Source organism: Pimephales promelas, chromosome 1, assembly GCF_988280905.1.
Source record: "Pimephales promelas chromosome 1, fPimPro1.hap1.1, whole genome shotgun sequence".
NCBI classification, from domain to species: Eukaryota; Metazoa; Chordata; class Actinopteri; order Cypriniformes; family Leuciscidae; genus Pimephales; species Pimephales promelas.
The window spans coordinates 37266802-37410980 of NC_142769.1; the positions used below are offsets into that span (position 1 = coordinate 37266802).

The following is a 144179-nucleotide window of genomic DNA, read 5'->3' on the forward strand; positions in this document are numbered from 1 at the left end:
GGCCGTCTTATACGTTGGCATTAGCACTATGCTGTTAGGGCTAACATGTTACAGATAATTGAAAGATAGCGTGCTTGGTGCAAGACAGCTTTACCAACCACTTTAAATACCTGACCCAAAACTTCAATTTCAGGATAAGCCTGTATATTTACTGTATATACTTCACATGGGGACTTGCTTGAGAGAGCTTATACAAGTAACCAGAAGAGTAAAAGGGGAATGTTCTGGAGTCTCAGCATGATATGATTCCTGATGATATTCCACTATTGTATCAAACAAGAACGTATCATTCTAAGAAAGAAATAATTGACGACGGGCCGTTGAATTATTGAGAAATAATGCACAACGAAGTGGTGATGTGGAAGGTTACTCTTCGGGTTAGCATTATTATTCCACCACGGTTACCACACCTCAAAACATTGTTCAGATGTTTTATTTCAAGACATTCCTCAGGTTTTTGTCCACAAAACCCTCTTGTGTGTCGAAATGATTTATATTATATTCTACTTTTACTACTTACTTTTTTGTCTTATGAATAAAATCTGTTAAATTTGAACCGATTCACTCCAAACACAGTTTCAGAAAATGATTCAGAAACGAAACAACTGAGAAGAGCAACAGTTCTACTGTGGCTTTGTTTTTGGCTATTTTCATTGACAGAAAACAGAAAATAGTGCCATTTACTGGACTGTGAGAAATATTTATATATATTTTTTTTTAATCTAAATCGGTTTCTAACCAAAATCAGATCTCAGATCACTTTGGTTTAAATTCACTCTCCACTTTTAAATATCAAAGGGATGGTGAATTGACCTTGTGGCAGTTCAGCACTCTGTGTAGTGGGAGGGGAGACAGAAGAGAGGAACGTCTGCGAGTGTAACAGAAAAAGAGCAAGAGAGATAGAGAGAGAGAGGGAGCGTAGCACCACTTTACTGAGCAGAGTGAATAGTTAGGAGTTGTGGCTGGGACAGTCCAACCACTTGGACACAAAGAAGCACAGCCAACACAGGGTACCGTCTACAACAATGAATGACATCAAACTGGCCCTGCTGGGCAGTGAGGGAGCAGGTAAATCTGGTAAGTGCTCATCTTATATTGAATATAGTCCATACATTTTATATGCATATGTGTCTTTCAGATTAACTAAAACTTTACAGCATCTTTTTTTTACCCATGTGCGTGTTGCATGGTCCTCACATTTTCATCCATGTGTGAGCGGTGTGTTAGTGTGTGTATCATTCACAGCGCAATTATTTCTGTCCTCTGCAAACACTGGAAGCACTTTGTATATTGGAACAGATCATAGTGAGATCATCGTTAACTTATAGAAGTCATCTGAGAGGGAAATGAAAATAAATAGTTGTAAGATGCAAGTAATTGCTGAAATTGGCGAAAGATTATTTTTTTGTTCCACTCTGCGGGATAGGAGCATTTATCCCTTCAGGCTGCATACCTGTACTAATGACTATTAAGGAGTTGGGAAACGATGATGCTACATCCCCTGAGACCAAAACTAGTTCAGTGGGAGTCACTAGGGATCAGGGTTTGGGTCCAAATGACCAGGTTTGAAGGCAGAACAGAACAAGGAAGGTCTGTTGTCGATTTGAGGTTTGGTGAGAAATAAGTGTTAAAATATGACTGAAGGATTGAAAGCAGCTTTCACGAAGCTGCCTCAGAGTGTGTATTTATGCACGGAAACTCAAGCCCTGACTTCAATGACTCAATGAGCCAGCATAGCTTCATGGCTCAAATATTTAATATAGACCAGGTAGTGTGCTCATGGAGAAAATGTAACGGTTTTTCCTATGCCAAATACGCACCAGCGTTCACTGTAGAGTTGGCCAAGTCTTTGACGAGGAGCTTTGACCTTGTGCCCTCTCTTCCTTTTTCAAGCTGTCATATGAGTCATGTTCAGTACATCACAGCTCTAACTAATTAATCAATCTTCCCCTCTCTTTTGTCCTCAGCGGTTTTAGTGAGATTTTTGACCAAGCGGTTCATAGGAGAATATGCATCAAATGCCAGTAAGTAGTCTCACATGCATATTTAATAATGCAGCCAGAACTTTACTCATGTTTTCATGGGGTTTATCTGCCTCAGGATTATGTCTGGCATATTATTAAATGTTTAATTCACATACTGTACGTAAAGCATTTCACACATGAACAACATAACTCTGAGCATGCAAAAGGATTTCCATTATAAACTGCCAACAGATAAAAAAGGAATTAAATGATTGAAAACTTATTGCATACTAAAAACGTTCTCTTTAAAAGACAAGCTCTAAGAGTGCATACATATACTGTTAAAAAAAGCTACAGTAAAAAGCTTTTAACTGCTTAACTTTAAGTTACCTTATCATATATGGAGAAAAACTGTAAATGGTTTAGCATCACATTATATGTAATTTTACTTAAAAAGAGTATTCCCAGAAGTCCTTGTATGACACATCAAAAATGATATTTCATTAATTTAGTTTCTTCTTATTTTTGTATGCTGTGTACATTATTAATTAATTGAATTTTTTAGAGTCACACACCCTGATGGTGTTGCTTTTGTCTTTGTGTGTATGACCATGTGCTCTGTCTACAAACATGTTTATTATGGTGGTTATCAGTCCAAGTCAGATTTTTGTCCTTAGATTGTTAATTTAACTTTATATAACTTAAGGAAATATACAGCTATTAGTTGTAAAATATACAGGCACCATTATGTTACCCCATAATACCTGCAATATTGTAACTGTATTTTGTATTACAGTCAGTAAAGGTTTTTTTTTTACTATAAATTTAACCGGATATATTTTTATTTACTTATTTAGTTTTATTATTATATATCATTTATTATTTTTTTACAGTCTTCTTATGTTTTTATTTTATCTAAGAAAGTTATACAGGGTTAGTTAAAAAAAACATGTAATTATTTACTTACATTGTTCCAAATCTGTGTGTCTTGGAATGGGGGCTGTAGAAAGTAAACGAAGAAGGAGTAAATGAGGGAACTAAACAGAAACAGCTGGACAAAGATTAACTAATCAGTTACCACGGAGACTAATGAGAACTCATACAGACATGACAGGAACAACTAAACAGAACATAATCAATTTTGGACTTTCATTGTTCAGAAAAAAGATTCTTCATAATATCTACTTTTGTGTTCCACAGAAGAAAGAAAGTCATACAGTAGCCATATGAAGCAAAATAAATAATAACATAATTTTCAATTAATTTTTTCCATTATTTAAATTAATTGTAAAAGGCCTTGCCCACGCAATACTGTTGTGTGTTTTCCCATTGTCCAGTTCCCAAAAGTCTAATCCATCCAATCATGCCAAGGATTCCCGATGCTCCAGTATTCACCCACCTCTGATCCAATGACATGTGCATCACATCACATGCACTCAGTCTCTACTTTTATTCCCTTGAATTTTATATGAGCACCTAATGGTCCACCTTCATTTCAGGGGGTCAGATTTTATGATGCACGTTTGTTGTAATACCAAGGATTTTATCCAAAATTGTTTGTTGCAGACTCCTTATACCATAAAAGGTTCTCCATTGATGGAAGACAGTTGAACTTGGAAGTCTTTGATCCGTGCTCGCAGGTTTGTGTTTATACATTCATAACGTCTACCCTGAGCTCATGGCTAGCATTCATACAAACACTGCCATAGGGCAACATGCTCAGATATACCGGCTTCTTATGGGAAATGCATGTTGTGTTCTGATGGGATTTATGATATTTCCCTGAAGCAGAGTATACAGTGCAAAGGCTTTGAAAACTGAGCCTCACAGCTTACAGCTGCTGCATCTGGGAACCTTTACTTCGGCAGTTATTGTTTTACTTTGATTTCCGAAACCGAAGTCCTGATATGAGCACCTTTCTACCCTGTAACTAAATGCTTGTGCTATAAACAGCCAACATAAGTCAGTCACTGCATCTAAAACAAAAACTTCTGGCAGAGAAACTAGTCAACTGTAAACAAATGAAATTATAGTCCACTTTTCCATTTTGTCAAAGTGGACTTTAGATGAGCATGTTTTTTTTGTTTTGACTGGACCTCTGTGTGCCCCCCGTCCCCTGGCAGAGTGGAGAGAGCAGATGTATCCTGGAGGAACCGGTGGATTGGGCTGATGGCTTTGTGGTGGTGTACACCATCAGCGACCGTACGTCCTTCTTAAATGCCAAAAATATCCTGGCACAGATCAAAGAAAGTCGTCGAGAAACCTGTAAAGGGTGAGTCAGTGTCTCTCCAGTGACTTTTTGACCTTTGTCTGATCCTGACTGGAATAGGAGGATGGAGCTTTAATGAATTAACCAGGACCATTTGCCGAACAGCGAGGAGAGGCTTCCTGCTTAGATCAGTGCACATCTGTAAAGGACAGACTGGGTCACATTATGACTAGACCACAGCAACATACACAACTCATAAAAATCAGTCCGTGTCAATGGTATTTCTAATGGTTTTGATAACTGCAGAATGACTAGCAGGCCAAAGCTTTCCATTTTAGTCCATCGCATTTATAGAGAAATTTAAAAGTCTGATTGGTTTAGGTTTCATTGGCTATTTGTCATTTGAAAGTCCTTTGAAACAATAGGAAGTGAGCATGAGACTAGGCATCTGGAGCCCATTAGAACTCTGAAATGGGCAATGAGATCACTCATGGGTGGTTTTAGTTCCTCAATTTATTTAAAAGTTTTACACTTCAAAACATGGCAACAAATGTAGTGTGGTTTTAGCTTCGCAGAATTTTCCAACCAATTTCTTCGTTATTTGAACTCACACATTGTGACCATTTGATATTTTATTTAAAATTGTTCCACTTGCTATACTGCCACATGAGGTAACTGTCTGCCAATGCCATTGTTCCAGAAATGAAACTCAGTGTGGGAACATGTTTAGAGTCAGTATAGTACCATTTAATGTCATGTATTGTAGCATTATTAGACTGTAAGCATTATAAATGTATTCCCAACCAATTCTCAATTTACTTACAGTAATACATCATATGGCCATGTTTTCTTCATAAAACAAATATCTCTTGAAAGAAAATCATCTGATTTCATTTCAATAGAGATGTTCCCATCTGCCTGGTGGGTAACAAGCAGGACCTATGCCACAGCCGTCAAGTGAGTGAGGAGGAGGGCCGCTCCCTGGCCCAGGAGAACAAATGCCACTTCCAGGAGGTGTCGGCGGCTGAGAACTACCTGGACATCTCCAACCTCTTTATCAAACTCATCCGGCATGTGATGGAACAGCTTAAGCATAGAGGTGACCGCAGACGGTACAGTGGCTCCAAGTCCATGGCCAAGCTCATCAACAATGTCTTTGGCAAGAGGAGAAAGTCTGTTTGAGTGCAGAACATAAAATCTGCAACAGAATCAGCAACAGAGACGTGTCCTTGTTAAGCACAATTTTCTTGAAATTTTTATATACAAGTATGCTCTAATGAGTACTGTAACTCAAATACCACAATGAGAGATCCCATGGAGCCAAGAACATCATATAGCACAGTTGTTCTCAATCTCAACCCCCAAGACTTTTCCAGAAGTTCATGATTTACTAAATAAATACAACGTTCTGTCATGAATCTCTAAATGGCACAGGCTAAAAAGGTACTTAACTCAACCTGCTTGCAATCACATTGTTATCTATGCGACACTGATTGGCTGATTGGTTCCTGCTGTATCAGTAGCAATAAGCTTGCGTGCTCAACCTTCAAATACCTTGGTAGCATTACCAAAGGTATCGGTAAAATGAACAAATCTTTTCCCGAGTCAATTCGTTCATTTCGTTCGGTGAATGAACCAAATGACACGAAAAAAGATTAGTTCATTTTGATAAAAGAGTTCGAACAGGAGAGTCACGAACGCGCATTACAGAACAGCTTATAAAACTTAAACTTTGTTATTTTGTTTAATGAGCGATCGTTTCGCTTGATAAGACCCTTATTCATCGTCTGAAATCGTTTAAAGCCTTTTGAACAGTTTACAGTTTGCACTGAAACTGTCGTTTGGACCTTGAACCATTTGGTTACCAGCAAAGTGTATTATATGAAGAAAAATCCTGGAATGTTTTCATCAAAAACCTTAATTTCTTTTCGACTGAAGAAAGAATGATATGGATATCTTGGATGACATTTGGGTGAGTAAATTATCAGCAAACGTTTTTTTTAAAGTGAACTACTCCTTTAAGACCATACCAACATTGATATATAACCATTACAATGCCAAACACATTTAGAGAGTGTTGAAAAAAAATTGACCACAAAAAAAAAAAAAAAATTGACAAAAAAAAAAAATAATAATAATAATTGACCACATCAAATATCCAGGGTTGTCAATACCATTGGCATCCTGGTTGTTTAAAGTTGTTGAGGGCTGCTTAATTGCTAATCTTGGGGTCCCCTTCTGTTGTTTTTTAGCAGAAAGAAAAATCGTAGCCCTATTTTTCCATGTTGTTTTATTTTACTATTATCTATCTATACTATTTTTTTGTGACACATGTACACCTGTTGATAATATTTTCAATATCGTTGAGAGGGATGGTAAATGTTTGCAACTTCGTAAAGCTTTTGCTTTTCTATTAAAAAATAGCACACATTCTTTCCCTCGGTCTTTGAAAATGTTTTGATGCCATGAGATTGAGTTTGTGTCAAGGAATGCACAACAAAGTCAGAGTAAATTTCATATATAGATGCTGTGATGAGGTGTAAAATTGCAGGTAAATTTCCTTTGTAAATAAAACCTAGGCTGAGGAATGAAAATAAAACTCTCCTGCATTCCTTCCATATAATTCTCAAGGCCTTTTGAGTAAAAATAAAATAAAAACCAGACTGCAGCCTTTGTACAATACAATTGCAAGAAAAGGCTTGTTGTCCCTTGGGAATGTGTAAAAAAACACAATCCTCTTATAAGGTTAATAACAAAAAACAACTGCACTTCTTTTTGTCAGTAGATCACTTTGTTTAAAAGTTAAAAGTCTAGAGTGGGAGAAATATGGGAACCTCTAAACTAACAACTCCTCTAAAGTATTTGAGAAAATCAGTCTTTCATTTCTAGGGCTGTCCCATTCAAAATTGTTCCAGTGCACTGAAATGTTTGCTCAGTAAAAATGCTCACAATGCAACCTAAAAGCTTACCCTGTGCATACCCAGTGTTTTCTTGAATATCAAGTCATCATGGCACTGTACTTTTAACAGTAACAATGATGATAAACAACACAAATCATACTAGAAGTGCAGTGGTCCTGGAATGCAATACAGTGATGTTGTTGATAAATACCAATGACATTTATGTGCAACCCAGTTTTCGATCAGTGCCCCAATGTTTAGGGCTCAAAGTTCTTGCTAGTGCTTGAATTTGTGTTCACGATATACTGACTTCACAACACAGGGAACTAGGGACTATAAAGAGACACAGCAATAGAAGCCATGCAAGACTTCTCTAAAAAGAGAAGAAAAGAAGACATCTCAGAAATATTGATCAATCAAGAACTCTCTTGTTGAAGGCTGCTTATCAAATGAAGGAAGAATTAAACTGAGGTTACAGCTGCTAAAGTTACAAAATACTATTCTGATTATACTTTTCAGTTTATTGTCTACCAGTATTTTTATGTGAAGTTCAATCATTTGTGTGATTAGTTTAAGCAGGCAGTGTTTGTCTTTTTTCTTTTTTTTTTTTTGAAGAGCAGCTTTATAATGAACATTATAGTAACCTACTAATAAAATGGTTTATTTTTAAATGGTTTATTTTTTAAATTTTTACTATTACACTCTAAACAATGCTAGGTTGTTTGAACCCAAATTTGGGTAAAATATGGACAAAAATGTTGGGTTAAGTAATTTAAAATTTTACGCCAACTTCAACTTTCACTTTCAACTGTAATATTTTTAATTGGATTTTTAACCCAACATTAGAGTGTATAATTATTTTAAAATTAATATTTTTGTTTACTTGTACACTCTCATAACCTGATATGTTTGCAATAAATATCTTTTTATCCCAAAGTGTTTATCTATGTAATTTATTTCACGTCTTATTGATCATTTTTTTCACATGAGTGGAACTTTTGTTTTGATTGCTGTTAGTTAATAGCATTTTATTTTTTACTCAGTCTCTTGGTTTAAATACGATTGGCTTACCCGTTGTTACTACAGCACTCAGGTTTTACTGTTTGTTTAATGTACTAAATTACCAGTTGTTTTCTAACCATACTGACTTAATAAAATGTACATAGAAATTATGTGACATCTTTCCTGTTATGCGGTAACTCAAGAGCTATGAATCTTTTAAAAAACGAATATACTTCTGTTGTAACTTTTAAAACCATTTCTTGGCAGAAGAGTAGGCCACTGCCACACTTACAGAAAAAATAACCGGAAAGACCCAGCAGTAACCAACTGTATGTGTGTCTTGTAAAACTGGTTCATGTCATAATATTAAGGAAGACGGGGAGAGAGACACACCATGTGTGCCACTGTCAAAAAAACAAAAAAACAAAAAAAAAATTCATGACCCCTGCATGATCCAATAATCCACTAGATGGAGACAAACACCTATTACTTCCTAAGTTAAAAATGGACACAATTAAACTAAAAGTGAAAACTAAAAGAGAACCACATTTTGTGACAAATTAAAGTCAGCTTATTTTGACAGATGGAAGTTTAATTTGGATTCAGAAATAGCAGCCTATACTTTATGTATTCGCACTCAATTTTGAAATATCACATTTCATTAAAAGCTAATAGAATTAAAGAATATCCAAATTTCAAATACAGTATATCCATTGATTTCAAATAATGGTCAGGCGAAACAGTTGGAATCGGTTCGTGATTAAGTTGGGATTCATTCTGATAATTCACTTTACCTCGTTTTCTCACTATTGTTGAACAACACACTGCCAGCATACTTTGCAACGCTGAATTGATCTATTAAGTTCTCCTTAAACTGCTCGTGCAAACGTCCAATTCTGAACACTGATGCACTTATCACACAAACACACACACTATTATTATTATTTTGTTTGTTTGTGTGTATAATTTAAGTGCATCGCACCAGATAACTTTTTTTTACCTGCACTTAATGGGACGTTCACATTATATATCCATAGGCCGATATAAAATCAAAGTAGGCTACCATACCATAAATTGTGCACCAGTAGCCTACTGATGAAGAGCTAGAATCAACCTGGGTCGTGACATGACAATAGTAACCTACTTAGGATTGATGTTTTCAGTTTTTTAATTGGTTCTTCTCATACAGGAACTGTAGTGTGCAGCAGCATGGTGTGCAGGTGTCTCGTTCTCGTAATGTCCCTCGCACCACACCGTAGCTCTCCCTCCCTCTGGTAGGGAGGAAAGTTTTGACAACCGCGAGTGTAAATTCTCTTACATCAAGGTTTTCGATGACCTGCAAGACGCTTAACAAATGAAAAGGCCATCGCAAACACAACAACCTATATGAAAGGTAAGTCTGTATTTAAAGAAAGCGTGTTGTATTAATGTCTCGTAAACTTTCATTGAGGAGGAAGCGCGAGCTGGCCAAGCGCTCTATGTTGCTATGGCAACGTGGTCCGGAGCAGCAGACAGTGTAATATTTATCTTCATAATGTGCAGTTAAATAACTCTAAATCGACCATTTCTCGCAGAAAATACAACGAAGATGTTCCTGTAGTCGTAATGTAAGTAACTTAAGAACCATAATTTTGAAACCCGTATGTTATTAATCTTATTTTGCACCTCAATACGACTAAAACAACTTTTGAATTTTGCTTGGCAAACAACCTTGGCGGCAACCGTCCATTACAGTTGAGAAAAAAGAAGACCCAATAAAACAGAAATAAGTAATTATTTTGTTATGATAAAAATGCTCAAAGCGAAGTTGTAGGCCTATTTATAAACTGAAGAACCTGCTTTCAGCACGCTCAGGATAGTCACCTAACCAATCAATACATAGCCAAACATAGTCGGTGTTTTGAAACATAAGGGAGCAATACAACATAGATTATGCTGGTTCTATGCCAGATAATTATATTTAGCTGGAACAGGTCACAGGGAGTTAATTGCTACTTGCACGCGATTTAAATAATTATTGGCTTTAAGCTACTGAATATTGGTTGCCTGGTTGTGCAAGGTCTCGTTTTGTCCTACAAAATAGGCGTTGTGCTATAACGTTTTGGAGTGGGATATAAACTAATATGCAGTGTAGTATAATTTTATCATTCTATGAGAAATATGGTAAAACTCTTGAGATAAAAAGAGTTTTTCTTTTATTGTTTGTTTTTTGGATAAGATAAAATTCTTGTTATGACATAGATTAATGGCTGGGGACGAAAGCAGAACAATATGGAGATAGAAAGGCATAAGGCACGCCTGAATCCATTCTTTGCATCACATCCTGTAGGCTCTACTAAGATGTTATAAATTTCCTTTCAAGCACAGACACAAAATACTGTGTATCATGGCTGAGAAGCAAGCTTCCTTCAGTTTTGGACAAAACCACAATATTTCAGAACTGGTCAATCATATTTCTAGGGTTAACGTTAAGGCCCGATATAGGCTACTAATAACGGCAAAGTTCTTTTTCATTCTTCGTTTTGGGTAAAATGCAGTTCGAAATACGTGAGTTAATGTTATCGAACATCTGACACTGCCCACACCATTGAGAGAAGCATTTAGATGAATTTGTAAATATGTGCTGTGTGGTTTTCTCTCTCAATAATAAAATAAAACACACAAAAAAATGTATAAAACAGCAAGCTTTTAAAAATAGCATTATAAAAGCATCTTATCATAGCAATGTGAATATGTTTGCATGAGCTCCACGGCACTCCAGTCAAGTCACGTGACACGTCACGTTTATGATAATTGCTTAAATCCAAGATTTACCGTAATAAACATGAAAAGCATTGTGATTGTCTCATTTAATGAGAAGCACAACTTCATTTTCTATTATAAAGCAGCTCTCCAGGGTTCATGTTTTTACTCACGGACATCTGACTTCAAAATCGCATGAAGTTGAACCAGAAAAGATTTTAATGTGAATGAAGGCAGAGCCTCCTCGCACACATACCTATTACCAATGGTAGTGTTTGCTTTGTCAAGCTATTTCAAAATCCCAAAACGAACTTCGTTTCGGCCTAACGTCACATCAGTTCGTTCTTCTATTTCGACTGAAGTATATTGGGAAATTTACTTTGATGTATTTTTCCTCTTACTGCTCTGAAAATACAGAACACTGCTATTGTAAAGTACTGAAGATTAAACAATATTTCAAACTGAGCACTTTTGGTTTTACACTGAACTGAACTCTCACATTGCCTAAAGCTTTCCCCCCAAGTCTCTTGGTTTGTGCTTCTCTGGCTGATGTTGGTTTGACAGTGCCAGGCGTAACTTGAGTGCCCAGTGGTAGGCACTGCTTGAGTCTGCTCTGTAAGAGGAGACAGTGTTTCTCAGGTGGTTTTAGTTGCTGAGGCTCTCACTGATTTTTTTTCTCCCCAGTAGGCATGCCACTTGGCCTGTAAGACTGAGGTTTCTCCTGACTGTGCATTGTCACATATTGATAGAAAGATCAAGTAGGATTTTCTGTCTGAGGAAGACACTGTACTTCTACATATTATAGTATTATTCTATTATAGTCTGGCACCGGTCTGGTCAGGTCTTTCGCCAATGAAACTGTATTCCTGTTAGTTAGGCTAACTTCTTTTTTTTCAGATTAGGCTGCTCAGTCTGATTAGTCTTGCACATAGTATCTCATCATTCAAGAACAGACATTTTTCATGTCTAAAATTTTAAATCTTTGACTTGTTGGCAGGTTGTCAGTCACAGTATCCACATATGTAGCTCCTAATTCAGACACCGTCATCCCAGCTCCCTTCAATCATCAGCTAAACAAGAGGGAGTGTCAGCTGTAAACAGCTCTTTGAAACGTGTTATCAGCTTTAGGGCTGCATGATTTGGGGAAAAAAATCATGTTTTGGGATGAATTTAAAATGCCTATAAAAAAGTTCCAGATTATTTTGTTATAGTCACATTGATAATCACAAACTCATTGCAAGTATGGGAAGATGGTTGGTGCACATTGCTTTCCCATATGTTATAAGCGATAAGTTACAGTAAGAGTCCCTTTGTGACCAACCTGAGGTAGACCCTAGACAAATGTTTTAGCATACAAGACAGTTAAGCATGCTATTGAATGCCATGGCAAAAGCTCACAGGGGTGTGCTTGCTCACTTCCTTTAGCACTGCAACAAAGCCACTGATTGATGAGCCCTTTCTAATGTGGAATGTTGGTGTCTAGCTGAGCTCCTCAGATATTTGCAGTTTGAAGAATTGTTAATGATTGCAACAGGTGAGTCATTAAAGGAGTAGTTCACTTTAAAAAAAAAAAAAAAACTTTTGCTGATAATTTACTCACCCCCATGTCATCCAAGATGTCCACGTCTTTCTTTCTTCAGTCGAAAAGAAATTAAGGTTTTTGATTAAAACATTCCAGGATTTTCTCCATATAATGGACTTCAATGGGAACCAAACGGTTCAAGGTCCAAATGAGAGTTTCAGTGCAGCTTCAAAGGGCTTTAAATGACACCAGATGATGAATAAGGGTCTTATCTAGGACCCTTCAAGTCATGACTCGAAAAAAAGTTTTATTCATTTTGATGAACGAGTTTGAACAGGAGAGTCATTCACGCTCATCACAGAACCGAGCAAGGGGAGCATTTGTGGATGTAAAACTTAAACTTTTTAATTTATTTTTTAAATGACCGATCGTTTTGCTAGATAAGACCCTTATTCATCGTCTGGTGTCGTTTAAAGCCCTTTGAAGCTGCACTGAAACTGTCATTTGGACTTTGAACCGTTTGGTTCCCATTGAAGTTCATTATATGGAGAAAATCCTGGAATGTTTTCATCAAAAACCTTAATTTCTTTTCGACTGAAGAAAGAAATACATGGACATCTTGGATGACATGGGGGGTGAGTAAATAATCAGCAAAAGTTTTTTTTTTAAAAGTGAACTACTCCTTTAATGCAGATTGGGCTGTGCGTTGTCCTTTTTTTCTCCAATTCACTTTTGTTTCATTGGAATTCACAGCTAGACTGTTGTTGTAATGCGATCTTTTCTTGCATGCTGTGGTTCCCTGTATATACTCCTCATTATCACTGATTAACCCAATAATGGTGTTGTCCCAATAAATTTGATGCTGCTGCTCGACTGTGTAGAGAAGCAGTGAATGGTTGAATAGCGAGTAGGACTGAGGCAAAAGCCCTGTGGATTGCTCTTAAATATTTTTATGGATGAGGTTATGTTTCTCATCTTGACCACCTGGGTTCTACCTGTTAAAGGTCTAGTGCCCTGATAGATTTACACATATATCCAAGAGTTTTAATGAGTATCCTGAGAGAATCACTCGTGCATGTTATGTTGACTGTATGTTTGCCGTAGTGATAATGGGAATCAGGGGACTTTTCACTCATGCCTCCTGCTTTATAATGTTTTTATTTTATTTTATTATTATTAAAACATAATTGTATTTATTGCAAAAATGTCTATCTTTCACAAAACCAGTCAGTAAGGATATTGTTTTTAAGTTTCATAATTGTTAAAACCATAATATGTTATTTTATTTAAAAATGAAAGTAACAAACTTGATGTTCAGTGAGTGAGTCAGATATTGATTGAGTAATGGCTCTGATGGATTCAGTCAGTTCATTATGTAAATGATTCATCAAAATGATTCACATTGGAGTCTCTCTGAATGATTCTTTAAAAGACCTGGCTCCTAAGAATCATTTGTTTGTTAATCACATTACACTTTATGCTAGCCTATGTATTTGCATTCATTTCACAGAGACAGCTAAATGGAAAGTCTTTTAATATGTAACCTCATTACATCATTCAAATCGCAAGCTCAACAACTAAATATAATTACTTTTGTTGTGTGTGGTTGGACTATATCAACTGGCAGTCCATTACAAACCTACACTTCATGTTAAACAGGAAAACATCATGTAACATGGTGAGGTGAAGCACTCAGGTAAATTATGATTATGAGTTTAAATGACTCCAATAGTGTTATCAGTCTAGACCAGCAAGGCACTTTATCACTTGGTAATGTAATTCCAAGCTTCATTAAGACTGTGACATTTATCATTTTTCATCAAAGGCACCTGTCAATAAATAAATAAGCTGTAGATAAGAAGAGTAAAATATTTAGTTAGAGTAGATCAGGAGACCACAGCATCATGCAATATTTGATTTCAACTTGCTTTGTGTATCCCAGATTTATTGTAAACCAACAGTCAATTACCTTCAAATAACATTTGATACTATTTCATAAATGCTTCAATAACATACTACAGATGCTTGGCCTCTGCAAATAATCTTCTTGGTCAAGTATTCATTGATAAATAATTTAAATAATTCATGTTATGCAGTATATTGTCATATTACTCTCGCATTTGCTTTAATATTAGAATAAATATGACACTCACTTTTTTCAGAGAATGCCAATATGTGAATATCTTTTTATCAGAGAATGTCAATATGTGAATAATAGACACTAGATCGGAGCATAGGCGAGGGGAATGCACCTCCCTTGAGGTAAGCAAGTGTCCATCTCAGCGCTGCCGTCATAGTCATATTCCCGCAATGGGAACATGAACTATTCACAAAAGCTGCCTCAGCGTGCTGAATGCCCAAACACAAGAGGCAACTATTGTTGCTCTTTTAGTTGACAACAAAAAATATAAAAAAGAAAAAAAAATATTTTCTCAATGCTGAAGCACCCAGGGATGGTGTAATCGGGGTACACACTCAGGAGAGGAACACCCACCGAGACCGACACATACAGACCCACACACAAGCAATGCTGTGAAAACCTGAAAACAGCAGTGAGCTTTAATGCTCGCGGCCACCGCTTATTGCACCTTCACACCAACACTGTAACAGAGTCTTTCACGGCACGTGAGCGACTGAAATAAGAAATAATTAAGGTGTTTCATTTTCTTTTGTTTATTACAAAATCTAAATGTTTCAAACTGAACACATATTCCTGGGAATATTACATTAATTGGTAATCATATATTTTTTTTCTTGTGTTCACTATTTGTCCTGTTAGTCTTTTGTAATAGAACTATAGAAATAAATTTACACTCAAACATTCATTTTTCATTCAAATTGTATGTGGCAGAGAGAAAAGAGTGGGAGAGAACTCTATCCAGGCCTATTCTCTTTGTGTGTTCAGACATCATACTAGCGTCAAATTTAATTTGGGCTCAAGCCATAGACAGAACCTCCCAAAGTCAGGAGAAACAATGCACATTTAAGTCCATAAACAATGAGTAGACAAGCACTAATGGGGTTTTTACTGTTATGGGCAAGAAATGAAAAATTCAAGAGGATCAATTGTGGACATTCTATCTGCCATAATTACTTTCCTTTGAGTGCTTCCAGAAATCTGGGGGGTCTGTGGATTGGTTCTTAGCTGATGTATATTCTGTGGCATAAAAAAATATGGCCCTCTTAGAATTACTCTGAATCTGTGTTACCCTCTTGCCTATTTTTGTTTGCTTGGGTACATGTGTGCTTCCTTTTGCTCTCATTGAATTTTTTAGTTTGTTTAGATGTTTTGCAAAAACAGAATTTCTATAAGCCTAGCTTAAAGATGAGAAAAGTGGCCTGGTGAGAAATGCATGTACTCTGAGTCTGAAACGGTGAGTATGTTGCTGATGTTATCAGATACAAAGAAAAATCCTATTAAAAAAAACCCCAACAATGTATGCAGGTCTAAATTGCAGAAGGAGTGTAAAATTTATTCTAATTTGTTCTCAGCAAGACCTCAGACCCCAATAAGACAAATCCGTTTCGACAGACTAGAAAAACTGTAATGTTAATCAATATTCAGCACTAAGTATAAAGAGAGTGCTTTCAATATACTGCTCAGCCCTCTGATCTTACTGCTTTTAAAATTGGGCTTTTATGTCATTAATGGCTCAATTTTGGCTTTGGCTCACTCTTAACAATGCTGTTGTTTTACCCGAGTGAAATGCTGATGCACCTTTTCATCAATGCCACTCAGTTTTTGAAGTTTAAGAGCTTTTTTTGAAGAGGAGTTTACGATTCCTCTCTACTAGCAAAGCACAGGTTCAGCAATTTGTTGCCGTCCACCTCAGAAACAACTCTTTTACACATCCTCTTGTATTTGCAGAAGCCAGCGCTGCAAGTAGTGACCGCTTCTGAGATGTCTCTGTGTCCGGAATCGTTTTTTTCCTCATTTCTCAGGCCTGTTCAGAGGGAACCTCATGCTATACTTTGACCTTTAGTACTCTGTCTTATCACACAACTCTAATTGAGCTGATAGGAGTGTCCAGAATGTGTCACAACCATTTTGTTTAGCATAGATAGATGGTCAGTAATAGGAGAGACAGCGCTGTTATGAGAGAACCTGTCAGCGGGTCTTGATAATGCCGCTGAGAGAGGAGAGGTTAAAGACACTGCTTCCTCATTAATATTTAATCTCTTGTCTGCGTGGCGGATCCACTTCGCCGCTCCCACTCATCACACCATAATTGCTTTACATTTAATTTGGCTCTGGAGAACATTTTTAAGCTGAGTAAATTGTGCTTAATGTTAGTGTGGAGACTTTAGAGACTTTCTTTTGAAGTGACAAGTGAATTGGAGAGCTACAGGTGAAGCCTAGCTAATAAGGGGTTACAGTTGAGACGTTAAAGCTCTCGATTGCATGTACTGTATGGGATGACAGACAGTTACTTCTGAATGAATATTTAAAGAGATACCTTATTTGAAACTTTACAATGCATTGTTTAACACACAAGCTTTTGGACTTGTCACTAATAATTACATACAAGTTCGTACATGCACAGAAAAGTTTCTCAGGTGTGCACACACATACATTACCCTTGTTCTAATTTGGATCTGGAGTCTGGACTATTCTACTTGAGGAAGCTCTTGCATTAATTAGCATAATACGCAGTTGTCTCCATAGAAGGGCTTTTAGTACACGCTCTACTGTACAGACATTTCTCTTTCTCTCTGCAAATATGTCCTTTTCAATTTTCATTCTTTTCCTACTTTTTTATGTTTTTAAGATTTAGGTGACTTTTTAAGACTAAGGGCGACTTAGTGTTTAATTTTGTATTAATAATGCATTCATAAATAATATAATAATAATAATAATAATAATGATAATAGCCTATGATGAACTGACCATCCATTCAGGGTATTGTCTTGCCTTCAGCCCAAGATAGGACAAGCGGTTAATAATAATAATAATAATCCTTGTTCTTACTGTTTTTATTATTCTATTGGTTAACTTAATAGCTTATCTATTGGCTTGACACATTCCATGTTTCTAAGGACACAGGTAGTGATTTTTGCATGTATGGCTTTTTTTCTAATGTGAATTTAGAATAAATTTAAAATCCAGATTCCTGCATGAAAATATTCACAAATATGGGTGCATGCATGGTTAGTGAATGAGACCCTAGTGCAGAGGTCTCAAACTCGCGGCCCGCGGGGTGATATTTTGTGGCCCCCCACTTGACATTAAAGTTTAATGTGAGTGCGGCCTGCCGTTGCGTCCGCTTTATCAACTGAGCCACTGCATCTGTTGAGTTCAAAAGTGTATTGGAAGGGGTTTTATCGCAGGTTTGGCTTTATTTGTTGGAAAAATAAATATAGAAATATAATTTGACACAAGAGGGCAGTATAGCCCTGTTTATGGTTTTAAGTTTAAACTAAACCGTGACATCTACACGTTTTCCAAAGTGGACCAATGTGATTATTTCACGTCTTGTCGTGATACGGGTTGGACACTGAAGTTACAGGAGTTTCTTCCCGTTGCTAAGCAATGGAACTAGGTCGAGTATTTAAGTCTAGATCCTTCCAGAGCTGAGATATCGAATCTAAAAATTTCGACCCGAAAAAAAAACGACAGTGGTACCCCTTTCGTTTTTATTTTTTTGGGCGAAAAATTAAGTTTCTCCAATCTTCTCAAAACTCTGGATTCTGATAGAGTGCCATGAGACTTAGACCTGAGTGCAAAAATGGAGGCTCTAGACCCTTCCGGAGCTGAGATATCGAAACTCAAAATTTCGACCCGAAAAAAAAAACGACAGTGGTACCCCTTTCGTTTTTTTTTTCGGGCGAAAAATTTAGTTTCTCCAATCTTCTCAAAACTCTGGATTCTGATAGAGGGCCATGAGACTTAAACCTGAGTGCAAAAATGGAGGCTCTAGACCCTTCCAGAGCTGAGATATCGAAACTCAAAAATTCGACCCGAAAAAAAAACCGACAGTGCTACCCCTTTCGTTTTTTTTTTCGGGCGAAAAATTAAGTTTCTCCAATCTTCTCAAAACTCTGGATTCTGATAGAGGGCCATGAGACTTAAACCTGAGTGCAAAAATGGAGGCTCTAGACCCTTCCAGAGCTGAGATATCAAAACTCAAAAATTCGACCCAAAAAAAAAAAACGACAGTGGTACCCCTTTCGGTTTTTTTTTCGGGCGAAAAATTAAGTTTCTCCAATCTTCTCAAAACTCTGGATTCTGATAGAGGGCCATGAGACTTAAACCTGAGTGCAAAAATGGAGGCTCTAGACCCTTCCAGAGCTCAGATATCGAAACTCAAAATTTCGACCCGAAAAAAAAACGACAGTGGTACCCCTTTCGTTTTTTTTTTCGGGCGAAAAATGAAGTTTCTCCAATCTTCTCAAAACTCTGGATTCTGATAGAGGGCCATGAGATTTAAACCTGAGTGCAAAAATGGAGGCTCTAGACCCTTCCAGAGCTGAGATATCAAAACTCAAAAATTCGACCCCAAAAAAAAAACCGACAGTGGTACCCCTTTCGGTTTTTTTTTCGGGCGAAAAATAAAGTTTCTCCAATCTTCTCAAAACTCTGGATTCTGATAGAGGGCCATGAGACTTAAACCTGAGTGCAAAAATGGAGGCTCTAGACCCTTCCAGAGCTGAGATATCGAAACAAAAAATTTCGACCCGAAAAAAAAAACGACAGTGGTACCCCTTTCGTTTTTTTTTCGGGCGAAAAATGAAGTTTCTCCAATCTTCTCAAAACTCTGGATTCTGATAGAGGGCCATGAGATTTAAACCTGAGTGCAAAAATGGAGGCTCTAGACCCTTCCAGAGCTGAGATATCGAAACTCAAAAATTCGACCCAAAAAAAAACGACAGTGGTACCCCTTTCGTTTTTTTTTTCGGGCGAAAAATGAAGTTTCTCCAATCTTCTCAAAACTCTGGATTCTGATAGAGGGCCATGAGATTTAAACCTGAGTGCAAAAATGGAGGCTCTAGACCCTTCCAGAGCTGAGATATCGAAACTCAAAAATTCGACCCAAAAAAAAAACGACAGTGGTACCCCTTTCGTTTTTTTTTCGGGCGAAAAATTAAGTTTCTCCAATCTTCTCAAAACTCTGGATTCTGATAGAGGGCCATGCGATTTAAACCTGAGTGCAAAAATGGAGGCTCTAGACCCTTCCAGAGCTGAGATATCGAAACTCAAAAAATCGATCCAAAAAAAAAAACGACAGTGGTACCCCTTTCGTTTTTTTTTTTTGGGGCGAAAAATGAAGTTTCTCCAATCTTCTCAAAACTCTGGATTCTGATAGAGGGCCATGAGATTTAAACCTGAGTGCAAAAATGGAGGCTCTAGACCCTTCCAGAGCTGAGATATCGAAACTCAAAAATTCGACCCAAAAAAAAAACGACAGTGGTACCCCTTTCGTTTTTTTTTTCGGGCGAAAAATTAAGTTTCTCCAATCTTCTCAAAACTCTGGATTCTGATAGAGGGCCATGAGACTTAAACCTGAGTGCAAAAATGGAGGCTCTAGACCCTTCCAGAGCTCAGATATCAAAACTCAAAATTTCGACCCCAAAAAAAAAACGACAGTGGTACCCCTTTCGTTTTTTTTTCGGGCGAAAAATTAAGTTTCTCCAATCTTCTCAAAACTCTGGATTCTGATAGAGGGCCATGCGATTTAAACCTGAGTGCAAAAATGGAGGCTCTAGACCCTTCCAGAGCTGAGATATCGAAACTCAAAAAATCGATCCAAAAAAAAAAACGACAGTGGTACCCCTTTCGTTTTTTTTTTTGGGGCGAAAAATGAAGTTTCTCCAATCTTCTCAAAACTCTGGATTCTGATAGATGGCCATGAGACTTAAACCTGAGTGCAAAAATGGAGGCTCTAGACCCTTCCAGAGCTCAGATATCGAAACTCAAAATTTCGACCCGAAAAAAAAAAACGAAAGTGGTACCCCTTTCGTTTTTTTTTTCGGGCGAAAAATGAAGTTTCTCCAATCTTCTCAAAACTCTGGATTCTGATAGAGGGCCATGCGATTTAAACCTGAGTGCAAAAATGGAGGCTCTAGACCCTTCCAGAGCTGAGATATCGAAACTCAAAAAATCGATCCAAAAAAAAAAAACGACAGTGGTACCCCTTTCGTTTTTTTTTTTTTGGGCGAACAATGAAGTTTCTCCAATCTTCTCAAAACTCTGGATTCTGATAGATGGCCATGAGACTTAAACCTGAGTGCAAAAATGGAGGCTCTAGACCCTTCCAGAGCTGAGATATCGAAACTCAAAAATTCGACCCAAAAAAAAAACGACAGTGGTACCCCTTTCGTTTTGTTTTTTTTCGGGCGAAAAATAAAGTTTCTCCAATCTTCTCAAAACTCTGGATTCTAATAGAGGGCCATGAGACTTAAACCTGAGTGCAAAAATGGAGGCTCTAGACCCTTCCAGAGCTGAGATATCGAAACTCAAAAATTCGACCATAAAAAAAAACCCACAGTGGTACCCCTTTCGTTTTTTTTTTTCGGGCGAAAAATTAAGTTTCTCCAATCTTCTCAAAACTCTGGATTCTGATAGAGGGCCATGAGACTTAAACCTGAGTGCAAAAATGGAGGCTCTAGACCCTTCCAGAGCTCAGATATCGAAACTCAAAATTTCGACCCGAAAAAAAAACGAAAGTGGTACCCCTTTCGTTTTTTTTTTTCGGGCGAAAAATGAAGTTTCTCCAATCTTCTCAAAACTCTGGATTCTGATAGAGGGCCATGAGATTTAAACCTGAGTGCAAAAATGGAGGCTCTAGACCCTTCCAGAGCTGAGATATCGAAACTCAAAAATTCGACCCAAAAAAAAAAAACGACAGTGGTACCCCTTTCGTTTTTTTTTTTCCGGCGAAAAATTAAGTTTCTCCAATCTTCTCAAAACTCTGGATTCTGATAGAGGGCCATGAGATTTAAACCTGAGTGCAAAAATGGAGGCTCTAGACCCTTCCAGAGCTGAGATATCAAAACTCAAAAATTCGACCCCCCAAAAAAAACCGACAGTGCTACCCCTTTCGTTTTTTTTTTTCGGGTCGAAATTTTTAGATTCGATATCTCAGCTCTGGAAGGGTCTAGACTTAAATACTCGACCTAGTTCCATTGCTTAGCAACGGGAAGAAACTCCTGTAACTTCAGTGTCCAACCCGTATCACGACAAGACGTGAAATAATCACGATGGTCCACTTTGGAAAACGTGTAGATGTCACGGTTTAGTTTAAACTTAAAACCATAAACAGGGCTATACTGCCCTCTTGTGTCAAATTATATTTCTATATTTATTTTTCCAACACATAAAGCCAAACCTGCAATAAAACCCCTTCCAATACACACTTGTAATCAACAGATGCAGTGGCTCAGTTGATAAAGCGTTGGGCTTTAATCAAGAAGACCTGAGTTCAATTCCCATACTTGCGTTAAATTGTTGTGATTATATCAAACAAAATGGCCTAAACAATATTTCTTCAACCCGGTATCGTGACAAGACGTGAAATAATCACGTTGGTCCACTTTGGAAAACGTGTAGATGTCACGGTTTAGTTTAAACTAAAAACCATAAACAGGGCTATACTGCCCTCTTGTGTCAAATTATATTTCTATATTTATTTTTCCAACAAATAAAGCCAAACCTGCAATAAAACCCCTTCCAATACACACTTGTACACAACAGATGCAGTGGCTCAGTTGATTAAGCGTTGGGCTTTAATCAAGAAGACCTGAGTTCAATTCCCATACTTGCGTTAAATTGTTGTGATTATATCAAACAAAGTGGCCTAAACAATATTCCTTCAACCCGGTATCGTGACAAGACGTGAAATAATCACGTTGGTCCACTTTGGAAAACGTGTAGATGTCACGGTTTAGTTTAAACTTAAAACCATAAACAGGGCTATACTGCCCTCTTGTGTCAAATTATATTTCTATATTTATTTTTCCAACAAATAAAGCCAAACCTGCAATAATACCCCTTCCAATACACACTTGTACTGAATGGATGCAGTGGCTCAGTTGATAAAGCGTTGGGCTTTAAGCAAGAAGACCTGAGTTCAATTCCCATACTTGCGTTAAATTGTTGTGATTATATCAAACAAAGTGGCCTAAACAATATTTCTTCAACCCGGTATCGTGACAAGACGTGAAATAATCACGTTGGTCCACTTTTGAAAACGTGTCACGGTTTAAACCCCCTCAAACGTGAAACAACTTACCATCACGACCTATTGGTTTTCATTAAACCGAGAAAAATTTAATTTTCTTTTATTGACGAACACTGAGAAATGTTCTATTATTTAAAATGCAAAAAAAAAAAAACATTTATTATTTTCAAGGTGAAAATGATTCATTTGCATGGATCCATGCCGAAGAAAACGTCTAAATGTCACGTTTTTAATGAAGCAGCCTAATGTTTGTAGCCCATAAGGGTGGGAAAAAAAACGCGGCAAACGCAACGGCGGGCCGCACTCATATTAAACTTTAATGTCAAGTGGGGGGCCACATAATATCACCCCGCTGGCCGCAAGTTTGAGACCTCTGGTCTAGAGCCTCCATTTTTGCACTCAAGCCTAAGTCTCATGGCACTCTGTCAGAATCCAGAGTTTTGAGAAGATTGGAGAAACTTCATTTTTCGCCCGAAAAAAAAAAAACGAAAGTGGTACCACTGTCGTTTTTTTTTTGGGTCGAATTTTTGAGTTTCGATATCTCAGCTCTGGAAGGGTCTAGAGCCTCCATTTTTGCACTCAGGTTTGAGTCTCATGGCCCTCTATCAGAATCCAGAGTTTTGAGAAGATTGGAGAAACTTAATTTTTCGCCCGAAAAAAAAAAAAACGAAAGGGGTACCACTGTCGTTTTTTTTGGGGGGGTCGAATTTTTGAGTTTCGATATCTCAGCTCTGGAAGGGTCTAGAGCCTCCATTTTTGCACTCAGGTTTAAATCTCATGGCCCTCTATCAGAATCCAGAGTTTTGAGAAGATTGGAGAAACTTCATTTTTCGCCCAAAAAAAAAACAAAAACGAAAGGGGTACCACTGTCGTTTTTTTTTTTGGGATAGAATTTTTGAGTTTCGATGTCTCAGCTCTGGAAGGGTCTAGAGCCTCCATTTTTGCACTCAGGTTTAAATCTCATGGCCCTCTATCAGAATCCAGAGTTTTGAGAAGATTGGAGAAACTTCATTTTTCGCCCGAAAAAAAAAAAAACGAAAGGGGTACCACTGTCGTTTTTTTTTTGGGTCGAATTTTTGAGTTTCGATATCTCAGCAAGGATCTAGAGCCTCCATTTTTGCACTCAGGTTTAAATCGCATGGCCCTCTATCAGAATCCAGAGTTTTGAGAAGATTGGAGAAACTTCATTTTTCGCCCAAAAAAAAAAAACGAAAGGGGTACCACTGTCGTTTTTTTTTGGGATCGAATTTTTGAGTTTCGATATCTCAGCTCTGGAAGGGTCTAGAGCCTCCATTTTTGCACTCAGGTTTAAATCTCATGGCCCTCTATCAGAATCCAGAGTTTTGAGAAGATTGGAGAAACTTAATTTTTCGCCCGAAAAAAAAAAACGAAAGGGGTACCACTGTCGTTTTTTTTTTGGGTCGAATTTTTGAGTTTTGATATCTGAGCTCTGGAAGGGTCTAGAGCCTCCATTTTTGCACTCAGGTTTAAATCTCATGGCCCTCTATCAGAATCCAGAGTTTTGAGAAGATTGGAGAAACTTAATTTTTTACCCAAAACAAAAAAAACGTAAGGGGTACCACTGTCGTTTTTTTTTTCGGGTCGAAATTTTGAGTTTCGATATCTCAGCTCTGGAAGGGTCTAGAGCCTCCATTTTTGCACTCAGGTTTGAGTCTCATGGCCCTCTATCAGAATCCAGAGTTTTGAGAAGATTGGAGAAACTTAATTTTTCGCCCGAAAAAAAAAAAAACGAAAGGGGTACCACTGTCGTTTTTTTTGGGGGGGTCGAATTTTTGAGTTTCGATATCTCAGCTCTGGAAGGGTCTAGAGCCTCCATTTTTGCACTCAGGTTTAAATCTCATGGCCCTCTATCAGAATCCAGAGTTTTGAGAAGATTGGAGAAACTTCATTTTTCGCCCAAAAAAAAAAAAAAAACGAAAGGGGTACCACTGTCGTTTTTTTTTTTGGGATAGAATTTTTGAGTTTCGATGTCTCAGCTCTGGAAGGGTCTAGAGCCTCCATTTTTGCACTCAGGTTTAAATCTCATGGCCCTCTATCAGAATCCAGAGTTTTGAGAAGATTGGAGAAACTTCATTTTTCGCCCGAAAAAAAAACAAAAACGAAAGGGGTACCACTGTCGTTTTTTTTTGGGTCGAATTTTTGAGTTTCGATATCTCAGCAAGGATCTAGAGCCTCCATTTTTGCACTCAGGTTTAAATCGCATGGCCCTCTATCAGAATCCAGAGTTTTGAGAAGATTGGAGAAACTTCATTTTTCGCCCAAAAAAAAAAAAACGAAAGGGGTACCACTGTCGTTTTTTTTTGGGATCGAATTTTTGAGTTTCGATATCTCAGCTCTGGAAGGGTCTAGAGCCTCCATTTTTGCACTCAGGTTTAAATCTCATGGCCCTCTATCAGAATCCAGAGTTTTGAGAAGATTGGAGAAACTTAATTTTTCGCCCGAAAAAAAAAAACGAAAGGGGTACCACTGTCGTTTTTTTTTTTGGGTCGAATTTTTGAGTTTTGATATCTGAGCTCTGGAAGGGTCTAGAGCCTCCATTTTTGCACTCAGGTTTAAATCTCATGGCCCTCTATCAGAATCCAGAGTTTTGAGAAGATTGGAGAAACTTAATTTTTCACCCAAAACAAAAAAAACGTAAGGGGTACCACTGTCGTTTTTTTTTTTCGGGTCGAAATTTTGAGTTTCGATATCTCAGCTCTGGAAGGGTCAAGAGCCTCCATTTTTGCACTCAGGTGAGGTCTAAGTCTCATGGTCCTCTATCAGAATCCAGAGTTTTGAGAAGATTGGGGAAACTTAATTTTTCACCCCAAAAAAAACAAAACGTAAGGGGTACCACTGTCGTTTTTTTTTTCAGGTCGAAATTTTGAGTTTCGATATCTCAGCTCTGGAAGGGTCTAGAGCCTCAATTTTTGCACTCAGGTTTAAGTCTCATGGCCCTCTATCAGAATCCAGAGTTTTGAGAAGATTAGAGAAACTTAATTTTTTGCCCAAAAAAAAACCGAAAGGGGTACCACTGTCGTTTTTTTTTTCGGGTCGAAATTTTGAGTTTCGATATCTCAGCTCTGGAAGGGTCAAGAGCCTCCATTTTTGCACTCAGGTGAGGTCTAAGTCTCATGGTCCTCTATCAGAATCCAGAGTTTTGAGAAGATTGGAGAAACTTAATTTTTCACCCAAAACAAAAAAAACGTAAGGGGTACCACTGTCGTTTTTTTTTTTCGGGTCGAAATTTTGAGTTTCGATATCTCAGCTCTGGAAGGGTCAAGAGCCTCCATTTTTGCACTCAGGTGAGGTCTAAGTCTCATGGCCCTCTATCAGAATCCAGAGTTTTGAGAAGATTGGGGAAACTTAATTTTTCACCCCAAAAAAAACAAAACGTAAGGGGTACCACTGTCGTTTTTTTTTTTCAGGTCGAAATTTTGAGTTTCGATATCTCAGCTCTGGAAGGGTCTAGAGCCTCAATTTTTGCACTCAGGTTTAAGTCTCATGGCCCTCTATCAGAATCCAGAGTTTTGAGAAGATTAGAGAAACTTAATCTTTTGCCCCAAAAAAAACCGAAAGGGGTACCACTGTCGTTTTTTTTCGGGTCGAATTTTTGAGATTCGATATCTCAGCTCTGGTAGGGTCTAGAGCCTCCATTTTTGCACTCATGTGTAAGTCTCATGGCCCTCTATCAGAATCCAGAGTTTTGAGAAGATTGGAGAAACTTAATTTTTCGCCCGAAAAAAAAAAACGAAAGGGGTACCACTGTCGTTTTTTTTTTCGGGTCGAATTTTTGAGTTTCGATATCTCAGCTCTGGAAGGGTCTAGAGCCTCCATTTTTGCACTCAGGTTTAAGTCTCATGGCCCTCTATCAGAATCCAGAGTTTTGTGAAGATTGGGGTTACTTAATTTTTCACCCAAAAAAAAAAAAAACGTAAGGGGTACCACTGTCGTTTTTTTTTTGGGTCAAAATTTTGCGTTTCGATATCTCAGCTCTGGAAGGGTCTAGAGCCTTCATTTTTGCACTCAGGTCTAAGTCTCATGGCCCTCTATCAGAATCCAGAGTTTTGTGAAGATTGGGGATACTTAATTTTTCACCCAAAAAAAAAAACGTAAGGGGTACCACTGTCGTTTTTTTTTTCAGGTCGAAATTTTGAGTTTCGATATCTCAGCTCTGGAAGGGTCTAGAGCCTCCATTTTTGCACTCAGGTCTAAGTCTCATGGCCCTTTATCAGAATCCCGAGTTTTGTGAAGATTGGGGATACTTAATTTTTCACCCAAAAAAAAAAACGTAAGGGGTACCACTGTCGTTTTTTTTTCGGGTCGAAATTTTGAGTTTCGATATCTCAGCTCTGGAAGGGTCTAGAGCCTCCATTTTTGCACTCAGGTCTAAGTCTAATGGCCCTCTATCAGAATCCAGAGTTTTGTGAAGATTGGGGATACTTAATTTTTCACCCAAAAAAAAAAACGTAAGGGGTACCACTGTCAATTTTTTTTCGGGCGAAAAATTAAGTTTCTCCAATCTTCTCAAAACTCTGGATTCTGATAGAGGGCCATGAGATTTAAACCTGAGTGCAAAAATGGAGGCTCTAGACCCTTCCAGAGCTGAGATATCGAAACTCAAAATTTCGACCTCAAAATTTCGTACCCCTTACGTGTTTTTTTTTTCAGGCGAAAAATTAAGTTTCTCCAATCTTCTCAAAACTCTGGATTCTGATAGAGGGCCATGAGACTTAAACCTGAGTGCAAAAATGGAGGCTCTAGACCCTTCCAGAGCTGAGATATCGAAACTCAAAAATTCGACCCGAAAAAAAAAAACGACAGTGGTACCCCTTATGTTTTTTTTTTGAGTGAAAAATTAAGTATCCCCAATCTTCACAAAACTCTGGATTCTGATAGAGGGCCATGAGACTTAAACCTGAGTGCAAAAATGGAGGCTCTAGACCCTTCCAGAGCTGAGATAGCGAAACTCAAAAATTCGACCCAAAAAAAAAACGACAGTGGTACCCCTTTCGTGTTTTTTTTTCGGGCGAAAAATTAAGTTTCTCCAATCTTCTCAAAACTCTGGATTCTGATAGAGGGCCATGAGACTTAAACCTGAGTGCAAAAATGGAGGCTCTAGACCCTTCCAGAGCTGAGATATCGAAACTCAAAAATTCGACCCGAAAAAAAAAACGACAGTGGTACCCCTTATGTTTTTTTTTTGAGTGAAAAATTAAGTATCCCCAATCTTCACAAAACTCTGGATTCTGATAGAGGGCCCTGAGACTTAGACCTCAGTGCAAAAATGGAGGCTCTAGACCCTTCCAGAGCTGAGATATCGAAACTCAAAAAATCGATCCAAAAAAAAAAACGACAGTGGTACCCCTTTCGTTTTTTTTTTTGGGGCGAAAAATGAAGTTTCTCCAATCTTCTCAAAACTCTGGATTCTGATAGATGGCCATGAGACTTAAACCTGAGTGCAAAAATGGAGGCTCTAGACCCTTCCAGAGCTCAGATATCGAAACTCAAAATTTCGACCCGAAAAAAAAAAACGAAAGTGGTACCCCTTTCGTTTTTTTTTTCGGGCGAAAAATGAAGTTTCTCCAATCTTCTCAAAACTCTGGATTCTGATAGAGGGCCATGCGATTTAAACCTGAGTGCAAAAATGGAGGCTCTAGACCCTTCCAGAGCTGAGATATCGAAACTCAAAAAATCGATCCAAAAAAAAAAAACGACAGTGGTACCCCTTTCGTTTTTTTTTTTTTGGGCGAACAATGAAGTTTCTCCAATCTTCTCAAAACTCTGGATTCTGATAGATGGCCATGAGACTTAAACCTGAGTGCAAAAATGGAGGCTCTAGACCCTTCCAGAGCTGAGATATCGAAACTCAAAAATTCGACCCAAAAAAAAAACGACAGTGGTACCCCTTTCGTTTTGTTTTTTTTCGGGCGAAAAATAAAGTTTCTCCAATCTTCTCAAAACTCTGGATTCTAATAGAGGGCCATGAGACTTAAACCTGAGTGCAAAAATGGAGGCTCTAGACCCTTCCAGAGCTGAGATATCGAAACTCAAAAATTCGACCATAAAAAAAAACCCACAGTGGTACCCCTTTCGTTTTTTTTTTTCGGGCGAAAAATTAAGTTTCTCCAATCTTCTCAAAACTCTGGATTCTGATAGAGGGCCATGAGACTTAAACCTGAGTGCAAAAATGGAGGCTCTAGACCCTTCCAGAGCTCAGATATCGAAACTCAAAATTTCGACCCGAAAAAAAAACGAAAGTGGTACCCCTTTCGTTTTTTTTTTCGGGCGAAAAATGAAGTTTCTCCAATCTTCTCAAAACTCTGGATTCTGATAGAGGGCCATGAGATTTAAACCTGAGTGCAAAAATGGAGGCTCTAGACCCTTCCAGAGCTGAGATATCGAAACTCAAAAATTCGACCCAAAAAAAAAAAACGACAGTGGTACCCCTTTCGTTTTTTTTTTTCGGGCGAAAAATTAAGTTTCTCCAATCTTCTCAAAACTCTGGATTCTGATAGAGGGCCATGAGATTTAAACCTGAGTGCAAAAATGGAGGCTCTAGACCCTTCCAGAGCTGAGATATCAAAACTCAAAAATTCGACCCCCCAAAAAAAACCGACAGTGCTACCCCTTTCGTTTTTTTTTTTCGGGTCGAAATTTTTAGATTCGATATCTCAGCTCTGGAAGGGTCTAGACTTAAATACTCGACCTAGTTCCATTGCTTAGCAACGGGAAGAAACTCCTGTAACTTCAGTGTCCAACCCGTATCACGACAAGACGTGAAATAATCACGATGGTCCACTTTGGAAAACGTGTAGATGTCACGGTTTAGTTTAAACTTAAAACCATAAACAGGGCTATACTGCCCTCTTGTGTCAAATTATATTTCTATATTTATTTTTCCAACACATAAAGCCAAACCTGCAATAAAACCCCTTCCAATACACACTTGTAATCAACAGATGCAGTGGCTCAGTTGATAAAGCGTTGGGCTTTAATCAAGAAGACCTGAGTTCAATTCCCATACTTGCGTTAAATTGTTGTGATTATATCAAACAAAATGGCCTAAACAATATTTCTTCAACCCGGTATCGTGACAAGACGTGAAATAATCACGTTGGTCCACTTTGGAAAACGTGTAGATGTCACGGTTTAGTTTAAACTAAAAACCATAAACAGGGCTATACTGCCCTCTTGTGTCAAATTATATTTCTATATTTATTTTTCCAACAAATAAAGCCAAACCTGCAATAAAACCCCTTCCAATACACACTTGTACACAACAGATGCAGTGGCTCAGTTGATTAAGCGTTGGGCTTTAATCAAGAAGACCTGAGTTCAATTCCCATACTTGCGTTAAATTGTTGTGATTATATCAAACAAAGTGGCCTAAACAATATTCCTTCAACCCGGTATCGTGACAAGACGTGAAATAATCACGTTGGTCCACTTTGGAAAACGTGTAGATGTCACGGTTTAGTTTAAACTTAAAACCATAAACAGGGCTATACTGCCCTCTTGTGTCAAATTATATTTCTATATTTATTTTTCCAACAAATAAAGCCAAACCTGCAATAATACCCCTTCCAATACACACTTGTACTGAATGGATGCAGTGGCTCAGTTGATAAAGCGTTGGGCTTTAAGCAAGAAGACCTGAGTTCAATTCCCATACTTGCGTTAAATTGTTGTGATTATATCAAACAAAGTGGCCTAAACAATATTTCTTCAACCCGGTATCGTGACAAGACGTGAAATAATCACGTTGGTCCACTTTTGAAAACGTGTCACGGTTTAAACCCCCTCAAACGTGAAACAACTTACCATCACGACCTATTGGTTTTCATTAAACCGAGAAAAATTTAATTTTCTTTTATTGACGAACACTGAGAAATGTTCTATTATTTAAAATGCAAAAAAAAAAAAACATTTATTATTTTCAAGGTGAAAATGATTCATTTGCATGGATCCATGCCGAAGAAAACGTCTAAATGTCACGTTTTTAATGAAGCAGCCTAATGTTTGTAGCCCATAAGGGTGGGAAAAAAAACGCGGCAAACGCAACGGCGGGCCGCACTCATATTAAACTTTAATGTCAAGTGGGGGGCCACATAATATCACCCCGCTGGCCGCAAGTTTGAGACCTCTGGTCTAGAGCCTCCATTTTTGCACTCAAGCCTAAGTCTCATGGCACTCTGTCAGAATCCAGAGTTTTGAGAAGATTGGAGAAACTTCATTTTTCGCCCGAAAAAAAAAAAACGAAAGTGGTACCACTGTCGTTTTTTTTTTGGGTCGAATTTTTGAGTTTCGATATCTCAGCTCTGGAAGGGTCTAGAGCCTCCATTTTTGCACTCAGGTTTGAGTCTCATGGCCCTCTATCAGAATCCAGAGTTTTGAGAAGATTGGAGAAACTTAATTTTTCGCCCGAAAAAAAAAAAAACGAAAGGGGTACCACTGTCGTTTTTTTTGGGGGGGTCGAATTTTTGAGTTTCGATATCTCAGCTCTGGAAGGGTCTAGAGCCTCCATTTTTGCACTCAGGTTTAAATCTCATGGCCCTCTATCAGAATCCAGAGTTTTGAGAAGATTGGAGAAACTTCATTTTTCGCCCAAAAAAAAAACAAAAACGAAAGGGGTACCACTGTCGTTTTTTTTTTTGGGATAGAATTTTTGAGTTTCGATGTCTCAGCTCTGGAAGGGTCTAGAGCCTCCATTTTTGCACTCAGGTTTAAATCTCATGGCCCTCTATCAGAATCCAGAGTTTTGAGAAGATTGGAGAAACTTCATTTTTCGCCCGAAAAAAAAAAAAACGAAAGGGGTACCACTGTCGTTTTTTTTTTGGGTCGAATTTTTGAGTTTCGATATCTCAGCAAGGATCTAGAGCCTCCATTTTTGCACTCAGGTTTAAATCGCATGGCCCTCTATCAGAATCCAGAGTTTTGAGAAGATTGGAGAAACTTCATTTTTCGCCCAAAAAAAAAAAAACGAAAGGGGTACCACTGTCGTTTTTTTTTGGGATCGAATTTTTGAGTTTCGATATCTCAGCTCTGGAAGGGTCTAGAGCCTCCATTTTTGCACTCAGGTTTAAATCTCATGGCCCTCTATCAGAATCCAGAGTTTTGAGAAGATTGGAGAAACTTAATTTTTCGCCCGAAAAAAAAAAACGAAAGGGGTACCACTGTCGTTTTTTTTTTGGGTCGAATTTTTGAGTTTTGATATCTGAGCTCTGGAAGGGTCTAGAGCCTCCATTTTTGCACTCAGGTTTAAATCTCATGGCCCTCTATCAGAATCCAGAGTTTTGAGAAGATTGGAGAAACTTAATTTTTTACCCAAAACAAAAAAAACGTAAGGGGTACCACTGTCGTTTTTTTTTTTCGGGTCGAAATTTTGAGTTTCGATATCTCAGCTCTGGAAGGGTCTAGAGCCTCCATTTTTGCACTCAGGTTTGAGTCTCATGGCCCTCTATCAGAATCCAGAGTTTTGAGAAGATTGGAGAAACTTAATTTTTCGCCCGAAAAAAAAAAAAACGAAAGGGGTACCACTGTCGTTTTTTTTGGGGGGGTCGAATTTTTGAGTTTCGATATCTCAGCTCTGGAAGGGTCTAGAGCCTCCATTTTTGCACTCAGGTTTAAATCTCATGGCCCTCTATCAGAATCCAGAGTTTTGAGAAGATTGGAGAAACTTCATTTTTCGCCCAAAAAAAAAAAAAAAACGAAAGGGGTACCACTGTCGTTTTTTTTTTTGGGATAGAATTTTTGAGTTTCGATGTCTCAGCTCTGGAAGGGTCTAGAGCCTCCATTTTTGCACTCAGGTTTAAATCTCATGGCCCTCTATCAGAATCCAGAGTTTTGAGAAGATTGGAGAAACTTCATTTTTCGCCCGAAAAAAAAACAAAAACGAAAGGGGTACCACTGTCGTTTTTTTTTGGGTCGAATTTTTGAGTTTCGATATCTCAGCAAGGATCTAGAGCCTCCATTTTTGCACTCAGGTTTAAATCGCATGGCCCTCTATCAGAATCCAGAGTTTTGAGAAGATTGGAGAAACTTCATTTTTCGCCCAAAAAAAAAAAAACGAAAGGGGTACCACTGTCGTTTTTTTTTGGGATCGAATTTTTGAGTTTCGATATCTCAGCTCTGGAAGGGTCTAGAGCCTCCATTTTTGCACTCAGGTTTAAATCTCATGGCCCTCTATCAGAATCCAGAGTTTTGAGAAGATTGGAGAAACTTAATTTTTCGCCCGAAAAAAAAAAACGAAAGGGGTACCACTGTCGTTTTTTTTTTTGGGTCGAATTTTTGAGTTTTGATATCTGAGCTCTGGAAGGGTCTAGAGCCTCCATTTTTGCACTCAGGTTTAAATCTCATGGCCCTCTATCAGAATCCAGAGTTTTGAGAAGATTGGAGAAACTTAATTTTTCACCCAAAACAAAAAAAACGTAAGGGGTACCACTGTCGTTTTTTTTTTCGGGTCGAAATTTTGAGTTTCGATATCTCAGCTCTGGAAGGGTCAAGAGCCTCCATTTTTGCACTCAGGTGAGGTCTAAGTCTCATGGTCCTCTATCAGAATCCAGAGTTTTGAGAAGATTGGGGAAACTTAATTTTTCACCCCAAAAAAAACAAAACGTAAGGGGTACCACTGTCGTTTTTTTTTTCAGGTCGAAATTTTGAGTTTCGATATCTCAGCTCTGGAAGGGTCTAGAGCCTCAATTTTTGCACTCAGGTTTAAGTCTCATGGCCCTCTATCAGAATCCAGAGTTTTGAGAAGATTAGAGAAACTTAATTTTTTGCCCAAAAAAAACCCGAAAGGGGTACCACTGTCGTTTTTTTTTTTTCGGGTCGAAATTTTGAGTTTCGATATCTCAGCTCTGGAAGGGTCAAGAGCCTCCATTTTTGCACTCAGGTGAGGTCTAAGTCTCATGGTCCTCTATCAGAATCCAGAGTTTTGAGAAGATTGGGGAAACTTAATTTTTCACCCCAAAAAAAACAAAACGTAAGGGGTACCACTGTCGTTTTTTTTTTCAGGTCGAAATTTTGAGTTTCGATATCTCAGCTCTGGAAGGGTCTAGAGCCTCAATTTTTGCACTCAGGTTTAAGTCTCATGGCCCTCTATCAGAATCCAGAGTTTTGAGAAGATTAGAGAAACTTAATTTTTTGCCCAAAAAAAAACCGAAAGGGGTACCACTGTCGTTTTTTTTTTCGGGTCGAAATTTTGAGTTTCGATATCTCAGCTCTGGAAGGGTCAAGAGCCTCCATTTTTGCACTCAGGTGAGGTCTAAGTCTCATGGTCCTCTATCAGAATCCAGAGTTTTGAGAAGATTGGAGAAACTTAATTTTTCACCCAAAACAAAAAAAACGTAAGGGGTACCACTGTCGTTTTTTTTTTTCGGGTCGAAATTTTGAGTTTCGATATCTCAGCTCTGGAAGGGTCAAGAGCCTCCATTTTTGCACTCAGGTGAGGTCTAAGTCTCATGGCCCTCTATCAGAATCCAGAGTTTTGAGAAGATTGGGGAAACTTAATTTTTCACCCCAAAAAAAACAAAACGTAAGGGGTACCACTGTCGTTTTTTTTTTTCAGGTCGAAATTTTGAGTTTCGATATCTCAGCTCTGGAAGGGTCTAGAGCCTCAATTTTTGCACTCAGGTTTAAGTCTCATGGCCCTCTATCAGAATCCAGAGTTTTGAGAAGATTAGAGAAACTTAATCTTTTGCCCCAAAAAAAACCGAAAGGGGTACCACTGTCGTTTTTTTTCGGGTCGAATTTTTGAGATTCGATATCTCAGCTCTGGTAGGGTCTAGAGCCTCCATTTTTGCACTCATGTGTAAGTCTCATGGCCCTCTATCAGAATCCAGAGTTTTGAGAAGATTGGAGAAACTTAATTTTTCGCCCGAAAAAAAAAAACGAAAGGGGTACCACTGTCGTTTTTTTTTTCGGGTCGAATTTTTGAGTTTCGATATCTCAGCTCTGGAAGGGTCTAGAGCCTCCATTTTTGCACTCAGGTTTAAGTCTCATGGCCCTCTATCAGAATCCAGAGTTTTGTGAAGATTGGGGTTACTTAATTTTTCACCCAAAAAAAAAAAAAACGTAAGGGGTACCACTGTCGTTTTTTTTTTGGGTCAAAATTTTGCGTTTCGATATCTCAGCTCTGGAAGGGTCTAGAGCCTTCATTTTTGCACTCAGGTCTAAGTCTCATGGCCCTCTATCAGAATCCAGAGTTTTGTGAAGATTGGGGATACTTAATTTTTCACCCAAAAAAAAAAAACGTAAGGGGTACCACTGTCGTTTTTTTTTTCAGGTCGAAATTTTGAGTTTCGATATCTCAGCTCTGGAAGGGTCTAGAGCCTCCATTTTTGCACTCAGGTCTAAGTCTCATGGCCCTTTATCAGAATCCCGAGTTTTGTGAAGATTGGGGATACTTAATTTTTCACCCAAAAAAAAAAACGTAAGGGGTACCACTGTCGTTTTTTTTTCGGGTCGAAATTTTGAGTTTCGATATCTCAGCTCTGGAAGGGTCTAGAGCCTCCATTTTTGCACTCAGGTCTAAGTCTAATGGCCCTCTATCAGAATCCAGAGTTTTGTGAAGATTGGGGATACTTAATTTTTCACCCAAAAAAAAAAACGTAAGGGGTACCACTGTCAATTTTTTTTCGGGCGAAAAATTAAGTTTCTCCAATCTTCTCAAAACTCTGGATTCTGATAGAGGGCCATGAGATTTAAACCTGAGTGCAAAAATGGAGGCTCTAGACCCTTCCAGAGCTGAGATATCGAAACTCAAAATTTCGACCTCAAAATTTCGTACCCCTTACGTGTTTTTTTTTTCAGGCGAAAAATTAAGTTTCTCCAATCTTCTCAAAACTCTGGATTCTGATAGAGGGCCATGAGACTTAAACCTGAGTGCAAAAATGGAGGCTCTAGACCCTTCCAGAGCTGAGATATCGAAACTCAAAAATTCGACCCGAAAAAAAAAAACGACAGTGGTACCCCTTATGTTTTTTTTTTGAGTGAAAAATTAAGTATCCCCAATCTTCACAAAACTCTGGATTCTGATAGAGGGCCATGAGACTTAAACCTGAGTGCAAAAATGGAGGCTCTAGACCCTTCCAGAGCTGAGATAGCGAAACTCAAAAATTCGACCCAAAAAAAAAACGACAGTGGTACCCCTTTCGTGTTTTTTTTTCGGGCGAAAAATTAAGTTTCTCCAATCTTCTCAAAACTCTGGATTCTGATAGAGGGCCATGAGACTTAAACCTGAGTGCAAAAATGGAGGCTCTAGACCCTTCCAGAGCTGAGATATCGAAACTCAAAAATTCGACCCGAAAAAAAAAACGACAGTGGTACCCCTTATGTTTTTTTTTTGAGTGAAAAATTAAGTATCCCCAATCTTCACAAAACTCTGGATTCTGATAGAGGGCCATGAGACTTAGACCTGAGTGCAAAAATGGAGGCTCTAGACCCTTCCAGAGCTGAGATATCGAAACTCAAAATTTCGACCCGAAAAAAAACGACAGTCTTACCCCTTACGTTTTTTTTTTTTGGGTGAAAAATTAAGTATCCCCAATCTTCACAAAACTCTGGATTCTGATAGAGGGCCATGAGACTTAGACCTGAGTGCAAAAATGGAGGCTCTAGACCCTTCCAGAGCTGAGATATCGAAACTCAAAATTTCGACCTGAAAAAAAAAAACGACAGTGGTACCCCTTACGTGTTTTTTTTTTTGGGTGAAAAATTAAGTATCCCCAATCTTCACAAAACTCTGAATTCTGATAGAGGGCCACGAGACTTAGACCTGAGTGCAAAAATGGAGGCTCTAGACCCTTCCAGAGCTGAGATATCGAAACTCAAAATTTCGACCCGAAAAAAAAAACGACAGTGGTACCCCTTACGTGTTTTTTTTTTCGGGCGAAAAATTAAGTTTCTCCAATCTTCTCAAAACTCTGGTTTCTGATAGAGGGTCATGAGACTTAAACCTGAGTGCAAAAATGGAGGCTCTAGACCCTTCCAGAGCTGAGATAGCGAAACTCAAAAATTCGACCCAAAAAAAAAAACGACAGTGGTACCCCTTTCGTTTTTTTTTTTCGGGCGAAAAATTAAGTTTCTCCAATCTTCTCAAAACTCTGGATTCTGATAGAGGGCCATGAGACTTAGACCTGAGTGCAAAAATGGAGGCTCTAGACCCTTCCAGAGCTGAGATATCGAAACTCAAAATTTCGACCCGAAAAAAAAAAACGACAGTGGTACCCCTTACGTTTTTTTTTTGGGTGAAAAATTAAGTATCCCCAATCTTCACAAAACTCTGGATTCTGATAGAGGGCCATGACACTTAGACCTGAGTGCAAAAATGGAGGCTCTAGACCCTTCCAGAGCTGACATATCGAAACTCAAAATTTCGACCCGAAAAAAAAACGACAGTGGTACCCCTTACGTTTTTTTTTTTTGGGTGAAAAATTAAGTATCCCCAATCTTCACAAAACTCTGGATTCTGATAGAGGGTCATGAGACTTAAACCTGAGTGCAAAAATGGAGGCTCTAGACCCTTCCAGAGCTGAGATAGCGAAACTCAAAAATTCGACCCAAAAAAAAAACGACAGTGGTACCCCTTTCGTTTTTTTTTTTCGGGCGAAAAATTAAGTTTCTCCAATCTTCTCAAAACTCTGGATTCTGATAGAGGGCCATGAGACTTAAACCTGAGTGCAAAAATGGAGGCTCTAGACCCTTCCAGAGCTGAGATATCGAAACTCAAAAATTCGACCCAAAAAAAAACGACAGTGGTACCCCTTTCGTTTTTTTTTCGGGCGAAAAATGAAGTTTCTCCAATCTTCTCAAAACTCTGGATTCTGATAGAGGGCCATGAGATTTAAACCTGAGTGCAAAAAATGGAGGCTCTAGACCCTTCCAGAGCTGAGATATCAAAACTCAAAAATTCGACCCAAAAAAAAAACGACAGTGGTACCCCTTACGTTTTTTTTTTTTTGGGTGAAAAATTAAGTATCCCCAATCTTCACAAAACTCTGGATTCTGATAGAGGGCCCTGAGACTTAGACCTGAGTGCAAAAATGGAGGCTCTAGACCCTTCCAGAGCTGAGATATCGAAACTCAAAATTTCGACCCGAAAAAAAAACGACAGTGGTACCCCTTACGTTTTTTTTTTGGGGTGAAAAATTAAGTATCCCCAATCTTCACAAAACTCTGGATTCTGATAGAGGGCCATGAGACTTAGACCTGAGTGCAAAAATGGAGGCTCTAGACCCTTCCAGAGCTGAGATATCGAAACTCAAAAATTTGGCCCGAAAAAAAAAACGACAGTGGTACCCCTTATGTTTTTTTTTTGGGTGAAAAATTAAGTATCCCCAATCTTCACAAAACTCTGGATTCTGATAGAGGGCCACGAGACTTAGACCTGAGTGCAAAAATGGAGGCTCTAGACCCTTCCAGAGCTGAGATATCGAAACTCAAAATTTCGACCCAAAAAAAAAACGACAGTGGTACCCCTTTCGTTTTTTTTTTCGGGCGAAAAATGAAGTTTCTCCAATCTTCTCAAAACTCTGGATTCTGATAGAGGGCCATGAGATTTAAACCTGAGTGCAAAAAATGGAGGCTCTAGACCCTTCCAGAGCTGAGATATCAAAACTCAAAAATTCGACCCCAAAAAAAAACGACAGTGGTACCCCTTACGTGTTTTTTTTTTTGGGTGAAAAATTAAGTATCCCCAATCTTCACAAAACTCTGGATTCTGATAGAGGGCCACGAGACTTAGACCTGAGTGCAAAAATGGAGGCTCTAGACCCTTCCAGAGCTGAGATATCGAAACTCAAAATTTCGACCCAAAAAAAAAAACGACAGTGGTACCCCTTTCGTTTTTTTTTTCGGGCGAAAAATGAAGTTTCTCCAATCTTCTCAAAACTCTGGATTCTGATAGAGGGCCATGAGATTTAAACCTGAGTGCAAAAAATGGAGGCTCTAGACCCTTCCAGAGCTGAGATATCAAAACTCAAAATTTCGACCCGAAAAAAAAACGACAGTGGTACCCCTTACGTTTTTTTTTTTTGGGTGAAAAATTAAGTATCCCCAATCTTCACAAAACTCTGGATTCTGATAGAGGGCCATGAGACTTAGACCTGAGTGCAAAAATGGAGGCTCTAGACCCTTCCAGAGCTGAGATATCGAAACTCAAAAATTTGGCCCGAAAAAAAAAAACGACAGTGGTACCCCTTATGTTTTTTTTTTGGGTGAAAAATTAAGTATCCCCAATCTTCACAAAACTCTGGATTCTGATAGAGGGCCACGAGACTTAGACCTGAGTGCAAAAATGGAGGCTCTAGACCCTTCCAGAGCTGAGATATCGAAACTCAAAATTTCGACCCAAAAAAAAAACGACAGTGGTACCCCTTTCGTTTTTTTTTTCGGGCGAAAAATGAAGTTTCTCCAATCTTCTCAAAACTCTGGATTCTGATAGAGGGCCATGAGATTTAAACCTGAGTGCAAAAAATGGAGGCTCTAGACCCTTCCAGAGCTGAGATATCAAAACTCAAAAATTCGACCCCAAAAAAAAAACGACAGTGGTACCCCTTACGTGTTTTTTTTTTTGGGTGAAAAATTAAGTATCCCCAATCTTCACAAAACTCTGAAATCTGATAGAGGGCCACGAGACTTAGACCTGAGTGCAAAAATGGAGGCTCTAGACCCTTCCAGAGCTGAGATATCGAAACTCAAAATTTCGACCCAAAAAAAAAACGACAGTGGTACCCCTTTCGTTTTTTTTTTCGGGCGAAAAATGAAGTTTCTCCAATCTTCTCAAAACTCTGGATTCTGATAGAGGGCCATGAGATTTAAACCTGAGTGCAAAAAATGGAGGCTCTAGACCCTTCCAGAGCTGAGATATCGAAACTCAAAATTTCGACCCGAAAAAAAAACGACAGTGGTACCCCTTACGTTTTTTTTTTGGGTGAAAAATTAAGTATCCCCAATCTTCACAAAACTCTGGATTCTGATAGAGGGCCATGAGACTTAGACCTGAGTGCAAAAATGGAGGCTCTAGACCCTTCCAGAGCTGAGATATCGAAACTCAAAATTTCGACCCGAAAAACAAAACGACAGTGGTACCCCTTACGTTTTTTTTTTTTGGGTGAAAAATTAAGTATCCCCAATCTTCACAAAACTCTGGATTCTGATAGAGGGCCATGAGACTTAGACCTGAGTGCAAAAATGGAGGCTCTAGACCCTTCCAGAGCTGAGATATCGAAACTCAAAATTTCGACCCGAAAAAAAAAACGACAGTGGTACCCCTTACGTGTTTTTTTTTTTGGGTGAAAAATTAAGTATCCCCAATTTTCACAAAACTCTGGATTCTGATAGAGGGCCACGAGACTTAGACCTGAGTGCAAAAATGGAGGCTCTAGACCCTTCCAGAGCTGAGATATCGAAACTCAAAATTTCGACCCAAAAAAAAAACGACAGTGGTACCCCTTTCGTTTTTTTTTTCGGGCGAAAAATGAAGTTTCTCCAATCTTCTCAAAACTCTGGATTCTGATAGAGGGCCATGAGATTTAAACCTGAGTGCAAAAAATGGAGGCTCTAGACCCTTCCAGAGCTGAGATATCAAAACTCAAAAATTCGACCCCAAAAAAAAACGACAGTGGTACCCCTTACGTCTTTTTTTTTTGGGTGAAAAATTAAGTATCCCCAATCTTCACAAAACTCTGGATTCTGATAGAGGGCCCTGAGACTTAGACCTGAGTGCAAAAATGGAGGCTCTAGACCCTTCCAGAGCTGAGATATCGAAACTCAAAATTTTGACCCGAAAAAAGAACGACAGTGGTACCCCTTACGTTTTTTTTTTTGGGTGAAAAATTAAGTATCCCCAATCTTCACAAAACTCTGGATTCTTATAGAGGGCCATGAGACTTAGACCTGAGTGCAAAAATGGAGGCTCTAGACCCTTCAAGAGCTGAGATATCGAAACTCAAAAATTCGACCCAAAAAAAAACCGACAGTGGTACCCCTTTCGTTTTTTTTTTTCGGGCGAAAAATTAAGTTTCTCCAATCTTCTCAAAACTCTGGATTCTGATAGAGGGCCATGAGACTTAAACCTGAGTGCAAAAATGGAGGCTCTAGACCCTTCCAGAGCTGAGATATCGAAACTCAAAAATTCGACCCAAAAAAAAAACGACAGTGGTACCCCTTTCGTTTTTTTTTTCGGGCGAAAAATGAAGTTTCTCCAATCTTCTCAAAACTCTGGATTCTGATAGAGGGCCATGAGATTTAAACCTGAGTGCAAAAAATGGAGGCTCTAGACCCTTCCAGAGCTGAGATATCAAAACTCAAAAATTCGACCCAAAAAAAAAACCGACAGTGGTACCCCTTACGTTTTTTTTTTTTGGGTGAAAAATTAAGTATCCCCAATCTTCACAAAACTCTGGATTCTGATAGAGGGCCCTGAGACTTAGACCTGAGTGCAAAAATGGAGGCTCTAGACCCTTCCAGAGCTGAGATATCGAAACTCAAAATTTCGACCCGAAAAAAAAACGACAGTGGTACCCCTTACGTTTTTTTTTTGGGTGAAAAATTAAGTATCCCCAATCTTCACAAAACTCTGGATTCTGATAGAGGGCCATGAGACTTAGACCTGAGTGCAAAAATGGAGGCTCTAGACCCTTCCAGAGCTGAGATATCGAAACTCAAAATTTCGACCCGAAAAAAAAAACGACAGTGGTACCCCTTACGTTTTTTTTTTTTGGGTGAAAAATTAAGTATCCCCAATCTTCACAAAACTCTGGATTCTGATAGAGGGCCATGAGACTTAGACCTTGGTGCAAAAATGGAGGCTCTAGACCCTTCCAGAGCTGAGATATCGAAACTCAAAATTTCGACCTGAAAAAAAAACGACAGTGGTACCCCTTTCGTTTTTTTTTTTGGGGGGTGTAAAATTAAGTATCCCCAATCTTCACAAAACTCTGGATTCTGATAGAGGGCCCTGAGACTTAGACCTGAGTGCAAAAATTGAGGCTCTAGACCCTTCCAGAGCTGAGATATCGAAACTCAAAATTTCGACCCGAAAAAAAATTGACAGTGGTACCCCTTACGTTTTTTTTTTTGGGTGAAAAATTAAGTATCCCCAATCTTCACAAAACTCTGGATTCTGATAGAGGGCCCTGAGACTTAGACCTGAGTGCAAAAATGGAGGCTCTAGACCCTTCCAGAGCTGAGATATCGAAACTCAAAATTTTGACCCGAAAAAAGAACGACAGTGGTACCCCTTACGTTTTTTTTTTTGGGTGAAAAATTAAGTATCCCCAATCTTCACAAAACTCTGGATTCTTATAGAGGGCCATGAGACTTAGACCTGAGTGCAAAAATGGAGGCTCTAGACCCTTCAAGAGCTGAGATATCGAAACTCAAAAATTCGACCCAAAAAAAAACCGACAGTGGTACCCCTTTCGTTTTTTTTTTTCGGGCGAAAAATTAAGTTTCTCCAATCTTCTCAAAACTCTGGATTCTGATAGAGGGCCATGAGACTTAAACCTGAGTGCAAAAATGGAGGCTCTAGACCCTTCCAGAGCTGAGATATCGAAACTCAAAAATTCGACCCAAAAAAAAAAACGACAGTGGTACCCCTTTCGTTTTTTTTTTTCGGGCGAAAAATTAAGTTTCTCCAATCTTCTCAAAACTCTGGATTCTGATAGAGGGCCATGAGATTTAAACCTGAGTGCAAAAATGGAGGCTCTAGACCCTTCCAGAGCTGAGATATCAAAACTCAAAAATTCGACCCAAAAAAAACCCGACAGTGGTACCCCTTACGTTTTTTTTTTTTGGGTGAAAAATTAAGTATCCCCAATCTTCACAAAACTCTGGATTCTGATAGAGGGCCCTGAGACTTAGACCTGAGTGCAAAAATGGAGGCTCTAGACCCTTCCAGAGCTGAGATATCGAAACTCAAAATTTCGACCCGAAAAAAAAACGACAGTGGTACCCCTTACGTTTTTTTTTTTGGGTGAAAAATTAAGTATCCCCAATCTTCACAAAACTCTGGATTCTGATAGAGGGCCATGAGACTTAGACCTGAGTGCAAAAATGGAGGCTCTAGACCCTTCCAGAGCTGAGATATCGAAACTCAAAATTTCGACCCGAAAAAAAAAACGACAGTGGTACCCCTTACGTTTTTTTTTTTTGGGTGAAAAATTAAGTATCCCCAATCTTCACAAAACTCTGGATTCTGATAGAGGGCCATGAGACTTAGACCTTGGTGCAAAAATGGAGGCTCTAGACCCTTCCAGAGCTGAGATATCGAAACTCAAAATTTCGACCTGAAAAAAAAACGACAGTGGTACCCCTTTCGTTTTTTTTTTTGGGGGGTGTAAAATTAAGTATCCCCAATCTTCACAAAACTCTGGATTCTGATAGAGGGCCCTGAGACTTAGACCTGAGTGCAAAAATTGAGGCTCTAGACCCTTCCAGAGCTGAGATATCGAAACTCAAAATTTCGACCCGAAAAAAAATTGACAGTGGTACCCCTTACGTTTTTTTTTTTGGGTGAAAAATTAAGTATCCCCAATCTTCACAAAACTCTGGATTCTGATAGAGGGCCCTGAGACTTAGACCTGAGTGCAAAAATGGAGGCTCTAGACCCTTCCAGAGCTGAGATATCGAAACTCAAAATTTTGACCCGAAAAAAGAACGACAGTGGTACCCCTTACGTTTTTTTTTTTGGGTGAAAAATTAAGTATCCCCAATCTTCACAAAACTCTGGATTCTTATAGAGGGCCATGAGACTTAGACCTGAGTGCAAAAATGGAGGCTCTAGACCCTTCAAGAGCTGAGATATCGAAACTCAAAAATTCGACCCAAAAAAAAACCGACAGTGGTACCCCTTTCGTTTTTTTTTTTCGGGCGAAAAATTAAGTTTCTCCAATCTTCTCAAAACTCTGGATTCTGATAGAGGGCCATGAGACTTAAACCTGAGTGCAAAAATGGAGGCTCTAGACCCTTCCAGAGCTGAGATATCGAAACTCAAAAATTCGACCCAAAAAAAAAACGACAGTGGTACCCCTTTCGTTTTTTTTTTCGGGCGAAAAATGAAGTTTCTCCAATCTTCTCAAAACTCTGGATTCTGATAGAGGGCCATGAGATTTAAACCTGAGTGCAAAAAATGGAGGCTCTAGACCCTTCCAGAGCTGAGATATCAAAACTCAAAAATTCGACCCAAAAAAAAACCGACAGTGGTACCCCTTACGTTTTTTTTTTTTGGGTGAAAAATTAAGTATCCCCAATCTTCACAAAACTCTGGATTCTGATAGAGGGCCCTGAGACTTAGACCTGAGTGCAAAAATGGAGGCTCTAGACCCTTCCAGAGCTGAGATATCGAAACTCAAAATTTCGACCCGAAAAAAAAACGACAGTGGTACCCCTTACGTTTTTTTTTTTGGGTGAAAAATTAAGTATCCCCAATCTTCACAAAACTCTGGATTCTGATAGAGGGCCATGAGACTTAGACCTGAGTGCAAAAATGGAGGCTCTAGACCCTTCCAGAGCTGAGATATCGAAACTCAAAATTTCGACCCGAAAAAAAAAACGACAGTGGTACCCCTTACGTTTTTTTTTTTTTGGGTGAAAAATTAAGTATCCCCAATCTTCACAAAACTCTGGATTCTGATAGAGGGCCATGAGACTTAGACCTTGGTGCAAAAATGGAGGCTCTAGACCCTTCCAGAGCTGAGATATCGAAACTCAAAATTTCGACCTGAAAAAAAAACGACAGTGGTACCCCTTTCGTTTTTTTTTTTGGGGGGTGTAAAATTAAGTATCCCCAATCTTCACAAAACTCTGGATTCTGATAGAGGGCCCTGAGACTTAGACCTGAGTGCAAAAATTGAGGCTCTAGACCCTTCCAGAGCTGAGATATCGAAACTCAAAATTTCGACCCGAAAAAAAATTGACAGTGGTACCCCTTACGTTTTTTTTTTTGGGTGAAAAATTAAGTATCCCCAATCTTCACAAAACTCTGGATTCTGATAGAGGGCCCTGAGACTTAGACCTGAGTGCAAAAATGGAGGCTCTAGACCCTTCCAGAGCTGAGATATCGAAACTCAAAATTTCGACCCGAAAAAAAAACGACAGTGGTACCCCTTACGTTTTTTTTTTTGGGTGAAAAATTAAGTATCCCCAATCTTCACAAAACTCTGGATTCTTATAGAGGGCCATGAGACTTAGACCTGAGTGCAAAAATGGAGGCTCTAGACCCTTCCAGAGCTGAGATATCGAAACTCAAAATTTCGACCCGAAAAAAAAAACGACAGTGGTACCCCTTACGTTTTTTTTTTTTTGGGTGAAAAATTAAGTGTCCCCAATCTTCACAAAACTCTGGATTCTGATAGAGGGCCATGAGACTTAGACCTGAGTGCAAAAATGGAGGCTCTAGACCCTTCCAGAGCTGAGATATCGAAACTCAAAATTTCGACCTGAAAAAAAAACGACAGTGGTACCCCTTTCGTTTTTTTTTTTGGGGGTGTAAAATTAAGTATCCCCAATCTTCACAAAACTCTGGATTCTGATAGAGGGCCCTGAGACTTAGACCTGAGTGCAAAAATGGAGGCTCTAGACCCTTCCAGAGCTGAGATATCGAAACTCAAAATTTCAACCCGAAAAAAAAAAAAACAGTGGTACCCCTTATGTTTTTTTTTGAGTGAAAAATTAAGTATCCCCAATCTTCACAAAACTCTGGATTCTGATAGAGGACCATGAGACTTAGACCTGAGTGCAAAAATGGAGGCTCTAGACCCTTCCAGAGCTGAGATATCGAAACTCAAAATTTCGACCTGAAAAAAAAACGACAGTGGTACCCCTTACGTTTTTTTTTTTGGTGAAAAATTAAGTATCCCCAATCTTCACAAAACTCTGGATTCTGATAGAGGGCCATGAGACTTAGACCTGAGTGCAAAAATGGAGGCTCTAGACCCTTCCAGAGCTGAGATATCGAAACTCAAAATTTTGACCTGAAAAAAAAAACGACAGTGGTACCCCTTACGTTTTTTTTTTTTTTGCGAGAAAAATTAAGTATCCCCAATCTTCACAAAACTCTGGATTCTGATAGAGGGCCCTGAGACTTAGACCTCAGTGCAAAAATGGAGGCTCTAGACCCTTCCAGAGCTGAGATATTGAAACTCAAAATTTCGACCCGAAAAAAAAACGACAGTGGTACCCCTTACGGTTTTTTTTTTTTTTGGTGAAAAATTAAGTTTCCCCAATCTTCACAAAACTCTGGATTCTGATAGAGGGCCATGAGACTTAGACCTGAGTGCAAAAATGGAGGCTATAGACCCTTCCAGAGCTGAGATATCGACACGCAAAATTTTGACCCGAAAAAAAAAACGACAGTGGTACCCCTTACGTTTTTTTTTTTGGGTGAAAAATTAAGTATCCCCAATCTTCACAAAACTCTGGATTCTGATAGAGGGCCATGAGACTTAGACCTGAGTGCAAAAATGGAGGCTCTATACCCTTCCAGAGCTGAGATATCGAAACTCAAAAATTCGACCCGAAAAAAAAAACGACAGTGGTACCTCTTTCGTTTTTTTTTTTCGGGCGAAAAATTAAGTTTCTCTAATCTTCTCAAAACTCTGGATTCTGATAGAGGGCCATGAGACTTAAACATGAGTGCAACAATGGAGGCTCTAGACCCTACCAGAGCTGAGATATCGAATCTCAAAAATTCGACCCAAAAAAAAACGACAGTGGTACCCCTTTCGTTTTTTTTTTTGGGCAAAAAATTAAGTTTCTCTAATCTTCTCAAAACTCTGGATTCTGATAGAGGGCCATGAGACTTAAACCTGAGTGCAAAAATTGAGGCTCTAGACCCTTCCAGAGCTGAGATATCGAAACTCAAAATTTCGACCTGAAAAAAAAAAAACGACAGTGGTACCCCTTACGTTTTGTTTTTTTTGGGGTGAAAAATTAAGTTTCCCCAATCTTCTCAAAACTCTGGATTCTGATAGAGGACCATGAGACTTAGACCTCACCTGAGTGCAAAAATGGAGGCTCTTGACCCTTCCAGAGCTGAGATATCGAAACTCAAAATTTCGACCCGAAAAAAAAAACGACAGTGGTACCCCTTACGTTTTTTTTTTGGGTGAAAAATTAAGTTTCTCCAATCTTCTCAAAACTCTGGATTCTGATAGAGGGCCATGATATTTAAACCTGAGTGCAAAAATGGAGGCTCTAGACCCTTCCAGAGCTGAGATATCGAAACTCAAAAATTCGATCCCAAAAAAAAACGACAGTGGTACCCCTTTCGGTTTTTTTTTTTTTGGGCGAAAAATGAAATTTCTCCAATCTTCTCAAAACTTTGGATTCTGATAGAGGACCATGAGACTTAGACCTGAGTGCAAAAATGGAGGCTCTAGACCCTTCCAGAGCTGAGATATCGAAACTCAAAATTTCGACCTGAAAAAAAAAAGACAGTGGTACCCCTTACGTGTTTTTTTTTTTTGGGTGAAAAATTAAGTATCCCCAATCTTCACAAAACTCTGGATTCTGATAGAGGGCCACGAGACTTAGACCTGAGTGCAAAAATGGAGGCTCTAGACCCTTCCAGAGCTGAGATATCGAAACTCAAAATTTCGACCTGAAAAAAAAAACGACAGTGGTACCCCTTACGTTTTGTTTTTTTTTGGGTGAAAAATTAAGTATCCCCAATCTTCACAAAACTCTGGATTCTGATAGAGGGCCATGAGACTTAGACCTGAGTGCAAAAATGGAGGCTCTAGACCCTTCCAGAGCTGAGATATCGAAACTCAAAATTTCGACCTGAAAAAAAAAAACGACAGTGGTACCCCTTTCGTTTTTTTTTCGGGCGAAAAATGAAGTTTCTCCAATCTTCTCAAAACTCTGGATTCTGATAGAGGGCCATGAGATTTAAACCTGAGTGCAAAAAATGGAGGCTCTAGACCCTTCAAGAGCTGAGATATCAAAACTCAAAAATTCGACCCAAAAAAAAAAACGACAGTGGTACCCCTTAAGTTTTTTTTTTTTGGGTGAAAAATTAAGTATCCCCAATCTTCACAAAACTCTGGATTCTGATAGAGGGCCCTGAGACTTAGACCTGAGTGCAAAAATGGAGGCTCTAGACCCTTCCAGAGCTGAGATATCGAAACTCAAAATTTCGACCCGAAAAAAACAACAACAGTGATACCCCTTACGTTTTTTTTTTGGGGTGAAAAATTAAGTATCCCCAATCTTCACAAAACTCTGGATTCTGATAGAGGGCCATGAGACTTAGACCTGAGTGCAAAAATGGAGGCTCTAGGCCCTTCCAGAGCTGAGATATCGAAACTCAAAATTTCGACCCGAAAAAAAAAACGACAGTGGTACCCCTTACGTTTTTTTTTTTTGGGTGAAAAATTAAGTATCCCCAATCTTCACAAAACTCTGGATTCTGATAGAGGGCCATGAGACTTAGACCTGAGCGCAAAAATGGAGGCTCTAGACCCTTCCAGAGCTGAGATATCGAAACTCAAAATTTCGACCTGAAAAAAAAACGACAGTGGTACCCCTTTCGTTTTTTTTTTTTGGGGGTGTAAAATTAAGTATCCCCAATCTTCACAAAACTCTGGATTCTGATAGAGGGCCCTGAGACTTAGAACTGAGTGCAAAAATGGAGGCTCTAGACCCTTCCAGAGCTGAGATATCGAAACCCAAAAATTTGGCCCGAAAAAAAAAAACGACAGTGGTACCCCTTATGTTTTTTTTTTGAGTGAAAAATTAAGTATCCCCAATCTTCACAAAACTCTGGATTCTGATAGAGGGCCATGAGACTTAGACCTGAGTGCAAAAATGGAGGCTCTAGACCCTTCCAGAGCTGAGATATCGAAACTCAAAATTTCGACCCGAAAAAAAAAACGACAGTGGTACCCCTTACGTGTTTTTTTTTTTTGGGTGAAAAATTAAGTATCCCCAATCTTCACAAAACTCTGGATTCTGATAGAGGGCCACGAGACTTAGACCTGAGTGCAAAAATGGAGGCTCTAGACCCTTCCAGAGCTGAGATATCGAAACTCAAAATTTCGACCCAAAAAAAAAACGACAGTGGTACCCCTTTCGTTTTTTTTTTCGGGCGAAAAATGAAGTTTCTCGAATCTTCTCAAAACTCTGGATTCTGATAGAGGGCCATGAGATTTAAACCTGAGTGCAAAAAATGGAGGCTCTAGACCCTTCCAGAGCTGAGATGTCAAAACTCAAAAATTCGACCCCAAAAAAAAAACGACAGTGGTACCCCTTACGTCTTTTTTTTTTGGGTGAAAAATTAAGTATCCCCAATCTTCACAAAACTCTGGATTCTGATAGAGGGCCCTGAGACTTAGACCTGAGTGCAAAAATGGAGGCTCTAGACCCTTCCAGAGCTGAGATATCGAAACTCAAAATTTCGACCCGAAAAAAAAACGACAGTGGTACCCCTTACGTTTTTTTTTTTGGGTGAAAAATTAAGTATCCCCAATCTTCACAAAACTCTGGATTCTGATAGAGGGCCATGAGACTTAGACCTGAGTGCAAAAATGGAGGCTCTAGACCCTTCCAGAGCTGAGATATCGAAACTCAAAATTTCGACCCGAAAAAAAAAACGACAGTGGTACCCCTTACGTTTTTTTTTTTGGGGTGAAAAATTAAGTATCCCCAATCTTCACAAAACTATGGATTCTGATAGAGGGCCCTGAGACTTAGAACTGAGTGCAAAAATGGAGGCTCTAGACCCTTCCAGAGCTGAGATACCGAAACTCAAAAATTTGGCCCGAAAAAAAAAAAACGACAGTGGTACCCCTTATGTTTTTTTTTTGAGTGAAAAATTAAGTATCCCCAATCTTCACAAAACTCTGGATTCTGATAGAGGGCCATGAGATTTAAACCTGAGTGCAAAAATGGAGGCTCTAGACCAGAGGTCTCAAACTTGCGGCCAGCGGGGTGATATTTTGTGGCCCCCCACTTGACATTAAAGTTTAATATGAGTGCGGCCCGCCGTTGCGTTTGCCGCGTTTTTTTCCCACCCTTATGGGCTACAAACATTAGGCTGCTTCATTAAAAACGTGACATTTAGACGTTTTCTTCGGCATGGATCCATGCAAATGAATCATTTTCACCTTGAAAATAATAAATGTTTTTTTTTTTTTGCATTTTAAATAATAGAACATTTCTCAGTGATCGTCAATAAAAGAAAATTCAATTTTCTCGGTTTAATGAAAACCAATAGGTCGTGATGGTAAGTTGTTTCACGTTTGAGGGGGTTTAAACCGTGACACGTTTTCAAAAGTGGACCACTGTGATTATTTCACGTCTTGTCACGATACCGGGTTGAAGAAAAATTGTTTAGGCCACCTTGTTTGATATAATCACAACAATTTAACGCAAGTATGGGAATTGAACTCAGGTCTTCTTGATTAAAGCCCAACGCTTTATCAACTGAGCCACTGCATCCATTGAGTGCAAGTGTGTATTGGAAGGGGTATTATTGCAGGTTTGGCTTTATTTGTTGGAAAAATAAATATAGAAATATAATTTGACACAAGAGGGCAGTATAGCCCTGTTTATGGTTTTAAGTTTAAACTAAACCGTGACATCTACACGTTTTCCAAATTGGACCAACGTGATTATTTCACGTCTTGTCACGATACCGGGTTGAAGAAATATTGTTTAGGCCACTTTGTTTGATATAATCACAACAATTTAACGCAAGTATGGGAATTGAACTCAGGTCTTCTTGATTAAAGCCCAACGCTTAATCAACTGAGCCACTGCATCTGTTGAGTACAAGTGTGTATTGGAAGGGGTTTTATTGCAGGTTTGGCTTTATTTGTTGGAAAAATAAATATAGAAATATAATTTGACACAAGAGGGCAGTATAGCCCTGTTTATGGTTTTAAGTTTAAACTAAACCGTGACATCTACACGTTTTCCAAAGTGGACCAACGTGATTATTTCACGTCTTGTCACGATACCGGGTTGAAGAAATATTGTTTAGGCCACTTTGTTTGATATAATCACAACAATTTAACGCAAGTATGGGAATTGAACTCAGGTCTTCTTGATTAAAGCCCAACGCTTTATCAACTGAGCCACTGCATCTGTTGATTACAAGTGTGTATTGGAAGGGGTTTTATTGCAGGTTTGGCTTTATGTGTTGGAAAAATAAATATAGAAATATAATTTGACACAAGAGGGCAGTATAGCCCTGTTTATGGTTTTAAGTTTAAACTAAACCGTGACATCTACACATTTTCCAAAGTGGACCATCGTGATTATTTCACGTCTTGTCGTGATACGGGTTGGACACTGAAGTTACAGGAGTTTCTTCCCGTTGCTAAGCAATGGAACTAGGTCGAGTATTTAAGTCTAGACCCTTCCAGAGCTGAGATATCGAATCTAAAAATTTCGACCCGAAAAAAAAAAACGACAGTGGTACCCCTTTCATTTTTTTTTTCGGGCGAAAAATGAAGTTTCTCCAATCTTCTCAAAACTCTGGATTCTGATAGAGGGCCATGAGATTTAAACCTGAGTGCAAAAATGGAGGCTCTAGACCCTTCCAGAGCTGAGATATCAAAACTCAAAAATTCGACCCAAAAAAAAAAAACGACAGTGGTACCCCTTTCGGGTTTTTTTCGGGCGAAAAATTAAGTTTCTCCAATCTTCTCAAAACTCTGGATTCTGATAGAGGGCCATGAGATTTAAACCTTAGTGCAAAAATGGAGGCTCTAGACCCTTCCAGAGCTGAGATATCGAAACTCAAAAATTCGACCCCAAAAAAAAAAACCCGACAGTGGTACCCCTTACGTTTTTTTTTTTTGGGTGAAAAATTAAGTATCCCCAATCTTCACAAAACTCTGGATTCTGATAGAGGGCCCTGAGACTTAGACCTCAGTGCAAAAATGGAGGCTCTAGACCCTTCCAGAGCTGAGATATCGAAACTCAAAATTTCGACCCGAAAAAAAAACGACAGTGGTACCCCTTACGTTTTTTTTTTTTGGGTGAAAAATTAAGTTTCTCCAATCTTCTCAAAACTCTGGATTCTGATAGAGGGCCATGCGATTTAAACCTGAGTGCAAAAATGGAGGCTCTAGACCCTTCCAGAGCTGAGATATCGAAACTCAAAAATTCGATCCCAAAAAAAAACGACAGTGGTACCCCTTTCGTTGTTTTTTTTTGGGCGAAAAATGAAGTTTCTCCAATCTTCTCAAAACTCTGGATTCTGATAGAGGGCCATGCGATTTAAACCTGAGTGCAAAAATGGAGGCTCTAGACCCTTCCAGAGCTGAGATATCGAAACTCAAAAATTCGACCCAAAAAAAAAACGACAGTGGTACCCCTTTCGTTTTTTTTTTTCGGGCGAAAAATGAAGTTTCTCCAATCTTCTCAAAACTCTGGATTCTGATAGAGGGCCATGAGACTTAAACCTGAGGGCAAAAATGGAGGCTCTAGACCCTTCCAGAGCTGAGATATCGAAACTCAAAAATTCTATCCCCAAAAAAAAAACGACAGTGGTACCCCTTTCGTTTTTTGTTTTTTTTTGGGTGAAAAATGAAGTTTCTCCAATCTTCTCAAAACTCTGGATTCTGATAGAGGGCCATGAGATTTAAACCTGAGTGCAAAAATGGAGGCTCTAGACCAGAGGTCTCAAACTTGCGGCCAGCAGGGTGATATTTTGTGGCCCCCCACTTGACATTAAAGTTTAATATGAGTGCGGCCCGCCGTTGCGTTTGCCGCGTTTTTTTTCCCACCCTTATGGGCTACAAACATTAGGCTGCTTCATTAAAAACGTGACATTTAGACGTTTTCTTCGGCATGGATCCATGCAAATGAATCATTTTCACCTTGAAAATAATAAATGTTTTTTTTTTTTTGCATTTTAAATAATAGAACATTTCTCAGTGATCGTCAATAAAAGAAAATTCAATTTTCTCGGTTTAATGAAAACCAATAGGTCGTGATGGTAAGTTGTTTCACGTTTGAGGGGGTTTAAACCGTGACACGTTTTCAAAAGTGGACCAACGTGATTATTTCACGTCTTGTCACGATACCGGGTTGAAGAAAAATTGTTTAGGCCACCTTGTTTGATATAATCACAACAATTTAACGCAAGTATGGGAATTGAACTCAGGTCTTCTTGATTAAAACCCAACGCTTTATCAACTGAGCCACTGCATCCATTGAGTACAAGTGTGTATTGGAAGGGGTATTATTGCAGGTTTGGCTTTATTTGTTGGAAAAATAAATATAGAAATATAATTTGACACAAGAGGGCAGTATAGCCCTGTTTATGGTTTTAAGTTTAAACTAAACCGTGACATCTACACGTTTTCCAAAGTGGACCAACGTGATTATTTCACGTCTTGTCACGATACCGGGTTGAAGAAATATTGTTTAGGCCACTTTGTTTGATAAAATCACAACAATTTAACGCAAATATGGGAATTGAACTCAGGTCTTCTTGATTAAAGCCCAACGCTTAATCAACTGAGCCACTGCATCTGTTGAGTACAAGTGTGTATTGGAAGGGGTTTTATTGCAGGTTTGGCTTTATTTGTTGGAAAAATAAATATAGAAATATAATTTGACACAAGAGGGCAGTATAGCCCTGTTTATGGTTTTAAGTTTAAACTAAACCGTGACATCTACACGTTTTCCAAAGTGGACCAACGTGATTATTTCACGTCTTGTCACGATACCGGGTTGAAGAAATATTGTTTAGGCCACTTTGTTTGATATAATCACAACAATTTAACGCAAGTATGGGAATTGAACTCAGGTCTTCTTGATTAAAGCCCAACGCTTAATCAACTGAGCCACTGCATCTATTGAGTACAAGTGTGTATTGGAAGGGGTTTTATTGCAGGTTTGGCTTTATTTGTTGGAAAAATAAATATAGAAATATAATTTGACACAAGAGGGCAGTATAGCCCTGTTTATGGTTTTAAGTTTAAACTAAACCGTGACGTCTACACGTTTTCCAAAGTGGACCAACGTGATTATTTCACGTCTTGTCACGATACCGGGTTGAAGAAATATTGTTTAGGCCACTTTGTTTGATATAATCACAACAATTTAACGCAAGTATGGGAATTGAACTCAGGTCTTCTTGATTAAAGCCCAACGCTTTATCAACTGAGCCACTGCATCTGTTGAGTACAAGTGTGTATTGGAAGGGGTTTTATTGCAGGTTTGGCTTTATGTGTTGGAAAAATAAATATAGAAATATAATTTGACACAAGAGGGCAGTATAGCCCTGTTTATGGTTTTAAGTTTAAACTAAACCGTGACATCTACACATTTTCCAAAGTGGACCATCGTGATTATTTCACGTCTTGTCGTGATACGGGTTGGACACTGAAGTTACAGGAGTTTCTTCCCGTTGCTAAGCAATGGAACTAGGTCGAGTATTTAAGTCTAGACCCTTCCAGAGCTGAGATATCGAATCTAAAAATTTCGACCCGAAAAAAAAAAACGACAGTGGTACCCCTTTCATTTTTTTTTTCGGGCGAAAAATGAAGTTTCTCCAATCTTCTCAAAACTCTGGATTCTGATAGAGGGCCATGAGATTTAAACCTTAGTGCAAAAATGGAGGCTCTAGACCCTTCCAGAGCTGAGATATCGAAACTCAAAAATTCGACCCCAAAAAAAAAACGACAGTGGTACCCCTTTAGTTTTTTTTTTTCGGGCGAAAAATGACGTTTCTCCAATCTTCTCAAAACTTTGGATTCTGATAGAGGGCCATGAGATTTAAACCTGAGTGCAAAAATGGAGGCTCTAGACCCTTCCAGAGCTCAGATATCGAAACTCAAAATTTCGACCTGAAAAAAAAAAACGACAGTGGTACCCCTTTAGTTTTTTTTTTTCGGGCGAAAAATGACGTTTCTCCAATCTTCTCAAAACTTTGGATTCTGATAGAGGGCCATGAGATTTAAACCTGAGTGCAAAAATGGAGGCTCTAGACCCTTCCAGAGCTGAGATATCGAAACTCAAAAATTCGACCCAAAAAAAAAACGACAGTGGTACCCCTTTCGTTTTTTTTTTCGGGTGAAAAATGAAGTTTCTCCAATCTTCTCAAAACTCTGGATTCTGATAGAGGGCCATGAGATTTAAACCTGAGTGCAAAAATGGAGGCTCTAGACCCTTCCAGAGCTGAGATATCGAAACTCAAAAATTCGACCCAAAAAAAAAAAACGACAGTGGTACCCCTTTCGGTTTTTTTTTCGGGCGAAAAATGAAGTTTCTCCAATCTTCTCAAAACTCTGGATTCTGATAGAGGGCCATGAGACTTAAACCTGAGTGTAAAAATGGAGGCTCTAGACCCTTCCAGAGCTGAGATATCGAAACTCAAAAATTCGACCCAAAAAAAAAACGACAGTGGTACCCCTTTCGTTTTTTTTTTTCGGGCGAAAAATTAAGTTTCTCCAATCTTCTCAAAACTCTGAAATCTGATAGAGGGCCATGAGAGTTAAACCTGAGTGCAAAAATGGAGGCTCTAGACCCTTCCAGAGCTGAGATATCGAAACTCAAAAATTCGACCCCAAAAAAAAAAAACGACAGTGGTACCCCTTACGTTTTGTTTTTTTTTCGGGTGAAAAATTACGTTTCTCCAATCTTCTCAAAACTCTGGATTTTGACAGAGTGCCATGAGACTTAGACTTGAGTGCAAAAATGGAGGCTCTAGACCAGAGGTCCAGCACTTGCGGCCAGCGGGGTGATATTTTGTGGCCCCCCACTTGACATTAAAGTTTAATATGAGTGTGGCCCGCCGTTGCGTTTGCCGCGTTCCCCCCCCCCCCCCCTTATGGGCTACCAGATAGCCTCGTGACAGCTTACGATGGGTTTGTTGCAAGTTGCCATAGACAACCACGAAGTATGAACATATACTGCGCCCGGAAAAAAATGAGCGCGTCGCTTCAATTATGAGCGCGCTTGATGCGCGCATACATTTGAAACAAACTTGAGCGTGCCACCGAATCAGGCCACAGCTACTGTTAGCTCGCGAGCGGCGTGTTGGATATCCCTGCTCTAAAACAATGTGAGAATAATAATTTTGAGCTTGTAATATGTGTTGGGTCTGAAAGCGTTCAATGAACGATAGTTCATGAACTTGTTCATATTTTGGGCGAACGTGAACTGAACGTAGCCTACTGTATCACTGCCTGATGAACATTACAGTGAACTCGTTCATTCTAGTGCCTGTGAACCGAGGAGCGAGGAGGCGTCTTAAGATCATTTAAAAGGGTTTTATGAGGTCGGTGAGGATGGGAAAATCTTACATGTCTGTTCAAACTCTGCCCGTCGACAAAAGAATTATTATCTGCGGTTGTATATGGGCTGTGGCAATAATAATAGCCTACTAATAAAAAAGAAGTTCCAGGCAACATATGGAAAAAAAGAAATATGAACTAGTTAATTTTTTGAAGTATGAAATATGAACTGAACTAGTTCATTTTAAAATTTGTGAACTGAACTTTGATCCAACAGGTTGATAAGAAGGTTTGCTTTGATATGTGCAAAGTCAGTAATTTGCCTGAGACACTATACATGTGTAGAAAGAAATATTTGTATTTCAAAAGCAATAATTGTTTTTCTAAGTATAATAAAAAAAATGCCTTCCGAAAAAAGAAAAAAAACATTCAATATAATAGTGTTGTATAAAGAAAATAAAAAGCAAATATGACTATCACAAAGATGTTGTGTATAAGAAAAAGACAAAGAACGTTTGTAAAATTAACTTCAACTGTCAGAAGGACAGCTCATGAAGAACCAATCATGTACAGAAAGGAATGATCAAATTCAGAGGAACAGTTCAGAAGAAACGTTAATAATAAAGATTGAGAAGAATGTAACAGTTGTGCTCCATTTTTGGAATACTTAAATACATTTTTTTTTTTTTGGAATACTTGATGCGGCCCGGCCTGACCCAGACTCTATCTCCAGCGGCCCCCAGTTAATTTGAGTTTGAGACCCCTGCCCTAGTGTCTCTAATTCTGTGATCTCTTTTTGTGGGAGTTTCCATGTTTGTGATTATGTTTTTATTTAACATTGATTCATCTTTTAGATGACACATACAAATGTGTCTGGAGCGGAAAAGAAAATGGCTTCTCAGTGGGCTCGTGCAAACAGTGCAGAGAAGGAGGTGCCCCACACTCGCATTGAGGATGAATCCAGTATACAGGTAGAGCCTTTTTTGAAAAACTTTTTTTGAAATTTTTACTCGCACCCCAATTAAACACTCCTGAACCAGATAATCAAGGTCTTCAGGATGACTAGAAACTTCCAGGCGTGTGTTTTTGAGCGGGTTGGAGCTACACTTTGCAAGACAGTGGCTCTCCGGTAGCAGAGTTTGACACGCGTGATCTAGATGCAGTGCATGATTATTTCTAACACACAATCCCAAACAAATTTTTGTTCTTGCTGTGCTGAAATCTTTTCAGCCATCACAAATCTGTGATTTTATATCAGTGGCAAAACTACATTTCTATCTTACACCGGAACCATGGCCTTGCTCGCCATGGTCTGATCTCCCACCAATCTGGTAGTGCCCTCATCAGGCCTGGAGGGAAATTACACCTCTTTATGCTGTTGATTGCCCTCGCCCTCTCAGGAGGTTTCCGACTGCTGTCTTTGCCAAATCCGCAGCAGGCAGTGCTCAGCCTTGCATGCGCAGAGATAATGATCAAGTTAATTAGACCTGAGATTGAATGAACTGCGGCAGCAACTTAATCATTTGTAACTTGATTAGAAATACTATATTCTCCCAAACTCCAGAGACTGGCAAACTTGAAAATTAAGTTCCACTTTAAGGATTCAGGTCTCAACTTAATGGAGTATAGAGAAGCTGAAAAACAAACCAACCCTCATTCTGTCCCCATTAGTCAGAGCTGGAGCATTGTTTACTGTCACTATACGAGAAGGAGTGTGTATGTAATACTTTACCTACTGAAGCCCTCTTTATTTGGATACCTAGAAAATCTATTCCTTTGGGAGGAAATTAGGTCAAGGCAACTTTGGCGTCGTTTGCGAAGCCACTCACATTGAGACGCAGACGAAGTGGGCAATTAAGAGGGTGAACAAAGAGAAGGTAAGTGTTTGGTCATTATGTTTCACCTGTTGACAGAGGTAATGGATGGAGAGCTTCTTACATGGTTGTCAAGGATGGGTTAAGTGTCACAAATGCTTTTTATCCATGCAGGCAGGCACTTCTGGTGTGAAACATCTGGAAAGAGAAGTCAGCATCATGAAACAAGTGAAACATGAACATATAATACATCTGGAGGAAGTCTTTGAGACACTAAAGGTAATTTTGTTCTCTTTCCTTTAAAGTTCCGCTCAGCTATGCTGTTGTGATCCACGTCATACGACTGTGTATGCAACTGGATTGTTTTTGACAACGCTTTCTTGTCAGAAAATGTACATATGTATGTTTGTGTGCTGTTCTTCAGAGGATGTACCTCGTGACTGAACTTTGTGAAGGAGGCGATCTAAAGGATCTCCTGCAGAAGAAAAAGCACTTCACCGAGGAGGAGACCAGACACATCATCAAAAGCTTGCTTGAAGCTATTGTATATCTCCACAAAAAAGGTGACACTCACAAAACCCAGCACATTCCTCCTGCCATTCGTCAGCAGATACTTCCCATGTATTGATGCTTCCTTACCCTGGAAACATATCATTAAAATTGTATTAATTTATTTCAGTCGCATTACCTTTAGAGAAATGCGTTAAAAGAAAATGAAAACCCTAACGTTTGAAAAATTGCTCACATCTGTGTCAAAGTCATATGCAACGGCCTGGATTCCTTTGTTCCCCCATATTCGATAATCACTCTGAAGATTGCATCCATATTAAGTTCATCTGTCATTATGGAGTATCAGACTTGTTTTAATAATGAGATAATAATGAACAACTGTCAGACAAAATATCAGCCCATTTTAATTGAGTCTGAGGGGTTTATTAGAAGATGCTCGGTGTTTTTTCTCTTTCTCTCTCCTTCTTGTGAAATCTGCAGTTAGAGGTAATTTAGGACGTTGCTTGGCAATGAGACACCATTACATGGGGCTAATGAGTCATTAACAACGAGCAGGGGAGGAATACTGATTAATAGGTGTGTTTTTCAACAGTCCCCGAGTGCTGGTGTGTTTCACGTCTAGAGGAGCTAATGATGCCACTTGCCATGTGTATATAGGACTGGAGTGTTTTATGAGATTGCAGTATATTAGCCTCACATGCTGATTATAATTTGATTATTTTCACATTTCTATTGAAGTACGTACAGTTAATGCGGGAAGCATTAATGAAGAGTCATGATGCGGATGAAAGTGGGAAGAGGAGGTGGGCCCTGTATGCTGGGTTCACGTTGTGTGACAGAATGAATTGCAATTTAAAAGGGAATAGTGCAAAACATTTAATTTGATTTGGTCTTTAAAGTTTTTTATTACTATATACTATTCAAGTGCGTTGCATTTTTGCCACACTCTCATCTTTATGAATAATACAAACCCATTTCTCCCTTGCTCTGTTTCCTCTTTCTCTCTCTCAGACATTGTACATCGTGACCTCAAACTGGAAAACATTCTTGTGAAGAGTTGTCACCAAGGCAACGATAACGATATGGTCAATATCAAGGTGAGAGAGATGGTTAAAACTTCTGTGCAGGTATGTGGTATGACATTCAAACACGGCGGGACCTCTGGACGTTCTCGTCTGTTGTTTAGTTCTTCCACCGTCCTCCTTGCCCAAACCTTTTAACTGCTTTTTAAATATTGTCTCATTACGCCAGACCTCCTGCCTAACTCCTTTCATATCACATTCTCAAAGAAAATGAATCACAAGTGGCTTTTCTGAGACAAATTGCCAGCCAGGGCACAGCGTGGAGCAGAATAGAGCGTTGATGGGAGCCGACTGAAGCCGCTACCTGGAGCGGAGGGTTGAATCAGGGCAGCGCTGTGTTATAAATCAGAGTAGAACAGGGGCCTAAAGACAGCGCTGTCCTGGCACTGTATTAAAAGCTTTTATCTGGCAGAAGGTGGTCATCTCTCCTGGATATTAATCCTGCCCGCCCCTGACGCACCAATGAAACGATATACACTCCTCATATATATTATTCATATGGCTCAGCAGCTCAAAGTCTGTGCGAGCGCTTGTACCGGCTGCTCTATTGAAGTCAATTTGGGCCGTAAATATTTTAATTGAGACGTAGAAGTGAATGTGAGTGAGATACGGTGATCAATTGTAGCATGTCTGCAGTTCATTGCTTTCGCTTTTCCACTAGCTCAGAATCTAGTGATGAAAGGTGTCAAGGAAAGAAAGAAACTTCGAGTGTGTTTGTGGTTATGTTGAATAACGTTTCATTTTTGATTGCTAAGATTGTGAGTCACATAAAGTCTTGTCTTCTCTGGTCTCAGGTCACAGATTTTGGACTCTCTGTGAAGAAGGGTGGTGTGGGCAGTGAAAACATGCTTGAGGCCACTTGTGGGACACCTATGTACATGGGTAATTCACACACGCAAAAGCATACATTCACATTTTATTTTTTAATAATGAGGAATCAGGCTTTAACTTGTGATTTGATAAATTACTAGAAATTGAATGAAGGGCTGATTAAAATGAGCAGTAAAGAGAAGATGACCTAATTTAAGTGATGTGAAGCTGATAACATTCGAGAAGGAGTAGACGCATCAGATATCACACATTAATCCGGCCTCAAACATCTTTCATTATTGACACTCTGACTTGCCCTTTCAGCACCTGAGGTGGTTAATGGCCACCAATACAGCCAACAGTGTGACTTGTGGAGCATCGGCGTCATCATGTACATGCTGTGAGAAGATCTCCTTTTGTCGTTTTCCTTCTCTTGCACACACACACAGACTCACATGCAATCAGGCGCTCTGACTTGCACTTTGTGTGTGTTTTTGTGTTTTCAGTTTGTGTGGAGAGCCTCCATTTATATACAGCTCTAAGGAAAGACTTTCTGAGATGATTATGAAAGAGCTCACTTTCTCTGGCCCTGTGTGGAACACCATTAGTGATGCCGGTTAGAACCGCCTCTGCCGTACCATTATGAACGCAGTTCAGCCAGTCTGGTAACTATTTTATATTCCATCTTACAGCCAAAAATGTAATACGGTGTTTGTTGAAAGTTGACCCAGCTCACCGCATCACAGCCAATGAGCTGCTAGATAACCCTTGGATTTCGGTAAGAGAACTCAATTACTCTTTTCTCCTGTTCAAATGAGGTCATGCATATTATAGATTCAGAAGTCAGCTAATTAACACTCTTCAATTTGATGGATGACTAAATGTGGAACCTGTCAGAAAGAAAAACCTGAAAGAAAGAAAATCTGTATTCAAAGGGGGACACCTCAACCACGGTTACACAGACAAACGTCTTAGTGATGATGCGTCAGGAGATGATGCGTAAGTTACGGAATGCTCCAGTGGACGAAGAGAGTGTGGGAATAAACGAGGCACTGGACAACTTCTCTCTCACTCCTTCTGAGGACAAAGGGTCAGGGCTGAGAACTGCTGAAGAACTCTCAGTATCCCTAGCACATCCTGATGACATCAAAGATAGCAACAGTGGCAGTAAACCCTTTATCCCAAACAAGAAGGTAAAAAAACAGTGTAAAAATTCATTGTAAAACAGGGTATTGTACTTTATAGATGCATTTCTGCATGTTCATGCATTCAAAAATAAAATAAAGTACAACTCTTTTGTTTTTCGAGTATCATGAAAGAAAGCAATCTGGAAGAATCTCAATTCCTCATCACAGCAGTCATAGGGATGCAGTTTCTAAAAATAGAAAAGGCTATGACGCAAATAATACAGTGTATATCACTGCAACCATGTAGAACACGTAGAACTTAACTTAAGAACTTAACTTTTTTAATAAATGTACCTTCATGTATTTAGCAGATGCTATTATACAAAGTGACTTACAAAAGAGGAACATCACATCAATTCATCACAGTCAACTACATTTGTAGTATGCAATGTCACATTTATTATAAAGCTAGAGCAGAGGTAAAATGCAGAGAACAACTGCCTTTAGCTATGACAATATTCACAAGAGAACAAAGCTTCTTGGATTGCTTAAATACTTTTTTTTGTGCCTGATTTGAGCTAAAGAAAATTTATGGTGTAAATTTTTCATGGTTACATGTTATTTTATTGCAAACTTGGCAAACAATTTCCTAGAGTTTAGTCTATACTGTACCAATTTAAAGGAGTAGATCATTTAAAAAAAAAAACTTTTGCTGATAATTTACTCACCCCAATGTCATCCAAGATGTCCACAACTTTCTTTCTTCGGTCGAAAAGAAATGAAGGTTTTTGATAAAAACATTCCAGGATTTTCTCCATGTAATGGACTTCAATGGGAACCAAACGGTTCAAGGTCCAAATGAGAGTTTCAGTGCAGCTTCAATGGCCAAATAAACAACACCAGACGATGAATAAGGGTCTTATCTAGGACCCTTCGGGTCATGACTCGAAAAAAGATTCATTCATTTTGATGCACGAGTTTGAACAGGAGAGTCACAAACACTCATCACAGAACAGAGCAAGGCGAGCATTTGTGCTTATAAAACTTAAACTTTTGTATTTATTTTTGAAATGAGCGATCATCTCGCTAGATAAGACCCTGATTCATCGTCTGGAATCGTTTAAAGCCTTTTGAAGCAGCACTGAAACTCATTTGGACCTTGAACCGTTTGGTTCCCATTGAAGTTCATTATATGGAGAAAAATCCTGGAAGGTTTTCATCAAACACCTTAATTTCTTTTCGACTGAAGAAAGAATGACATGGATATCTTAGATGACATGGGGGTGAGTAAATTATCAGCAAAAGTTTTTTTTTTTTTTTAAAGTGAACTACTCCTTTAAGTACTGTAGGAGTTGCACTTGCATGATCAGAAATACTAATATAGCTGCCATGTGGACTGACTTGCTTGAAATACTTTAAAGCTCTAGCAAACTCTGTCTTCTGTCTAGTGGTTTTTCATGTGTAATATATTTCATTCCAATAGCCTCTGAAGAAAAAACTATCAGGCTCATCCTCTAATGGTGTTAAGAAGTGTGTGTCTAGTGCAAAGGCCTGCAACACTCCTAATACATCCACTGCACAGGTCAGTAATTCACTTCACTGAGCAAATATAAAATATTTGTGCTTAGTCAAAGAGGAATATTTAGTCTCTTTCAATGTATTTGACAGAAATCCTGGCTATTTCATGGCTAACCTCCATGGTCGCATTTAAAAAACAAAACAATTCGCCTGTTCTCTAAACGGGCACTAGATGGTGCCAAGATAACCCTTCTCCGGCAGCTGTCATACAGCATGCAGCACTGTCCGGTAGTGTGGTTTGTTGCGCTTTTGTGAGATGAATGAGAGTGTCTTATCTCCGCAGTCCCACACAGGTAACAAACCCCCTGCTCAGCCAAGCACAAAAAGCTACAGCAAGGCCTCCTCCATCTCGGGATCCTGTCTCAAAACATCATCGGTAGAAGCACCCGCTGCAGCATCCAACTCAAGCAGGCGCGAAATCTTGTCCCCACGTCCCTCCACCTCTTCTATCCACCGTTCCACCAATCCAGCTGTTGGTTTCCGGGCTAAAAAACGCAGCTAGACATCACGGTTTCAACCAGTGCCAAAGATGAGGAATTCCTGGGGGTCACTGCGACGTGGTAGGCCCACTGGATACACAAATGACTTTTTAAGCCAAAACAATGAATCAAAAGTAAAACTGTACTTCCTCCAATGTGAATGTGTTTTTAGTCTCCTTAATAGGATGTATGTTATTGGATATTTTGTTAGAGGATGAGCCGCTAGGTTGTTGATGCTTTATTTTTATGGACCTGGAACAGATGAAGTCATCGCTACAAGAGCCCTGCATGGCACGAGATCGATTTGCCTGTTCATGGCATCTAATGTAAGGTGCATAAGTCATCTTGAAGCACTTTGAAATGCTATTAGGGACTAAATTATCTATAGAGAATAAAGGAAGTTTAGGACTGTGAAGAATATAACAGGGTTTAATAGCTTTAGCTCTGTTAAATAGGCAATAACAGAGTAATTTGATGCAATATTCAAGCAGCAAATGCCACAATAGTAACAGCTATCTTGATGGACTTCAGGTTTTCTCTCGATTCATTTTTACAAAGGCCTGCTGTTTCCTCCACAGTTGTGTTGATCACACTGGTCATCATTTGCCAAATCACATCAGGAAGCTGTTGTATATTGTTATCCATTAAAATGAAACCTTCCAACAGTAACTATTGTTGCATTTTTATCCTAATTTTCAGTGACTCGCGCACACATACTGTATGAATTTTTCCGACCGGCATTAGATGTGCTTGCATCACAAATAAATAAGTCATTTTAATGTTAGCCATGTGATATGACTGTGAGCGGTGGGGCGCCAAGTGGTTAGACACCATGAAGAGAGCAGGATTGGGAGTCAAAGTGCAGGGTCTCTAATCTTGTTGAGAGCAGCAGGGTATACAGTGAGTACTGCAGCACTCCAGCACTGGTCTCTCTGCTGAAGAGAGAATAATCCCCAAGATAGATGCAATATTAAAATAGTCAAGCAGAACTCACTCAGACTGTATTACAATCCTCCTATTTGCATGTGGATGTGTGCGACGAGTGTCTGTGTTTGTGTTCATGGGAATTCCAGGGACAAGATCGAAGGTTCCATTCATATGACCCTCTTAAATGCATTATTATTTTGCACTCATTTGCTATGTTTTCAATTTGTCCTTTATAGTAAAAGAAGATGTGATGGACTGCGTTAATCAAGGTGCAAAAAGGTATGAAAGGCTTGGGCCTTGTTAAGAATGAGGCCTTGAGTGCTTTGTTGCTTTTGTAAGGTCAGTACATAATTTATGCATCAGTATGTTTATTTTCATTAAAATATTTTTTTTTTTATTAAGCACATTCATGAAGTGCCATCCTTGTACTGGAAGATTTAACAGAATGTTGCTATGAAACAAAAATAACAGCTGCGTAAATAACAGCAGACGATCAGGTGTGAGATATTACCCGGATAACAAATGAAGTACTTGATATGAAAATAATCTTCTTTTAGGTCTTGAAAAATAATATTAAACAATATAACTCATTTGGACAAGCACTGGAACGTTTCAGTGTTTGTGTTACTCCACATGGAATTGCAATTCTAATCCAGATTTGGGACTAAATGGCCATATTCTGTTTGAAATATTAGTTATTTAATTCTGTTCAGAAGTTTGGGGTTGGTAAGATATGAATGTCTTTTTTTTCCTTATGCTGAGGCTGATTTTGTTTTTATCAAAAACACAATAATATTGTAAAATATTATTACAATTCAAACTAACTGTTTTCTATGTGAATATAATTTGAATATGTAATTTATTCCTGTGATGGCCAGTTGATGGCCAGTCACATGATCCTTCAGAAATCATTTTGATTTGCCGAATTGTTGTTTAGGCTCAGGTGTGCTGGTTAAAATGTTTGCGAAAAAAAACTTTTCAACAGCATTAACTTATTGTTTATAGAACTGTATTAAACCAATATCACACTTGCAATCTAACGGTCTTTGTGTAGCCTACTTTTAGCCAAACAGCCTTTGTATTTAGTACATTAGAATAATTTTGTTTGTGATGTTGTTATAAATTAATATGAAGTAACTGATATTTCAGACACAATTCGACCAGCTTTTTCTTAAAAACAAAAACAAAAAAAGCGGGATAGTAGCAATCACAAACTGCTTGATGCAAACAGTGAAACAGTCCAGTTCCAGATATCATCACTTTTGGCTATCGTATAATACAGAACTAAGCTCCGTCTCAGACTTATATAACTCTGAATGTTGTGAGCGGAGAGATACCACTGGATGGAGCTGTAGAAAACATAGAAAACAGAGGCGACTGTTGGGTCACAATATCCCCGTATTGAGTTTCCTGTGTGTCTGGCCATGGTCACTTTTGATAGATTGAGCCATTAAATAATTATAGTGTATGACAGTGTTTATTACCCGTACACAATGAATCATATCCACAACCTGATCCGAGCAATAGTACAACAACAAGATGGACTTTGGCTAAACTGATCCATTGATGGCAAAAAAGGGGGGGAAGATAACAATGATTTATATGTTTTAAGAAAATCTGGCTGGGGAGTGAATTTGCATAAGGTCTGTTTAGAGAACCTCCTGTACGGCTAATGCCTTGTCAGTAGCAGGGATGGGATTTCAACATATGGCCCTCATTTTCTTGTGCCAGACTTTTAATTCATTATATCAGACAGTGAGGGAGCGAGAGAGAGAGAGAAATCTTCCAATTGAATTGTGCTGGTGGAATGTGACCTGCAGTAAATTACAGGAGTGCATCTGTAGGCCTCAGGGAGAGAGTGAAAGAGAGCATAAATTTAGTAGAATTAAAAAAAAAAAAAAATGAATGAAAAACTTACTTGGAGTTCTGGCCCTGATATCTTCACATTCCTCTTTGCCAGTACATCCACACTTCAGTTTGTTGTAAAATTGATTTTTTTCTTCTTCTTTTTTTGGGGGGGAAATCTTCATCCTGTAAACTTTTCTTCTGAAAAGCTAGTGTGCACGCAGCAGGCAGGGTAGCATGGCAGCTGAGAAAGGGGCGTTTGTTTGGGACAAGCTGTAGAGGCACAGAAAATTAGAAAGGCGGCCAGTTGGAACAAGGTGCTTGCCTTCCTCCTCCTCTGCAGTAGTGTAGCCTGACAGATGGGCACCGGGGAGGAGGAGAGGGAGAATTAAAAATTGGTCGCCTCCATTAGATCCTGGAGTCAGAGGCACAGAAGGATGCGGAGATGCGGCCCACTGTGTGACTCCAGGAGTTTGCAGGTGTGCAGGAGATGCTAATGTCACTTGAGGTTGAGGAATAGAGGAAGAAGGGATTGGAAGTGCCCCCCTCCGGTCTCCCACCCACACCGCACCCAGCATCTCCTCGTACAGGGAGTCGCATCTCAATAGCCTTAATGGCGCTTCTCTTAATTAAGCAGCTCATCTGCAGAGACTTGATACCTGCAGTCAAGTTCCTCCTAATGCACAGCATCCGCACCATGTCGCCCATGACATTGTAGTAATGAGCTAATGCGGCTACAATGTCACACCAACGTTGCGGGGACGTTATCGGTGGGAGCTCATCTCACATGCTGATGTCCCTGATCCCCTTCAATGCAAAGCGTTAGGTGCTGACACAACCACAGACGCGTTTCTTAAGTGGAGTAAACATTCCAAACAGATGGCATTTTCAAAGCAAGCTTCATCAATCTTTGTTGACGCTATCCCTCTTTTTTTAGTTTTTTTTTCAAAACTGCTCTTATTTGGGATATTTGCAATTATAATTCATAAGCTCATTTGAATATCAAATTAATTAGTGAACACACTAGAGTAAATGCTTTTTTTATAAGTCCTTGTTAAAAGTGAAAAGTTCTCAACTACGGTCGGATGGCGTGTTAATTTACAGTGATATCTAATCCCACGTCGCCAGACATAAAAGGCATTACTATACATATTTTAATGGGGAGGTGGTTGTTTTCCAAGCAATTTTCTGCTACAGTACATTCTTAATTTATTCATATTTAATTTATTGGTCTCTGCATACCCACTCAGCAAAACTAATCAACAGCATGTAACAGGCCTCTTAAAGATACAGCGCTTCTTGGCAGGCGGCAGAACGCGAGTGGCCCTCGGCTTCGAGGAGCGGCTCTGAACGCTGAGGACACACGCATGAACTCCCCCAAGGAGACTGTTTGATTCCCACAGACAACCTTTTGATAATTGAAAGCGAGAGAGTGAGAGGAAAAAGGAGTGAAAAATGTGGCTAGCCTTGAATCACCTGAAATATTTCAATTTTGCGGGTGCTGACCATCAGCCCCCGCTGCCAGAATGTCATCCACAGAGGACTGCTTGCCTCCCCCTCCTCTTCCTCATCCCTCGTTCCCTCTCCGCAAACTCCTCTGCCCTTGAATCTGATTCGTTTTTTTTTTTCTCTCCCTCTATCACTTGCTGCTTTGGCAATCATTTAACACAGTGTGACTTGAGTTCTTATCACCTGTGTGCACTGTATGCTCCAAATACCTATCGACCCATTGACACAGTGTAAGGAGGGACTTGGGGCAACCTTACACATGGAAATTATTTCAATTAATTACCATTTCCCCGGAGAAGAAGAGGAACGGCGAGACAAAAGGTCCGAAGAATGGGAACATTCTTGTGCCGTGATGTGCGCCATGTGTAATGAGCGCTGTAAAGGTCATTTGACGAGTTTCTGTTGCTATGAATCAATTTCTTTTCGAGTACTTAATTCTTGTTTTGCAGGCATTGTGTGGAGAGGGTCCACTGACCAGAGTTAGGGGGCACTTTGGGCATAATAGATGAGAGCACCCGCAGGGTTACTGAAGAGGATGGAAAGGGATGCTCTAAAGAAATCAAGCATCAGATCTTCTATCAAATCACTGCTGTCGTCCTTACAGTAATTGGGGCATTTATTAGAGGCCTGTGATAAATCCAGCCCAATTACAAGAGCTACTTCAGAGAAAAACCCAGTCGAAAAGTGTCCTGAGAGGCTATGACCAATCCTTGTGTGGGTGATCAAGTAAGTTGTATTTAAGTATGAAACGCTGAGAAAAAAAATCCCTATTTTTTTAATGCTTTTGAAAGTATTTTCAATGCTCATTTATTTGATCAAATGTATTTTGATTTTGTTTTATTTAATATATTTTAAAATGGGCTTTGTGATTTTGCTGAGATTTTTTCAGCACCATTACTCCAGTCTTCAGTGTTACATGATTCTTCAGAAATCATTTTAATATGCTGATTTGGTGCTCAAGAAACATTTTATTATTATAATTTTGTTTAGTTTATTTTCAGGGTTCATTCAGTGAATATTTTTTTAGACTGATTCAAACTGTTACAGTAACTGAATATAAAAGAACCACCTCATTTGTTTACGAATTGGACTGTTACTTTATACATGCATCCCATGAGGAGCACTGCCAGTGAAAAGCAGAAAACATAATATGTCAGCAGAAAAATGCAAGTTATGCCCAACAACAAGTCTGTTAATTGAATTTGAAAACCTATACGTACATGTGACCTGTGTTGTCCAATTTAGAGACATATGACGGAGTTATTTTTCATTTTCATTATGGAAACTTGCTTTAAAATACAGGCTCTGCTGTGAATTGGATGTATCATGTTGGACAATGACAGTAGAATTCATTGTGACCACTTTGGGACTATTGAGTAAGATTATTCACTGTCCATTACCCAGAGAGCAGATATTCAGAAGAATCCCACTTCCAGCACTGAATAAAAACACAGACCCACTTTTCCACATGCCAGCAGCAATACAAAGTCATGTGTGAGGAGATTTTAATGTGCAAAAGTACAGTTTATGAGTGTGATAACTCCTTCAAGCCAGTGCGATAGCATTATGCCTACATAAATAGGAATATCCATGCTAACAGGCCCATTTCCCATATGGGGAAAATATTGGTTTGGGTTTTATTTCCTCTCTGGGTTGATTATGGTAGTAAAGTGTGGCGCATTGTTTTTGACATACAGCAGTGTGTTTTAAAAATAAGAACAATAAGCTGTGTGATTATCTATGTGTACCAATCATAGCAACATGATGATTGTCAGTCATGTCTGTGTAGATTATCAGCATGTGTACTAGTTGGACCAGGGGGTCTTTCTGTGTTTTACATAGAGGTAAACAGTTCCCCCAAATCAACTGATGTATGTTTGCGTGCAGCTGCAGTGTTGTTTTAAGTTCTCTGTTGTTTTCAATTTGTCAAATACTCTAGAGCGAAATATATTATAGTAAACCATAGTGAGAAAAGTAAAAACACATTTGTTGCGATCATACAAGAGAATATTTAATATGTTTAGGTTTGAAAGTGCAGATAATATTCAAGTTAGATCTTAGGGCTGTTTTAAAACTTTGCAGTAAAACAAAAAGGAACAAAAGGAGTTGACACTTAAAAAGGCTGCAATATTCTTTGAGTAAGCCTGAAGTTATAGCAATACCATACACCTCATTTCCCATTCTCTTTGAAAGATTTAAACGCCCTCACAACAAATCCACCAGTTTGCATTAGCAACAAACTAATCTCTGATCTTTCGCTTTTTTTCCCTTCGTTTTTGGGGTGGGGGGGGGGGGAATATAGCTCTATTAAATATGGATATAATGTCAAGAAAGATGTAATTGGGTTAGAATTAAGGATGGTGCCTTGTTCAGATCACCCCAGTGAATACACAAGCTGAAAGCAACAGCAACATGCTCATGCTGTTAATTAATTGGAATAAAACAGAAAACACTGAATAAGTGCAAAATTACAGAGCCCCCTAGTCCCACTTTAGCAAAAAAAAATTAATTATAACTATCTTGTGGCCTCAAGATAGTAACTCGTGGCCTCAAGATAGTAACTCGTGGCCTCAAGATACTAACACGAGTTACTCAAGATAGTAACTCGTGGCCTCAAGATATACTAACTCGTGGCCTCAAGATAGTAACTCGTGGCCTCAAGATATACTAACTCGTGGCCTCAAGATATACTAACTCGTGGCCTCAAGATATACTAACTCGTGGCCTCAAGATAGTAACTCGTGGCCTCAAGATATACTAACTCGTGGCCTCAAGATAGTAACTCGTGGCCTCAAGATATACTAACTCGTGGCCTCAAGATAGTAACTCGTGGCCTCAAGATAGTAACTCGTGGCCTCAAGATATACTAACTCGTGGCCTCAAGATAGTAACTCGTGGCCTCAAGATAGTAACTCGTGGCCTCAAGATATACTAACTCGTGGCCTCAAGATAGTAACTCGTGGCCTCAAGATACTAACTTGTGGACTCAAGATACTAACACGAGTTACTCAAGATACTAACACGAGTTACTCAAGATACTAACACGAGTTACTCAAGATAGTAACTCGTGGCCTCAAGATACTAACTCGTGGCCTCAAGATAGTAACTCATGGCCTCAAGATAGTAACTTGTGGCCTCAAGATACTAACTCATGGCCTCAAGATACTAACTCGTGGCCTCAAGATAGTAACTCATGGCCTCAAGATAGTAACTCGTGGCCTCAAGATAGTAACTCGTGGCCTCAAGATAGTAACTTGTGGCCTCAATATACTAACTCGTGGCCTCAAGATACAATTTCGTGGCCTCAAGATAGTAACTCGTAGCCTCAAGATAGAGTTAGTATCTTGAGGCCACGAGTTACTATCTTGAGGCCACGAGTTACTATCTTGAGGCCATGAGATAGTATCAATTAATTTTTTTTGCCAAAGTGGGACTAGGGGGCTCTGTACTAAATGAAACTGTTGGAAGAAAAGTTCAATCCCTAAAACGAGGGACTAAAGACCAAAACCCCCCCATTAAAAACGTCGGAGATGTCAGTTTTTTTTTTTTTTTAGGATACCATGACTAGTGTTGACTTTTGATAAATCCAAAACATCTCTCAAGCTCAGCTACATCTTAGATTGCACACAAGTTTTATAGTCAAATAAATCCACATCAATTCACTAATGTGTGCCCTGTGACCTGTTGCCGGAAAGATTCTTCATTTCCTTTCTGGATCACACATGGGATATGGAGCCTAACACCCAGGCCCTTCTCACACCACTCTGGACCTGCAGAGATTGGTCTCTGTCCCCGTTGCATTATTACCCATTATCACTCGGCCAGCCCTATATAGGGTGACTGATAGAGAGATGACAGAGAAGACCTGAGCAGCAATAACGCATTATTAGCTTTTTCACAGCTACCTGGGCTGGATTTAGACTGGATATCCACAGGTTCTCCGAGGGCAGTCCATTGTCACAACAGCTGCTTTTCCACCACCGGAGTAACGACCACCACACAACAGGCAAAGTGTTTATTTAGAGAATGCTTTATTTGGCTTTTAGTCTGTGACTCGGACCATTGTGGAATTAAAAATAGGGATGTTTTTTGTCCTGCCGCCGTGTATCAAGCGTTCCCTAAACTCAGACACGCTCTTGTCCGCATTCCATATACAGCAATCCATTATGAAACTTTCATATAATTAGTGTTAAATCACGATATGGCCAAAGCAATTCCTCAAGGGACGACGCCTTTGAGGCCTGTCTCCACAACAGTGACATTTCGCTTACATGCACATTGTCCCTCTTCAATCTCTTTATGTAAAACATTTTTATGCCACTCACCTATGGATAGATGAACTTTGCAGGAATCGATGATATAGATAAGCCATAGATCATACCAGTCAACAAGACTGACATAAAAATGATTTCATTGTATAGGTGAAGCCAACAATTGAATGTAATCATATTGAGGAAAAGTGAGTTATTCCTAATCAATAGCACAATTATGCTAATAGACTCAACTGCAAAGGCTGGGGCTAAATGACCATTTGTGAAATACGGCTTGAGTGACCGTTTTCCTTTTTCTATTACTCAATCCACTTTATAAAGTGAGAAGTCACTGAAAAGTACAGATTGTCCATGCTACGCCCTATAGACCCTATTCACAACAGCGACATCTTTGATTTTTAACGGGAATGAAAGCAAGGCGGTGAGGGATATATATCTCTTTAGTGGGTTGGACTGTTATTTAATGTTTTTGGATTATTCTACTGAAGAAACAATTTAAAAATATCTTTCCAAGAAACATCAGTAGACAAAACTACAGACAAGATGAGCTGTGGAAAATGATAAGTGATCTAGGCGCTTTATAGTCTGGTTAAAACCAGACTATTCTCGGGTTGTAACTGAGTTACGGTCTGGCAAAGCATCAAAGACAAATCATTTCCAGAGGGGCGTCACCAACGGACATCGCGGATAGACCTAAAACCAATAAGAGCGATGAAGGAGATGACGTATGCAAAGCGGCGGAGAAACATCTCCTAGTGCTGTTCTTTGCTCGGTTTTTAACAAAAAGGAGACGTTCAAATCGCTTAAAACAGACGCGATAGCGGATTCAAACGAGTGATGTTCGAAGGCGGCATCCATCTTTGCAATGTAGGCTACAAAATCCTCGATTTCGACAGATTGGAAATGGTCTTGAATCAAGGGGGTAATCCATCAGCCGGAAGTTGAAGCCTTGCGGGAGCCGCCATTGTAGCAGAACTTCATCTGTCCTTAGCATTCCATTGACTCCCATTCATTTTGGCGTTGCTTTGACAGTGAACAACTTAATATCTGAGTCGTCCAAAGACTCCCTTTGACCATTGTTTATTTCTAAAGAAACACAACAATGTATAAAAGGCTCCATTATCTTGTATCTAGTTTTTGTAAAGATAGGCTAACGATTGCATCATAACGAATCGACTCGAGTTTTAATTACCGTATCAACATGATATCATGACTTTTGCGTAAACATACATGCCACTTGAGGCGTGTTATCTATATGCATTTTGAGCAATCCGCGTGTATGCGTGTATGTCTATGCCGTTAAATGTCCAAGTGATTGCGGGTGTATGTACACGCCGTTAAATGTCAGAGCGAAACGAAGCAAAATGTAGATCTACATCTGGGGAGCGATATTTTTTTTCCTAGGATGGTACGGGAAGACTCATAAATGCTTTTAAGACCAGTGACAGGTAGGTTTAGAGACAGGGTTGGGGTAGGTCATATATTTATACAGTAATGTAACAGCGTTCATAAACTCGCTGAAAAGCGATTATGCGTGTTGATAGCACGCCATAAATGGAAATATGAATTGGTGTGTCATACATATGCCATTTCATGAGATCAGTCTGACCATATAGACAAGAGGAGAAGCTTGCAATCGGGGGGACGTGGAGGCATAAAGCCCATAGAGAGTAATTAAGTTGATCCTACTGCTAGCTTAAGGACAGCTAATACTCACTTCTCTGTGAGATTCGGAAGGGAATTATTCAGATTTCACACAGCACAGCTACTAGAAGACATACAGGTTGCTCACGTTGCTCAGTCTGAGCCTGCGCAGTACGCCTGGCTATTAGCTGTTAACGGGCTTCAATTTTCTCAGTTGAAATCAATGGGGTCGCTGTGTCCATTTATTTTACTGTCTATTGCTTAAAGTCCCCGTGAAATCAAAATTGAACCTATTTACTTTGTTAGCGCATATTACTAGTCTTGTGGTGAACAATTAATCCGTGCAAGTGAATATATATTAAAATTAAAGCTGCAAGCAGCATTTAGCGGGGTTCAAGCAGTTTAGGCCTTTAAGGCCTTTAAGCACAAAAGCATCAAAAGACATTAAGGTTTAAGTTTCAATAATGGCAATTTACCATAGGGAATACATTGTTTTTAACATTTTTAACAGTTATAGCGCCACCTATAGTCCGATCTCCATGAAACTTTGCATGCTTGTTGAATAAGTTATGACACATGTGCTCATCAATTTTTGTGAAGTTCTGACTTTTCCTTTAGGATTTATAGGCTTTTGGGTGCATTTTGTCATGCCCCCTTTTATTAATGACCCTGTTATAGCAAAACAAATGACACAGTTCAACTTTTTTTTGATAATTATTGATCTAGAGTGTCCAAAGAATTGTCCTAGACTGGTCTGGTTCCAATCCGGCAAAAAACCAGGGACTAGTTCGCAAAAGTACGTTTTTAACATATTCGTGAATATTTAACGAACGATTTGATTGACAGCAATTGTTCTTGAGGCAAAGTTGTTCAGCGTGAGGAGATCTATCAATTGATATACATATTGTGGGGGTGTGTGCAACACCACGTGATAACAGAGCCATAAAACTCGTTAGCGCCAACTAGTGGCCGATTTCTTTCAAAATTCTTACAGACCTCTAGGGCCATGAGTCAAACATGCCCAACGAGTTTCGTTCTGATCGGGCTTCGTTAACCTTGTTTCATAGATGCACAAACTTCATTGGCCGATGGCGGCCATGTTTTTTTAGATACGCCAATGTCCTCATAGATATACATGGGGCCTTGGTCCAAGACACTGCATACCAATTTTCAAGTCAATCGGACTAACGGTCATGTGGTCATAGCCCTTTTTATGTTTTTTTCATATTATAGCGCCACCTAGTGTTCAATCGTCGCTATTTTTTTACTGTGACCTCAAATTGAACCCGTACACATGTGTACCGAGTTTGGTGAAGATATCTCATTTACTTCTTGAGTTATAGCCAATTTAGTAAAATAGGCTCCTCCCACAACGTTTATTTTGCTTCCCCTAGCGACCGGAAATAGAAATTTCAACATTTTTTTGATAATTATTGATCTTCAGACTCCAGAGAACATTTCTGCACTGGTTTGGTTCCGATCGGGCAAAAAACCAGGGACTAGTTCGCAAAAGTAGTTTTTCAACAAAATTCAAAATGGCGGAAAAATTTCCATACCGGAAATGAAATCGGAGATATACGTTTTTTTCGTCAGGTGACCAGCTTTCCAATGATATAAGACACTTGAGTGTACGACTTGCGGTCTAGGAGTTATGAGCCGTTTCGCGCAATTGGTCGCTATAGCGCCACCTATGGGCCAATCGGGCTCATAATTTGATAACCTCTCCTCGATTTTTGTACTACCATCTGACAAAGTTTCAGAGCTCTAGCCCTTACGGTTTGGGCTGCACGATGCGTTTTAGGGGAGAATAATAATAATAATAATAATAATTAAAGCTGCAAGCAGCATTTAGCGGGGTTCAAGCAGTTTAGGCCGTTAAGGCCTTTAAGCACAAAAGCATCAAAAGACATTAAGTTTTAAGTTTCAATAATGGCAATTTACCATAGGGAATACATTGTTTTTAACATTTTTAACAGTTATAGCGCCACCTATAGTCCGATCTCCATGAAACTTTGCATGCTTGTTGAATAAGTTATGACACATGTGCTCATCAATTTTTGTGAAGTTCTGACTTTTCCTTTAGGATTTATAGGCTTTTGGGTGCATTTTGTCATGCCCCCTTTTATAAATGACCCTGTTATAGCAAACCAAATGACAAAGTTCAACTTTTTTTGATAATTATTGATCTAGAGTGTCCAAAGAATTGTCCTAGACTGGTCTGGTTCCGATCCGGCAAAAAACCAGGGACTAGTTCGCAAAAGTACGTTTTTAACATATTCGTGAATATTTAACGAACGATTTGATTGACAGCAATGGTTCTTGAGGCAAAGTTGTTCAGCATGAGGAGATCTATCAATTGATATACATATTGTGGGGGTGTATGCAACACCACGTGATAACAGAGCCATAAAACTCGTTAGCGCCAACTAGTGGCCGATTTCTTTCAAAATTCTTACAGACCTCTAGGGGCATGAGTCAAACATGCCCAACGAGTTTCGTTCCGATCGGCCTTCGTTAACCTTGTTTTATAGGTGCTCAAATTTCATTGGCCGATGGCGGCCATGTTTTTTGAGATACACCAATGTCCTCATACACATACATGGGGCCTTGGACAAAGACACGGCATACCAATTTTCAAGTCAATCGGACTAACGGTCAGCTGGTCAGAGCCCTTTTTTAGTTTTATTCGTTTTATAGCGCCACCTAGTGTTCCATCGTGGGGATTTTTTTACTGTGACCTCAAATTGAGCTTATACATATGTGTACCGAGTTTGTTGAGGATATCTCATTTACTTCTCGAGTTATAGCCATTTTAGTAAAATAGGCTCCTCCCACAACATTTATTTTGCGCCCCCTAGCGACCGCAAAGAGACTTTTTCAACATTTTTTTGATAATTATTGATCTTCAGACTCCAGAGAACATTCCTGCACTGGTTTGGTTCCGATCGGGCAAAAAACCAGGGACTAGTTCGCAAAAGTAGTTTTTCGACAAAATTCGAAATGACGGAAAATCTATCATGACGGAAATAAATCGGAGATATACATTTTTTTCATCAGGTGACCAGCTTTCCAATGATATAAGACACTTCAGTGTACGGCTTACGGTCTAGGAGTTATGAGCAGTTTCGCGCAATTAGTTGCTATAGCGCCACCTATGGGCCAATCGGGGTCATAATTTGATAACCTCTCCTCGATTTTTGTACTACCATCTGACAAAGTTTCAGAGCTCCAGCACTTACGGTTTGGGCTGCACGATGCGTTTTAGGGGAGAATAATAATAATAATTAAAGCTGCAAGCAGCATTTATCGGTGTTCAAGCAGTTCAGACCTTTAAGGCCTTTAAGCACAACAGCATCAAAAGGCATTCAGTTTTATATAACACACATTTATCCACTGACATAATAGATGGAAAACACCATTTACAGCCAATATAGGCAATTTACCATTGGAAATACATGGTTTTTATGCTTTTTAACAGTTATAGCGCCACCTATGGTCCGATCTCCATGAAACTGTTCATGCTTCTTCGGCATGTTATGACACATATGCTCATCAATTTTTGTGAAGTTCTGAGTTTTCCTTTAGGATTTATAGGCTTTTCGGTGCATTTTGTCCCGCCCATTTAGTAAACGACCCTGTTATAGCAAAACAAATGTAAAATCTCAAATTTTTTTTGATAACTATTGATTTAGAGAGTCCAGAGAATAGGCCTAGACTGATTTGGTTCCGATTGGACGAAAAACCAGGGACTAGTTTGCAAATGTAGGTTTTTAACATATTCGTGAATATTTAATGGACGATTTGATTGACAGCAATGGTTCTATTGGCAAAGTGGTTCAGTATGAGGAGATCTATCCAATTATATGCATTTCGTGGGCATGGGTGCAACTCCACGTGATTACAGAGCCAATAAACTCGTTAGCGCCAACTAGTGGCCAATTTCTTTCAAAACTCTTACAGACCTCTTAGGCCATGAGTCTAACACGCCCATCGAGTTTCGTTCCAATCGGCCACCGTTAACCTTGTTTCATTGGTGCTCAAATTTCATTGGCCAATGGCGGCCATGTTTTTTGAGATACACCAATGTCCTCACACACATAGATGGGGCCTTGGACCACGACACTGCATACCAATTTTCAAGTCAATCGGACAAACGGTCAGTTGAATTTATGTTTTTTTCACTTTATAGCGCCACCTAGTGTTCAATCGTCACCATTGTTTTTGTGTGACCTCAAATTGACCTCCTACACATGTGTATCGAGTTTGGTGAAGATATCTTATTTACTTCTCGAGTTATAGCCATTTTAGTAAAATAGGCTCCTCCCACAACGTTTATTTTGCGTCCCCTAGCGACCGGAAATAGAAATTTCTACTTTTTTTCAATAATTATTGATCTTCAGACTCCAGAGAACATTTCTGCACTGGTTTGGTTCCGATCGGGTAAAAAACCAGGGACTAGTTCGCAAAAGTAGTTTTTCGACAAAATTCAAAATGGCGAAAAATCTATCCAGGCGGAAATGAAATCGGAGATATACGTTTTTTTCGTCAGGTGACCAGCTTTCCAATGATATAAGACACTTGAGTGTACGACTTACGGTTTAGGAGTTATGAACCGTTTCGCGCAATTGGTTGTTATAGCGCCACCTATGGGCCAAATCGGGCTCATAATCTGATAACCTCTCCTTGATTTTTGTACTACCATCTGACAAAGTTTCAGAGCTCCAGCACTTACGGTTTGGTCTGCACGATGTGTTTTACGGCAGAATAATAAAAAGTTTAAAAAAGTCTAATGCTGCTGCTCCATCTAGTGGACAACAGTGCTATTATCATCTACACAAACTCATACTTTAGACATTTTGAAAAGGATCCAAAGTGACTCAATTGTTACTTCAATAGATGATTCATGCTTCATGCTTACACACACACACACACACACACGTTTGGGATAGTTTATTTGTTATTTGAACTATAAGCATATTCATTCACATATTTATTTGTAATCTTATGATATAAAACTATATTAAAACCAGTGACAACAGTGGAATTACAGCCTTCATATACAATATGTCATATTATTAATATCATTTATCTACAACAGAATGAGAGTGTGTAGATTACACATTTTTTATATTCAGGACCTAATGTGAGTTGTCATATTAATATTTGACTAAATGTGATTGCAAATGTTAAATTAGTGAATTAATAAAGTCATAGTATGAATTATAGTTGAGTAGTGTGACAATGACTATTTTGAACAGCAGAGGGCAGTAAAACACCACTTATTGGCTTAATAGACCATCATATTAATATCATTTTCACCTTTTTAACTGTTATATAGGCATATTTTGTCCGATCTGTCTGAAAATGTTCATGATTATTTAATGTCACGTGTTCTGACTTGTTTATTGAAGAGATCAATGCTTTCAGGGACACTGGGAGTGTAGTAATAGATGGCTTCAACACAGTACATGTGTTGACGTATGTTTTACTGTGTGTACACAGTATGTTTTTTTCATGTTATAGCGCCACCTAGTGTTCAATCGTCATTCAATGTACTTGAATATTTTACATGGCATTTTTACCCCCTTTTTTGAATGAGTGTATATTCAAAACTAATTGATGTATTCTGTATAGTTTTAAATTGTTTAATGCAAGTTTTTCACATTGACAAGTTTAAGGTTGACATTTATAATTTTTTGTATTGAATAAAATTATGTAGATTTTTTGTTAATTGTTTTTCTTTTTGTTTATTGCACTTTTGAGATATTTATCTTCTTTCTATTGATTTTTTTTTACAAACATAGCCTTCAAATTGGGAGAGTAAGGATAATTTTGATGTGTGGCATTTGAAAATGCTCAAAAGAATGACAGCACAGCATGTAAAAATGCAAAGATATACTCTAGTGAAATTGTTCTATGGCAGGTCATAAAGGGTTAACATAATATTAATTATTATAAATATTATTTCCAACATAATAAATAGATTTGAGCATTTGTTTGTTAGCCAGTGCTGGAAACTGGTTAAAAAAGATTAAAAATAACCAATGCTGTTGCTCTCTCTAGTGGACAACATTGGTTTTACAACCTACATAAACTGTTGAAATGAATGACGGGAAATTTGTTTTTTTTAACTTATGTCTCGGGAATGATAAAGTGAAAAAATCTGAAACTCAGACCTTAGTGTTCAATGAGCCCTCTTGAACACCCATCCTGGTGTTGCTGAGTAATTGAGCTGGGAGTTGAAAGTTGAAATGCATATCTTTGTGTGCTGCGTTTAGAAGATTCAACATGGATTTCAATGTGATTCTGGTAATATAGTACAGCTATTTACCACGTTAATAGCAATTAGGTGAAAACTCAGAACAACTGAAGTGATAAACTCTGACAAAATATGATAGTGAATTGATAAAGTAATAATATGAATTATAGTTGAGTAGTGTAAAAATGACTATTTTGAACAGCAGAGGGCATTAAAACACTACTTATTTTCTTAATAGACCATCATGTTGATTTCATTTTCACCTTTTTAACTGTTATATAGGCATATTTTGTCCAATCTGTCTGAAAATGTTAATGATTATTTAATGGCATGTGTTCTGACTTGTTTTTAACAAGTCTTGTGATCTGAGCATTCATTTTAAGGCTACATGTTGAAGCCATCGATTATAGCCATCCACATGAAGTAGTTCAACTTTTTCTTATAATTATTGATCTAGAGAGTCCAGAGAATTGTACTGCACTGGTTTTAACATTATGATATGATCAGAGATGTACACACACACACCTTTGGGATATTTCTTTGTAATCTAATGTTATAAAACTATGTTAAAAACAGTGACAACAGTGGTAGTTACTCTTATCATTTATCTACAACTGAATGAGTGTGTGTAGATTTTAATTCAATATGACAGTTGTCATAGTACTTTTTGACTAAATGTGATTGTAAATGTTAAATTAGTGAATTGATAAAGTCATAATATAAATTATACATGACAACTTACTATTTTGAACAGCAGGGGCAGTAAAACTCCACTTATTGGCTTAACAGACCATCATTTTCACCTTTTTAACTGTTCTACAGGCATATTTTGTCCGATCTGTCTGAAAATGTTCATGATTATTTAATGTCACGTGTTCTGACTTGTTTATTGAAGAGATCAACGCTTTCAGGGACACTGAAAGTGTAGTAGTAGATGGCTTCAACACAGTACATGTTGAAGCCATCCACAAGAAGCAGTTCAACTTTTTCTTATAATTATTGATCTAGAGAGTCCAGAGAATTGTAATGCACTGGTTTTAACATTATGATATGATCAGAGATGGAAAACACCATTTACAGCCAATACTGGCAATTCACCATATGGAAATACATGGTTTTAAAGCTTTTTAACAGTTATAGCGCCACCTATAGTCCGATCTCCATGAAACTTTGCATGCTTGTTAATGATGTGATGACACATATGCTCATCAATTTTTGGGATGTTCTGAGTTTTCCTTTAGGATTTATAGGCTTTGGGTGCATTTTGTCACGCCTACTTTTGTAAATGACCCTGTTATAGCAAAACAAATGTCAAAGTTCCACTTCTTTTTGATAGTTATTGATCTAGAGAGTCCAGAGAATTGTCCTAGACTGGTCTGGTTCCGATCGAGCAAAAAACCAGGGACTAGTTTGCAAAAGTAGGTTTTTGACATATTCGTGAATATTTAACGAACGATTTGATTGACAGCAATGGTTCTAGAAGCAAAGTTGTTCAGCATGAGGAGATCTATCAATTGATATACATATTGTGACGGTGTGTGCAAACCACGTGATTACAGAGCCATAAAACTCGTTAGCGCCAACTAGTGGCCGATTTCTTTCAAAATTCTTACAGACCTCTAGGGCCATGAGTCGAACATTCCCAACGAGTTTCGTTCCGATCGGCCTTCGTTAACCTTGTTTCATGGGTGCTCAAACTTCATTGGCTGATGGCGGCCATGTTTTTTGAGATACACCAATGTCCTCATAAACGTACATGGGGCCTTGGACCAAGACACTGCATACCAATTTTCAAGTCAATCGGACTGACGGTTAGGTGGTTATCTGTTTTTTCCGTTTTATAGCGCCACCTAGTGTTCAATCGTCGTTATTTTTTTACTGTGACCTCAAATTGAACTCATACACATGTGTACCGAGTTTGGTGAAGATATCTCATTTACTTCTTTAGTTATAGCCATTTTAGTAAAATAGGCTCCTCCCACAACGTTTATTTTGCGCCTCCTAGCGACCGGAAATAGAAATTTCCACTTTTTTTCAATGATTATTGATAATCAGACTCCAGAGAACATTTCTGCACTGGTTTGGTTCCGATCGGGCAAAAAACCAGGGACTAGTTCGCAAAAGTAGTTTTTCGACAAAATTCAAAATAGCCGAAAAATTTGCATACCGGAAATGAAATCGGAGATATACGTTTTGTTCGTCAGGTGACCAGCTTTCCAATGATATAAGACACTTGAGTGTACGTCTTACGGTTTAGGAGTTATGAGCAGCTTCGCGCAATTGGTCGCTATAGCGCCACCTATGGGCCAATCGGGCTCATAATTTGATAACCTCTCCTCGATTTTTGTACTACCATCTGACAAAGTTTCAGAGCTCTGGCCCTTACGGTTTGGTCTGCACGATGCGTTTTACGGCAGAAGAAAAATAATAATAATAATAATAAAAATCGGTACAATTACAATAGGTTTTCAGCACTTCGTGCTTGAACACCTAATAATAATAAAAATCAGTACAATAACAATAGGGTTTCAGCACTTCGTGCTTGAACCCCTAAAAATCAATACAATTACAATAGGGTTTCAGCACTTCGTGCTTGAACCCCTAAAAATGTTTTACCTTAGTAATCTTTAATCAAAATCTGAAAAGTTACTTCCGGTCTGGAACGGTTTCTTTTTCTGACGTAGGTTTCACAGTTTGGGTGGGGAAACGCTTAACCACTCCCCTCAAACCGTTAGTTTGCTATGGGCGAGAGATGGAGAGGAGGAGCGCTAGAGTAAAACCCTGCCCTCTGTTCAATATTCCGTTTCACTTGGAAATACGTCACAGCACTGGAGAAAAATCGTTTGCAACTTCCGGTTCACGGGGACTTTAAATGAGCTCTTTGCCAGACTAACTTTCAGAGTAAATCTAAATTTGCCGGAAGTTGTCTGGGTTTTCCCAGGCTAGGAGCTTTAGGGCCTGCACACATATCTCGTCTTTTGCGTGCTCAAAATCGTTATTTCAAATGTAGGCGCACAGTATGCACGCTCATAATGGAATCGGCGCGCTCGTTTTTTTCCAAGCGTGTCTGCCCCGCATCAAGATAAAGTTGAGATGTTTTTATCTCGATGCGGCGCGGACGCGCTTGAAAAAAACGAGCATGTCGCACCGTGACCATTATGAGTGTGCATACCGTGCGCCTACATTTGAAATAACGAACTTGAGACGCGATATGTGAAAAGGCCCTTATACAGCTTTTTACAGCGGATGCTGTTGAAAACCCAGTAAAAGTCTATCCCTCACAGCCTTGCTTTTATTCATGTCGTGGCGCTGCTCTATATAAGATGTTTAGAATAAAGAATAAATAGGCCTATATAATGAATTCATTTTTTTCCAATTCAGAAATGATTACTTCTATTACTCATTACAACTTATAATTACTCCTTATATTAAGAAAACCAAGCTAAATACTGCCAATGCAAAAGTGTGTTCAATATCAAAAGCAGCTGGTTATAATGCTTCATATATGCCAAATTGAAAAGAAACCGTAACCTATTTATGTGTGTGATTTTGGGGTGGTGGGGATATTGAAACCTCTGCCTCCATTCTTTGAGTCCAACCATATTGGAAAAGGATTGTCTGGTAGAGAATACAATATTTGTACCATAGCTGGAGAGACAATGGCATTTGACTGTGTCCTTTGTGGAAACCTCTGATATTGGCAGGATTGCTGGAGGGTTTAGTTGAGAATTGGAAACTCTAGGATACATTTCAGCTTTTGATTGTATCATTCCATAGCTTAATGACCGAATGTGTTTATGTCGACTCTTGGATTTGTATTTCAGTTTTATTGTTCATTCACCAATTATTAAAATCTTAAAATAGAGCTGATAGACCTTAAAATATAGACTATTTACTTGTTACAGGTAAATACTTGAAGACTCCCCAAGTCAAAACGGCTCTACTGTGTAAATCAGTGCCTCATCATCTTCCTCATAATGACCATGATATTTTTGGACAGGTCATCTAGTCATCTTAAAAAGCTGGGAAGTCAGATTAGTAGCTGGTGTTCAGTTGTTGTTAGCATGTATGAGAACACTGAAGGTATGGAAGATCCTGAAGACACGAGAGGACAAAAGATAATTTAAATAGTAATATTATTCATGAATAAAGTCTTAGTGTATTGCCATTCAAAAGTTTGAGGTTTGTAAGATTTTTAATGTTCTCTAAATTTTTGATGAAACACACAGTAATGCATACTATTGAGAATTGTTATTATTTAATATATTTGAAAAATGTAATTTACTGTATTTCTTTACAGACAATGCTGAATTTTCATCATCATTACTCCAGTCTTCAGTGTCACATTATCCTTCAGAAATTCTAATTTGCTGATTTTGTGTTCAAGAAACATTGAATTGTGCTGGTAATAGTTTTTATTTCCAGGATTCTGTAATGAATAGAAAGTTCAAAAGATCAGCACTTATTTGAAATAAAAATATTTTGTAACATTATAAACCACTTTTGATCAGTCAACCTCCAACTTTTGAATGGTAGTGTATTTAAAAAACGATATTCTTATTTATGAGCTATCGCAAGAACAAGGTAAACAACAGTGTCAGCTTCATCTCTTTTCAAGGTCTTTTAGTTTTGACGAAGCCCACTCTTTCCGCTTTCTTCTGTGCTGTTCTGTGAGCATTCAGCATTCTGCTTTGATCCTGTAGCCTCAACCTCTTTTGAACTAACTACCCACCACTAAAAAGTGGAAATATTTTCATTCAACACATAAATGGCACCTGTGTTTAAAGACTGAACCCTTGGAAAGCTTGTTGAATAAGGCAAGCTAGTGATAGAAAGAGCATGAAAAGTACACTATTGCTCACCACTTTTTGATTTCATGAACTTGAAGTGAGAATAAAAATAATCATTTTCAGCTCAGTAACCCTCTTATAAAAACCATGACATTTTGAATCATTCAGTCTAACCAATTCTTGCCGAAAGATGGCCTTTTATATGTATCAGCAACTGGGGTCAGCCAGTGTAATTTGTGGATGGGCATGAAGGGCAGCGGATGAAAACGACGAAAAATTGTCTCAATGGAGTTGATTTCACTCTTAAGCATGCGGGAAATGACAAAACTTACAGTAAAGCAATTAATGCATCTCATGTGAGCTCATTATCTACAGTCACCTTTACCTTCACCTAGTTGCCCATTCTTTAACCTTTCCTCACATTCTGGACCTAAATTCACGTGGAAAGCAGAGAATGAAACCTTATTCCTCACTAATGTGCACATTTACAGTCTTCCTTTGAATAAAATCTGAGAGCAGCTCTGCCCTGTCCATCTCTAACAGACCTCTTCTTAGAGGTGTTTTTTTTTTTCTCTCCTTTTTTGCCCTGTCTGAATTGCTTTTGTTGATTATGTGTAATTGGGGCAAATCTGAGAAGCAAGGCCAGCTCCTTCTCACCAGCGCAGGCGAGATGAAAAGGGTCCATCCAAGCACCCAACGTGGGGGGTCAGCTGAAATCAGATCATGGGGCTTTTCTTGCGTCTGGCAGCCGCCACTTTTAAATGTTAATGGACAGGGCGAACAAAGGCGAAATGGGTCTGAAAACGCTAATTGTCCCTAATTCATGTAAATAGGTTTTTTAATGGAGGAATTAAGCAATTCAAATACGCAATAGCAGGCAGTCAGCCCTTTCATTTGGTGAGGTGGCACAGGTGTAGTGGATTGAAATTCATCTTTCGCTGAAGGCAAGCTCATTTGTCACTTGGCCGTAACCGCTGACTGTTTGATGGAAAACGAGAGATAGGAGCATCACAGTCGTACCAGACATGTGAGGACGTGTGACGGCGCCAGAACATGGAGAACGCTCGACAATCTTTTGCTTATGCTTTATAGCTGTTTCAGCTGGCTATGCACTGCCAATCCCATACACAAATGTGTGATACAAGTGAGAGCCATAGAGCTGCGAATTCAATTGGCACCTCTCTTGACATCTGCAACACAAACAGATCTCGCAAACCAGAAGACTTAGTAGATGTGGAAGGGCGAAAAGGTGCTATATTTCCTCCTTTCTGCGTATATTTCTATATAAACTAGCGTTTAAAGTTCAAAAAGAGCATATTATCAATTATAGGGGGAGAAAGGATGTCTTATGTCACAGCTCACCTCTAACCTCAAGCTTTCATTTAGGATAGGATTTCATTAAAAGATAAATATACCTATAATGAGAAGTGAAAGGTACGTTCACCTAATCCTCACATGCAGATGCAGCCTTCATTCTCCCAATGGATTGAGATGTCACAAACAAGAGAATGGGAGCAGCTGCTAACTTATTGCTATGATCAATTTAAACAGATGAGCAAGCGCAAGGTCATGTTCCATAGTGCTGTATCAAGGCCAGAGAGAGCGTTTTGTGACATTGGAATCACGCTGTTAAGGGTATGAATCAACAGTGAAACACTCTGTGATAGACTTATTAGACAAAATGAGGTAGATATTGAGGCTTTCAGACTGTAAAAACCCAAGGCCTGGCTGAGAGAGCAGGAACCGAAGCCTATTAGTAAACGAGGAAAGAAACACCTTGTTTAAAAGGACAAATCAGATCGCAAGATTTCAAACAGTTTAGTCTGTACTCACTAGGAATGATAATGAAAAAGCTGGGATGGGCCTTTCTGGGATGGGCTGTCTCAAACAGAATGGCATTGTCTAACAAAAAAAAAAAAATCAAAGAGCGGTTCATTTTCGCGCTGACCTTCAGAGCTCCTGGCGAACAGACAAGGGCACAAACAGATTGAGAATTAATTGGTGCACTTAACATTTTGTGATTATAAGGACCCCCGATCAATACTCTATGCAAATAGCAGTATTGATGAGGCCGAAGAAACCCTGTTAATTGTGTTTGGTGACCAAACAGGGCTCCTGTGTTTCTGTTCCATTATGGAACAGGAGGCACGGACGACACGGCTCCTCGCTCCCTTTTTTTTCCCGAGCATCTTTGGAGAAGTTGCAGAGTTTGATAGTCTTGTTTGCGTTAAGCATGGCCTTTTTTGCAGCGGCCTTTGAAGAGGCCACAGACGCACATGGCTGTTGATGCAGCTGCTGTGATCTTTTCCACAGTCCCTTTCCACATCTCAGGTCATGGCACATCACACAAATGGCCCTCATCATCGCCTTTATTATTTGCTCCAGGGAAGGGTTGCGGGGGGTGGAGACAGGAGAGCGCTGCTGTGGCGGACCCGAGCCACGCGCCACATGGCAGAATCGAAAAACACTCCTCGCAGACAGCCATTCTAATGAATTAGTTTCAGCTTTATTGCGATGGACTGGATTTCCACTCCCTGTTATTACAGTGCGTCAAAGATGCACTTTCATTTCAGATAAGTACCAGTAATCCTGTTTGCAGGGCCAGGATAGATGAAGTTAAATACAATTTAAGCAGAAACGGAAAAGGGTGGAACAATGCAGTTACTGAAAGTGAGATTGGAACGATGCTATTGCTATTATCATCATTATTATTGTAATTAATAGTGCTTGATTATTGGGTGAACACAAAGATTATGGCGGAGATAAATCATGTCTGTATTTTTTAACATAGAGATCTGCTGACTTGAAAACCCGCATAAATCATATTAGACATAAAAAATGTCGTGTGGCAAATCTATCATAGTGTAAAACACACCGTGATAGAACACTAGTGCTAATTACATGGGATTAATTAGTGTTCACCATACAGCCCTCATACACAAGCCCGCTAAGTTGTTTCACCATTTACTGTGAACAAAACTCAAACCCCCTGTGACATTATGGCAGTGTAGTGATAAAATGTGCAAATATTAATCCTGCGATCCTTCAATGTTAGCTAGGCTTTTAACAAAGCAGAATTATTAATATTAAAATAGTTGTGTTCAATAATTGATAGACCATCCGAGTACATTCATTACTGTGGAGAATATAAGCTCTTGTCGAAGGAGTACAGGTAAAGCCTTACAAACAGTGAAAACGACATGTTATTAGCCGTTTGGTAGCATGCTAATTGCCTTTAATTCCCTTTGGTTCTGGGCCGTGCTCATTTAAAGCATTAGCTCTAATCCCCTTGTGATGGAGGAGTGGCTGGGTGAGGAAGGACAGTCTCGTGGAGATGGAGAGAGTGGACAGGACCTGCCTGAGACATGTTTGTCAGACCATTAACCGCAATATGCCTCGTGCTATATTGGTGGTGAGGGTGATTTAAACAGGAGACACTCTGGACTCCAGACAGGGCCAGATGGCTCTTAAGGTCACGCACAGCAGCCTATAGCATGAGACAAGGTGAAATTCAGCATTCTTAAGAATTAGCATAGTGCTGTTGTGACAGTCTTTATGCAAGTAAAGACATGTGGCAATGAAGCTTGAAGTGAACGTATAGGCATATTTAGAGTAAGTTGCATATATTAACAAAACAAGTGCATGAAATCAACGGCCTGGCCTGCCTACGTACACATGAAGGACACGCGCAAACAAGGATGAAAGGAAATAATAGAGCCATAACATATAGAGGCAATATGAAATGGAAAGCATTTTCCAAAAGACTTTGTCAAGATTGAAGTCTCCAGTTAATAGTACAGGACTCCTGAAATTTGAATCCATTTCCAGCTAAAAGCATCGGTCCATGAATTGAGGGCATTAGAGAAAAAATAGAAAGCTACATGTCATTTCTATAGGTGCTGAGACATGAGTAGGAGAGAATAGCCAATCTGTACCGTGTAATGGATATGTCAAGAGTTGCTAAATCATTGGTGTTCAGGGCAGAGAGACAAGAAAGCCAAACATAATGTCATCCCGGAGAAAGAGGAAGAAAATTAGACAAGCGCGGGTGAAAACAAGAACATTACAGAGCGGAAACAATACGAACAATTAAATCATAACGTGCACACAAAAGAATGTGAATAATATGACAATAAATAGAATCAAGTAAATTTTTCATGTGTCCTATCACTAAAATGCGACTTGCCTGGCATCTTCTTTGTGTGCATTATGGAAATGAAGCAATGGTACTTTGCTCAACAATAACACATTGACTTTGAATCCTCTTACTTAAGGTTTGATTGCTTCTTGACGGTGGCTTTAAATGAATTGTGTTGAGGAGTGATAAAGAGCTTATTGTTGGAAGAAAAGCCCAGAGCAATGAAGAAAAGCTACACATGGAGTGTCCAGACGATACAGGCTATTACGGTGAGGGAATGGTGTCCTTGACTGCCAGGACGGCTTAGAATTTTATTTCATCTTGTTTTGCTGGCTGCGGACTATGATGCGTGACTCCGGCGCTGGAGAGAGAGGGCAAAGCATAGAGCCATTTAAGATCTCATTTACGTGAGCTTGTGTATGCGGATGTGTTCGTACTTGCGTGTGTGGGACGGCAGCTATGGAAGAAAATGTGAATGTGCAGTTCAATCTATTACAGTGGGTCATTTTATGTAGGCATGCTCAGATGGACCGGCCCACATTCAGGCCAGAAAGGAGCAGACAAAGCTAGCTGTCGTTGCTTATGCCAGTGGTTCTCGAACTCTGTTCAGCAAGTTAATTGGGTGATTTAAAAATAAAAATACAATTCATTTTTGTAACATTATTTACATGAACAAACATTGAACAATACGTCTACAGCATTATGTTAATTTCATCATTTATTAATACAAAAGCTGTATCTGATAACATGTATTTTGAATTAACATGGCCAATGATGTAGAACTGTATCCCTAACATTATACGATTTTTTTTTTCCGCTTATTGTTAGTTTGTCAACTAATGCATTACTATTGTTAATTAATTGGACCTTGTTGTAAAGTGTTACCCCCCAAAAAAGGTTCATACTAAGTAAGATGTTTACATGAATGTTTTAAGTGATAAAAGTTTCTGTTGTCTAATTTCAATAAATGAAAGCTTTAGCGCAAGTTCTGCCAGGAAGACTCAATTGTTACGTCACTTTTTACCTTCTCATCTGTCCAATCGTGTTCTAGTATAAAAGATCGGTACTTACACGTGTGAGTTTGCAGATGCTGACTCTTTCATTCTCCTCCATCCTCCCCACCACGACCAGGATGGTCCCTTCTGGGGGGTCGGCTGCACCTCTGCCTTTGTCTTCAGGAAGGAAATGCAGATTCCGGAACTCTCTGAATGCGAGCTATGGACAAAGAAATTTATATTATAATATTTGCTTGCTGGGCTGTGTACTTGTATTCTAATAAATGTATACTTGTGTCCTGTCTTGTGTTCCCCTTGTCTTGTGTGGACTTTTATCATTTCCTGTTTTGTGCCATGTGTTTGTAGTCCTTTGTAGTTTTTCCTGTTGATTACTTCATGATTGTTCCCAGGTGTATCTTGTTTCCCCATTACTTAGTTAAGCGCTTTTGTCCCTGTGTATTTATAGCCCTTGTGTTTCACTAGTTACCTCATCAGTTGTTGTACATATATGGGTTGGTTTTGTTAATCATGGTTTTGGTTCCTTTGTTCTGTTTTATCTGTTCATGTATTACTTAAAAAACCTGCACTCCTCGCCTCCGCCTGCGTTCCATGACATGCATTAATAAACACAAGTGTTCGCTATAACATTTTAGCTAGTGAACATTGGCTCATTTTAGTTGTATTAGATAAAATTAGATGCCAGTCACTGAAATAAAAATATCAGTGAAATAAAAACAATGTTTATAAATAAGGTTATGATATAAACAAAGGACAATTTGTACACTTGAACCCTTGGGTAATTGGATTTCACCAAATCCCAGGTGTTGGGTGGTTTTCAGCTACCTGAAATGAGTTGCCAGTTCCTAGGTTAGTTTGCTTGGCCGCTTGATTTTGGTGGTCAAAAGTTCATTTAGAGGTTACCTTTGCTGCTGGTCAGTGACATGTAAGCATACACAATCAGCCAAGCTCAGCTGGTGAACAGATTAAATGATAGCGTTTTTTTTTCTTCCATTTTATCCGCTCCTACTGCAAACTTTCCTAGTCTCTGAAACTGAGTGATAAAAACAGCTTGATCCATCAGTTTAAACGATTACGCTGCACTAAACAAAGGCTGCTAATTGGTCTTTAAGGGACAAAACTACACTCAGCAACAGCCAAAGTGAACAGAGAGACAGAACTGTACACGGTAAAGCCTCACAGTACGACTCTGCGCTTTATTAAGGGCAACATTCCAATGAATTATGCAGAGCTTCAATATGAGTGGGTATGAGAAAAGGAGCCAGACAGCTCCTCTGAATCACAGATGCCAAGAGCCATTACTTTATGTATAAAGTATATGTCTAATAATTATCTCATGTCTATATCTCATGCCTCTCCACACAGCGAAAAATAATGATGCCGCACTGAGGGGTCTCATCTGCAGTCGGAGGAGAGAGATCTGCAAGATTAGTTCAGGAGATTCAGATCATGAAAATACAGCCTGTGGACCAGAAGCAAGTGGATGTACTACACGTCTCCAAAGCCTCTGTCCAACACGGCCTCTTTGTATCTTACCCTGAAATTTAAATTGTGTCCTTATTTGCTTACTCTCATGTTGTTTCAAACCTGAATGTTATGTTTAACTGTTATTTTAAAGGAGTTTAACGGTTCACAGTGTCCAGTAGTGTTTTGCACAATATGTAATAAGATTTTTTTTTTTTGTGTACATATTTACACAAATGTATTATTCACTTGATAATCTCTAAACAGACTACAAAAATGGCGTACCAGTTGTGACATCATTACTGAACCAATGTTGTTTTTTTGGACTTGGATAGTTCAAATTGTTTGTATTTAGCGTCCAGAATAACATGCTGGTGAGTTAATAATGGAAGAATTTTGATCTGGGGGGCGAACTCTTTAACAGGCGTTGTGGTGGTTGGAGCATGGGGGTCCTTATAGGCAAGGCCAAACATGGCAAAAGAAAAAAAAAAAACACTTTCATGAAACACTGCGAACAAATGGGATTTAACACACAAGAGGCACTGATGGCCTATTAATTCTGCTTTGGCCTGTTTCCAGACTGAGGCAGCCTTGCTCCTAATTCATGGCTAATTTCTATCAGAGGTATCAGGAGACCTTTTTTTCCCTCCCTCTCCACCCAGGCAGGATGCATCCGCATAACTTTAATGGATTCATTTGAGGGCTTGGGCACGGAGACATTGATTGGCCTGCCTCCGAGGGTCCTGCCGCTAGTCGCTTGACATAGGCAGCAAATGAAATGTGACCTCGGGTAAACAGGGCTGAGCCACCAGGCCCCTGCGTAATCCATTAGCACAAAACCTTTTCCAATCTCATTTAATTAATGAAGTGATTTGAAAAAGGGCTGCAATTACCAATGCTCGCAAATGAAAAAAAGAGACAATATAAGAGAGAAAATATCAAACGAGGCATAAAGGCACGGCAGCGCCTGACACATAACTGTACGTACTTTAATCAAGTATTGAATGCAACGCTGAATGTCAAATCCTAGTTTCTGAAGCAATCCTAAGTGCAATATAAGTGCTAGGGAACAACCACAGTTAATGGATTTCAACATTTAGGGAGACAACTCATTGTGCGAGCAGGTAAAAAGATAGTTTTAGACAGGCTTCTTGTACAAAGTACTTTAAAAAAAAAATAGACTGTATATTAAAACCAGCTACTAAGAGCCATCAAGCAAAAAAGTCCACAAAACAACCTTGAACAACATCAGATTTTTTTCTACAGTGTGTTGACAAAAAACAGTCAAAACAGCTCTGCAGGTGCATGTGTTCCACCACTTATTCCTCCAAATTGCATTCATTTATTTATTTTCAATTAATAATTTATGATGCAACACACAGAGCTATGCAAATGAACACTTTAATTTTAATGAGTTTTTAATGACCAAACTAAGAATTAGCAGCCGTTGTGATGTGCATGTAATTTGCTCTGAGTGGAATTGGAGCACTTCGGTGCATTTTAAAATTCCGCCAATAACTACAAACACAGAGCTGCATCCTTGGACTTACGAAGAGGAAATACATCGGCAAGGCCGTCAAACAGCAAAACATCTTTTCGTTGCATGACAAGTAGCGGTACAGAGCACAGACATAACCCAATAAAAAGACAGCCCCTTCCTGTGAAATGACTTCACATATAACAACTCCAGACAATAGGAAAGTTCGTCCTCAGTGTTGAACATGTTGTAACGATTCCCATCGCTCAGGGAAAAGAGAGGGAGAAAAAGAGGCCTGGTGCTGTTGGACCCAAATGGCATTTGATAATGGCTTTTTTCAGCAAACCCAAAAGACATTGTTAAGATTTACATTTTCAAATATGTGCTGACCTTTTTCCCCTCCTCTCCTCAGTTGGCTTGTCATCAGGCTGTAATTGAATCGATATATTTCCTGATCAGGCCTGAGATTGAATAAGGTCACAGGAAGCCATGTGTGGACATTAAAAATCATTATTCTACTCAAATTGAGCAGCGATGGCATAGACCATTCAGGGTTCAAAATGAAATTCTATTAGAGTCTATTACACTTTTACAATTATAGAGACATTCCAATATTACACTGGGAAATGAAGTCATAATAAAAAGCCCAGGGGTGTATTACAAAGAAATGACCGTACTATTTTTCTACTTTGAATCCTTATTAAATTGATGAAGAGAACTTGGTGCCTTTCCGGTCACTGATAAGTGACCTTGTTCATGAAAAATAGAAGAGTCCATTTTAACAGCCACCTTCTTTTTTCCACCCAAAGCGGTCCAATTGTGTTTCCACCCCCCACCCCCTCGAGTTCCTCTCGTCGGGTCCCGAGTTGACAAACTTCTTTTCAGAGGCAAGAGGAATGTCGGCATTTATATTGATTCTCCTTACAGGCACAATTTAGTTCTATTATTTGCTGCCAGGAACAATTATGTCTTCAATTACGTTTAATTATACGTTTAATTTCGGTAAAGAAATGCCAGAGCCATATTGCTTCATGGACTTCTCTTAGTTGCTTAAAGGCTAATTGAATAGGAAAAGCACATTCAGTATAATGGAAGACAATGAGAAAATCCTGTTAGAGTGGCTCTACAGAAGAAAATTCAATAACAAATGTCAACCGCCAACTTTAGTTTCAACTTAAAATTCATGTCTATAGCTATCAAAGCTGACTTATTTAGATAAAATTCCACTTTAATTAGTTAGCTTATTGAAATTAATCATACTTTATCAGCAATCAACTTATCAGCTTGAGTAAAGAGAAAATGACTCCAGACTGCAGTGCTGCGTGTTTCTAAAAAGAGAATCGGCTCCTTCAAGTTGCTGGCTTCGAACGTGAAATTGTAACATTAAACTGCTCAGTTCCTACAAATAGGGGAAAGTGAAGGCTCTCTCCACCTCCCTCGTTTTCACAGTGGTGCACCACTGTACGTAATGTTGGTCTGGTCAATTAGCTGCGATGGTCACAAAGTCTGCAGTGTTCTCACGCTCCTTAAACCCAATTAAATGATGGAGAAAAGAGAAACACAAGCCACGTCAAATGACTATGGCTCCACAACCATTATCGCCACCACAAATGGGGCTTTCATCTTAGGTGGAAAACAGCCATAGAGAATGTTTCGGTAGTCAGCCTTTTCGGGTTTAACTCGGGAGAAAGCAAGGAATGCTAATGAAAAGAACATTTACACCTTCCTCCTCCACCCACCACTTCTTGAGGTTTCTCTGCTTTCTTTTATCTAGGAGCATAAAAACCTCAGACTGGAACGTTTATGAAATACATAATGACAATCTGAATCAGTGGGTGGCTCCAATCTACAAGGATTAGTGGTTTTGATGTATTTCAATACGGGAAGGCGTACTTGTCGCCTTATTAAGAGCTTCAGAAGTCATCCCTGAAGAAATGAGAGGGGAGGGCTTGGTTCACTCTTCCATGGCTCTCACCAAGCAAATTAGGCCCTGCGATAATCTATTCAGGATGAAAAAAAAGACAAGTAGAAGACACTCACACTGTCAAGCCTTTCTGAGGGAAAAAAGAGGTCATGTCTCCTTACTTGTTTTTTTTTTTTACCTCAAGGGCCTTCTATCTCTGCTCTGTCCTGCCACATCCACAGTATGATTTATTTTGTACAACAAACAACACTTCCTGCGCTATAGGGAGGGGAGAATATACGGACTGTAGCTTTTGTGCTAATGTTTGAGGGAACCTCATTCCCCATTTTCAAATAATGATATACAATACTAGCTCTCTGTATTTGTCATTACATTGCCCTTTGAACAAACATTCATTTACATGAGATAAGACAACAGTCTTTCGAGTTTCAGTTAATGTTAAGTAGCCTACTGTATTGTGTGGTTACAACAAAATCCTTCAAATCAGTCACTTACTTGGTAGCAATAGCACATCATCACTCAAGGCTGGAGTGTTTAAGAGCTTCTCAACCATGCTTCTACCATCTGACTCTCAACTTCACAGAGGGGCACAACCAGCGATGTATGTCCTTTTCCCTTTACAGAGTTCCTACATTGGTGCAGACGAAATGAAAAACAGATTAATAACCAGCCAGCGCCAGGAGGAGGTTTGTCTGGTGGCGGTTGAGTTATTGGGCCTTTTCACACCTAATGAAACAACATTTAGCACAGCTGCTGATTACATACACTTCAAGTCACCACACAGGACAATCTAGCAGCTGTGGCTGAAAAACACTTAATTTTGAGCAAAACCAAATAGTTAGAAACCAAAAGGAGGTGGGGATGTCAAATTTAGAACATATATTTTTTCTTCACAAATTACGAACCTGGTTAAGTTTAAGTAATTGCTGAACCTTTTCTTCCATATTGTGACATCCATCCGACATTATTAAAAGAGAAAAGGGGCAAGACTTTGTTTTATCCTTCCACGGTTGATGGAGTCAGATCTGAATGTGTCCTTATCAAGAAGTCCAACATACTTCAAAGAAAAATCTGCAGGTTTCACTGGAAGATTGAGTTCCCTGAAATGATTGGAACATTTCATTTAAAATGACAGGTCTTTTTTTTTTGTACAAAATGATAGTTCACAATAAGATATATAACATGTATTTAGAAAGTAGTAAGGTGAATTTACATTTCATGCCGACTTTAAAACGGACAACTCCAAGGAGTGCAGTGTAGCAGCAGAGAGTAAAAACCAAAGGCTGAAGAATAAAGAACTGGATTATATTTACAAAGGGAACACATGATGCGTGTCAAACAACGCAGTCATCGGAGCATGCAATTAAGACTACATCAGTGTCTCATTCATTATTTGATAATCAAATCTAATCAGTTTAACCTTCACTACAGGGCCTTTATCACAAGACACATCACACTTCTTTTGAAAATCATATTTAGTCAAGGCAAGGAATCGTTTCCTGTCATTTTGTTCAATTAAATTTCAAAGCAAAACAAGTCATTTCAGGTGTAGATTGTTCAGTAAGATGTTCTGTCTTCAGATCACCTGTTCTCAGGAAATGTGACGCTTTAAATAGAAGGATAATCAAGCGGGCGCCCCGATGCACAAGCTCTCCGTTTATAATGATGTTTCCAGAAATCTATCTATTGCTCCTGAACTGTAATTAAACTTTCACAGAATCGCCTGCTTCAACAGTTTCTCCAAACCCATGTCAAGTACTTATCACATCATTGATTTGTCTTGTGTTGCCTCAAGCTTCGTGAGCGGTGAGCTCACATATCCTTAAGCCCATCCTGCACCTGCTTGCAATGCGTCATTTCATTTTGGTATAGAGCTCTGAAAACGTAGAAATATTAGACAGTGATAAATAAAATAATTCTGTTGTTAAAGGTGCAATGTGTAAACATTTTGAGTATCTATTAATAGAAATTCAATATGACGTCCATTACTATGGTTTCAGTGGTGTATAAAGAACTTACTTAATAAACCGTAATGTTTTTATTACTCTTAGAATGAGACATTTACAGTATATCAACATAATCGCGGGCACCCCCTTCTACGAAGGTCGACATATTGTGACGTCATGTTTCTACCGTAGCCGACAGCGAACAAACAGCGCTACTTTTTTTCATTACCTTGAAAGAGAAGCAGCGGAAACCTAGAAACTAGCCATAAACACCGTGAGTAGTGACTTTTCCTTTGTCAGTGGTTTAAAATAGTTAGATTGTTTCATGTGGTTCTTCTCGCTCGTTGTAATATGTTAGATAGAACTGTCATACAAAGAAAGTAAACAGTATAGGAAAAGGTATTAGCATATGCCATGTGGTTGATGGCCTCTTTGCCCATTTTCTGTTATCTGGAGTGACGCGCAGTGATGGCAAGATGGCGACGGCCAATTCCACCTACTTTTGGCTTCAAAAATGCTCTTCAGAAACTTACAGGTGATTTCAAGGACACTACGCCCATATTTTTTTTACAGTCTATGGTTAGGCCATGTCCACGCTAATACATTTTCACACTAATAATTATATTAATACATTTTAGTTTTTTTAACAGACATTTTGTATACTTGTGTGATACAGTTTTGATAACTATTTGATGTCAAATCAAGTCTTGAAGCAAAACAAGTGCACTATACAATAGGAGGGTCCACTTGCACTGCTCTGAGTGACATTCGAATCAGGATCATGGGCATGGAAGGCTGGCATGTTAACAAGGACGCTAAAGAGTCTTAAAGGAACACTCCGACTTTTTGGGACTTTAGCCTATTCACCTTACCCCCCAGAGTTAGATAAGTCCATACATACCTTTTTCATCTCCGTGCGTGCTATAAGTCTGTTTGACGCACCCACCGCTAGCCTAGCTTAGCACAAAGACTGGATGTGAATGGTTGCAGCTTTTTATACTAATCCAAATGAGTGACAAAATAACGCAAACGTTTTCCTATTTACATGTTGTGGTTTGTATAGTCACAGAGTGTGCAAATATCAAGGCCATATGAGACACAGACATCTTTTGACCGTATAAATACTATATTTTCTGAAGGGGAAGCACTGCTACTTGGGCAGAGTGATAACAATCACCTGAGACGCACCGTGACGAAGAGCAGAGAGTTCGCTTCGCTCAGCGTTGGAATAAAGAGTCAGCAATTACTAACGTTAGATAGAAAAGCAAGGTTTATCATGGGTGTTTGCTTTATTGTATGAGCTGTGACAATAAACAGGGGAGACCAGGTAATACAGTACCATGTTTCATTGATTTCCAACCAAAAACGCACCCAGATTTATAAATATCACATGAATAAATAATTATTATTACAGGAATCAATATATTTTAAATGCAATTTATTAGCTGAACCAAATGTATTCAACAGTAGCCTATATATACAGTATTGCATTACTATAGGATAGAATAAGGGGAAAGTAATAGCACAAATTGTTTTTGCACAATGAACTCACAGCCTATCGTACCCTTTTGCACGCTCAAGTTTGTTATTTCCATGGTTATTTCAAATTTAGGCTACTAGGCGCGCCGCGCGCAGGGTGCAAGTTCAACGCGGTGAACGCGCTCGTTTTTTTTTCCCAAGCGCGTCCGCACCGCATCAAGATAAAAACACATTCATACCCTAATCATATAATAGTGTCACTAACGTTACATTAGATCTGGCTAATAATGGCACTGTTACAGTAGGTCATCTAAAAACATAACGGAACACTTACCTCAGCCGCAGGTGATCCACTTGTCCTGTCTGTGCTATCGATGGGATGGCCGTATCCTTCAGCACATTATGGTCCGTGTGGCAAATTCCATTTTTTCAAAATAGTCGTCCTCATTGAAATGTACCGAGCAAACATAATGTCCCTTGATAATCTTAGGTGTGTTTGGATAAATATCCAGAGTAAGTTAGCCATTTCTTCATCCAGTCAGCGTTTTTAGTTGGAATTCTGTGAAACATGGTATTACCTCCCCTGTTTACAGTCGCAGCTATTTAAAATAGAGCGAAAACCCATGACTCTAAACTACGCTTTTACTATTTATAAATTTCTGACTCTATTACCCAAACACCGAGCGAACTCTCCGCTCCTCACCACGGCTTGTCTCGGTGATGTGGTTATTACGCCGTCAAAGTAGCAGTGCTTCGCCTTCAGAGAATAGTTCCCAGGTTTTATACGGTTAAAAGATGTCTGTGTCTCATTTGACTTTGTTATTTGTACATTATGTGACTATACAAATCACAACATGTAAATAGGAAAACGTTTGCGTTATTTTGCCACTTATTTGGATCAATATGAAAGCTGCAACCAGTCACATCGAGTCTTTGTGCTAAGCTAGGCTAGCGGTGGGTGCGTCAAACAGACTTATAGCACGCACGGAGATGAAAAAGGTATGTATGGACTTATCTAACTCTGGGGGGTAAGGTGAATAGGCTAAAGTCCCAAAAAGTCGGAGTGTTCCTTTAAGCCTCTAGCCTCAGTTACAATTGCGCCTCTTGAGGCCAGGGGAGTGAGGTTTACTTGCACAGCTCTTACTACAGCTGTAGCTGGCCTCCGTTACAAGTAGCTTTTTTGGAACAGTCCAGTGATACCGGCCAACTGTCGCTTTTCAGGTCCCCTCCCCGCCCCTTTTCCCCACTTCAGGTTCCAGTTCTGGTAAGTGCATGCACTGCTTTTCTTTCCTCTTTCATTTGAGTTTGACCCCTAATTTTCGTACTTCCAAGTGGGCTTCATTAAATGCTTCTCTGCTCCTCTCTCCACACACTCTCTCTCTCTCTCTCTCACTTAGTGGGGAGAAACATTACAAAAGGGAAATATTCCAGTGAGCAATTCTCAGCGGAGAAGGTGACCCCAACTTTGGGGACAGAAAGAACCTGAGAATAATAGCAAATTAAGCCAGGGACGCATTAATGGGCAGACGCTGGCGCCGAGTTCCGAGGGGCTTCCTAATCTGACTGACATGTATATTAATACTCAGCACTTTTATTGAATCAGGGGGTGAAAAAGAGAGAAGGAGAAATATGAATATTCATCCTCATTTATATTTCAAGGCATTTCCAGTCCTACGGGAGGCCAGCGCTGGTTTTGACCAATTTCCATCCCCATTACAGAAATGGCAGCTTTCACTCCTGGGCCCTGACAGAGGTCTGGCCCGGTGCACAGGAGGTCCGGCGAGGAGGGAGCCGGCGCCTGTTCCCAGCTGTCCACAAACACTCATTAACAGAGGAAAATATCCAATGGAATCTCTGTGAGAATTTTTAATCACACAAAGGCCCTGCTAATTAGGCAGCTGATGGGGCATGGAGAGCACAAGGACGAATTCTTTAAACAAAGGACTGGAAACTTTAGGAGCTTTAATTACTCGGGCAAAGAGTTCATTCCTGAACTGGAGAGCACATCATTCCACTAATGAGACCAAGTGGCAGCACATATTAGTGAGAAGTAATGTGGAAAGTTCAATTATATTGTGCTTTTGGAGCTCCCCCTCCCCGACACCCCTACGCACCCTCCTGCTCCTCGTGTCGTACGCGCACACATGCTAGACAAAGATCCAGCTGGGGAAAAGTGGAAAGGGGGTGGACACGTAATGGCTGGCACTGGGTCTCCATTCTTCACATGTAGCTTGGCAGGCTTGATCGTCTTAATTGCCCATTAGAATGTTCTCCTGTTTGAAAATGAATATCATTATAGTCCCTAGTTTGGTCTCCACTAGAGACAAATACTTTTGCAATTTGTCATTCAATACTTGCTGTATGCATGTGGAATTCCAAACACACAATGGATGACTAATTTGCAGTAACTGGGCCTCAGAAAGTTATGAAAGTGAGAGAGATAATTAAGGTGGCCTCGTTATTGAAAAATAAAATTATCTTTTTTTTTTTCTATTCCTCTCTGAAAGCAAATATCTATAATGAAACTAAATAAATGTGCATTGCTCTGTCTCCTGGATACAGCAAACATTGGAAAACAAATCACCGGTTTCTATGCAAACGGCTCCTTATAAAACGTCACTAATGAATCCTCAAAGCTACACACACTATGACTATTACTACTGGGAAATGTGGGTTAATGACACGTGTGCACTCTCTTTCCTCCTGTAAATACATTAAACACGTGGTGTCATACGGTGAGGGCAAACCACAAATTAGGACTGCTACATGAACCAGTAAACTTTTCCATATAAGTGCCTGGTAAGGATGTGGGAAATAGTAAAGAGTTTGACACACAGCAATGCTTTAATATTGTTAATTTGCAAAAACTTGCAAAGAGTACCATCGTAATACCATATATTATTATTATTATTATTATTATTACCATGTTACCATGTACCTTGGTCAGAAAGTTTTTTTAAAATATAAATTAATACTTTTATTCAACAAGCAGGCATTTACTTGATCTGAAGTGGTAAAGATCACTGACAGTAAAGACATTTATAATTTTAGAATAGATTTCTATTTCCAATAAAAGCTGTTTTTTCTCCAACTTTCCATTTATTGTGAGAATCCTGAAAAAATGTATAACAGTTTCCACACAAAAAAGTTGCACGCCCTTCACAACATTGGTTATAGAAATCACGTTATTGCAATGATTTCTGAAGGATTATGCGACACTGAATACAAGTAATGGCTATGGAAATTTACGATTTGCCATTATGTTTAAATTTTCAAAATATATTAAAATATAAAAAAAAAAATCATAAATTGTAATAATATTTCACAATATTACCGTTTTTACTGTGTTTATAATCAAACATCCTTGGAGAGTATAAAAGAGACTTTTGAATTGTAGTGTATAAATACATATACAAGTAGCGGCAAATTGAACGAACAATCTCCAAAAATTAATGAAGTAATTAAAACCATTTAAATCATTGTATAAACATGCAAATAATACAACAATGGCATAAGTACTTCAGTACTTTTCACTAGAAACGCTGAGGTCATGGGTTTAATTCCTGTGAAATAATGAACTGATAAAATGTACACCTTGCCTGTGATTTAAGTTGCTTTGGACCTAAATGCATAATAGTGAACCGATTATTAGTTATTTTCTATAATCCAATCTTGAAGTTAAATCAAGTGTTTCAGTATTTGCAGAAAATAATGCACAATTAAAATCCAATAACGTCTAACTGCACCTGTGTAAAAGATCACCTTCCAAATGTCCAATGCACCCAGTGCATTAGGAAAGCCCTACATAGCAATTATGCCATACAGCAAGTAAATTCTCCGTGAAATAAATGGCTAATGGAAAATAGAGGGGTGAACTGGGCTGTAGCTGAAGGAAAGCTAGTGGGCTAGCCTTGCCTGTGGGTTTAATGTCAGTCAAAGCACAAACGAGGGTGTACGACTAACATATCTCCCCTCTCATTGTCAGGTTTCTCTTCATTTTCCAAAGTCTTTTGTGGAGTAATTTCCTCGCTTTCTATGTTGGAGTAGTTCTCTTCCCTAGCTGACCTCTTCTCTAATGATGTCATGTCCCTATGAAGGCAGGTCTGACTGTTAATGCCAGCTGGCAAAATACAGTCGTTTTCAAGTTCCTTCTCGGGGTCAGGCGAGCGGTGTCCAGATTCGGTCTCATTTCTACGGATATGCTGTACATTTCTAATAGCTCTCGGCAGTGCAGACAAATGAGAACTTTGATGTCATTATTGCATTTGTTTCAGATCTATTCAGCTCTATCTGAAACAATCATCTAACTATTTTTGTTGTCTGTCAAAGCTAAATCTTTCTATACTGTATGTCCGTGTAAAAAAAATGTCCATCCACTCACTCCCCTTGCAGCTTTCGGAGCCCAGAGAGAATAGTTTGACCGGAGAAGACCGAGTGGGGCAGCCATATTGATTTTCTTCCCAGAGGTACTGTCTACCTCATGTGTTTGTTTCTTTTCACCCCTTGCACTTGCTTAATCTACAAGGAGTCAGATCGATAGAGATGCTTCTTTACTCACTTGTTCTAGCTTTATAAAAACACATTTCTGTTTTAAATCCCCTTGAGCGCTCAGGTGAATCTAGCGTTCGTCATTCCTCCAATGGTTCAAATAATTTTAAGAATGACTGATGTGTGTAATTGCGCACAGTTCCTAAAGAGAGTTAAGTCCTGATAATGTATCATTCGTGAGGGCTGTCAAAATCTAGAGGAAACATCTTGAGAATATCAGTCTTTATATGTTTTTACCATGGCTGGGCAAAAATTCTGAATGTGATTTCTCAAAATCGATGTTGAACACTTTTGTTGAAAATAAACACACCCCTCCTTTCATTGCTCCGCCCCCAAAATGCATGAACATGCAATGCAAGAGTTGCATGCTTTTTTATCCTAACAGAAACGAAGCAAAATAATGCTATTTATCCATCCATTTACCTACCTACAGTTTGCTTTTGTTAGTTAAAGTTTTGTTTTTTTCTGGTAAAAAATTCAACTGATTATATAATAAAGACTATAATTCTACTTCCTTAAATACTATCATGTTTTCCATCCTGTTTGCTGCTTCAATTAAAATGTTGAAACTAAACTGGAAAAGAGAGAGAGAGAGAAAGAAAGAGAGATTTTTTACAGAACACGCAAATGCAAGAATTCTGTGCTGCAGTGGGCTACATGTGCGTGAACGCGAACACTGTACAAAGTCATCAGCATAACACCCACCAACATGATTTATGTCTGCAATTTGGGATCATTACTTAATAATTAGGAGGCTTAAAACCTTGTTAAATGTCAGCATGGCTGTATTTTATATACCCACAGATGGTACAATTTACACATTCACATAAGAATTCAGTCTTTATGAACGCAGTGAAATACGGTCTGCTTTAATAAGTTTTATTTTCCTTGCATCGATCAATGAATCTTGCTTTCTCATAGCAAAAGCTATGGATCCACTAAAGGGACATGGTGGTGGGAAAAAATTAAATGGCGTTTTGCGTTCGCTCGTAACACCTTCAGAGCTCTTTGTCCGTGAACGCTAAGTTCCATTTCGTTGTCACTCCGAGTTATGTTGGATGACGACTAGGGTTGGGAACCGAGAACCGGTTCTTTTCCAGAACCGGTTGTGTTTTTGAAAAAATACCGGAACCGTGCAAAATTCCTAAGTTTCGGTTCCGAAAACGGTTCTGATGCCGATGCGATATCATCATGTGGGCGAAGTGCTGGGAGTAGAAGACGCCGTCTTCTTCCTAAATGACAAAAACTTCACCACTGAAGTTGCGATTTGCTCTCACACGCGCTGCATTTGTCACACACAGGCACACGCACGCTGCGCGCGCCGACCGCCGAGTCACTCTCTAGCCTACATTCAAATCTGTTTGCGCTGAGAGAGAGAGAGAGAGAGAGAGAGAGAGAGAGAGAGAGAGAGAGAGAGAGAGAGAGAGCAGTTGTCGATATGAAACTGCTTTACAATCACACAGTCTCAATATTTATTTGTTTCACATATTCAAATGGTTTCCGTTACAGAATTAGTGAGATTATAGTTTGAGTAAACATTGACGGTAGTGGTCAAAACAGATGCAGTCCGTATATTTTTTGTGTTCAGAATTTACAAAATATATACAATGAGCGAGTGCATCATAATGTTTTTTTTTTTCAAACCGTGTTTTTGTCTTATCTTGAATCACTACGTAAAGCCTGTAATAAGCGTTAATACTCGGACTTCTTTAGACTGGCCGGCGGATCGCAGCTGCTGCGGAGTAGCCCAATGCCTGCGTGACTCGTCATGGACATAAACAGAGAGAAGTAGCTCCGGCAACAATGTTCTTCCGCAAGACGCATGCAGTTCTGTTTATTAACTGCTAGAGCGCCGATTTATCCAGTAATGAAATAAGTAAAGTCTTTATGAATCAATCATTCAAACCCTTTTTTAACAGTCTTCACTGTTGGAGATACAATAAAGGAGAGGTCTAAATTATTATAGAGAATGCAGAATTTTTTAATTTCCTTTATATATAATTTTTTTTTTTTTGCAAAGATTGCTTAATAATATTTTGAGTTTGTTTACATTACCAGTCTGTTAAACTAATTTGTCATGTACTATAAGAAATAAACACAAAAAGGATTGTGGATTTTTCTCTTACTAATATTTTTAATTGAATGGGAACCGGAACCGGAACCGGAATCGTTTGGCGGAACCGGAATCGGAACCGGAAAATTTCTCACGATTCCCAACCCTAATGACGACGAATGGGGTTTCGCTATTCGTCGTCATCCGACGGAACGTCTCCGTTCCCTACTCAGGGAACGAGGATTACATACTGTACGTAACCGAGACGTTTCTTGGCGGAACGCAAATATTTTTGCGAGGTTAAAGCAAACTTTCTCGGTGGAATGCAAAACATTTGTGAGAGAACGCAAAAACATTGACAAATCTCATTTTTTTCCCTTAGGGGCTCCGTAAAAAGCCAAGGAGGCAGTTTGAGAAACTTACAGTCAAAGTTATACAAGAGTTCTTCGACTTGAAAGGCCTGAAAGTTTGCTTTGTTTACGAAGCTCCCAACGCCCTCTTTCTCCTCGCCCCCCGCTGGCACTGTTTAGCTGTCTGCGAATCGGAGGCTCTGTGCTGATACACCCGTTTTGTGACAGGGGGTGCTCTACTTTGAATTAAAAGCCTCTGATTGATAAGGCGGTTGAAGGTAAATCTGCTCCCGCTAATTGTCTTTCAAATGCCCTCATTAATCAAAGCCGAGCTGGGGCTGTGACGGCCGGCCCTGTCAGCCGTTCCTCGTCTGGACGCTAACCTCCCAGCGTGATGCCTGCCTCCTCCCGTCTCCCCTCACGGAGCCCAGCTCAGTGGAGGATCATGGGCTGTTGGTCACGCACCTGCCTTCAGCAGAGACAGGTGCTGACCGCCCCTCTGCCACCACGCTGGCCCCTGAGACCAATTTAACAAGCGCTTAAAGATTCATGGCTTTGAGAAAGGGGAAAATGGGGGCAGCATATGATAACAGGAATAAACACGTTTAATTAGCTCCTTATATACATTATTTATTTATCTACCTGTGCTCTGATTAATTCATATACTGTTTGAGAGGGGCTTTTTTGGTATTCACAGCATCTGTTGGGATGCCTTTGTAGTACACTTTGCAGAGCGATCTCTTTCCCCTGATCGTGGTTTGGGGGGCTGGTTCTGCACCTCCTTTCCTGTCGTCCTGGGATGTGCGCGTCAGATGTGGGAAGAGCGCTGGGAAGGGGGGAGTCAGAGGGGATTTAGCAAATCAGTCCCACAATGAAATGGCTAGGTGGATTAGAGTTTAATATATGCGGTATGCCCAGCTTTACATAGGCTTGTTTGTGAATTTCATGACAGGTAGCGACTCCCCCAGTTTTCTTTGAGAGCGGAGCATACATTTTCATGGAGCCGCTAATCAAAGTGAAGGAGTGGCAAACGACGGGTGCCACACAGATAGCCCAATCAAAGAGAGAGAGAGAGAGAGAGAGAGAGAGAGAGAGAGAGAGGCCCAAGCTTTTCTCCACACATCTGTACACTGATGATGACACTCTTACCCAGACATCTGCATTATTTTGCTGCATTTACAGCATCCGATATACCCTTCACTTATGCTACAAAGTTGTCTGGGACTTCATGGAGGTTATAGGTTACAGTCCACCTCTATAAATATGGAAACATGCACACAGTTTTGACCAAACATCTTTTGTTTAATCAAGACCCTCTTCTTTATAGTTATCCTCTCTACAATGTTTTCTCAATGTCAATGAATCCCAATTCTAACTTTTTGCATGAATCCCTGAGTGTCCTTGGTGCTGTCTGTGCAGACAAGCTATCATGTGGTCAAGTGCTGCTCTCCAGCCCAGACTCTTGACAGAGGGGGAATCAGTGGAAAGGTGGGAGTTTTGCTGAGAGGGCTTGGAGTGACACGCACACTCTTACCCACTCCCCTCTGTAATCCCTGACTCCTGAAGACCTCCAGACGCCCTCCTCTCATAATGACACGGCTATCAAACCCAATTGCTGTGGCTCAGACTCAAGGCAGTGCATTAAATGCCTTAGAGTTTGATTGCTTCTTCAGAATCAAGTGTCTGTGTACTCGTTGTCATTTCCACAGACTTTACAGGCAGCAGTCATGGCCTAGTAGAGTTTGGAGTACTAAGGAAAGCTGCCCACTCTAACTCCCCCATCTAGCCTATATGCATGATCAAAACCCAATTTGTATTTATGCAAATGCTTCAAACAGGAAACCTTCACAATACTTGTCAAAGTTGGGGCATTCTCATTCTTGATGGAGACTTAAGTTTTTTTTTTCCCATAATATAAATGTTTGTGTTATTGTAGGTAAAGCAGCAGTGTCAGGCAAGTCCTGGCTTATAGTCATTTCCTTTCCTGATCATGTTCCACTCTAACCTCTTTATACATATATATATCAAATAAAGGATTGCATGCAGCAAAGATTAAATCCAATTTTTTATGTTTGAATTTAAAGGCCCCCTGAAAAGCTGGTGTGTTACAAAACTATGACAAAATTGACATTTAGGAGATATAAGCATTCAAAACTTAGTCTCTCACTTCTGCTAAAATGGATTACAGATTTTTATGACATCACCATTACTGAATCCAACATATCATCAGCGCTCGGATTCGCTTCCATGGTGCTGTCAAGTACGACTTGGAGGCTGTGAGGTAAACTTAACACTATTGGCTATTTTGAAAAGGGAGAGGAGCCAGTCAATATGTCCCGCTTTCCTGCTTCCTGTTTCAGTGGAAATTGGCTTTATGCACATGCAGCTGCACTACTTCCTGAACTTCCGCCAGCTCCTTGTTTCCTGTCTGCCATTAATGGACAAACTTGATTATTCAGGTGTGCCTGATTATTGTTGTTGTGACTACTGAGGTCAGACACACCTGGATTATTCAGTTTGTCCAATAATGGAAGACAGGAAACAAGGAGCTGGCGGAAGTTCAGGAAGTAGTGCAGCTGTGCATAAAGCCAATTACGTCAACACATCATACAAAGTTGCGCGCTCCAAGGCACTAAATTGGACCTTTAAGGACATTTTTATAGACTTTTGTAAAATACACACTTTTGGTACTGTATTAGGTTGCCAAAACAGCAATTGACAACTTTAATCCACAATATTTTGAGTAAAAGCCTCACATTCTGCTAGTAATCTATTATATTTGGAAACATTAACAAGATATTCTGAAGTGAAAAGACGTTTTGTGGAGTTCGTAAAGTTTTAAAACAGTTGGGATGGTGAATGAAACATTCTTCAACCAAGAATGAAAATTGTTTATCCGCTCAATGCAACTTCCCTCCTACCTGCACACTAAAACATTAGGCCAAAAAAGCTGGCATTTACACATTAGCTTTAAAACTCAAACTCACTTTATAAATTCCTAGCCTTTGTAAGTTCAGGTACTTTCCTGTATGTGTGTGTGCGCAAGATGGAGTGCAGTGTCAGTGTTTAGGCTTGGGGTGAAAAACGGCCGTACTTACAGTGTAATCATGAACGCTGTCAGGCTCGTCTATGGTGTGTATGTGTGTGTGTAGAGGGAGACTTATGGAGATGAAGCAGGGCCGATGGGAAGATCTCTCCACCTGGATATTTATTAACCACGCTGCTGACAGTAATGAGCACCGAACAGGTGGGCTGGGACACACAGATCACAAAGTTGGGGCATCGACGTGGAGGGGAGCAGCACGGAGACAATGGCAGATAGTGGAAATAAGTTCGGCCCCTTGCCGCTACGATGAGAAAGAGAGTCGGGAGTGAGCGTACACCCACACGCCTCAGCATTCACGGTCAAACTTAGAAACACAGGCGCGTAGCGCTGCCTGTTCGGCTTTGTTCTCCCTGCACACATACACATGAACACCTGGTGCAATTAGGCAAATGTGGCCATAGCTGTAGTGGAGGGGAATAATAACAGCAGTGTACCAAAAACATGCTATTTATGTCTGACTATATTCATAAGACACGATGTACTTGAACAGACAACCCATATACGCATTTGAGCTGGAGAGACTGTGGATAACAAATTCTTGTGGAGTCTTGGCGTATATTTCAAATAGACTGTGAGCCATTTCTGGTGTGAAGCCTCTGTGTCAGTCCAATCAGACTATACAAAAGTCACGCAGTGACTCGAGAGCAAACGAGAGTCGGCGAATCGCCTCTGACACACCTAGAGGGGAAGATGTCATAAACACATTATCATTACCTACAAAACCGCAGAAGCCGACACAGAGGAAAAAAAACAAAACAATAACAACAATAAAACAAATTCACTCTGCCGCTCAGGTGACAAGGCGACGTAACATTCATTCCTAGTAATGAGACTTCCAGAATATGGAACCTGGATGATGTATTAATCTGAGTCAGGGCTTTCGTGATGGGATGTGGCTTGTGGACAAGCCCGAGAGCACTGATTTCGGTTTGGCGAGGAGCTGAGCTTGTCTTATTAAGACCTGACTGAGGCTAATCAGCTGTGTCACTTAATGCTGAACAGATGTGCACTACAAAGGAAACGATGGAGGCTTCCGCCAACCCGAGGTGCATCTGCGGGGGAGGAGAAAGGGAACTTGAAGGAGAGCGCCAATGATTCTGATGTCTGATGAAGGCACCCTTAACAGAATCTTGACGTTTAGACCCAATGTGGGCTTAGAAGGCAAAGAGATGGAAGACTACGTAAGACAGCTGCTGTCACAACAGTCTCACCGATGAGTCAGATCTGGCTGTGAGTGACAGGTTGACACTGACAGGACTTGGCTAAATGACACAGGGAAGAATTTATCTAACAAATCCAAAGTCCCTCATGTACACAGTCCCTTTTGATGTTATAATGTTAAATAGTCATTAGGAAAGTGGATGGTTAAGGTAAAACTGCAGGTTTGTGGCCATTTCGGATATCCTTATCAGCTGAAAACCTCCAGTATGAATAGGTTGAAAAGCGCTGTTAATGAGGTAGACATGACCTGTTTTAATTACCCATCACTCAAAGCTATGGTTTCCTACCATGTTAGAGCCTACGATTTCTCTTTCAAGATCCAGTCCCTCTTGGGCTTTTCACACTGCAGTCAAAATTGGGTTTTCGGTTTTTTTGAACCCTGATTTTAAAAGGCATAATTCACCAATAAAAATTCTGTCATCTTTTACTCGCCCTCATATCATTCAAAACCTGCGTGACTATTTCCTCTGTGGAACGCAAAGGAAGATTTTTGGGTTAGCTAACCCTTTAATAAAGGAACTTTTCTCAAAAGGAATTTTGAAACGCATTTTTCGGGAAATGATAGGAGTGACTGAGGCCGTTCACACAGAACACATTTTTGCATTCCACTGCACTGAGTTTCCATAAAAGCATCACTAGACTGAAATGGTTCACAGTTCATTGCATTCATTCTACAAACTTACTCAAGGTAAAAGTAGTTAAACTTAAAGGGGTCATAATTTTACAAGTTGATTGTACTGCAATGTGTGTTATCAGTGCCTGTACACAACCATCATTTAATGATAAAAATCCATCCAGTGGTTTTGTTTTAATCTCCTTATATGTTTTCCCCTGCCTCAAATCGAGTCGTGTGCACGCCCCTCCCACGGTTGTTGGTTGACAGTGTTTCAACACAGGTAAAATGGGGTTTTCTTAAAATACTAACGAGAATTTTTAATAAAAGTATATTACAAAGTTTTCATTTAGACCCTAAACATTCATATTAACTTGTACAAAATGGCATTATAGTGTACAGTATGACCCCTTTAAAATAAAAACATCTGTAGGCTTTGAAATTTGTTCTATTCTACTGTCCTGTGACTTGGGTTTTTAAACGCAAAAAAGTATTTTGTGAATGGCCCGTTAAAACGCAATGCCAATTGATTAGCAACATCCAAACAATCATGAACTGCACATTGCTTGCTTCCTTAAAAATGCAGGAATTAAATCCTAAAAATCTAAATTTTAAGATTTCAGAAACATTTTCAGACACGTAAATTTGAGTGAAGGGGGGAGTTTTTTTTTTTCCTTTCTTACATTCATGCCCTGAAAGGTCAGGGACAAAGCTGTATGGTACAATTAGGAATATATAAACCGAAAGAGCGGCCCAACCCCACTATCTTTCCTGCCGCAAAAAAAACTAAAGTACATGAACATACAAAAAATATTTGACAAAACACTTTTTTTTTTTTTCAAAATATCTTTTGTGTTCTGCAGAAGAAATAGGAAAAAAAAATTGAGTGCACTATCACTTTATGTGTGAATTTTTTTATGTTCACTGAGTGCTACACAAAGTATGCGTCCAATTGCAATGCTGCAGCTTCTCTGCTAACTCACCTGTCTGAACAACTCCACAAGCTTCAGGCACAGGTCTGTGCTCTCATTGCCCATGAAGTCTGACTTATTCCCCATCAAGCCTTCAATAATGGATGACCCTGAGCAGATAGGAACCTGCCAAGTCTCTCTAACTGTACCGGAGCCTCTGTTAGAGCCCATAAGGGAAATCAAATACACTACACACACATGCTCACAAAAACCACATAATGAGGGTCTACTGGGTGTTTGGACACTAATCCCGGACAACACTTAAAGTCAGGGCCGTTAACAATGCTTTTAAATTAACACTGAAGGAATTACAACTTTTGGCTCGAAATACAGGCTATACTTTGCGATAAGGCTTTTGCTTGTGATGGAAACTAGAAACTGTTGGCACATGATTACAATCCTCTTACCACATTCATTTACGGTCACTATACGTATGATGTGTTCTCATATTTGGAGACAATAACTACTTTGGCTGTGGTAATCTCAAGCACCAGATCAAGTCTTGGTAAATATTTCCAATAGTAAAATGGTAAAATAACTATCACAATATTTAAGGATTAAAGTTTGGTCATTCGCTGCAAAGTCAAGTCTTGCTCCTGGGATTACATGCCCTTTTTGTGAAAAAGGCTTCTATTATTAGTGCTTTAGCTTAGGCCAGGGTGATGTGGCACAATACTACTCTTTTAATCTGATCTTGTTCCCTTTACACAAGGACTGTACAGTACATCTGCATTCAAACTGAAGCTGACAAGCCTAATCTGTTAAACTCCAGCGAAAGCTCCTCCTCAGCACCACAGACGGGTGGTATTAGCTGCCTCAGCTAGCGTAGAATGAATCTTTAAGCATGTGATATTGCTCAGACTAATTAGGTCTAAACTTTACATTAAACATAAATCTATATTAAAACAGCCAATGTCATGCATCTATCATTCTGTCCACAATACCTGAGACACTTAAAGAGTCATAAAAGCAACGGGGAAGCCGAGAAAGTAGTTAAAGCTCCCATAGTCCCTCCACTGTGCTCCATAATGCATGATGGACCCATCCAAAGCACTTAAAACATATAGTGATTTGAGTGACAAAGATCTCATCTATTTTTCAGCCACACACACTTCAGCAGGCCACCGAAAGAGACTGAGTGAGTAATCACTCTAGAGCTGCAGTGATAATTAGAAATGTGTTGCCGGCCAATACTGCCTTGGATCCCTTCACAAATTAGCCTCATTTTCAGCTTCTGTGTATGTGAAAGTGAGAAAGATGGAGAGAGAGAAAGCGCTCCGGTAATTTAGTTGAGTAACTCTCACTGAGTTCTAGATATGTGAACTGTCACATTTCATTGCCTCCTTTAAATCTGTATCCCATGCATTCATTCAAATCTTACAGAATAAGAGAACATAGACAGAAGTGTCAAGCTCATTTAAACTGTGCCCCATCATGTATCCCCTTCAATTCTTGTAGTCAGCTGAATTTTTAGTGGAAATTCTATTTATTTATTTATTTATTTATCCTGATGATCACTGGCTGTCAAATTCAGAGGATTTGATCCCAATACCCCCTTGTACATTTAACACTAAACCAACATATGTAACACAGAAATTAATAATAAAAAATAGTTCTCCCCCCTCCCCCTTTGGCCATGTTTTATCTAGACTATATCATCAAGTGAGATCGAACTGCTACTGGTGCACCCTCAAAAAACATGATGACGAAAAGCTTGAGAAGAGGATTAATAAAGAGGAGAATTAAGCTAAAATCTGTAATACAGAGTAGAGAAATTCTCTAATGCTTTTCTAATGCTTTTTTCCCATTTAATAGTTACAAGAAGTTTCTGATTTAAGAAAATGACCTATTGTTACAAAGGGACTGAGTCATTTCTGCAATTGTCCTGATGATAGCTCAAATCCTGAGGCGCTCTGATCACACTGCCGCGGCTCTTCCGCCAATTCCATTCGGTGCGATTCAAAGATGCATTATTAAAAATACTTTCATGCACTTTGCAGCATCTGCTGGAGCTTTCAGCATATAATCCAGTCATGTTATAGAATCGTATTGAGCAACTGTCAAATGAATTTGCCTAATGCAGCTTCAAAATGTATTCTGTCACTAGTAATTGCCCACTTGCCAGCTGTTTGTCAACCTCCCTCTTTGTTGTGTCACGATGAGAGGGATTCAAGCTTTAAATTAGCGCTTTGCGTGCTGTTTGCCCATAAAATATTTTCTGACAGCGTGGCTCTGCATCGTTCTCGCTCTCGAAAAAGCTGCGGTCGGACAAATGTCTAATGCAGTCTTAAAACAAACTTTTAAACCCCTTAAGTGTTTGATTTAGATTTTGCATTGGTTTCCTCATGGGTCATACCTGGTGCATATGCAGACATTGTCGCTACAGAAAGGAACAGAATGTCTTCTTGCTTACACAAACACCCCCTCTATTGATTTCTTGGGCCTTTTAATTTAGAACTTTCACTTACTATTGGTCCACGCCCGGGAGAAGGAGGCCATCTGCATATTCAGCTGTTAGTGCAACAATCAGGTCCAATTAAAAATGCATAAGCTTCTTGACTGTTGCAGATAGGAGCTGTATTGGTCATTAGATAATAAGGATTGATAAAAGTTACAGGGCACAATGTTCAAAATGGTCAGATCGATCGGAGAGCACCTTAATAATGGAAGTGGGGGCCTGAGGGACGAGAGCCATGGATCATTTTGACAAAGGGGCCTCCGATGCCGGACGAGACAGAGCGGGGACAATTAATCCCTCCAAGCTTCCGCGTGGCAAATAAAGTAGTTGCAGCTCATTACTGGCTGACCTTCCTAAACAGCCTTGAGAGAACAGGTGACCTTCGGGAGCTGACGAGTTTAAACCTCTGGCTAAAGGTGTGGAGAGCATGATGTTGAACTCTGTGGAGGCCTGGAGTGAGAAAGACGAGAACAGTAAGGGAGAACTGCAACAGCAATCAATCTATCTATCTATCTATCTATCTATCTATCTATCTATCTATCTATCTATCTATCTATCGTTCTATCGTTCTATCGTTCTATCGTTCGTAACGGCCGCATGCCTGAGCAAAAGGGATTCAATTGGAAATTAAGTAATTCGGGTGCCAGGTAGAATTGGGTCTACCAAAAACATAAGTATTTAAATCAGGATAACTCATAAACCACAAGTTACACAAAAAATTGTATACTCATGGAAGTCATTACTGTAACATCTCGCACAAAAAAAAAAATCAGTGTGTAAATATCTGTATTGTTCTGTAAAAAAACAATTTTCACACAACAAAGGTTTGGTACAATAGACAAATCAACAAAGCCTTTGATGTAGTCCATGTGATGTGCTCGTATTACTCAATAGTCCATTAATTAAGTCCGTTTCTCAACAAAATAGCAATGCAAAAATATAACCAAAGATATCACATTTAGTAGCACTCATTAAAAAATTGGCATAAACAGTAAAAGAACTAAACAAGTAACAAAACAAAAGCACTCGCTCTGCGCATGATTGAAAGTGCGTTTGGTGTGTGAGTAAATGTGAAAATTTGTGTGTATGTGTCACTGAATTGAATGCAAGAAGGCCTCAGAGGAAGACTTTTGGGGAGCTTGAGGAGAAATGATTTTGGAGTGCCTGAGGTAAGGCTTTAGGAACAGGCAACGCTCTTCAGCTGGTGTCTGAAGGTTCCAAAAACACAGCGAATAATCCCTTTGGTTCGTTCCCTCTGTTGACTGTACCAACCCGAAACAGCGTGCGTTGTATAGTTCGCCACAGGTAACTTGACTCACTCAGCTTTCTCTTTTTATATTTATATTTCTTTAAATTCAATTCTACAATTATAATATCTTTACAAAATAAATTGCCAATTATTTAGTTTTAAAAAATAACACGTGGTCTTCATAATATGACATCTTTGTACATCATCATATTTTGGGGTCCTTGGCATTCAAACGTTTGACAACACCTGAGATAAAGAAGTGATGGAATGACACATGTGCCTCTGGGTGTGATTACTCTCAGGGGGAGTAATGAGAATGTGAGCTGATGAAAGGAGATACATGATGTGAGTTTATAGAGGGAACAGAAGTCATTATGCTACAACAAGAACTCGTTCAGCACGTCTTCATTTACCAAAGCCGTGATCACCTCTCTCGAAGCATCTTCCATACCAACTGCAGCCCGTTCACACAATCAGACTGATGAGCGAGCGCATATGCCTATCTTCCCAATTAATCTGGGCACCGAGCAGTGTCGTGAAAAAAGAGCGAGTACTATATCTCTCCCACCAAAACCTCCCCCAGGCGACAGTCTGGGACACAAACAAGGCCAGTATCACTGGCCCATATTTGGATTTCATTGGGAACCGTGACTCAATGCAGAGACGTGGATCATACCAGATACAGGCTGGAGAAGCAATTGCCAACAAGCAAGCGTTTTTCTGTCCCTCTGTCAGAATACACGCTCTCACACACACGCTCAGGTATCAGCATGCCTTGGTGTCGCGGGCTGTAGCACAGAGTAGCACCACACAGTGGCTGCACAGACGTTATTCAGAGGAAAGCCTATTATCTCCTGCAGGAGCCTCACTTTATTACACCATTATTTGGCGATCGTCTCTTCATGCTACAATGGCCAGAAACTTTAGATGCAATATAATGTGAAATTTGCAGGTTTTATGGCAATTCTATGTGCACCAGGGCATATTATTCTCTCCATTTCATACAATTAGATCTTTTGTGTTTAAATATTGTGCATACAAAAAAAAAAAAAAGGTCTCTGCAATGCATTAGCACTTCTCACGCTCTTGGCCATTAGCATATGTCATTGTATCAACAATGAGAGATGTCAATTTCAGTCCACCAGAATTAGCATAAAACCTGTCGGTGATCTCATAAAAATCAATCACTACATAAATATAGGCACATTGTGAGAATGTGCAAGTGCTAATGACTCTTTGTGATTAGCATTAGGTTACAAGTCAGCGAAAGTGCTGAAATACTGAAGGTCAACCTGCCATTTTTTTTTTTTTTTGGGGCGAAGGGATGTCATGATTTGAATTAAGATTGTCAGATTGGCTGTAAGCTTGAATCGGTGGGCACGAGTGTCTTGTATGACCTTTTCAGGGAATTGTCATTTTCCGCCCCTGTGATGCCACCATGGCTCAGCGGCAGAGAGGGCCTGTTCCCCGCACTGTGTAATTTGTCCTGGGTGTTACTGTTCACACTGCTCTAGCTCTAGCGATTCAGCCACGCAGACCTCAATGTATCTGCAGAGCACCAGGCTGCGACTGCGGAATAACGAGAAAAGAGCCGGCGCACTCCATGCTCCGCAGACGGCGGGAGAGGCTCTGCCAATGACTTTGGCTGCGTCTCTGTTTATTTCTGATGCGTAGGGCTGTACATTCCCACAGAGTCAGTGGTACGTGTCGTAGTAGGAAAGTTAATTCAATGGTTAAACGATCAGAGAGTGCACATGGAACCCTTTATGACAAGAGATGGTCACAGTATGTTGATGCTGGAAAACCTGTACAAAGCCAGAGTGCTGTAAAGAAGTGCTAAGAAAAGTACAAGTACTTGAAGTTTGTTGTACTTGTGTTGCACGTGTGTGGTAAGTCTGAAACGTATTTGTTATTTTCTGTAATCGCTTCTGAGGTACAAAAAGAAAGAAATAAAAAAATAAATGTAGCATTGCAAAAAGAACTAGCTTATTAATTTCAAAGTTGGCCCATTTAAAACCCTACTGGCACACAAGACATTTAGGTAATGCGTCATGCTGGAAATCGGACCAAACCGAGCTTGTGCAAAGCCACTATGATTAATCAAATAATTTATTCTGTTGGCAAAAAAAGTATCCTTTCATGGCCAACATTATTCAATGATAAACCAGACTCGGGTTGTGGAGACAACATTTGCTTTGGGAAAAATCAAGGGGTCAATTTATAATATGAGCCATCAGGCTGATAATCTCTCTTTGCTCATTATTAGAGGCCAAATTAATGTTAATTAAAAACAGTTGGGGCTCAGAAAATGCTGGTCACATTAGCTGCCATATTATGATTGAAACTTTATTTTTTTAACACCTGTGATCTTCAACTCTTTCTCCCTTGTGGTGTTGGTTTCTCCTAAGTTAAGGCCTCTCGTGTCTCATTTTCTCACATTTAACACAGTTAAATGTCTACAGTAATGTACTGGGACTAATTAATTTCTGTTTGCTTTCCAACCTCTTTTTTCATGAGATGAGTATTTAGAGTAAACCAGACGGAGCAAGAAAGTCAGAAAATGTGGAGAACATTTATATTGGCTCCACAGAGAGCAGGTCTTTGTATTTGTGCGTGTTTTTGGTAGTTTGGTCTGTGCCACATCAGTGCTGCCCGTTCACAATTGTCAAGAACATAATCATGTTGTGCTCCCTTTATCTTTGTGGCTTTATCTGCCTCTCTATTGGCTGATGGGAGAACTGAACCCGGACATTCTTGTGCGACTAGACCGTGCGCGTGTGTCTGCGTGTGCGTGTGTGTGTGTAATTAAAAGCTGTCATCCAGAACCACAGTCCTCCTCTCCATTAAAACAACCCATCAGATGGCACTCAGATAAACTGCCAGGAGGGTAGTGTGTGCAATGCGTGTGTATGTGTGTAGGCAGAGAATATGGGCGTGTGCTTAAGAGCAGAGAAGATTCCTCTTAACGATTCCTTAACATTTTGTCAAAGTGATTCTTTTGAATTTGAAGAATATTTGGGAAACAGAAATGCAATTTTATAGTAAATTCAAAACAACAAAGAACAAAAAATTAGGTAACATTTAATTCTATTTTTTTTTTTTTTTACAAAATACCATACAAAAAATTGCGATATGAACAACCAGTCAGCAACTACACAAGTCTCACAGGCCTTAAGTACACTTTCGTAAATTCATAAAAATAGGGCATAATGTATTGTGTTAACATGAAGCAATATTGCCCATTGATTTTTCACAGCTGTTTTATATTTTTTTAAATTACGCATTGCATTGTGTGTTTTAAAGGTAAAGGAAATGGATGTACTGTAAACTTAAAGGAATAGCTCACCCAAAAATGAAAAGTAGCCCATGTGTCTTCCTGTGTTTATTACATTCTTCTTACAGACTAATACAATCAGAATTATATTAAAAAATGGCTTGGCTCTTCCAAGCTTTATAATGGGAGTGAATGGCTTCCATCCATGATTAAAGTGCTTCACACGGCTCAGGGGGGGTTAATAAAGGCTTTCTGAAGTGAAGCGATGCGTATATGTAAGAAAAACTTTATTGACTAAAGTAACTAGTTTCTGGCAGACGGCCATATGCATCGATTTAAAGTGGAAGACTAACCCTTGTCCTTGACGCACAACGTAATGACGAACGCAGAAGCCCAGAGGATAGAGCAAAACACCAGTCATGAATTAGAAGTCTAAAATTAGAATTTTTAAAGAGAAAAGCTTGAGTTTGTTGAGTTTGATGGAATCAGATTGGCTGAGCCACACTGTACACGCTGTCAATGGATGGACGATCTGACAGGATTAACCTGACGCTACCTCCAAGTCACAGAGTGGCTTGACTTCTACATCTAATGCTACCTGATAGAGAAACAGAGCATAAAAACAAACTGAGGGCATATTAATCTTTAGATGCCTATAACTATGTGCTGAATGGTCATTTAGCCTACAAGACTTGTGTGGTACGATCTGCGGTTCTACCAAACCAGCGCCAAGAAGACGACAATGTAGTTAAACAGTGACATTATGGTGCAATTTTAAGGATGTGAATCATTAAAACAACAGAATAAGATGACATTTAATAGTGATAATAATAATTTAACCTTATTCTTATTATGTTGCCGAATCTGTGCTGGTTTGTATTGGCCACCTCCAGTTTTACCTCCAGCTAGCGCCGTGACGTAACTGTGACATCGGCTCAAAATTGGTCTATAGGGTCTATGTCCAAAATCTGTGCACGTAACTGAGTCCACTCATTCAATCCCACATTGTGCCACAATAACGAGTCTACAGCTGATGTACGCTCAATGGCTTTCCAAATTCGCTCGCTCGTTTTCATTCACTCCTTCAAGGTAGGTACAGCTGATGAACGAGGGTTTTGTGGGCGAGGGTTGAGTGAGGGTTTAGTGGGCGATTTCAGCTTCAGCCTTTGAGAATCAAACTTCCCTGGTTGAATTGTGTTTTGCACTGAATACGAATGCGGCAAACATTTTCAGTTCCCTCTCCATCGGCAGAAAAACACATTCGTGAGAAACATTATAAGGGATAATCACGGAGAAAGTGACAAACAGAAAGGATTATTAAAATCAAGTATAACAACAGTACTGTTTTTCAGTGTGAGTGAAGCCATATGTTTGAATAAGTCTGACAAACCCTTCAACTTTTTATCATCTTAAAACTGGGTGTGTGAACATGCATGAGTAAACAGCTAAAAATGTTGAAATTCACCAGTGGGTTTAAATATGATAAATGAAATGCATTCCTCAGAATGTGTCCTTGAGAAACATTTCTTATAATCCTCCTATCTGGTGATGTAGGTCATGAGCAGGTGGTATGTTTAGAGCGCCTAGAGAAGGATTTCCAATAATGTAGTAATTTCTTGTGCAGATGGAAGTAGTGATCAAGTTTGGCTAAAAAAAAAAATGGCACTTGATTTTTTTTTTTGATGATGTTGAGCATTTGCTCACCACAGAAGAGTTCCTGCATGCACTTCTCCCGCCAACGGTCTTCCGCAGAGGGAGAAATCTTTGGAAATTAATTAGAGGCAAATCCCTTCTTGCTGTTGAAGTGTGGCATTTAAAGGCATTGTCCTTGTAGCTTGTGTAATGCCACCTTTCAACAACGGTTCTCTCATTCCCTTTTTGCTCCATCTCTCTCTCTTTCTGCATTGGTTGGATAATGCCCCCTAATCCGTCCTGGCAACTCCAGCCCCTGTTTTCGAGCAGAAGTCAGCTTCTAATTGCCTGGCATTATTAGGTACTTTACTTGTAAATTTGCAGAAGGGGAACATCGCTCTTCTGCATCCAAGCAGTAAATTATCCAATTTCACCTCATCTCCGACAAATGTTAGTTTCAAACGCCCCCACAGCACCCTCCCGATCCGTTCACACCCTCACTACAAACGGCCTTTTAATTTCCCCTTCTTTCTCTCTCTCACAAGCTGATTGGTGCATTAAAAATTTAGAGCATTTCTAGTTATTTATTTAAAAAAATAAAAGGAATCAATACAGACAGAGCTGATGGTAAATATTCTATGACAACAGAAGTATTGCATTTAGCCTCTCAATAGGGCAGACTGACTGAAAGAGGATATCAATAATGCAGGATCACGGGATATATTACAACCAATGTCCATTATTAGATTCGCTTTAAATATGAGGCAACTTCAGACCATAAACAGTTGGGAGTTTATGCTGCATTAACCACAAAAAAAAAAAAAAACATTAGCCGAGTCAAAACATAAAGAACGCCCCTGAAATATTTATGGGGACGGAAACATTGTCCTACACAAGAACTGGTTGAATCCAAGCTTGTTTACTTCTTTCTCTGGAATAGCAATATTTCTTGTAACACACTAAAAGGGTCATTCAATACATTTATATGTCTTAATATATATCTGATAAAATATGAAACGTGCCTTATTTAAAGCTGAAAATCATATTAGTTTCTTTTCTTTTATCACAGTTAAATTAATAAATAGACAATTAATTGAACATAGTGTGAATTTTAAACATTTCAATACGGCTGTATGGCAATATAAACATATTCCAAAACATTCCACTTGTTTTCTTTACTCTTTATTTATTTTCATCCTTGCCATTGTGTAAATAATTAAATAATAAATAAAGTTCAAGTGCCTGTTTATTTTATTTAAAAAAAAATTCCTTAAATGACATACATGCTCATTAAACAGTCGCAGAGCTCCAAATCTCCTGCATAACAGCAATGACAAAAAAAAGCCAACCTCAAAACAATCTGATGTAAGTGTAGATGAAACTTAACCCAATAGGAAACACAGTGAAAACAACAACAATGGACATCCACCCCCAACTCAACTTGTATTCATCTCCCTTTCTGTCCTCACACAATAAGGCCAACGCACAGCATTGCATGTTGTAAGCCATATCTGTCAGAAAAGCACAAATCACAGTATTTCATCAGCCTGTGTGTCTCTCTCTCTCCTCCCTTCATAACTAAGCGAGAAGGCCTGCCATGCGGGCTCGTAGCTCTGTGTCTGAGAGATAAATGAAATGCAGATGATTGAAAAATGATATGATGCACAAAAGCAAGTGTCATGTGGCTTTTGCATCCTCCTTGCTCACTGGCTTGTCTTGTGGCATGCCTTGGGCGGGATGAGTGGCCGACCCGAGTTACACAGATGCTCGTTAGCTCTACATGTGTTTCGCTGACAGCGAGTGTCTGACTGACGAGAGGGAAAGGCAAGGGGGTCTTGTAACATCATCTAACATCGAGAGCTCGTCGTGAGAAAGGGAGAAAAAAAAAAGTCTGTCTCTCTCTATCTTTGCAAGTTTGTGTGTGTGAGAGAGAAAGTATGTAAGGGTATGTATGTGTGCAAAACAGGTGACAGATGATCATTACAGGCTGCGCCGTACACCTCTAGCCATTTTCCAAGTTGTACATTTGGTCAGTGAGATGTTTACATTGACAGAAGTCACTAGGCTAACCATCGCCAAGGGGAAAGCCTGTGGCACCTGTCTGCATGGATGCTAATACCTTACTCTCACATAAATGAGTGTATTTTAGTATTTGAAGACGCAACAGAACAGAGTGACGCATCAGTGAGATCAAAGGAACGCCCTCTCCCTCGCCTTTTTCAGTAAAAGGTTTTCATTTTCGTAAATTGGGAATATATGAAGGAAATGTTTTCCTCAGTTCTCTACATCTCAGGGTTATATCGTTTAAGATCTCTGCCTAGAGCTCCAATAAATCTTCTGCCATGCATTTTTGTTAAGATATTTTTTACTCATGTTTGAACCCTGATGAGGATACGGCCCAAATCATTTAACTCACCCTCCTCCCATACCAAATCTGACTTTCTCTCTTCCCATGGAACATAAAAGGTGAATCTTTGAACAATATCTTGTCCACTCTTTTAATGACTGTAAATTAGAACTGGGTCAAAACTGTGTCTCTTCAAAAATAAAAGAATCATGAAACTGGACAATACAGTCGGAAATAGTAGATCATCCAGAGATCCAGGGACTTTTGTTACACTGTTCTTTTTTTTGTGTGCAGAATTTCATTTTTCGCCAACCATATTCCCTACCAGTGGTGTGTTAACCATTGCGAGAACTGGATCCGTCTGATTTATGAACGATTCATTCAGACAGGTTTGGTGAACTGGATAAGGCCCGCCGATAGGGGGGACAAACGGGTCTGTTGTCCCGGGCCCAGGGTAGGGTTGGAGGGGGTGGGGCAGAACTGGGCCCTCATTATGGAATAATTGTTAAAAAAATAAATATAATAGGCATAATTGTGGAAAAAAAATTATGTCTAATATTTGAGTAACAAAAGCTTTTTATTTGTTTTCTTCCTAATTGTCCTTGAAATAGTGGTAAAGAATAGGGTTATCCATAAGATTATCTTGTCCCGAGCCCAGGCAAGACTGTCAGAACTGGATTATCTGGTTCAATGAAAAAATCTGACTTAGAAGAATTAGTCATTCACATTGCCAATTTTCAGTGAACATCTGTTTTGCAATGTGTTTCACGTTTCCTATAGTTGGGCTCACGTCGGTGGGAGTTTGCCCGATCCCGCATGTTGAGTCGCTGTCGGTGAGAAAGTTCATTGATTGGCTGTTCAGTTTAGTGGACAAAAATATAGAAGTCAAATCAAAAAGTAAAAAAAAAAGTAATAAAATAAATCGCATGGAATGAAGAAAGTTATCAACATAACTGATTTTCAAAATGGTAAGGAAGCGCTGCTTTGGAAAGTCTACTGTTTGTATGGAGTCCTAATTTCAGTCTCCCTTTTTGATTGACGAATATAGACTATTGATACCTGCTGCTGATTAAGACAGTTAGTTTCTTACATGCAGGCGCAGAACACATGTGCTAGTTGGCAGTCTTTGCATTGTGTTCAAGCGCAGCTTTTTGGCCCAGACGCAGCTGACACAAGGCGGAAACACAATTGGCTTCAGTTGCTGCTAGTTCTTTGAGGTCGGCTTGGTGTGTCACGGCCATATCTCTCATTAATTTGTGCCAAGAAAAGTAAGGGAAAAAAGGTAACTTTTTTTCTGCCTTTTCCTCACACAAACTTTCTAAGGAGCCTCATACATGATATGAGGTGGGAAATGATATTGTGGCCACAAATTAAAAATTTGTTCTCGTGACTCATTAATTCATCCCCTCATTTTAGATAAACAGTGTTAGCTAAATTAAAACAAGGGAATGAAAATATGAAAATGAGGAAACAAATTAAGAACAACAACATGGCCACGATTTGACCAAAATTGAGGGAATTCATTAATAAAATGTGTCCACAAATGAATGTCATATGAATGAACTCTTGTGGCTTGCAGGTTTTTACTTGCACAGTTTGAAATGGCATGAGTAAATAATGATAGAGTTCATTTCCATTCAGATTTCATTCCTTCAGATTTTCTGGAGAACTCTTCACTAGTAATCAGATATTCATTGTGCTACACCCATCTTCCTAAATTAAAAAAGAAAGAGAAAAAAAAAACAGAACCCTGTTTTTATTAGGGTACTAAAAGAATATATATTCTCAGTAACTGTGAAACCTTGACTGTAAAAGTGTTTCATATGACCTCTGACCAGGCAGGAATTAGCAGGAGCAGCTAATGAACATGCAGGCATCTCTTCTATCCTCTTTGTATGCACTCTGCCATGGCAACCTAGATAACAGCACTCAAGCCAGAGCTGTGACATGTAAAAGCTCTTTACGTAAAACATCAGAAATGCTCTGGCTGAAAAATACTCTTCTAAATACATAAATGAATAAATAAATAAAATGAAAAGTGGGCCCATTTCTCATATTTCCATGGCGGCTTGGATGCAGACTGGCAGTAAGAGTATAAAAGCCAGTTACAGGGGGTGGGGGTGATGTGTTTGTATGAGGGGTCTGTTGAAATGTTTACTCTAATGGAGGCCATAATGAGTGCATACAGCGCAGCGCTCTGCTCCGATAGGGGGGCTGCGTGCCAGCAGGGCTTTAAAGGAAGGGCCCAAAGCCTTGGGCACTTGGCACACCGGCTCTTTCTGCAATCTCCCGGCACACAGAGCGAAGGAACGGTGAGAACCAACAGATAACTAGCCATGAAATCTGACATCACATGCCTTTGATTACTCATCCACAATTTACTGTTTTTAACCTCAGATGCAGTAAATAAACATGATTTAGTTTTTCATAATCTTTCACCTCCCTTTCAACTCCCCCACCTGCATCTCTCTGCTGCTATCAAGAGTCCGGCCCATGTCTGCCGAAATAAAACGGTTCCAACAATGCTCTCTAATCATTCCCTCTGTGCAATTCCTGAATCCTTTTGCTTTTAAATAATAAAAACAGCAAAAATCCCACATTAGATGATCAAGTATCTAATTGTTTGGCTATTTCCTGAAATTTATTAAAAGCCTTTTCTCCCGTTTACTTCCAGCCAGCATTTTCTCTGCGTGCACGTCCATATCCGAGGGTTTATTTAAATCAAGAGAGAGAATGAGTTCAATTTGAATCACGCAGAGGCTGTCAGTGGATTCTTGGACTGCCAGGCACTGATGGAATAGCACTTGCTGTCTTGTTGTTATTTAAAAGCAGTTGTAATCCATCTGAAAGGGGCTGTGATATAATCTATTTAATTTCTCCTCCCTCACAGCAATAATACGGGGGAAAAAAAAATCCATCGTGGCTATGGAGCCTGGTGATTTAGTAATTATCTTTATTTTATCCTGCCGCATTTCACCGCAGATTAATGGGAGCCTTATCTGCTCCAAGTGGCAGGTCACTTACCTCAATGCACCACAATATGGTTTATCTTAATCATCACCCTCCGCTACCTTTAACCGTGGCCCGTATGAACCCGGAAAGATTATTTCACAACATCAAAATCACCAACACAAACAGCATGGTTGTTACAGTGCGTTTAATTGGTTCCCCAAGATAACACTTTACGGTGGGGTGATTGTGTAAAATTTGGGCACAAGCCGACAAGATGATGATTCTTACCAATTGCTTTTCTGACATAGACAAGGCTGTTAAACGTGAAAGGAAATCAGGGAAAAGATTATTGTGATGTGTGAAATGGGAAAAGACATTTGAAAATGCCACTTAACAGGAAAATGCCAACACCCTTCACAAGTACAGTTTGAGTCACACACACACACACACACACACACACACACACTCCTAAAGAAAGATTTCTGGGGTAAGTCAGACACTGTAGCTCTGTTCCAGAACCTAGTGAACTAACTCACAGTCTACATATAACAGCTGCCGTTTATTGTTATGTAACCTTAAAAGAAAGGAATATGCAATTTAACTGAATTCTATCTTGGATTATTAATTTTTTTCTATTATATAATATTTTAAATAATATATACATATTATATTATATATAATTTCTTTATTTAGATTTTTTATTTTATTTTATTTTTTTATTTGTATTATTTAGATGCTTTATTTTTTTCTATTATATTATATTTTAAATAATACATATTATATTATATATAATTTCTTTATTTAGATTTTTTATTATATTAATTAAAAATATATACGAAGAGTTCAGATGCAAAAGCCTCTAAGTGCCATTTGAAATTTTCTTCTAGAATGATCATTTTTATCAAGCTTGTATATTTAAGTTCAGTGATGGCAATGATAATTACCTATTAATTGTTATTTAAGTGAAATTACTGAACTTAAATATACAAGTTTGATAAAAATCATCATTAAAGAAGAAAAGTTCAAATGGCATTTAGAGGCTTTTGCATCTGAACTCTTCATATACAATAATAAAAGAACAGTTTTTTTTACTAAATCAAAGAAATAATGATCATTTGTTCCAGCGTGCATTATGTCATAAAGCACCACAAAACCGATCTCAAGCTGTTAAAAAGGTCCGACTCTGACCCCATCTGAAAAATGAACACTCGCCAGAGTGTACAGCTGTGATGCATTTTTTTAAAAACCACGCCAAATTTCCTCCTTAATGTATAACAGGCCAAAAGCTTCACTCTTAGAGTAATACCTCATAACTCTGGCATCTGACAGCAGCAATGTGTGTTTGTACCTACACTATCTGACATCTGACATAAGATTAATGATAGGCCTCCCGGAACAACACGGGAGAGAGAGAGAGAGAGCCCTGTCCTAAACTCTCAGAAGCCGTAATCTACAGTACAACCACTCCAATCAACCCCCATGCCCTGTCACTGCGATATAAGAGTGATATAAGAGTGATGTCGCCGGTTTCATAAAGTACCTGATATGTATCAAACTGAAAAAGTTCTCATTATTGCAAAATACGCTACACTCTCCGTGTCATTTATTAAGTCTCTTTCATTCCATACTGAGTTCAAATCCTTTCCCCTGACTATTCTCTGGAGTGTGAGCATTTGAAGCGCAGTTGAACTCATTATGTATCTGATACTGAAGGTACCACCAATGCTTTGCGACTTAAGGGGAATTTTGGTTTCTGGAATCCACAACCACGCACAATTCCTTCAAACTACACAAACCTCAACGCTTTCTCTAACTGGCATGCCGCGCTCAAGCCCTGATGCACAAGCCGTTTCATCGGCCGTTGAGAGTCTAATTTACGGATATCTGCGTGAGCTCGGAGGCCTGAGGCGACCTGTCCCGTTGCCTTATGGGGGGGATGGAAGTACGCATGCATACCACGCGGACTTCAGCAGCGGGGTCCGGATAAGATCGGGCTACTGAGAGTGGCGAGCAAGCACGACCCGTTTGTTCTCCACTCCCTCTCTTATGTAGTGTGGGCTGATTGGGAGGAAAAGCTGAAATTGCTTTCACCGGGGCCCGGGCCGTCCGCTCCTGCAGCAGGCAATGATAACTAACAATGCCCCCAGGACCTAGTTAAAGCTGCATCACACATGCTGCAAAAGCACTTTAATGTGGCAGCATTAAGAAGCTGTCAGCTAGTCTGGAGTGGAGGAAAACCGGCTTGAATTCATAGCTGACCGCAAAAGCATTTGTTATAGTCACGTACAAATCAAACTTGTGCACGCTAATCAAGACTTTTGTTGTTGTTTTTTTTGGGATAGCTGACGAAGAAAATAGTTTAGATGATGACAGCGAGATGTACAGTATGTTTCTCTCTTCATGGCTGTCAACTCAGGTAGGGATGACCTAAATCACGCTATGTGGGAGTGTGGAGTGTCCTGTCCCTGTGCATATCATCAGCAGAGCTACAGTATAAGACACAGAAAATGTGCTGTGGCTACATTATAACTATATGACTTAATATTTTGGCTATTTAGACCTGAATGCACATTCCCCCATGAGAGATGTTTTTTTTTTCCATTTCTTTAATGAACTATTCACAATATCACAGTGTGCGAGCACATCTGTGTATGTTTGCGCGCAAAGCACGCATACATTTGTTTATGCATGCATGCAATTAGCTGTGTTTATTATGCAGAGGTCTTGTTTAATGGTTCTAATTTTGCGGTTTCAATAAATATTCAAAAGGAACCAAGAGTAGCATGTTCTCGTAATTGACTTACAAGCAAGGTTGAGGACGCTTTTGAAAGAGATTACAGTTGCAACATCCTAAAGTCCATCATACCGAAATAAATAACACTAAGTTACCTCATCTGACCCTGTTGTGTAGAGAGCTGTTACGATCCACCCACGTCCATTTCAATTAACACCGTCCTGAAAAGAGGTCATCATGTTGCCAAATGAATGATGAGCATTATAATTGCCAAGAGCCATCCATACAGCAGATTTGCATTGTCCGTGTTATAATAACATGATTGAAATTCTGGTCTCCACAATTCTGATTTATATAAATGCTATACTTATTTACATAGACTTTTTGACATGTATTCAATTTGATACATTTATATATAGAGAAATTTCATATGTTTGCTTATTCAGAAGAAGTTTAAACTCCCCTCACAATCTTTGGAGATGGCAGACCACCTCCCGACACAAATGAGACACGGCTTCTGTAAACTGCATTCTCCTCTAAGATGCTTTACAGAGTATCTGAAGTCCTTAGCCATTACATACACATTTCTGAGAGTATCCTGTCAAACACAGATTTGAATCAATACTATTCTAGAGTGGCTCGTTAAACTTGAATCAGCTTTGGAAGTGGTGCATGCTTGGCTCACAGCTGCTGTCATTAGCCAGTGGCCTGGAGATTATTGGAGAAATGCCTGGCTGTGTGTGTGAGAGAGAGCACAGGTACATCATTCAGCTTCACATGAATCTAGTTTGATGTATTATGTCACATCCATTAAAGTCAGGATTATTGTGTATGACAGTACAGCCAAACTTGATACAATATAAGTTGTACAAGTATGACATTAGAGATGTGTGGAAAATGGTTTACGATTCATGAACCATGAATCAATGGTTCATGAACCTTATGTTACTATGTATAGGGATGCATTATAAATCACTACCATATATATATATATATATATATATATATATATATATATTTAAATTATTATTAATATCCTGATATCCTAACAATTTAAAAACTAAACATTTAGCCAATCTGAAATTAATTATGGATCTTTTACAGTTTTATTTTATAATTTTGTGATTGCTAAATTCCCTAACCCTGCATCCCAAAGTCCATACTATCCATCCTAAATACTTTGTGAGATTAGAATAAGTGTGTCCCAAAGCATAGAATGTAAAAAAAGAAAAAGTGTAACAAAAGTCTCTGGATCTCTGGATGATCTACTATTGCCGGTAGATTTTCGACTACAAACATGAGTAAAAAGTGTTTAAAAACTACAAAACATGGCGGAAATGCAGAACAGACAGTGAGAGTTTTAGATAAAGGAATAAGGGCCTAATAATCAGAGTTTAACCTGATAAAAATATATTTTTTATTTCATAAATTATATTTCATCTGCAATACCAATGTAGATATTATAAAGATTAGCTTGATTATCAGTTGGTATCAGCCAATATTATAATATCACTGCATTCCTACTACCTGAAATACTAACTGGACATAATAATGAATTTAAAACGGACATATAATTTCAAATGACAAAACCCAGTTCACCTGTGCCTCCACATTTTCTAGATTTCACCTCCTGAGGACATTTCCAGCACCACTTGCGGTCACCAAACTCCCATCATCGTGACCTGATTAATCTATGCAATGTGTGTGTTTGTGTGTGTACTGTTAGCCGGCAGTACGGGGGTTAACTCTGACAAGAACAGTAATGAGAGCGCAGCCAGACGTGTGAGGTAATTAGTCAGTCCGCTCTCCAATATTTACCCAGTTAATTATTTGTGAGTTTTACTCTTGTCTTCCCCTCAGACTGCTGCTGCTGTTGCTTTTTCCACACCATTTGTCACAATCTAACTCTCCTGGGCTGGACTCTCTCGCTCCCTGTTCCCGCAGTTTCTCTCTCTCACTGTTTCTGTTTCACCAGGGAGTGGCATTTGGATGAACTCTTGTCAGTTAAGGTGTTAGACCGTTGTCCCTGAATGTGTGAGGTCGTAAGATTATTTATTCATCCTGATGTTCTCTCACTACTACTCAGAGATGTGAAAAGGCCTAGCCTGTGGCCTTTGAGCTTTAGGAAGAGTGGAGGGCAAACAGAAAAAGGAGAAACAGTGAGAGAGATGTGGGCAGCGTTGAGTCAATAGGTAGAGATCTAGTCATGTTCAGGCTTGTGTCAGGGTCATCATTAAGGTCAACTGTTGTCTGATCCGTTCAAAAGTTTGGGGTCAGTAAGATTTTTTTAAATTGGTCAAAATAGACTGTGAAGACATTTATAATATTATTTCTAGATTTCTATTACATATAAATTCAGTTCTTTTGAACTTTCTATTCATTTCAAATATCCTGATTTTTTAAAAAGTTTTTCACAAAAATAATAAACAGCACAACTGTTTTTAACATTGATAATAATTAAGAAAGAAGCATTAATACTATTAGACGCCCTTAGGCTTATACCTCTTCAGGACTTAGCATAAGTTCTGCCAGGAAGACTCAATTGTTACATCACTTTTTACCTTCTCATCTATCCAGTCATGTTCTTATACTTGTGGTATAAAAGAGCTACATCCTGACGCTTTCATTCACCTCCATCCTCCTCCACCACCACCTGCATGATCCCTTCCCATACAGGCAGGAAATGCAGAGTTCGCACCCTCGGATTGCAAGCTACGGACGGGGCCAATGCCAAAGACATATCAATATTGCTTGCTGGGCTGTTAATAAATGCTTAATAGTTACAGTATCATTCTCCTGAGTCTTTCTAGTAGAACTATTATCTACATGCAATCTTCTAAATCACAAAGCGCAAGTCATCAGCCTTTTATTTTGCAGGAATAAATGCCACAAAACATCGGAACCTACAGGTCTGTCATATAAAATATAAACAAACATCACTGCATGAACTAGATATTGTCCAACTATTTCCATAGGCTACTTAGAACTACTGCCTACATCAGCTCCATCTTCCTATCAAATCAATCTTTTGCTTTGCAGAAATACAGTAAATGCAATAAACCTTTCATTTACAAAATGCCACTTAGTTTCATTTATTTAAAATTATAAAAAATTATTAAACAAAAACATAACCGGGCACAAGAACACTTAATTTCCCAGAATGAATACGTTTTTTTCTTCTTCTTTTTCTTAATTGCAATTCAGTACATTTCTCTTTCTGTCATTCCAATTTCAACTCAACTTCCATTGGAGTGTGGCCAATTCAATTTAAATTCACACTCATGAATTAAAGGAAACCTTTTGCCCAATTTTGTATTTTTGCACAACACTGAATGTTACAGCCTACTTATTTGGGATTGGAGAGTGGGGCCCAACCAAACAAATCTTGTCCCGGACCCTGTGAATTTAAATGACGGCCCTGGATGCTGAAGCACAAATCATTACTTGCTGAAGGCAATGCATTAACTGCTAGATAAAGTAAAAAAAGCTAGCACCATATCCATTTTCTGTGTCCGTATCTAGGGGTTTAGCAGTGACAGAGGTGAGCAATTCTCAAGTATCTCCAGTGCAAAGATACGACTGAGTGCCACTGCCAACTAAGGCCAGAAACTTTCAGTGGTCACTTTTTTTTCTCTCCAAATACCTTTACTTCCTTTACTTCCATTGCATGCTTCCTAACTCTGTGCAAACCCTCACAACTAGCTGCGAGTCCTGAGGCGCAGTACACTGTTCAACAATCGTTGCTCATTCTAAAGGAATAATGTGGCCAATATGGACATCCTCTACCGGCAATCTTTAATTAACAATCTCATTCAAAAACAAAAAGTAGTTTTGTTCAGTGTGGGGGGTAGGGGCAGGGGGGGATTGGAGATGGGCGAGTGTGCGCGTGTTTTGCGTCTTTGAGAACATGGCCAAACCAGTAATTATTTCATTATGCCATGACAGCAATAATATTATAGTTGTGCTAGTGTGTGAAATGCTCTTATCTTGGGAACAAATGAGCCTCTCTCCCAGGGGAGAGGGCTGCTCAGCAGGCCTGGGGTTGGCCTGCATTACTCTTTCTTCGCATAGCCGCCTTTTTAATATTCTTCCTCACGCCGTGCGCCGCAATTATTTTGAAAATAAATTTAGCACAGATAAAAATTGTGCCTCTTGGGTCAGGTAAATGACTTCCTTGTTTTTATTGAGAAGACAAGGTGTTTATTAGCAGCCTTGTTGGCTTCTTGTGGGGAGGTGTTCTGAGTTTGAGTAATTGTCCAATTAAATGTAATTTGGGGATGAACGCTAACCCAGCCGAATGTACGGTGCAAGTGAGACAGCTGCCGGGACACACATTAATGAATCCCACAGAGACATCAAAAAAAAAAAAAAAGTATCATGTACGTCTACCTCAGTTGTGCTTCTCAAAAATGTTAAGGCCTTAAAAACTGTTTTTTTACGGACAACAGTCCTTTCCCTCCTTTTCCTTTTTTATTCTGCACCCTCTTCCTTATCTCATCCCTTTCTCCACATCTCTGCTCTCCAACACAAAATAATTCATCATTCATGTAATTTCAGCGTGCAGAGAAATTGCCTCTTATTCAAACAGAAAGGTTACCTTAATTGTTATGTAGCTCAGCTATTTATGCCCGTGCATAGAAATGCATGGATGCTGCTTTAGAGAAAGGTCAGCCATTACATTGAAAGTAACTGTTTTCACCCTATCCTTTTTTATATACTCTTGATGCACATGGCCTTTTTTATGTGTATGTTGTGCTCTTTACAAATCCCTATTCCCTCTCAACAATGTCTCAAACTGTGCTCAGATTTGCCAAGGGCACCAAAGTCTTAAATCAAATAGAATTTTAATATAATTCTCAATCATTTGTTATCAAATTCTTACAAAAACAAATTATTCAATCAATGTTAATCACATTATTTTATAGCTAGCTATTTATTCTTACCAAAAAAGAGCTGAGATTTAAACAAAAAGACCTGAGTGATAATAGATCAAACTCTAAGCTATAAAGTGTTTCTCTGGCAATATTACCGTACCCCTACGCTTTGCTCCTGGTGGGGTGGAGAGGTCCCAAGATGTGCCATTAAATTTGTACAAATTCATATGACTATACCACCAAAGTGTAAAAAACAAAAGTTAAAGGGATAGCCCCCCCCCCCCCCCCCCAAAAAAAAATTATTTAATTAATTACTCAACCTCATATTTCAGAATTATGTTTCTGGTGGAGGTGTGCATCTGAAAGAGATGCTTGAATATGTTTAAACACTTATACCGGGACAAACACTTAAACCCACACACACAAACACCAAAAACCTGGACACTGATGTAATCCCACAAGTACTTGACTTGATTTTACACTCAATGAGTTCACGAGAGGAGTGAATGCATACCCACAAACCCCTGCACACACTTGCTTATATTTCTCTTCTCACATTAGAGGCTGGCACTGCCACCATCACTGGCACTGCTGCCGCCCACAGCTCATCTTCACAGTAAACCTTGTACCTCTTCAAAGCTTAAGTCTCCATGTTCACCCAAAAAAGCCATTCCAACGGATTAATGAATCAGTAAGCGACATGTAAGCGCAACCATCACGAGAGGAGGGACTGATAGGAAATGACATTTGAATGGAGAGAAGTCGAAACAAAATCAGGTTTACTTGATCCGGCTAAACAGCGCTGCTGCGGGAAAGCGCTTTGGATGAGAATCCACATGACATGTTGATTGGAGAAACAGCTTTAAATTCCTAATGAATATGGATGGGAGTGTTTATGCCTTTTGGAAAATAATCAACTACGTTCAGCAGTTCAACATTTTTTTTTACATAAATACAACCTGGAATGGCGCCGGAATGGGGCATGCATTTTCTCTTTGCGGATGATACGATAATGTGTTTATTTCAGATGTATGGGTCCTGGACCTCCATTTTGAGTTCATACTGTCTTAAAATGGATTATCTGCAACACCTAGGTATGATTTAAATATGAATAGGTGAGAATTTATTTTGTGGTGCTCAATTCCCCTTACAAATCAGTGCCCCTCCTTTCCAGCTCTATAATCCAATTCCAGCAGAACCCAAGTAAAAAAAAAACAAAACAAAAAAAAACAGATGATGTGAAATCTCATATCTTTCCTTTTATGTTAGCTTGTCTTCTGAATTCATTATTTGATTGTTTACGTACTGGTCCTGTGTGAATGAATATGTTAAGGGAGCACCAATGTGAATGTCATTAATATCTAAATTTAAGGGAAAAGAAATGAATCTCATGGACTTAATTTATTTGAAATAGCTGAACCATCTCTTGTCTTGTTTGCAACTCCTGAAACATTGAATTCTTATGCGATTTAATACCTGTTGTATTAAAGGGTTAGTTCACACAAAAATGAAAATTATGTCATTAATGACTCACCCTCATAACGTTCAAAGCCCGTAAGACCTTGGTTCATCTTCGGAACTCAGTAAGTTATTTTAGATTCAGTCTGAGAGTTTTCTGACCCTCCTTTGGAAATGTATACACGATATAATGTCCTTGTCCAGAAAGGAAATTCAGACATCATCAGATTAGTCCATGTTACATCAGTGGGTTAGTTAGAATGTTTTGAAGCATCGAAAATCAATTTTTGGTCCAAAAATAAGAAAAAATACAACTTTATTAAACATTGTACTGTCTTCCGGATCTGTGTTCACGAGTCTGCAGTGACGCTGGTGACGTAAGATGCTGCTGACGTGTTCTCTGGTTACGGTACCAGAGAACACATCAGCAGCGTCTTACGTCAGCATTTTTGGGTGAACTAACCCTAAGATTACATTGTGTGTTGCTGGCTAATACAGGGTGCCTTTTTAATGCCATTTAAATTTTTTTAATGCCATATATGACCCATGACTATATATAAAATGTTTATTTATTTATTTTCTGCAACACATAGGTGTAATTTACGGGTAGGACATGTCAGTTGACTCCCCACTATTTTTAAACATCTTGCGGCGTATAGGACGGGTCGCAGGAATAGTGGTGTTTCATTAGTAATATTATTATTAGTGTTTTTGTTGTTATTAATAATTGCTCAGACTTGCAAAAAGAGAAGATTTGACACATGGCACAGACAATTCAACCAAATATACAAACTATTTATTCTGTTCCTCTTCTACCTGCACCGTCTCCTCCTCTAATGGGCCTACCCTTTTCGCCACCTTCTATGGCCCGGGATCCTCTAACCTGGCCTTTTTAGCGGCTTTCCTCTCAGGGCAAATAATAGGATGCTTGCTTTTTACCCGAACATACATATTTTGTGACAGCAAAAACAAATGATTAATTATGAAGTCTATATTCAAATAAATTGATATAAAATTCTCTTCAAAACTATGCAGTATATATATATATATATATAAATGAATGACTGTAGGAATCAAAATGAATGCTTTTTAATGCATTAATTTTCGCAAAATCCATATAAGGACTTTTAATGCTTTTTAATGCCCCACGGAAACCCTGTAATAATTCCCAACAGCACAAAACCTTGCACAGCCTGACAGAAAGCAGCATGAGCAGGGAAAGTTTCCGTCAATAAGGCCCTGTTGCTGTATCTATAACATTTGCTAATATTAACAATCAGACAAACTTTTATTCAAAGTCTGATTTTGCCCTTGAGTGTGTGGTACACAGAAAGGCCAGATTGTCTTCTCATGTAAAGAGCTCTTTTATGTAATGACACACTTAGCTGACTTTTAACCTAAAAACAAGAAAAGAAAATATGGAGAAATCAAAAACACAAAATTCTGGGTGTTTATTCAACTTTTATGTCCCAGGCATGGATTTTTATATTAACTGAATTTAACCTCCTCTTTGGGTTCAAAAATGAACATACTTGGTTATCAAGGAGACACAGTGTTTATGTGATGAGACAAGTGATGTATGATAAAAAAGGTTACTCATTCGTGAACTTAAAATGTTGTCTGTAATTTCCAATCAAGCTGTGATTTTGTCAAAAACTTGTTAAAATTATATTTAAACAAATATTTAGGATATACAAAATGGTAGCTATAAAATTAGTTTTTACAAAAGTGATACATTTTATTCCAAAAATGCGTCCATTAAAAACAATACCACACAATAAATAATTTGAGGTAGAAATGACACTGTGACATTCGGGAAAAACAAAGTTGTGTTCACTATTGGACAAATAAATATACTAGATGTTTTTCACAGGTCTTAAAGTGCCCATAGTTGAAGAAACATCCTTCTATGTTCATATGTGAAGAGCTATAAATCTCGAATAGAGCTTTCTTCATTAAATGTACAATGTTCTGGCTGTAGGGGGTTGATTCTTAGCAATGAATGACAAGACCTTGAAGTCTGCCATACTTCAGTAGGTCAACTGTCCCCCCTTGGGGCACTATCCCCATCCTGTGTCTTCCATGCCCAAATTAACAAAGCCACTGTCACTCTCCCCCTGCTAAAGAAAAATAATTGGGTTTCTTAAGGAACACATAAAAATGCTTAAGACTGCGATCAATGTTTCACAGCGTTCCATCAGCCCGCTTGATCCCATTATATTTGATAACCATTCACACTGATTGATCCACTAGCAGACGTGGTATTGATAAATAATTAAAAAACTTTCCATTTAATTTGGCCGTGAAGGAAAGGAGTGCGAGATGGGACAGGAGGGAAAAGCAATTAGGCCCCTGTTTGGTGTAATGAGGCCCACAGCTGTGCTGCAGGAGTGCTCGTGGACCCCATAACGTCTGGCTTCTCAACGTCCCCCCCTCCCAACTCATGCTCTCCCGATGGACATCACCAGCTGAATTAGTCTACCATATTCACAGGAATCATGCAATCCAGTTTGAAAGAAAATCAATAAGATATGTCCATTTATGCTTCCAAGTGAAGGAACAAGGCCAGAGGAGGCCTAGCATGCTGAACAAACACAAGATTTAATAGGATAAAATTCTCCTTCCTACCTTGTTGTCTTTACAACAAATTGAAGGATTTGCTGTAGTTTTCCATCCAAACAATTCTTCTTTTCCCTCACACTAGATTGTTTATTATTTCAGCTTGTTTCACACCATGTTTCTGTTAACATACTGTACCAGCAGAACAATTTAGAAATGTGCTTATTGTGATATTTGCAGTGGAAAGTTATAAGCAATTAAAGTGAAATGTCATAGTTTTTAAATTCCGGTAAGGATCTAAAATAGGATCTGTTAAAGAAAATAAATGTAAAGGTGGACAACACAAAAAAAGGTTCAATGCTTTAATAATCATGAACTAACAATAAATATTGTTTGGTTTTTCATTATTTTTCACAGCATTTATTATTCTAGGTTCTTGTTAATTTACAAATATGCTATGATTCATTGTCAGTTCATTGTTCATTCATAATATATTTATTTGCAATTTATAATATTAATTTTTACATCTCAAAATGTTATAAAAGTATTAGTATGTCAATTAATATGTATTAGCATTTTTAAAAATAATAGTTCATGACACCCAATGCATCAACTAAGGTTAACAAATTGAACTTTATAATATAGGGCTAATAAAATTCCTTAATTTTTGTGCTTTTACAATAATTAATTTAACAGATCCCGGTTTAGATTTAGATTTTATTTTCATATACCTTGTGCACCCCAGCGATAAGCACGAAAGTTGTTTTTGGACAAAGGCCTTTTGTGTACTACTATATCACAATGTGTTGCTGCAAACAACTTTCAAAAGATATTTTGTACACCACCCACCCAAGTTGTTAACATGCAACTTTTTCTTTGCATTGACAATGATACTTTCCCGGTGTAAAGTTACCTGCTTGACATGCTATCGCCGCCTGTGTGTCGAGTGTCAGCACATTGGCTGGTATAATGTGTCATTGAGCCCTGTACTGAAGGTGGCTGAGGTGTTGAGATGGAGGTTAATCAGCTCATGTGTCATGTAGCATAGAGACGACGTGTGGCGCAGAGAGACCAACAAGACCTTAGTGAATCCCCCAGCTGCTTGGCCCAGCCAGTTAACACCACACATTCAGGTCATGGCCCGCCAGTGAGGGACACGCAGCCCCAGATGTGTGATATGAGCAGGGGATGCAGGTGGTAAGATGCAGCCCACACACTAGCTAATAATGTGCTGTGGCACTTTTTTGGACTTGCACCTTCCGTTGAAAGTCGCTGGGTGATGGGGTGAGCGACGTTTGTCCTTGAGCGCGTCAGGTAAAAACAATATCAGGCCCGGAGAAATGGTACGGAGATCCTAAGGGGACATGGTGGAGGAATTTTTTTATTGTTTTTGCGAATGCAAATTTTCTCAAGGGAATGTAATATTTGGTCACACCTTACATTAGGTGTCCTTAAAGGGTTAGTTTACCCAAAAATGAAATTTAAGTCATTAATTACTCACCCCATGCTGTACCCACCCCGTAAGACCTTCGTCCATCCTCGGAACACAAATGAGGATATTTTTGATTACATTTGAGAGGTGGATCACTGCTACATACAGTAGGCTGCCTAAGGGGATCGAAAATTGATGGCCCAGAAAGTCAATGAAGAAAATGTTTAAATATTCCATGTGACTACAGTGGCTCAAGTATAAGTTTATCAAGTGACGCAAATACTTTTTGTGCGAAAAAAGAAACAAAAATAACGACTTTATTCGACTATTCCTTTTCTTCCTTGTAGGCCTCAGACGGGAGTTCAAGAGATTTCCAACACGCATGCAACGCATTCGCGTCGCTTGATAAACTTATACTTGAGCCACTGTTGTCACATGGAATATTTAAACATTTTCTTCATTGACTTTCTGGGCCGTCAAGTTTCGATCCCTTATGCAGCCTATGTAGCAGTGTTGATTTTGATTAAACTCTCAAATTTAATCAAAAATATCTTCATTTGTGTTCCGAAAACGAACAAAGGAATCTTACGGGATTGGTACAGCATGGGGGTGAGTAATTAATGACTTAATTTTCATTTTTTTTGTTTTTGAACTAACCATTTAACTACTATGTACTTATATATATATAAATAAGTATGTTATTATTGTGTTCATATCGTATTACGAAATTAAACTTTTGCTGCTATTGAGGTGGGATATGGTAAGGTTAGGGACAGGTTTGGTGATATGGGTAGGTTTAAGGGTGGGTTAAAAGGTCATTCTAGATGTATGTACACAATAAGTGCATTGTGTTAAATTTATTAATTTTTACAAATGTTAGTACATAGTAGTTAAAGACACCGAATATAAAGTGGGAACCAATATTTTAAAAAGAGAACGCACATGTTGTGTTAGCTAATGCAAATGTTCTGCGGGTGAACAAAGTTTCTTGGGGAATACAATACTTTTGCGAGATGATGCAAAGTTTCTATGGTGAATGGAATACTTTTCAGCGAGAACGCAAAAGTTTTGCAAGCGAATGCAAAAACGTTGAAATGTAATTTTTCCCTCCCATCTCATATTTTTTTCCATCATCAGGTCCTCTTAGGGGCTCTGTAAAATGAAGTAAATCACAGCTAATTCACAAATTAATTTGACCAAAAACGTTGTGCTGCGTCACATTTCTTAATGTTGATATCCGTCTAATTGATGACTTGGCGCCACATCAATCCATTATGCATAATTTATTTTGGATCAAGTCCCACATTATCATAATCACCCACTGGATATGCCGCTCACTGTGACACTTCAGCAAGTGGCAAAGCCGTGACTCTGGTAGGGGTGAAGAGCGAGAGCATTTGAGAGAGAGAGAGAGAAAGAGAGAGAGAGACATACCCAGCGGCTGGCTCAAACATCTCCCTTAGCAGACTCCTCTGTGATGTACGGGATGTTAAGATGTCAACCCCTCATTCACTTAAAGCTGATAACTGCAGTCAGAAGTGAGACTGAGCTCAATGTGTGTGTGTGTGTGTGTGTGCAGACTGGCACGGAATGGGTTACCCGTCTGCCTGCCTGCTCAAATGCTGCCGTTTGCAATCACTAAGCAGCTTTAGTGTCTCCTACCACAGTCCTGATTTAAAATTCATAAATGCTAATCCTTCATAATTTACAGTTTAAAAAGCAGCCCTGCGCGTGGGCCCTGTGGCCATGGCTCAGTCAGAGTAATTATCCCAAGGAGCTGGGAATGGACTACTCACCAAGACTTTTAACAGTCAAGGAAATCCCCTCCACTGGCACCCAACCCAATTACTCCAAATAAGTAAACAGATTAGCAAGTCATTTTCCCGTGCAATCTGGACAAAGAGGCCAAATCGCAGCCTTGCACGGAGTCAGGTGGGTAAACAGTCTTAAAGTTGGGCCTGCATGCTCTTTATGAGGTGTGCAATCTGCCAAGTAATTTTATTAGCCATTTCATTTCATTTGTAAAGAGGAAGTAAGAGACGATTGTCTTTCGCAGGGCTAACATGCTTACTCAACGGCATCTAATGGTTATTTGCTGCTTGCTCTCTGATGTCGGTGATGTCCATGCAGCGTGTGACCTCGCAGTGGCTTTTTAAAGCTTCAACTGATCTGTGGTTGTGTTGTAAAGAGTGGATTATTCTATCTACTGTGAATGTTGCTAATGGTGGTTGACAACATCCATTTGGAACTGACCTGGTTTTTCAATTTCCTTTAATGGCTTCACTACTTTCACAAGGGGCTTTGGTTTTGATGGGGTACATTTGGAAAATGAAAACAAAGGCCAGCGTGTTACAATTACAAATGTTCAGTCTGTATATCAAGACTGCATCTCTTTCTTTCCTCAAATTAATTGCAAATCATTCAACATGTCAACCTCAAAGTAGACTGTGCTATTCACTGACCATATATCTCGCATAATTCATAGTACTAGACTTTAAAGCGCCACCTTTTGGTGTAATGCAAGTCTAGAAAAGGACGGGATGTCAGGCTTGATCTTGATTGCATCTTGAGAGCTTTATAGTGAATATATTTGAATAGACAGAATCTTCCATTAAATTAGTGGAGACATAAAGCAAGATCTTTCCATAGATAGTTCAGTCAATTAATGTTTTTCTTCTCCATCTTGACCTCAAAAACATCCTGCACAAGTGTGCTCTAAATTTAATCTCAGTGTTAATTTATTAGAATTAAACTAGAAAAATAATTATAAGGATTAGATCAGCTAAAAATAAATACCCTTTGAAAGTTGGGCTCAGTATTAGTCTTTGCAAGGATATATTAAATTAATTTAAAAGGTGGCAGTAAAGACGTTTATAATTTTACAAAATATTTCTTTTTTATACATCAAAGAATTCTGAAAAAACAAACATGTTTTTTTTTTTACAAAAATATTAAGCTGCGCAACAGTTTTTAACGTTGATAATAATAAGAAATGTTTCTTCAGCCCCAAATCAGCATATTAGAATAAAAATAAATGCAACCTTGTTTAACATAAAATTTTATATATATATATATATATATATATATATATATATATATATATATATATATATATATATGTTGTAAATCTGTAGGCCTTTACATATACTGTATGCACATCTTATTCTTAAGACTTTTTAGGGGGCCATTTTTATAACCTTATTAAAATCACCTTGAATCTGCGTATACGTGTTGTTCAAATACCAAGTTATACATAAGTCAAATATAAAGTTATTTTAATCAATCACAGTTCATATTGTTACCAATGAAATCTTTTTCAACCATTTACCAAAGCCATTTTTACGCTGCAAAGGTGTAAAAGAAGCTGCTTATGACATGTTTATTTAAGAATCAAAAATACAAAGGAGTGCACATCCCAGACACCCTAATTGGGCTCAGGTGCAGGACAACAAAATAACAAAAGTAGTATTTTTTTCTATTCATGTTTATTTACACATATAGGCCTACTATTTAATGCTGCTCACATACATGTATTTACATTGCATAAGGTAAATAGCCTATAAACATGACGTCATTGGGGTGAAGTTGCAATATCATGACAAAATCATTATGGTTGATTATTGCTCTTGAAATTGTAATGATGATTATTAAGACGACAACGTTTTTTTGGTGGGGAAAAAGCACATTTTCTGGCTACAGACAAAATAAGCTCTGTTAATGAATGTTTATTGATATTTACACTTTAGAAAAAAGACTTAACATTGGTTAATTCAGCATAGCAGGAAAAACAAAACGGTTATTCAAACTGGGAATATAGCTATAGAGTGGTGCACGTCACTTTGTAGGCCAATATCACTGGTTCCCACTGCAAAAACCAAATAATATTTTCCCATAGGCTTTTGGATCGCTAAAAACAAGCTCTGCGATGCAACAAAAGTTTATGATACTTACAAGTTTTGTCTATCAAACCTTTATGAATTTTGAAGCCTAAATGCAGTAGTAAAAACAAGTAATGGCCTGAAGTAAAAAGCTAAAGGTTGGCTATAAACGAACTACACCATGGTCCCACGAATTCAACGAAAGCTTCCGACAACTCTATCAGTTTTAATCTAAAAACATTTTCCCAGAATTAAAAGTTTATAAAAGAGCATAATTATAAATATAATGAGGCTGTAAAAAATCATGACATCGGCATTTGCACGGTGAGGAATCAAAATGCCTCTGACTTGACATTCCTAAACTCAACAGAAACGTGTGTGATTGGTTGTAATGCTGAAATACTGCACACTACGCATAAAGGAAAATTACTATAAATATGATGCATCACAAACAAATCTACTGAAATGTAATGCCGCAATCTTCATATGTATAGGTGACGCTATATATCACGGGTAGACTACTTACTTTCTTTGGGTAGTCAAGTCAAGTCAAGTCACATTTATTTATATAGCGCTTTTCACAATACAGATTGTATCAAAGCAGCTTCACAGTGATAACAGCATGTCAAAGAGTAGCCCGCCCGACAACAAGCATCTTATTTTGATGTCCTTCAGGGCTGATTAAGCCTTTATTCGGGAGGCTAATATTTTAACCTAATATTTAGGCCACATGCCATTTACAAAGTCATGTGTAAAAAGGTGATAAAAATGCATTTACACATAAATTAATTTTCGCAGGAATCCAACTGCTGAAATAAGTTATGAATTGTATGTTTTAAATATGAACTTTTACAAAAATAGATACATTAAATTAAAAACCTGAAATTATAAATGACTCTGATTTAACCTCATGAATGTTTTATTTCACCTAAAGAAGCAAAATAGCATCAAGCTGCCTTTGAGGCAAGGGGCTGAGATGGCATTTTTCTTTCTGGCTTTAATGCTGTACTGGTCCTTACACAGAATTTGGAGCGAACACAGAGTCTTCTCAGAGCAACTTTAACTCTAAGTAAAGTGTCAATAAGACAACATTAGTGCAACACAAACCACAAGATTTTAGTCCAACATCCCCAGAGGCAAATCACACCACCATATAAATTCAAAAGACATTGATGTATATCTTTATACAGGTAAGAGTACCACATCTGACAGCCATCAAGCATGTTCTGATCCTGCTGCTGCTTGTTTACTCTAGTCATTGAATAATCACCTGTCTTTCAGACTCCTCTTTCCACAAGCCACAGTCATCACACATGACTGTAATGGATTCTGAAAAGGCACCATGACTGAAATCAGTTCACTGCAAGATGATAAATCCATCAGTTCCACATTCATAAACGCAATCTTTTGTTTCCTACACATTCATTGAGAGAGATGACAGAATCTCTATGCAGTCATAAGGAATATGGGACTGAATGTTTTGAACAATAATAATGAATAAGCAACTAACGGTTGAGATTTTAAGAGGAAAAAACTGCCCATCATCTGCAAGATGTTAATCAGCTGTAAAGGTAAATCTCTCCTTCTCTCTCTCTCTCTCCACATCTACCTAATTATACACACACATATATATATATATACAGTATATATATATATGACATTATGAATAAATGACATTACTTCAAAGGTTAAAAATATATTATTATATTTGGAAATTTACTTCCAAGTCTTCAGTGCGAGACGCCCATAAAAAGCGTTTTTCAGGTATAGGCTCAAAACTTGGGAACAAAATAGCCTATTACTTGTTCACTTTGATGTTTTTGAATGCAAAAACCAAGCGAACGTCATAAGTTGACCTCAGACAACAATATAATAAATTTTAAAAAGCCAGTTCATGACCCCTTTAAATAATCAAACAATTCTAGTAATAGATTTCATTGAATCTGCTATATTTCCCTGCTGCTGGAACTGTGATTACAGACTGAAAACCATTCCTTCTTTTTGAGAAAAAGATGTATTCCCTTCTCATTCCACCAGATCTCTCAAAGTTCTCCAGCTGAGGATCAACACCAAGCCTGGCAATTGCCAAATTCATATCTAATCCTACCACTCAGCAGTGTTTAAAGCCTGAGAGGCTGGTGGAGATTTATGATGTAGATGTGGGTATTATATTGTGAGTGGGTTGCCAGAGAAAACAGTGAGAAAAATCCTGGTGTTTGAAAAGTTTCCAGAAAGGATCAGGTTACTGCCTGTTCATCTCGCCAGCCAGCATGAAGTCGCTCTTGAATCCGAAGCACATAAGCAAAGCAGAAGAATTATGTGGCCTCAGAGCTTTCTGCACCCTCAAACATGTCATAGAGTGCTGTTAACACTTCAAGTAAAAACATAAAGCTTAAGTAGTGGAATCGGTTCTAAGCGCTCACGGCTTTCTGGTCTCGGCTTGATTGGTGCGTTCGTTGTGTGAGTGCAAAACAAACGGTGCAATGCACAGGATCTATGCAGACTCCATTATAACAGAGACATTATGGGGATATTTGGTTGGCTGGAAATGGTGAGCAGCACAGAGGGATGCTGGGTAATGAAGACAGAGCGGAGACAGCTGTGTGCCACCATCCCTCCCTCCCTCCCATTTATTGTGTCTTCCTATGAATCCTTAATGGACCCCTC

The 144179-nt window shown here is 39.0% G+C and overlaps 2 protein-coding genes across 4 annotated transcripts; both read left to right on the forward strand.

Moving 5' to 3' along the window:
• The first annotated feature begins 956 nt into the window (after positions 1-956).
• On the forward strand, positions 957-5355 carry rerglb (RERG/RAS-like b). Its single transcript, XM_039671368.2, has 5 exons — positions 957-1077; positions 1968-2024; positions 3531-3604; positions 4088-4236; positions 5076-5355. The coding sequence occupies exons 1-5, from the start codon at positions 1026-1028 to the stop codon at positions 5353-5355; spliced, it is 612 nt and encodes a 203-aa protein (XP_039527302.1). The 5' UTR covers positions 957-1025.
• A 4007-nt stretch (positions 5356-9362) lies between these two features.
• On the forward strand, positions 9363-63780 carry stk33 (serine/threonine kinase 33). Of its 3 annotated transcripts, none has more exons than XM_089129594.1 (13): positions 9363-9468; positions 56572-56688; positions 57481-57594; positions 57706-57810; positions 57956-58094; positions 59053-59138; positions 59918-60005; positions 60258-60333; positions 60440-60549; positions 60626-60711; positions 60869-61126; positions 62544-62642; positions 62922-63780. In XM_089129594.1, the coding sequence occupies exons 2-13, from the start codon at positions 56572-56574 to the stop codon at positions 63138-63140; spliced, it is 1497 nt and encodes a 498-aa protein (XP_088985720.1). In that variant the 5' UTR covers positions 9363-9468; the 3' UTR covers positions 63141-63780. The 3 variants fall into 3 exon arrangements, with proteins under 3 accessions (XP_088985720.1, XP_088985721.1, XP_088985723.1); XM_089129595.1 differs by having other exon boundaries at positions 62932-63780; XM_089129597.1 differs by lacking the exon at positions 62922-63780 and adding an exon at positions 62729-62882.
• The last annotated feature ends 80399 nt before the right edge of the window (positions 63781-144179 follow it).

Bases quoted from the DNA above. Each gene is read 5' to 3' on its own strand.
- stk33 (XM_089129594.1), top strand. From the start codon at position 56,572: ATGACACATACAAATGTGTCTGGAGCGGAAAAGAAAATGGCTTCTCAG. The intron at 57,595-57,705 runs GTAAGTGTTTGG...TTATCCATGCAG, and splicing joins AGAGGGTGAACAAAGAGAAG to GCAGGCACTTCTGGTGTGAA. The intron at 62,643-62,921 runs GTCAGTAATTCA...TTATCTCCGCAG, and splicing joins CTAATACATCCACTGCACAG to TCCCACACAGGTAACAAACC.
- rerglb (XM_039671368.2), top strand. From the start codon at position 1,026: ATGAATGACATCAAACTGGCCCTGCTGGGCAGTGAGGGAGCAGGTAAA. The intron at 2,025-3,530 runs GTAAGTAGTCTC...TGTTTGTTGCAG, and splicing joins AGAATATGCATCAAATGCCA to ACTCCTTATACCATAAAAGG. The intron at 3,605-4,087 runs GTTTGTGTTTAT...GTCCCCTGGCAG, and splicing joins TCTTTGATCCGTGCTCGCAG to AGTGGAGAGAGCAGATGTAT.